The sequence below is a fragment of the Lutjanus erythropterus genome, chromosome 23, assembly GCF_056507025.1.
Source record: "Lutjanus erythropterus isolate fLutEry1 chromosome 23, fLutEry1.hap2, whole genome shotgun sequence".
Taxonomy (NCBI): Eukaryota; Metazoa; Chordata; class Actinopteri; order Lutjaniformes; family Lutjanidae; genus Lutjanus; species Lutjanus erythropterus.
Window position 1 is genome coordinate 14,967,070 of NC_139339.1, and position 106,082 is coordinate 15,073,151.

General features: G+C 39.4%; 4 protein-coding genes, 1 long non-coding RNA gene and 5 other non-coding genes across 12 annotated transcripts; 8 read left to right on the top strand and 2 right to left on the bottom strand.

The window, feature by feature from the left end:
- Positions 1-17,237: 17,237 nt before the first annotated feature.
- trnal-cag (transfer RNA leucine (anticodon CAG)) lies at positions 17,238-17,320 on the top strand. The gene has a single exon. It is a non-coding gene; the product is annotated as a tRNA-Leu (tRNA).
- Positions 17,321-18,924: 1,604 nt separating this feature from the next.
- Positions 18,925-19,007, top strand: trnal-cag (transfer RNA leucine (anticodon CAG)). Its single transcript has one exon. It is a non-coding gene; the product is annotated as a tRNA-Leu (tRNA).
- Positions 19,008-19,599: 592 nt separating this feature from the next.
- Positions 19,600-19,682, top strand: trnal-cag (transfer RNA leucine (anticodon CAG)). Its single transcript has one exon. It is a non-coding gene; the product is annotated as a tRNA-Leu (tRNA).
- A 1,270-nt stretch (positions 19,683-20,952) lies between these two features.
- Positions 20,953-21,035, top strand: trnal-uag (transfer RNA leucine (anticodon UAG)). The gene has a single exon. It is a non-coding gene; the product is annotated as a tRNA-Leu (tRNA).
- Positions 21,036-25,073: 4,038 nt separating this feature from the next.
- Positions 25,074-36,998, top strand: shtn2 (shootin 2). Its single transcript, XM_084712727.1, has 17 exons — positions 25,074-25,207; positions 26,513-26,562; positions 26,957-27,017; positions 27,704-27,798; positions 28,151-28,346; positions 28,451-28,548; positions 28,625-28,706; positions 29,501-29,595; positions 32,357-32,503; positions 32,605-32,758; positions 33,467-33,599; positions 33,719-33,777; positions 34,961-35,052; positions 35,149-35,169; positions 35,271-35,324; positions 35,411-35,561; positions 36,725-36,998. The coding sequence occupies exons 1-17, from the start codon at positions 25,174-25,176 to the stop codon at positions 36,880-36,882; spliced, it is 1,680 nt and encodes a 559-aa protein (XP_084568853.1). The 5' UTR covers positions 25,074-25,173; the 3' UTR covers positions 36,883-36,998.
- Positions 36,999-41,343: 4,345 nt separating this feature from the next.
- Positions 41,344-48,551, top strand: tex261 (testis expressed 261). The gene is made up of 6 exons (XM_084712687.1): positions 41,344-41,533; positions 45,461-45,540; positions 45,650-45,803; positions 45,966-46,033; positions 46,137-46,239; positions 47,969-48,551. Exons 1-6 carry the CDS (start codon positions 41,464-41,466, stop codon positions 48,082-48,084), a joined length of 591 nt encoding a protein of 196 aa, XP_084568813.1. The 5' UTR covers positions 41,344-41,463; the 3' UTR covers positions 48,085-48,551.
- Positions 47,653-47,725, top strand: trnak-cuu (transfer RNA lysine (anticodon CUU)). The gene has a single exon. It is a non-coding gene; the product is annotated as a tRNA-Lys (tRNA).
- Positions 48,552-51,440: 2,889 nt separating the features above from the next.
- ankrd53 (ankyrin repeat domain 53) lies at positions 51,441-56,345 on the bottom strand. The gene is made up of 6 exons (XM_084712303.1): positions 56,106-56,345; positions 55,762-55,855; positions 54,900-55,099; positions 54,470-54,634; positions 54,256-54,376; positions 51,441-53,311 (listed from the first exon to the last, which is right to left on the bottom strand). The coding sequence occupies exons 1-6, from the start codon at positions 56,165-56,167 to the stop codon at positions 52,754-52,756; spliced, it is 1,200 nt and encodes a 399-aa protein (XP_084568429.1). The 5' UTR covers positions 56,168-56,345; the 3' UTR covers positions 51,441-52,753.
- On the top strand, positions 54,498-75,748 carry LOC146305811 (uncharacterized). Of its 2 annotated transcripts, none has more exons than XR_014769078.1 (4): positions 54,498-54,637; positions 54,926-55,131; positions 58,942-59,086; positions 75,627-75,748. It is a non-coding gene; the product is annotated as an uncharacterized LOC146305811 (long non-coding RNA). The 2 variants fall into 2 exon arrangements; XR_014769077.1 differs by having other exon boundaries at positions 54,507-54,637; positions 54,929-55,131.
- Positions 75,749-89,117: 13,369 nt separating this feature from the next.
- Positions 89,118-100,216, bottom strand: LOC146305812 (uncharacterized). 2 transcript variants are annotated; one of them, XM_084712540.1, is made up of 3 exons: positions 99,742-100,216; positions 97,654-98,430; positions 89,118-95,417 (listed from the first exon to the last, which is right to left on the bottom strand). In XM_084712540.1, exons 1-3 carry the CDS (start codon positions 99,788-99,790, stop codon positions 89,476-89,478), a joined length of 6,768 nt encoding a protein of 2,255 aa, XP_084568666.1. In that variant the 5' UTR covers positions 99,791-100,216; the 3' UTR covers positions 89,118-89,475. The 2 variants fall into 2 exon arrangements, with proteins under 2 accessions (XP_084568666.1, XP_084568665.1); XM_084712539.1 differs by having other exon boundaries at positions 97,654-98,478.
- Positions 100,217-106,082: the final 5,866 nt, after the last annotated feature.

Consider the following 106,082-nt stretch of genomic DNA (forward strand, 5'->3'; position numbering starts at 1 on the left):
TTCACTTGGTCTCCAGCAATCCGTTTAGTCACTGAAAAGGGAAAAGACACATGCATACAAGAGATCATTTCCTTGTCTTGCCCTTGGCTCAAAACCAGGATGCCCACACACACACGCACACTCGTATACCCTTCAGTGCTCATGCATTGCGTTTCCGGGACCGAACCGAAAACAGAGGGAGCTAGTGAGAGAGACGGAGCGCAGGGGCACAGAACGGGATTATTGGGGAAGAGGAAGGGAGGAGGAGGAGGGTGCTGAGGCAGAGCAGGGGGCCCCACTCTGCTTTTCAACGGACGTGTGAACAAAAGCCTGGTCAAACTGTCGGGCCCGCAGCCTAGGGTGTTTACTGCTCTTGTATCTATAACCAACAAATCAAGGATCCCCCCTTCACCACCACCACCTCTACAGCTCGACTCCCCCTGCTGCCCCTTTTTCCCTTGAGCTGCCTGGCTTTATTGGGAACAGCAAATTAAGGAACCATCCATCTGGGTGTGATCACCAATTACGGAGGGAAGCTGTCAGCATGCATTAAGGCCTGCAGGGAAGGCGGGCGTGTTAGGGCGGCTTTTATGAAGAGGGAGGCGAGCAAGAGAGGGAGTTAAGGAGCGAGAAAGTGATTGGATATGATTAAAAAAATCTATGAGAAATTAAAACATTTTCCTTTTTTAAAGGTGCAAAATATCAAGAACTCATTCAGGCCTCTCAAATAGGCAATCTGTTTTGTTGTGTTTGTGTCTGGAAAACAAAGTTCACTCATTATGTGCCACTTTGCCGCTCCAAATAAATTTACATTGTTAGCAGAAGCGAGGATGAGTGAGTGCACTTTTTCAGCGCGACATAATGCGACCATGTAAGCGATATAAATATGGTAAAAACTCATTGCAGCGTATGGCCGGCCCCCTTTTGTCACTGCTCACTGGCACAGGCCATGATTCCCTGTAACACTTCTCCTCCGGCCAGCTTTCTCACAACACAATAGGGCCGTCATTAACTTTTTGCTCCATCGGAATGCTGAAAGACCCCGTCGACCAAACGCCCCCGTCACCCTCCCCTCCCTTCCCCTTCGCTCCACCATGCATCCCGCTTTTCTCTCCGCTCGCTGGTTTTCCAGGGCCCTAATTTGTGAAGGCCAGGTGTGCGCGGACCCACAGTAAAGGGGGGTGAGGATGGGTGAGTAAAGGGGTGAGCGTGGGGGGAAGAAGGGGTGGGCAGCACACAAAGGGGTCCCACAAACCAGAGGGCATCGGTGCAGCAGACTATTTTCGGGCATATTCTCTCAAGTACTTGTTTGAATGTGTTTCTTGTTTTATTTTGTGAATTTATCTAATAAACCAGCTGTTTAATTGCAGAAAACCCAGCAGGGTCACAAGATGGTTAATATGAGATAAAAGCAGAAAAGCAACATATTAATGTTACACAAATCTATGTAATTTTGATTTACTCAATTATTTTACCTCTTTAGGCCTCTAAAAATTACTTTTTCATTGAACTGGTCACTTTCAGTATACAATGTTGGGAAACACTGCACTAAACTGTACATGACTGACTTAAATCCAGACTTTTTGGCCACTCAGGCGACAAAACAACCGGGAAAGCCAACTCTGAAATTTTACATTTTAAGCTGATCCGCTAAAATTGTTGTAAAAAAGAAAAAAAGTTGTAAATTTACACACCCAGCAGATACGGCAACCTGATGCGCCAGATGGTTTGTTACACAGCACCATCTGGGAAGTCATCCTTAGAAGCTGTTTGGAAAGGGGCAGGCACTTAAAAAAAACACTGAAAAACACTTTCTTTGAAGAAATACTCTCCAGTTATTATAACTGACGCTAAAGCAGCATCTGCACTAACAGAGATGCTATGCTAGGCGCCACCATTATTTTTGTTGTTGCAGAGCAACATTAGCATGTATTTGACATAGAGTTGCAGGTCACTTGGCTCTGATTTAGTCTTTTATCTGGCTCTACAGCTGCTAAATGCTCCATTATGTTCACAAGCTAGTTGCTAACTGGATCACTGTACCACTGGGTGCATAGCAGCAGTGGCTTTTTAAAGGTTTCTCACCAAAAACAGTTGCCCTTTGTCACTAAAAATGGTGATGAGACATTGTTGAGAGTGAACCAAAATGATAAGATTATCTGCCAGAAAACCAAAACAAGTTGAAAGATGCTAAAACGGACCATAGAGCTGAGAGTCTGTGTTTTTGTCATTACTACTTTTTACCCTAACCCTTCACATTAACGTAGTAATTTGATCTTTTTTATTATAAAGATGTTGATTGTAGCTGCTTTACTTTTGTGTGATTATTTACTTATTTAAGTTTAGATTTGGGCTACAGTGTTTTAATTTAATTGAATGAAAACAGTCTACACAAGTGTTTCAATAATAATTCCATGTTAACACACCTGAAAATGCATATCGCATGACCATTCACTTTCACTAGGCATGCGTGTGCTGGCGAAGGAGACTCTGTGGCTGGTTGCTTAGTTGCAGAAAATACTACAAACGAAGAAACCAATGATGAAAAGAAAGACCAGAGATTTCTTTGTTTGGATGGACAACGAGGTGGAACTGTTACTGGCAGCAACACATTGACAACAAGGTCAGCAACGCCTGTAGTTAATTGGGGGTGGTCAAGGTTGATGTCATTTGATTCTTCTTCCAAAGAAGGGTCACATGATAGTTGCATGACACTGCATTGACCTTCACCCCGTTCCTGTGATACGTCAACATCACTGCACTGTAACATGATGTATTAAAGAGTTTATTATCTACATGGAGCGTGTAATTTTTTTTTTAAACATACTCCACCTATATAATGAACCCTTGAATATAAATACGACTCAGTGGCTTCAGTTGAGAAATGTAAAGGTTACAGTGCTTTTCATCCAGAAAAAAGACATTTTCTTGTATTTGTTTACAGGCCAGTCCTACCCGGTCCAGTATGGTGTTGGTGTTGGTATATGATTCAAGGGCCAATGCATCTTCTACGTATATATGTCTATGACTGATAAGACCCAGTTGGGAAGAGGACGTGTGTGTCTGTGTCATTGTTTTCATTCATCCAAACTAAACCACAGTCCCAGAATTTTCAAACTAAAGTGGAGTCAGCAGTGTTTTCAAAAGTCTCTGCTTTGAAAAGGGGTTTGAAAACCCCTGGTAGTGTGGACGCTAGCCATAAATGTAGCAAAAGTTCTGCGCTTTAAAATGAAAGCCTATAAGGCTCAATGATACTAAATGTTAGATGCACATACTGATACGGATGGAGCCTTTTGTCTGTACTCTGTGTTCACATTATCTGCATTTTTGCACGATTTCTGACAACTTTCGCATATGGACGAAACAGAGCAGCGCCTCTGGTTGCAGTGTAGCCAATAGCTGAAGTGAGACATGACCACAGGACACAACGAAGAAGTTTTTAGGTACGTACAAAAGGTACGTTACTGCAACCTCCTCCAGTGTCGCCATGTTTGTTGTTTTCAGGAACTTTTGACTCTTCTTCGTCTCTGGGGTAACTTTTGCTTCTGAGCGGTGCCCTCTAGTGGATGTATTTCCAACGTAAAGGACACATTGAAGTAAGCATTGACTATTATCATTTGAAATGGGCGTGTATATTTTTATATGTAAAGGAGGCCTTTAGGGGTTCAGAAATGTGTGGGCGCTAGGTGTAAATGTAGCAAAAGTTTTTAAACAAAAACGTATCGTGTGAATGTTGCATTAATGTATATCCCTCTGCTGTTCCTGAATTGGATCTGTGGGAGTTTATGTGCAGAAAACTGTGCTTTCTATGTGATGTGTCACTTTGAATATGTGCTCTGGTGGTGAGTATGAGTATGAATGTGTGAATGAGTCATTGTGTGTGTGTGTGTGTGTGTGTGTGTGTGTGTGTGTGTGTGTGTGTGTGTGTGTGTGTGTTGGGGGGTAATTGGAGGTAAGGGGCGGGGGGGAGCTACAAGTCGCTCCAAAGTTGTTCACCAGCCAGCCTGCCAGGTCGAACGAGTTGCTCAAAGCTCAGCAGCTTTGCTTTTTCGGAGAGACACAGCGGGTGGGTGAGGAGGGAGGTGGCAGCGGAGCGGGGAGGAGGAGGAGGAGGGGGAGGAGGTGGGGAGGACCAGGACTAATTGCCACTAATTGAATTGGATGTGCTGATCAGATGGGAGGCTGTGGAAGTAATCTGAGTTGTCACAGCAGATAACGCTGGGCCGTCCCAGAGTGTCCGCCTCATGTGACAGCCTGTAACATAGCCTGCGAGAGGGCACCGGCCCCCTTTGTCACCACCACAAAAGGGGAGAGAAGCAAAGTTGCCAGTTACAGTGAGAAGCGACAGGCTCAGAGCGGGAGGAGGGAGTCATGGAGGGGAAAGGCAGAGGGGAAGAGGAGGAAACGAGGAGGGGAGAGATGACTGAGATGAAAGAGGAAAGCTGAGGAAGGGGAGATGTTCAGTGGAGGAAAACACTGGTAAAATGAGATGAAGACGTACACCGGCAGGAAAAAAAAACAGAGGGGCGGGAAGTGCAGAGGACTGTGGAGGGAAATATGTTTCCAACGTGGAAATGTGCAGAGTCTGCAGGTTTCATTCACAAACAGCAGGAGCTTCATATGTTGAAGGTTTTTTACCGAGATGGACCACTGAGTGAACATACAGAGACCCTCTTTTGGGAGACGTTACTTAAGATTATTCTCTGCTCACCCTTCATTTGGATGGTACAATACTGACACTGACAACTTGCATGCAAATCAGTATGTCGGTAAAAATGAAAGAGTGGCAAAACTGTGAAATGCTACAGGTGTATTTCATGAGTTCAGTTGCAGTAACGAGTTTCAGATGCAGCAAAAAGTGACACTTGAACACTTAATTAATTATTGCTGTTGAGTATGCAGATGTTTGTTGTTTTTTTAAGTGTATTGTCTGAATGCTAAAGATATGATATACATAAAAATAAAAATTTCACTTATTATAATTATTATAATATGATTTTAATTTTTCCACACAGTAAGTTGTTAAAGCACTTTGAGGAAGTGTTTTTCAAACTGCGGTCCAGGAACAATCTGTATATGCTATTCAGCACAAAGATACAATAGAAACAGATGTTTATTCTATCCGTTGTTGCTCATTCTTCTCTTCACGATTACCCTGACACCCTTTAAGAAAAGGTTGTATCCATCTTAATAAATCAATGATTTATCGCACCAAAATGATTGAAATGGAGGGTGTTATGTAGTTGTGTATCTGAAGAGTTTCTACTCACAAAGTAAAACAGAAACGTCTGATTTATTCAACATTTTTAATGTTTTATATGTTGCAAAATGTCAAGCTTTGTTTTATAATGAAGTCTCTGTGCACATCTACTACAGGGATCCTTGAGTGCGTTGTAGGGGTCTAGCAAAGGGAGGAAGATAATATTTAAAATCTTATCACATTTTTTGGAAGTTGGAACGACAACAGAAGAAATAATTGATCATTGATTGACTCTGGAGACTTTATGGTCTTCAAACCTAGAAATAAAATAAAATAATTAAAAAAGAAACAAGGGGGATTCCTTAAGACAAAATCCTCTCAAACTGGGGGTCTGTGGTTTTATATGCATCTATTTTGGGGATCCTTGGTATGAAGAAGTGCTCTTAGGAATAAATATACATTTATGAAATGTAAGAGAAATATTATTGCAGAAAAACGTGTTTGAAAATAGGTACACATGGTAAATATGTCGCACTACTATGATTCTGTTTTTACAAGTATATTTAAATGTAAGGTTTATTCCTTATAAAATTATTTTTAGCAAAATGATGTTGACATTCAGTAACTTCAATAACTTTATCATCATCATTACTTGTTTTTAAGCATCACCCTTTGTTGTCTGTAGCTGCTCGCATCTGCACTGACAAAAGTTTCTTGTACTTTTTGAACTTATTAATTTTGTACTGTGAAAACTTTGTGGTTGATAAAACTGATTTTAAAGCTGAACTGCAGTGTATTCTTGATTTTGTGCTCGTGAAAGCTTGAGTACACATGATGTGTATTGATAAATATAAATACCTGTAAATGATGGATGATGATGGATCAATATTTTTACAATTTAAATGCACTACTTTCACTGTGTACTATCACTATCGCTAGATCCTGCACACTCAGGGGCGTCGTGGGGGGTAAAACCAAGTAAACTCAGCTTATCCAACTCTTTTCAGTATATCAATCAACGAGGGGACATTTATCATATTTGTGTGCACTATACATACTTTATATAAACATCTGCACATGCACATGATTCATATTAAGTTAAGATTAGACAGACCAGATTTTAAAAAATGTCCAGCACCCAGGGGCTTTCTCCCTGCTTTAACAGCCTCAGTTAATTTTTTTTTTTAAATAATAAGTGTCTTACAGATAGAACCAATGAACGGGCTAATTAGCCCACTAATAACATGATTGATTTCCTTTGCACTATTTGTAATGTTAACAAAATACAAACACTTGACTTTTATAAAGAGTTTTTATTTATGTTGGCTGTTCTGATGATCAGTAATTTGCCTCTGAGCTTTTATTTGTTTTTACTACATTTGAGCGGATTCCCGAAGCACACCTGCATCCACTGCAGCTCTGCATGAATATTGTACAACCAACTGCTGCTGCTGATCTCAGAAACACAAGATAATACGAGTACAGGTGGACGACAGCGACAGACAAAAAAAAGAGGCAGAGAGGGGTGAGAAAAAGAGGCAGAGAAGTAGAGAGTGACTGTGGGTCTTTCCCAAGCCTGCAGCAGTCCAATTAAACAGGATTTCTCCCACTCCACATCTGACTCACACACACACACACACACACACACACACACAACACACACATGTACAACCACAGCAGCTGTGCAGTCAGTTGGTGCTATCGAGGGAGGGGTTAAGTCTTGTCAGCACGATGAAAGCAGCCCAGAGTTGTGTGTGTGCATGCATGTGTGTGTGTATCCACATTTGTGCATTTTTATGTCACTATGTATATATACTCAGCAGTGTGTGTGTGTGTGTGTGTGTGTGTGTGTGTGTGTGTGTGTGTGTGTGTGTGTTGTGTAAGGGGTGAGTTATGCATGCAGTGGGCATCCCAGGGCACGCAGATGTGTGAGTGTGCAGGACTAAGCCCTGGCGAAGCCCGCTGCGACGGGTCACGACCTTTACAGAATCAGTGCCTCTGCATGTCAGGACTAATGGAAGGGCCCCACCAGCTGCACCGAGAGGAGGAGGAGGAGGAGGAGGAGGAGGAGGAGGAGGAAAAAAGATGAAGAGTGAATAAAGACGGAGGTGGGAAAAAAGGGATGGATGGGAAGATTTGGGAGCTGAAGGGAGACAGTGGGAGGAGAGATGGTGAGGAAGAGGAGAAGGAGAAGTGTAAAGAGTGAGGAGGGGCTGGAGTGGGAGGGAGGAGGAGGAGAAGGAGGATGGAAATTTTGAGGGAGAACAAGCTGTAAATAGTCATATTTTAGGAAGAGAAAAGTTGGAAAGCTGAAAAAGAGAGCAGAAAAGGAACAGGAATATTGGACAAAATGGATAGAAAGAGGGAAAGAGGAAGGATGAGCAACAGGAGATGCAAGGTAAGGATGAAAAGGAGAGCGTAAGGACATTAATCAAATAGGAAAAACAGGCAGAATAGAGAGATGTGTAGGTGAGAATGTAAGCTAAGAGGGAGGAGTGATGGTATGATGGCAGGATGGACAGATAAAGAGAGAAACAGAGGGGGAGGAATGGGTGTGGCCTTGGTGATGATGTTCTCTGTCATCACATCTCTCCCTATTTGACCTTGTATTTCCAATTTTATTGCAAAGATTTCCATACTATGACCATCACTGGAAAATCTTATTTGATTTAAATCTTTGGCTTTTTAACAGTCTGAGAAAAAAAAAATCACCTGTTGCAGATAAATGAATGAGTTGAGAATAACCGATGAACTGATTGTGACTAATTGGATGGAAAATGCTGCTATATCTACATTTAATCATGTGCCATTTTAAGGTCACTGCATTTCAATTTTATGTTTCTTAAATGAAAGAAATGTTGTACTTTTCACTCCACTATATTAACGTGACAACGATCGTAATTAGGGGTCTAGTCGTTCTCTGAATATACGGTCTGTTTCAGACCTCGACTTTTGAGCCGTGGTTCAGTTTATACCTCAGTTTGTTTGTTTGTTTATTATTTATTTATTTTATTTATTGGGGGGAGTGAGAAAAATTAGGGGTCTGGGTTTTATTCATTTAAATACAATTTAGAATTTCAAGAAAACTAAAGAACACTATGAAGGTAGACTTATTTTATGAAATAATTAATAAACAAGAACAAATAAATTCCTGCAGACAATATAAGCAGTCTGTTTAAGAAAACAAATTAAACAAACATTTCACTTTAGACCAGCCTACATATTAAAGTGGAATTCTTAAAGATTTCAGTCCTAGTTGATTATTGGTTGGTCGTTACACACTTACACACTTACTTACTTTGCAGATTTAGATGTTTAGAAATTATAATATAGGCTTATAAAAATAGTTATTTCATATATTAAACCACAAGAAAATGTACAAAATAGCAATATATTGATAATTTAACCTTTATGGAAAAGCTGCAATTAAGTGCTGATCACTTGTTAATGCACCAGTAATAATAATTTAATAAAATACCAATATGGGAGAATATAACATCCTGAAAGATGTTATTTTAAAAAATTAGTATGTTAATACTTTTTCTTACTTGTCTAACCTGAACCTGACTTAAATAAGATCAAATTAGATAAAATCTTATTGATCCCACACCATTACAGCAGCTTAAGAGTCAAAAACAGAGGTAGGAAAGAGTCAGTGTTAAATAAAAAATATAAAGTTTTAATGCAGGACTTTTACTTCTAACAGACTATTTTAACCTGAATGAGTACTTCTGCCATTGGTATGTACCGTACTGAGTGTGTAACTTTGTGAGAAACGAGTCAGATCAAAAGACGAGAGAAAAAGTAAACAGAGAGGTGCGAATGTCAGGAAAAGATGTGACCGGCTTCAAGCAATGATTTCTATTTTAATAATTCATCTGTTCAACAAACACCAAACAAGGCTCTCATTCCAGCCTGTTTGTTTATGTGAACAGTTTGGTCTTGACCTTTGACCCTTTAAGTGTCTGCAGCTACTTTTTTCAGAGAATAATATTTATAATCTACTTCAACCTAAAGAAAGTCATGTTTTTACATATTTGGATGCTAAAAAAAAAGTAAATCTCAAGTTTTGAAGCTCATTCAGACTTGTCCATCTGCACTAAAAAATGTTACGATGTAAATTTCAAATAATTGTCATTTAAACAGAAATGGGAATATGAAGTGCTGTAGGCCTATATTATAATACAAACTCAATGCATGTGTACTTTACTGCAGTATTTTATTCTTACTTTTACTTTATACCTCTACTCCCCTACATTTATCTGACTGTTTGAATTATTAGTTACTTTTCAGATTACAGTTTTTAACATCCTTCCCATTTGATTTGATTTTAAATGTGTGTTTTTTTCTGATAAACTGAAGTATGAAGTGTGGACTGAGAAATTTCTCCCACTTAAAACCCCTCTTGGATTAGCTGAAAAATGCATCGCCACCTAAGATGAAAACTGGCTGTTTTTCTTGTGAAAAATTTACATTTTAGAAATTTGTGATTCTCACAAATAAAAACAGATGGTGATCTTTATTGATTTAAAGTAGTGGAAATGAGATAACAGCATCCATTTTACTGCAGAATGAGTACTTTTACTTTTCATCCTATACTTTAAGAAAACTTTTAAGTGAGGCATTGAACGCAGGACTTAACTTGTATTCAGTGTCATATTAGTATTTTTACTTAAATAAAAGATCTGAACATTTATTCCACCACTTAGAAAATGTGATTTTATTAACAGTAAAAGCCGTATTTAAGAGAAATAAGAGTGTGTTTAGAGCAATCAGGTAGTTGACATCAAATGATTTTCTGCACTAATAAGAACAAATCATCTCTGACGTTAATTGAAGAAGAAATACGCTGCAATCAAGATGAGGTGACTTAACGAACAGCAAGTTGTGACTGAAGAGTGACAGGTAAGAGGATAATTTTGTGCAACAACATAATTTATGTTAATTTATTCTGTTCAGCACTTAAAATAATAAATAATTCCCATCCAGACAGAGAGACAGATGCCTCTATCAGTATCAGTCTGTCAGCCAGGCCAGAGTCTGCTGACTGTGTGTGTGTGTGTGTGTGTGTGTGTGTGTGTGTGTGTGTGTGTGTGTGTGTGTGAATACATGTACTGTATAAACTTCAGTGTGTGTGTGTGTGTGTATGTTGAGCTGCAGACAGAGCCACTGTGTGCCCATCATGACCAGACACCCTGCTTCCTCTCCTGTCATGACCCGGAGACGGCCATCGGGCCGTCTGTGCCACTTTGTGCCGGGTTCAGCAGACGGCTTCCCCTACTGACATCATCACTGTGAGACGGTGATGTAGCTGCCATTACAGGAGACGGGGCAGAAGCCAGTGACAGAGGACACTGACAGTGTGTCTGGTATTTTGTTGGGCGTACAGTGACTGTTTTTTTTTTCTTCTTATACAGACTTGGAGTTTAGTCTGGCCTGAGCACACTTTTATTCATCAAAAAACCCTAAAAACAGGAAATAATACAGAAAAACTAATCCACATACTAATTCTTAGCACCCACAATAAAAAAATAACATTTTTCAATTATTATGGGAGCAAACAAACATTGTGCAGATTCTTTTTTTGCAACAAACGGGAACATGACGCAAGCTTTATTATTTGTCTGCATATGCCTTATTATTAACATAACATAACAACTGTAAAATTGTACATTTTCGAAACTATTTGATTTATTTTTCTGTCTAAATCCAAGTTCAAATGTCTTCCTGTGCCAGTATGAGATTCGGCGCTCAGTAGAGAAGGAGAGACCTGTTGAGGAAATGTGGCAGAGCAACAGGTGGCAGATCACAGAGTTAGAGTGACACCTACAGAGCTCCGGGTGGAAAAACCACCAACTGCAGTTACACTCATGCAGCCTGACAGCGGAGGCTGGCTGTGTACTGTAGTTAGGAGTTTGTGCAAAGTCTTAAGCTTAAATTCATGTTGGAGGAAAGCACGGCAACTATGACCTTGATAAGTTTGGATTTTATTATTATTATTTTTGCTGAATAAATAAATATCATATAGACATAATATATAAATCATGGTCTTTAAGCTAATTTGTGTCTCCTGAGCTGATTCAAAACAACTTTTCTTCTCAAACTTGACATTAATTCAGTTGAATCTGAAAAAGAAACATGTTTGCTGCTATGACTTATCCTAAAGTGTATTAGACACAATTTTTTCCATCATATAGGTTTTCTGCAAATTATAAAAAGTCTCCAGAGAATTTTATCTCTTAACTCTGCATTTAACAAAGCATGTTGGGAAGTCATTCAACATTCCTTCAACATCATTTCAATTAAAAGGCATCAAGTTAGAATAACTCATGCAGGTTTTGTAAGTAAATTCTAGAAATTTTAGGTTCAATTAACTTGAATAAATAAAACATATATTTATGTTTACGTTACAGTGAGAATAGATTAGTTGATTCCAATAAATTCCAGGGTTTTGTTTTGTTTTTTGTTTTTTTTTTACAGTGCAGCACTCTTCATCCTGTTATAACAAAGTAGTAAGACAGTAGGGATATAAAGTATAATTAATTTATTTATTGTAATTTATAGTGATCCGGTTTGATCATTGATTGACTAAAGATTTATATCTTCAAACCTAAAAATAAAAAATATATACTCAGAGGGGATTCCTTAAGACAAAATCCTGCCAGATTAGGAGTTCTTGGTGTAATATGCATTTATTTTGGGGGTCCTTGACATGACTTGGTCTAATTGTACATTTATTCTAAATTGCATTTTCTATTGAATGCCCATCCATCCGTCTTAAACAAATAAGATACTGAGGCAATATTTTTTTCAATGCCTCACTTGTACAGTATAAACATGTTTTGTATTGTTTTTTTTTTTTTTTACACAGCCCCAGTTTTCTTTTTAAGAAAATAAAATAAACTTTGCAGATCCATTGTTGTTTAATGTTGTTTTAACACAAAGCAGCAATACGAGAATCTTGCGTCAAAATGATCATTTTAATTAAATTCAAAATGTATTATTCATCTCTGAAGAGGGAAATTTGAGACAAGCTGTGTGCAAACATAATAAACACAAAAAACACTCACACATAAAAAAAACCCCTCAAAATACAAAATTCAATTGTGATTACAAGACGAAGACAAAGGAGGGAAGAGCTGAAAGACACATGGAATTAATGATGATGGATAATCCATCGCTTGACAACAGTGTGTGACACCACAGAGGCACATTACAGCATGTCTGCAGCCACAGGAGCAACACACAACCTCAAAAATGAGCAAATATCACCTAATATTTTATCCAAAACCAAAAATCCCAATAAGCATTCAGTGCTAGATTCAGGGACATGTTTTCACACATGTTCACACATTTTACCCACCGGAGTAAAACAAAAATAGATTTAAATATAAAATTAAGGCCCACAGTTGCAGTAAAAAATTAGAAAATTAGATTATCACAACTTTTTTAAAACACTGAGTTGAAAAAGCTATTCCCTTTAAACCTGTAAAGTGTGCAGAGTTTGCAGGACGATCAGTAGCCAGCCCACATTTGTGAATATTTTCCCTCAGTTCAGTGGATCAGTGTGTGAATCTGCCTGTGTTTGTGTGTAAATGTGCGCTGGAACTAATCACAAGAGAATATTGTCATTTACTCACTCTAATAGACTCGGTCATCATCCTGTGGTCTAAACTAATGCAGAGACAAATCCCCCGCAGGGAACTGACTCACAAGCTGCTATTCTCAGCCAACTGGACTCATTCATTTCATCACCTGCAGCAGCCTCCATTATTCATGTGTCTCCTACATCAACGTAGTAGTGACTCATAAAATACAATGCACCTAAATTCTGTGACTACATGCTGATGTAACATCTATGGAGGCTCATTACCACCGATGTGATTTTTTAAAAAAAGATCCTGTAAATCATAATAATGAAAAACTATGAATGAATATCCCAAAATAATGAGATAGTCTTTCAAAATGACCTACTTACCCCAAATTAATGAGTTAATATCTCAAAATAATGAATTAATATAAAAACAATGACTTAGTTTTTCCAAAGTAACAACAGATTATATCAAAGCAATGACTTACTTATCTTAGTGTAACTAAAGTATGGCAAAATAGCGAGATGCTTTTTCAAAATAATTAGATACTCTCTTGAAATAATGGGGAAACTAATGACTAAGTCATAGATAGAGATAGTAACTCACTGTCAACATCATTGTTTTCAGATACTATTTATTTTGAAAAAGTTTGTCATTAATGACTTACAGGACTTATGTTTTTTTTTTTATCACATTGACAGAAATGGGCTTCCATACATATCAAGTGGGAAACGTGGTCCACATGTTAAAAATCACATTAAGCGCTTATAAAAATCCCTGCTGGCTCCGAACAGATGGTTAAAGGATAGTTTGGGGTCATGGAAAATGATATCCTTATAAAGTGTTGGTGTTTGTTTGGACAAAATGTAATGGCTTGGACGATGATCGAGAGGGGAGAAAGTGTGAGTGGGAGGGGAGAAAAAAGTGGATTGAGCCGGTGGCGGCCGTGGCGGCCCTGTTTGTTTGTGTTTCCAGCGTACAGTGGAGTCACCAGGAGGCCAGCAGTGTCTGCGAGGCTCTGCTGTCACAACGCATCCCGTCTCCCTCCTCTACAACACGCTCCATCCTTCCTCCCCCTTCCTCAGCATCCTCCTCTCTGAATTCCCAGAAAACGTGGATCCTGTCTGTGACCATTCTGCCAAAAACGAAGAAACGCCCTCCTCTTAAAATCTGCCTTCCATTCCATTCCTCTTCTGCAGTCCTGCCTAGGACTTTTGCCTTTTTTTACGCAAAGGTCATGACCTCTCGCTGACCTCTTGTTGACCCCAGCTTGACCTTTGCAGGTTAGCTTCACTGTCAGCTGCAGCTGTGGTGCTGCTAAAAGCCCGGATAATCCAATCACACAGTCATTAGTGCTGAGTAGGCCAGAGCCGGAGCAGGTGAGTGTGCGTCTCTCTCATAATCTCTCTCTTTTACTACAACAATTTTGTTGCTCATTTCACACACACAAACCATGTCGGTTTTACCCAGCAGATAATCACGACGGTGCCCTCTTTGTCACGTGCTCAAAAACACATCAGATCAGTGGCGTTAAAACCCAAACGATCTGTCACCTCGGCCCGATTCTGCTCCGACCAGATGCTGCTTTAGTGTCATAAACTGAACCAGACGTTTCAGCTTCATTAAACCTCTGCTTTTAAACGGAGTCGTGGACCAACATGTGTGGATGCAGATGAGGCAGGGGTTGCCAGGGTGGAGATTTTCAGGATGGCAGGCATGTGGAGCATTTGAGCCAATCGTGGCAAAGATGTAAAGAAGACAATCTGGGTGGTTTCAGCTGCAGGGTCTTTGATTTTCTGACTGTCCTCCAGAGCTACAGAAGAACAGGGGAGGAAAAAAACTTGAAAGACCAAGTAAAATGAAAAGATAGACATCTATTAGTCACATGGTGCCCACGTCTTTTAATTTTGTCTTGATTGTTGTCTCATGGCGTCCTATCCATCTGTTACCATGGAACCTACTTGATTAATTATAAATAAAAAAATATTGTAGCTCCAATACTGTACTGCTCGCAGGTCATAAAACTTCATATAGAGCAAGGAAGACCTGCTCTCTGTTATTGTGCCCCACATACCTAACCTGACATGCCAGAAGGCTTGGCAAACAACCATCTGGAAAGAGTTCTCTAGAAGCTGCTTGGAAAAGGGCAGGCACTTAAAAAACACTTGGCAGGTGACTGGATGAACCGTGTGTACATCATATCTAACGCGGGCTAACTTCAACCAATTGCTTTTGCATATTTACGTGTTTCCTGAAAAAACAGGCATCTAGGGAGGCACTTGTTGCAGTAGCCAATAGCAGTGAATGAGAGTTAAACTAACACCCCTCCAGCCATTCAGCTACAGACAGCGTTAAACACTAATCTAGCAGACTCTTCCCAGACTGATCTTGGAAGACACACTGACATACCATGCTGTTGCTAACCACATAACTCATGAATATTTGCCTTAATTCTGCACTGCTAAGACTTGCAGATTATTGTTTTTTTATAGAGTGAAAACATGATTGGATTTTCCATGATATTGACATAAAAATACAAATACAAATAAATTGATTTTTGTATATATTCTTTGGTATATATTGCTAAATAGATACCCAATATAACTGGGGATGCGATTTAAAAAGGGTTAAAAAGGCTTTTTTCATTTTATCTGAACTTTAAATACATTTTAGGTTGTAAGAAAGAATATATTTTAGCAGATTTGTATCATCCAGATGGACCCAGTCCAACTTGCGCCACCACAGTCAAGAAAAGTGTGGACACGCCCCTGTCCACGAGACCACACAAGCCCCTCCCTCCTCTACCTCCAGGTAAGACACGCAGCTGCAGCCTCCTGCAGAGCAGCGACACGACCTGCAGCCTTCACAGGTGACACACAGCCAGGTAACGACAGTTTTGACCGAAGCCTCGGTGTTATTTGTTACTGGTGTGAAATTAAACCACTATGAAAACTTCTTAAAACAGACCATAGCCATGTTAGCTAAGTTTAACGAGCTAGCTAGTCGGGCGTAAAGTAGCGTCGCCATTTAAAACGAGTGAACTGTGTCTGTCGGTTAGTTAAGCTAGTTTGTTTCTGTGTCAAGCAACCGAAGCAAATGAAAATGCATAATGTGGTTAATAATGTTTGCAGTCACTTCTGGATAAGTGAAACATTCACATGGAGAGAGAAAAGTACCGTGGTGTGTTTGCTCTGCAGGTAGTATTTGACTGTTGTTTTACTGTGCAGGGTATCCACTCCTGAAGCCTGTGTGTGTGTGTGTGGATCTGAGCAGTGATGGAGGGACTATTTGGAGCTTTTGCTTCTGTAAAAGTACTAATAATACACAGTAAAAATCCTGCATACAATAGGTTACTGGTTAGCTTAAATTAAGATAGGGCCTAAAAGAAACCCAGCAATGTTGTCACCTATTAACTTTTATGATTAAAATGCCATTTATAGGCTTAGCAGATGAGATTATGTTGGGAATTTTGGGTATTTTGGTATAATGAGGTAACTAAATGCCAGAAACTCGAAATTACTACAGTTTTGCTCTTATTTAACTTAGAAGAGTGATCCACCATTTTAAACTTGAATTTGAATTTTATCAGCATGCGAGAAGTGACAAAACAAGCATATAAAAAGAAACATAGCAGGAATTGTGCATGAGCACTAAGAAACTTGAAGGGACATTTTTTTTCAACATTGTTTTTATTTCCACAGAGTGTACCATAAGCCAGGACCAATCATACAATCATAACAAAGTACGCTGAGTTTCCACATGTCCCTCATCCCGTCCCTCCACCCTCATTACACTCAAATAAACAAATAAACAGATGAGCAAGCAAGAGAGCAAATAATGGAAACTAAGAAAACGAGACTGGAAAAGTATACTTAAAACTGCACAGAACAATAAAAAATGAGAATAAAATAAATCAATAGATAAAATTTAGAAAAAGAAAAATGAGACAAAAGTGGTGGCAAAGTTAATGGTAACAATAACTTCATAATCCATCATTCATGGTATGTATGTAAAGGCTGTTGGCCATGAAATCCAGCCTCAGAAAAATTGGTTTAATTGTTAAATTGGATTATTTTGGATTCAGTCCAGATGATAAACGTTAGCTAACAAACACTGCAGACTGCTGAGTGGTCTGAGTAACATTTTGCCATGAGTGTGTAACTTTACACAGATGGTAGATACCGGTGAATGTGTGCTCAGTGGAGCGAAAGGTTGGCAGTGAAGTTGTCCTTCTCACAGAATATGTACAAAGACTGTGCTGGTAAAATGTCAGGAGGGTATGAAGGTATGAAAAAACAGATACCTCCAAAACCTTTTCTCGAACAGAAACTGTGTATGACAGATATGTGTCTCAAAACTATTTGAAAATTTGCCACAGTTTATCATAAAAACGTCCCCTCTTTAATCTGTTATATTTATTATAATATATTATTCGTACAGTATGTACAGTAAGTACAGTATAACATGTCAGGATGGCCGAGCGGTCTAAGGCGCTGCGTTCAGGTCGCAGTCTCCCCTGGAGGCGTGGGTTCGAATCCCACTTCTGACAGCAGTGTTTTGAATTGTAAACTCCACCTCTGCTTGCATGTGTGTATCTGTGCAGCTCTCACTGGCGGGGCTGAGGAGAGTCAGTTGCGGCTGCCTGGAGACTAAAATGTCCCAAGCACAACAAGTAAGAGAAATTAAATCAATCAGAATTGATCTATGTAAATAGATATAAACACCACCAAACATTTCTTGTGGGTTATAATTTGGTTCATTATTTTTATGAGTTAATAATTTGTTTTATGTTTAATCCTGCATGGTGTGTGTTTAATAATAACTTCATCACACGCTGATGACAAGTCCTGAAGTAACCCGTCTCTTCCTGCTGGCAGCTGATCCATTTTAGTCAAATTCAAAGTTGCATTTTCTTATCTGAGTCTCACATAAAAAAAACCCCAACAAACTAAAAGCCTCAATTTAGGAAGCTTTTACTTTGAAGAAATATACTTTACCTTTGACAGTCCCCAGTAATCTTTCCAGCTCAGTCCTTCAACACGCTGCAGCACACAAGATTTGGATCATGCTATAAGTCAGACCTGCTTGGCTGTTTTGGTGAATGGTTGTAAAGATGTGAAAAGAATATGCTTAGAACATTTGCTTACTAAAAGGTATGTTCTCGCATGTTTGCCCAGCAGTTATGGAAAAAAAATCTATGCTTATTCTAAGCATGGCTTATCGTTGTGAGCTAGTGAGCACTATACTGATTAGGAATGTTCCTGACAACTCATTTCCCTGTTGACTAATTGCAAATTTTAGTTCAGACTAGTCGTCTAGTCTAACAGTAAGGAAACCCTTGGAAAGCAGTTAAAATTGAGCACATTTTGTCAATTGATAATGTTAAACATCAGAAAGAAATACTCTGTATTAAGAGCCATTTGAAGCTGTTAATCATAGTCTACATTCATAAATAGTATCTCAACCTTTAGATGGTAAGTAGAAAGTTATTACGTATACCAGGGTGTTAAGAAGTCCTGGTGGTGTAATTTCAATACTGTCATAAATGCAGATGCTCCTCTTTCTATTAAACTGATGGGGAGATGTTGTATTATAGTGTGCAACTTACTTACGCCACCAGGGGTCAGTCTCTGTGCGGCAGCACAGCGGAGCAGACAAACATAGCTTCCATAAAAAGAAGAAATACGGTGCCTGGTAATGAAGTGACAGGTCTAACTAGTTAAAAGAAGAAAAATGTCTCTGCCCCTGTTTTGGATTATTTTGGATTCAGTCCAGATGATAAACTTTAGCTAACAAACACTGCAGACTGCTGAGTGGTCTGAGTAACATTTTGCCATGAGTGTGTAACTTTACGCAGACGGCAGATACCGGTGAATGCGTGCTCAGTGGAGAGAAAGGTTGGCAGTGAAGTTGTCCTTCTCACAGAATATGTACAAAGACTGTGCTGGTAAAATGTCAGGAGGGTATGAAGGTATGAAAAAACAGATACCTCCAAAACCTTTTCTCGAACGGAAACTGTGTATGACAGATATGTGTCTCAAAACTATTTGATAATTTGCCACGGTTTATCACAAAAAATATCCCCTTTTTGATCTGTTATATTTATTATAATATATTATTCGTACAGTATGTACAGTAGATACAGTATAACATGTCAGGATGGCCGAGCGGTCTAAGGCGCTGCGTTCAGGTCGCAGTCTCCCGTGGAGGCGTGGGTTCGAATCCCACTTCTGACAGCACTGTTTTGAATTGTAAACTCCACCTCTGCTTGCATGTGTGTGTCTGTGCAGCTCTCACTGGCGGGGCTGAGGAGAGTCAGTTGCGGCTGCCTGGAGACTAAAATGTCCCAAGCACAACAAGTAAGAGAAATTAAATCAATCAGAATTGATCTATGTAAATAGATATAAAAACCACCAAACATTTCTTGTGGGTTATAATTTGGGTCATTATTTTTATGAGTTAATACTTTGTTTTATGTTTAATCCTGCATGGTGTGTGTTTAATAATAACTTCATCACACGCTGATGACAAGTCCTGAAGTAACCCGTCTCCATATGTTTTGAACATTTGCTTACTAAAAAGTATGTTCTCGCATGTTTGCCCAATATGTACAAAGACCGTGCTGATAAAATGTCAGGAGGGTGAGGGTATGAAAAAACAGGTACCTCAAAAACCTTTTCTCGAACGGAAACTGTGTATATGACAGATGTGTCTCAAAACTATTTGAAAATTTGCCACAGTTTATCACAAAAACGTCCCCTATCTGATCTGTTATATTTATTATAATATATTATTCGTACAGTAGGTACAGGAAGTGCAGTGTAGCATGTCAGGATGGCCGAGCGGTCTAAGGCGCTGCGTTCAGGTCGCAGTCTCCCCTGGAGGCGTGGGTTCGAATCCCACTTCTGACAGCAGTGTTTTGAATTGAAAACTCTACTTGTGTATCTCTCACAGACAGAGAACTGAGGAGAATAACAACTGGTCACTATGTGCTGACCTCATAATCTGTGTGCTGTTTAGGTTGTCTAAAGAAGTGTGTAAACACTGGTCTAAAGGCTGAGGAGGCTGAAATGTTTTTGTTTTTGTCTTTTAGGAACGTCCTGCATAGTATGTCTTTAGAATAAATTCAGCACATATGCTGATGACACAATATTCTGCAGTAACCAGTCTCTTCCTGCTCACAACTCATGCATTTTAGTCAAACTGAGAGTTGCTTTTCATTGTCTGAGTCTCACACAGTAAAACACAATAAAACAAAACAGCCTCTGCTTTTATTTTGAAAAAATACTTTTAACCTTTGACTGCCGCCAGCAATAACTGTAACATAACTCTTGCTCCTTTAAATAGATGTCTTTCCAGCTCAGTCATGCCTCTCTATCCACTAGGTGTGCAACGGATCACAGTTGTCCCATGTCTTGTACCGATCGCGCCCCATGGTTCAGCACACATGTGATCCGCGGACTGCACTTAACCATCATAGTGTGAAACACAGTTTTACTGTTGCTGTTACTCTTATATAAGTAAAAATACATGAAATTTCGATGCAGGGTTGCAGTGAAAAGATAGGACATATGCCCTTCGTGTTTTACTCTGCAGTGTGTCTCTGCGAGGAGTGGCTGATTTATAAGCTGCCGCATCGCCTCAAGTGAAATCCCGACCATGACTCTGGGTGTTTTCAGTGGTGTAACTGTGCTGTTGTCAAAGACACAGATCGTAAGACTGTGATATTTATTGAGACTTTGTTGATATCTGCCGCTTCCACACAGACTCTCTCTGATCAACGCAGTTCTGTGTCTGTCTGTCTCTGACACAGTGTGTCTGTGTTGATTGGCTATTACTCGTGACTTGTAACCAATCAGATAGTGCTGTGGGTGGGACATTGAGTCAGACTACAGTGTGGTAGTTTTATACTGCACAGTGTATAATTATCTATTTTATGTACTATAGGAAATACATAGAACAGTACTGTATAATGCAGTAGAGTATAGTATTCAAAGTACATTATTATTATTATACGTGATGATACAGTCTTCCAGAAAATTATTGCAGATGTTGCATCAAAACTATTTGAAAATGTGTAATAGGTCTTCAGTTTATCACAAAAATTATCCCCCATCTGATCTGTTATATTTATTATAATATATTATTCGTACAGTAGGTACAGGAAGTGCAGTATAACATGTCAGGATGGCCGAGCGGTCTAAGGCGCTGCGTTTAGGTCGCAGTCTCCCCTGGAGGCGTGGGTTCGAATCCCACTTCTGACAGCAGTGTTTTGAATTGAAAACTCTGCGTCTGTGAAATCTGCAGTTGTCTCTGACACACAAACAGAGCTGCTGTAACTGTTGGACGGTATGTGCTGACCTCACAGCCTGCAAGCTGTTATTGGCTGGTAGCCTCACACCTCTGACTGAAGGCAGAAAGTTAGAAATATCTCAAACACAGTAAAATAACAGGATTTATGTATTTATTTTATTTTTTTATTCAAAACAAATGAACCTTACTAGTCAGGTATCAGTTAGTTACTTATTAATTCAGTTGTACTTGAGAAAACATGTTCAATAAGCTGAAAATATTGAGTTGAACCAACAACGCTTCAGTCCCATTGATGAACAGTAGAAATAACAACATTTAGTATCAGTGGAAAGTGCTCCTGATTAATTTATTAAGTTTTAAGTGTAAGGAGATAGAGACTGAATTAAGTACTAACTTTTAACGTGGTTCACACTGTTTTCATGATTGTGAAAACAAGCAACATGACTATTACATGACTCTTAAAGTGTGTGTTTTCTTCCAACTATAAAAACAGAAGGGTCTCAGGGGAGTTTTAGTTCTCAAACAGTGCATGCTGGGAAGTCTGCTCGTATGTGGCTCGTGTCTTTTGAAACAAAATTTATCGATTCAAAATTCATTCAACTCATCATTTCAAATTAAAAGATTTGTAGTCAGAACTAGAAATTTTAAGTTTGATTAATTTGAATAAATAAAACTTGTGTTACTTATGTTAATGTTAAGTTAGTAAGACAAGATTAGTTGATTCCACTAAATTAGGGATGCACCGATCGACAGGCCAGAGACTGGAACCGGCTGGTTTTCAGCGTGACTGGCCCTGACCTGTAGCACACACTGACCTAACATAAACCCCACAAAAGCGCTGATCAAAGGGACACCTCACCTCAAAATCAAAAATACATATTTTTCCCTTGGCTTGTCGTGCTGTTTAGCCGTCTAGATTTTTTTGGTGTGAATTGCAGAGTTTTGGAGATATCAGCTGTAGTTATGTCTGCCTTCACTCCAATATAACAGGACTAAACGGCACTCAGCTTGCGGTGCTCAAAGCACCAAAAAAATACACTTGAAAAATTCAAAATCAGTGTCTCTGTCCAAAAATCATGACCCAGTCACTCAAGATAATCTACAGACCTTGTTGTGAGCAATTTCTTGTCAGAACAAAATTAGTTCCATTAGATTCCATTGCATGAAAGTCCCAGAAAAAATACTGAGAACATGACCTCAGTATAGGTCTTGCTGACAGTATTTAGGTCTGTTTTAACTATTTGCATTCAGTAAAAGAAAAATACTATAAGAACATATTGCAGCATTATTAGGAAAAACCTTCATGTGTTTAAAATGAAAAAAAAAAAGAATTACAAAGAAATTATAACAAAATATATTACCTTTTTCAGCAGGATCTGGAGTTTTCTTTTCTGCAGTTGTGCTGCACATCTTTGAATGACCTTTTTCTCTCACATTCACACATGACGTGTTTTTAAAATGGCCAGACAGATTAAAATGAATCAACACCTTTTTCTCCAAATGAAACAAAACAGTGTTTGAGAGTGTCAAGAAGGCCAAAGGACTGACTGAAACCCACAGCAAGCCTTTTAGTCTTTGTGTTGTTTCAAAAATAAATCCTGCTGGCTTTTCTAATCTGCCTCCATTTAACCAGAATTTAAAAGACCCAGCTCTAATGAGGACCGAGTTTTCTGACAATGTCGCCTGCTGCATGAAACACCAGACAACGGCTAATGTTAAGTGACAATTTCACCTTTATTAACATGATGAAGAATCATTAGTAAAGGTCAGGGTGACGGGCTGGAGGAGGTTTTGGTTCTCAGGTGGTGCCTGTAAAGAGAGCAACACACTGAGAGAGAAAAGACTCATTAAATCACAAGGACGTCACTGCCATGAAGCACAGCAGCTTTTTGAGCTGTACAGGCCAGCCACGTGCATGTTGAAGGTGATTTAACATTTGAATGAGGTCTTTTGATTAGTTTAGATAACCTATTTTCACCAGGAATTATTAAAAATATTCATTGTCCCATCATTTTTATGTTGCAAGCAAAGAAATGTCTTTCAGCACAAAATGTGAACATCTAAAGAATCATTTATAGAAAACCATGCACCATTTCTGAAAAGGACATATAAATAATTTCTAAAGTTATTCCACAAGCTGAAACCTTGGAGCATCAATAGACTCTTCTATTAATTGTAATGGTAATAACGGTTCCTAACACCTTACATTTTAGTTTTGTATTTTATAATAAGATATAACCTTAGCTAATATTCCTGTGGACAAGTACTTGTAACTGTTTTTAAGATCTGTTTTATTAAACATAGGACTCATTGTTTTCTCTACTTTATGTGTGAGGACATTTTAGTCAACAAATCCCATGAAAAGATCAACCTAAAAAAATTTCTAAAATGTTCTAAAACCATAAAACCTGTCTTGTACAAAATACATTTATGTACAAAAAACAATTCACAACGTGCTGATAGAGTTGTTAACGTTTTCTGAAAAATTATCCGATCCATGACTCAAAAATGTGACATGAGCCGAACTGTGAGTTTTGTGATCCGTTGTGTCTCTCATCGGTGAACCAGAGCTTCAAACCGCGACCCCAAGAGGTACCGCTCTAGTATTATGGATGTAACTCATGTATGTTATGCAACTTATATACGTTATGTGTGGGGAAAAAAAGGACTCGACGTTGATGCTTGTATTCATACAGTCTCCTGGAGGACAGTTTGTTTGTTTGACTAAAGAGAAATCCAGCATTTCTGTCTTTTTACTACATCAACTGATCTGACGGCACATCAGAAATAATCCTCCAGAAATGATGCCTGAGGAGTGCATTCAGTGTCATAGTTTGAAGCGCAGGGTCACTAAACAAGCTGCCCTTTTGCATGCAATGTGAGTGAGAACAGGCTGACATTTTCTATGATACAAAGAGGAAATGTTGTTAATTAATTGAGGGGATCAACATATTTATTTTGTTCTCCACCCAAATATCCAACCTTGCAAAACAACTGCTTATTAAAGAAAAAAAAACAGCAGTGGACAAATACTGAATTATAAAATAATATTTGAAATTAATCTTTCTCTATGCAGGATTTTCTTAAAAAGGTAGAGACTAGAGACTGATAAGTCACTAGAGGTGTGTGGTGGTGTTTGCAGAAAACCTTCCCCTCTTGTTTCAGGGAATTACTGTCTGTGTTAGAAATGACCTTATATTTGTAAACCTTTTTTAGATTTACAGTATATCTTCAGTAGGAACCAGAATTTGTTTACAGTAAGAAAAATATAGAGTAACCCAACCCTTTCCTGTAAGATACTGCTCTCCATCTGACCTCCTGTTTGCCCTGACAGACCAAATCCCTCCCATCTGGAGCACTAAGCCACCTAAATCAACCACCAAGAGTTAAATTCAGCTTATCCCTGACCAAACACTCTGTCTATACTCCTAGAAATAAACTCCTGGAATGCAGGTGTATAAATAAAATAAGTTTTTTTTACATTATTCATAGTGGAGGAATATGTGTCATCATCATTTCCTGAATTATCACCCAGAATGAGGTTGCCATTGCAGCTCTGATGTTTCAGAGGTCATGAACTCTTGAGTACAGATGCTAATAGAGGAATAGAAGCAGCTTCGGCTGCTTGAGTGACATTGATCTTGCAGTAGAGAGACAGTGTTGTCCCCTAGAGACCACATGCATGGACAGAGGCTGTATTTTCCTCTTTTTGCTGCATGAAAAGGGGGGAAAAGTTCAAACACCTTGTTCTATAGCTTACTTGTAACATCAGTAGCAAAATTCATCAATATTTACATAAAAATGTATCTTTTCAGGAGTCAAAAACACAAAAAAACTCTTTTATTCTGCTATAAATCGACATTCAGTTGTGATGATTAGTTGTTTTTTTTTTGGGGAGGGGTTAGGGAAAATGTTCCTCTTTCTTAAATCATGACAGTGGGTGAGGGTTTTAGCAGAAATTCCTACTTGCTTCCTCTGCAATAAGACGACTGTTGTTCAGACAGAAAGCAGCTTTTTCTCTGTGCTGGAATGAGCAGCTTAATTTAGTTTTATCAAGCAGCTAAAAACTTGAAAACTGTAGGCGACAGGATGTGGGCACCAGATGAGGGCAGTGCCGCAGCAGGTAAGGCCTGATACTGTGGATATAAACTGCTGATTAGATACTTAATTTAGTCACATGATGACTTTTGCAGTTTCAATAAAATCTCTAAGTATCTAAATAAGTCATGTTATTTATTGAGGACTCGTGGAATAAGATAATCAAGCTTTTAGTTCAGAAAAGAATTTCCTTTTCATCAACCTTAAAATGCTTCAGTTTTGTGCTGTTGCTGATTAAATAAAAGCGACTTTAATATTTTTTTTTAATTTATGGATACAGTTAGAATACCGCTCTCACTTTAAGCTACATCCATCAGACAGTTAGCTTAGCCTAGCACAAATGCCGTGTTGCATTTACGGCGGAAGTTAGAAGTCAGCGCTGGCGATGCCATCGTACCGGAGTTGACTGCATTTCAGTACAAGTCAGAAAACACAGATGGATGCCTCCAGGAAAACCTTAGTCGATCTTGCTCTTTTGCTCCTAAAGTGGTATTGTGTGTATACAAACTGTAGTTTTAACATATAATGATAATAATATACATCATTTCACTTTCTCGCTGAAAGATAGATGAGAAGATTGGTACCACTCCGAGATCTGTCCAGTAAATATGAAGCAACAACTAGCAGCCGGTTAGTGAGATTAGCCTAGCATAAAGAGTGGCGTTTATGTGCAGGACAGTTTTTTGCCTGCTGACTCTGGCTCTGTACGTAATAAGACAATTGATTTTCTTGCTGATAGATGATGATGATGAAAAAGTTGATCCCATTCTCATATCTGTTTGGTAAATATGAAGAAACAGCTAGCAGCCGCTTAGCCTAGCTTAGCATAACACAAAGGCTGAAAGACTGACTGTGCAAAGGTAACCTGCCATCAACTGTGAAGCTCATTAATTAACACGTTATATCTTGTTTGTTTAAGCAGCACATTGTGGTTCATAGGGGGTTATGTGTTGGAGTATTTCTTGGCTGGATACATCAATGGTATCAGTGTTCTCATCTAACACTCAGCAGGAGAGTCAGACGGGTCAAACAGCTGCTGTAAAAACACAAAACTCTCAGTTTGTTGGATGACGTGAAGTAGCAGCGGGGAAACTACTGTGAGTCCGAGTCCACAGAAAGTGAAGTGTGTTTTTGTTGGATCCTTCTGTGATTTCACTTCCTTCATTTCTCTCACCAACCTCCTTCACGTGGGCTCGTGAAGTTCCTCTTGCAGTCACTCTGACAGGATGTGAGGATTTTTGATGATCTCGCCTCCCAGCTGAGCGTCTCTGCTGCCCCTTTGTCAATCCTCCTGCTGTGTGAAGATAAAATGATTTTCTTTTCCCCACAGAATCTGACAGAGAGAGTGGTTTATCTTCTGAAGATGAAGGAGACATTCAGGTATCACTCTTAGTGACAGGCACAGAATAACTGATTAATTTATTACCACTTTATAATGTGCATTAAGGGAAATCAACACTGAATATCCTGCTCGTGTATATTTACTGTTACCCTGGTGACAGTACAACATACAATTTGGTTGAAAAACCTTGGATGTTTAATCAGATTATTCAATTACAGTAAAAAGAAAGAATTTAAAAAAGAAATAAAGAAAATAATTTAAGTGCAAAAACTTGATTACATTAATGGGGAAAAAATGCAATTGTGGTGCCTCAGCTGTTTGTTTATAGCATAAAATATGAATAAAATCACATACAGTTTGCTGTTGCATGATTGATCAATTTCTCCTGATTTGCTTCCCTCTCTGATTTATTTCTTGGTATTTGATTGCTAGTGTGAGATCCTGGAAATGCAGAGAGATGAAGCCAATCAGAAACTGGCTGAGTTGGAGGAAGGTGGGAATCTTTTTTTTTTTTTACCTGTTTGTCCCCCATTCTGGAGGAGTGGAGACTTATCCCAGAATGCATCACAAAGCAGATAGACACTGGGTTGCTCCAACAAAGATTAATTTAATCTAAGATTACTCCTAATCAGAGTAAATCCATGTTTAAAATGAGGAAATCCAGTTTAGTAAATCCACGTTCAGTGATGTACACTGAAATTAAATAGAGTTTAACAATATGGAGATGCTTGCTTACCCAAATTAAAATTTAAAAAACAAATAAATTTGAGTTGTGTCTGTACCTAGCAAGTATAAAAGAGAGGGGAACACTTGTGGCTGCTCTGTATTCCTTAACAAATAGTTAAATTGTTTGCTAGTCGGCTCAAGAGACTGTCCAATTTCTCCTTTGAGAAAAACATGTTGGCTGGAACTTAAATTTAATTAAATCTAGACTACTACACTGAGGTTTAAAGAGAGGTTTAAATTTAATGTTACTTCATTTTAAGCTAGCTAGGCAAAAGTCTCCACTTTATGGACAGGTAGAAGGAAGGAGAGAAGGAAAGAAGGAAGGAAGGAGGGCAGAAACAAATTTCACACAGGGTTAGGGTTAATTCTATGCAAGTTGATTCAGTTTTCTCTCCAGGTCTCCTCTCTCATATTTTTATGAGATGATTAACGACTCATCTTCTTTCATTTCAGTCTCCAATCAGCTCCTGAAAGAGATCAATGTCCTGGAGATGCAGTTCCAGATTGAACGTTCCTGCAGGGAGAGTGCTGAGGCGCTGGCTGTCAAAGTGTTTTTTACTCTTTTTTTTTTGTACCATTGGAGTGTTGCTCCTTTCCTTTCCTTTCCTTTCCTTTCCTTTCCTTTCCTTTCCTTTCCTTTCCTTTCCTTTCCTTTCCTTTCACTTCCTTCTCTGTCTTTTTGTTTCGTTTTTATTCCTTTCATCCCTGTTGTTTCCTGTCCTTCACTTCCTGTACTTTCATTGCTTGTCCATCAAGAGGCTGATGTAAGCACCGCCCTTACATACTGTACATCAGATGAAACACTCTTACCCCGCGTAACTTTTGTTTCATTTGTGTCATTAGATTACAGTAACAAAAACAGCGTCCTCCAGACTCAGCATCGTCTCCTTTGTTGCCTAGGTGACCAAAGAGAACAGAGTCCTGAAGAGAGCGAGCCAGATGCTGATGCCGCTCATCCCAGAGCTGCCTGAAAACTTAACTGCTGTGACCTTTGACCCAGAGACTGACCCCGCGGGTAACTGTGATGTGGTTGATCTCGATGAGAAGGACAACAACGAGGAGACGCTACTGCTGCAGAGTCAAGCAAAGATCACAGGTGAGACAAAACTTACTCAATTTTTTATGTCTGCCTGGGAAACCAAGTTAAAAATAAATTACCAAAAATTCATCATCGCAAACCTGTTCCTGTCTGTGTGTCAGAGTTGCAGACGTCCGTGGACGGTCTGTTGGCTGAGAAGCTGAAGCTGGAGCAACAAGTAGAGGATCTGACCAAAGAGCAGGTCCAACTCAGGGAGCAGGTATATCAGTGTGTGTGAGTGTGTGTGTATGTGTGTGTGTGTGTGCGCACTGTATCACAGACTTATTTTCTCTCAGCTTGCCCTGGAGGTCGATGAGAAAGAGGCCATACTGAGGAAACTAAGCAAACAGAGCAAGACCATGAATAAAATCAAACGAGGTGAGTCCATTTCTTGTTTTGTACCAACAAAAATTAATTTAATCTGAGATTCATTCGAATCAGATTTAAGCAAAACTGGGTTTAAAATGAGTTAATCCTGGTTTAAAATTAAGTAGACCTCTGTTTCACAATTAAAAACTGATCTCAGTTTAGTAAATCCAAGTCTATTGATGTAAACCTAAATTAAGTAGAGTTTATGAAGATTCTTGCTTAAACTCAAATTTTTCTTCGTTTGGAATAAAAATTGTCCAGTGATTTAATGCCAAAAAACAGCAGATTAAAAATGGACAACACCACAGAAAGAAAAAATAGACTCCCTGACAGCAACTGGTAGACTGATTTAAATTAAAGTTTAAAGTTTTGGCGCAACCAAATTATTTAATCTATATTTAGAGTAAAAACTAACATGATGGTTCAATGTAATGATTTAAAAGTGTTTACAGTTTGGCTCAACATGATTTAAAGTTAAGATAAATCCATGGTTTAACCAGGTTTGCTGGTGAAACCCAGCTTTTGTCTTCCTTCTGGTGATATCTACCCACGCAAATAATTGTGGTTTTATGTAGAGGTTTAATGTAAAACACAATGTAAAGCAGTTAATCCTCCTAACAGAGAGAAGTTTTGCTTTATATAAATCTGATTAATCTGACTTATTTATTAAGAAATTTCAGTACTTAATAAATTGGCCGGTTTCATTTTCAGTTCTTCAGTCAAAAACATCCTGAATGACATTGTAAACCGCGCTTAATTTTGTGTGTTTTTGTGTGTATGTGTGTGTGTGGGTATGTCCACAGTCTCCCAGCTTGTCACAGAGGAGTTCACAGAGATGTCTCAGAAGCTGGAGCTGGAGCAGGGCCTCCGGCAGCACGCTGAAGTCTTCGCCCACCAGGTGTGAGCGCGTGGCGCGCGTGTGTGTGTGTTTGTTTGCATGGCACGAAACATTTTGTCATACATTCACACCTATGGACACCAAGGGTGACAGGTCGTGCCACAGGAAGGGAGCAGGAGTGTTGGCGCTGACCTTCGGGCGGGTGCGACGGACACTCGGAGGGGCAGGGGGGAGAAAGAGGTGGGGGTGGGGGGCTCACACACAGACACACACACACACACACACTTCCGCTGTCAGGGTGCAGCTGATGTGGCGGGACAAGAGAAGGGGTCTCCATTCTCTGTTTTCACACTGATGACACTTTGGTCAAATCTGGGCTCTCTGTGTGTGTGAGGAGAGGCGTTCACACACACACACAAGACAAAAGCAGACACACACTCGTGCTGGTAAAAACACCAATTCACTTAAAATCCACATACCCAAACACACACACAAACACACACACACACAGCTGCTCCTATAATGAAGGCCTTTTCTTTCAAAATACAACTCTCCGTTCCCATTTAGCCCCTCCCCTCCCCATAATTAGTGGTCATCACTGCTGCCGAAGGAGAATAGTGGTCTTTAAGCACAACCTGTCTTTGCCTGACACCTTTATGTTTTGCCGAGCATATAGCAATTGTCGCCTTTGTGTGCGGTGTCCTCCATTTACCGGACAGGCGCACAATGGGCCGCCTCGCAGGGGTCCTTACCTGTGAAAAGGACCCCCAACTGTTCACACAATTCAGCCCCTTTACTCTCAATTCATGGTAAAAGACCCCCCTGCGCTGAATGCCTCTTGTATGCACTACTATTTGTCTGTTTTCATGTGTTTTGAAAACACCAACCATTCACACCTCTCCTCTGTGATGCATGGTGGTATAATGATGCAGGGCCTCAAACAGGAAACAATTTGGAGTTTTTTTTTTTTTGTGTCTGTCTGTGTGTGTGTGTGTCTTTGTCTCTTTGTGTAGCTGTGTGTGGTTGTTGGGTCTGTGTGTTTGTATGTATGAAATAATTGTGCTAATTGCTGTGTGAAAATTGCTCTCTGCTTAAGGGAGAGCAGAGATTAGAGCGATGTAATTTGCAGCGTGGAGCCTCGTGCTGCCTGCGCTGATACAGAGCTCAACCAAAACCTGCTGCTGCTTCAGTTCGTCTGCACGCTGATAAAACACAGAAATGAAAACCATTTTTTTTCTCACACTTCCTGTTCTCTAATCACAGACCTGCTCTCAGAAAGTGTCCATAAAATCTGTTAGAGAGACATTTGACAGCATTAATGCAGTTTCACACAAGTGTCAGAGTTTCACAAAAATAACACGATAGGTCGGCCATTGAGGCTGATTATTATAGTTTTGGGAGTCAATATAATGTTGTTTCTGGTAATAAAGTAAGAACAAAAAATAAATCCAACTAGCAGAGTGCACTCACTAGAGAAACTCTTAAGTGTTATTGGTGAGCCCTGATCATTACAAGAAGCCAGGTGGCCTTGCAACGATATGATGCACATTTACATTTGTGGAGATTAAATGATTTAAACTTGATGTTGGTTGGAGCCTGCATGTCCCGGTGCAAGTTGTAGCTATTGAGAAGGTTAGGTTCTTGGCATAGATCTGATTAGATTGCTCTGAATTTAATTCAAAAGCAAGTAACCAGTATCATATTCAATTTATCACGTTTATAACAAACCAGATTTCTTGAAAATTGGTGCAGAAAGTTACAGTCAGTTTTGTAGTGACGTTTGCGTTTCTCATTTGTTTACTGGCAGTCCTTGAACAAACGCATAGCGGATAACAAAATTATTCATTTATTCATCTTGTATGTTACTTAACTTTATTGGATCATGACCTATCGGGTATGGAATTAATCTGGTTTAAGATGAAACAAGACTTTTCTGTGGATGACAATTTTGAGCCACGACAAAAGTCAAAATTTGTCAGACTAGTAGGTATACCTTGTTTTTAGTCTAGCAGTTGTTAACCACTTGTGTCCCCAACCAGATAATTACAAGAAGTCAGCAGTTGATATAAAACAGAACAGTCTAAATAGATTTTTTTAAAAATTTGTGAATCAGCACACTTATTTCTTCTTTTATTGGTCACGTTTTCAGCTGCATCACAGATTTATTTGGCTGATCAGCTGAGTGTGCGACATCAACATCCTCTTTGAATGTGTTTGTTTGTTACTTTGTGGTCGCTTGTCTTTCATATATTGTTTTCTGTGACTTATTTGCCTTTTTGAATTAAATACCCACATTTTACCTGCACATGCAATATTAGACATCACACAAGCTCATGCAAAAGAATAAAAGGTTTGTTTATACAGCCTGATCATTTATGAGCTCTAAACCACAATTATTCACTATAGCTGGTGTATGTGTTTGTCACACCACAGAAGAAAGAATCACATTTTCCCCGTGAATCAAGGCAAAACTTGACATTTTTCACCACTTATCATGATGTTGGAAAATGCTGCTTTGTCTCACAGCTAAATCATCCCGTTTGCATTGTTACTGTTCATCAATGAAGCCTATGAGTAATTCTAACAAGGCTTCCAAGTCATTGTTCAGCCAAACAGTGGTTTGAAAACATTTTCTCTGCATTGTGACAACCTCCTGGGGGAGAAAATTAACAACCAGCCATTCAGATCTTGCTTTATTCTTCCTCTTAATTGTGGTTCATTGTCACTGATGTATTTTCCTTTCACTTTTGTAGAGAAAGATAATCATAAAGATGTGTTTAAGATGTCAGAGGGTGAATCTAGATTTGGTTTGTGTTGTCAGATGATGGAGCAGCAGAAGGTGGCCCACACACGCAGCATGATGCTGATGCAGAGCTCAGAGACCGGCCTGCAGCTGCAGCAGGCGCTGGAGCAAATCTCCACCATCAGCACCGCCCTGTGTGACATACAGCGCTGTTATCAAGACCAGGTGTGTGGAGACGTGATGAAGAGAGAGAGAAAGATGGGTATGCAGTCTGATCTTTTTATGTTTTTCATCATGTGTCCTGTTTCCTTCATCCCTGTGTGCAGGTGAAACAGAGCCAGAGCACTGTCGACGACAGCGGCGCTCTCTCTGAGCTGCAGACCCTGAAAGAGCAGCTGGAGAAGAGCGAGGAGGAGAGGAAGGCCTTCGAAACTCAGCTGTCTGAGGCTAACTGCACCGTCACACAGCTCCAGGAGGAAGGTAGCTGCTAGTGGAGAAATATGGATAATATTGTTTAATTGAGATACTAAAGCCTAATAAGTAGTCCTGCACAATTAATTGAAATCACAATATGGCTGAATGTAAAATCCAAATCAGCAGCTGTAATTTTTTTGATAAAAAAAAGTTTGATAAAACAGCATTATAATGAAGTGCTGTAGCACTGCAAAGATGCCCTGGTCTACAAATGTTGTTCTGTATAATTTAACAAAGCATCATATTTTAGAAACTCTTCATATGTTTTCTATGTATTCTCATTCAAATATCTGAATGTGTAAAGTAACTAGTACCTAAAGCTGTCGGATAAATGTAGTGAAGTAAAATATTTACCTTTTGAACTGTAGCGGAGTAAAATGAGAAAGTTGCATAAAATGGAAATACTTAAGCAAAGTACTGGGGTAAATGTACTTAAATGTACTGAGGTAAACCTATGAATAACATCACAGGCACTAGTTACTACAAACTGTGTATGAAAAGTCATACTGAAATGTTTTCTCGCTAATTGTTCAATTTCATCCTTTCATCATAACTAGAAACATTTCCTGTCACTATATTGTGCAAAGTCCTCGTCTCAGACATGTCAGGGCTTTAATGTCTCTCCTCAATGTGTCTGTCTCTCTATAAATTTGCATTTCTCTCATTTTATGATACTGATGATCAAAAGTAGTGTTTCACTATCTTCTGCTGTAGTGAAACAGTTACAAGAAACACACGACCAGGAGGGAAAAACCGATCAACCAGAGGAGAAATCTGCTCCTGCTCCACCTCCACCTCCTCCTCCTCCTCCTCCTCCTCCTCCACCACCTCCCACTACTGTCACCAAGTATGTTCCTTCCCTAAAACGAATAGGACAGTCTCAGTTTCACATGATTTTTTAGTTTCAGATGCTGTTTCTTCAAAAAGTATGACAGTTTGACCCTTGTGACCTCTCTGTCTCTGCAGTTCACTTGATTTCCTGAGAAGCAGGAGGAAAGATGGAGCCAGTAACGCTGATCAAAAAGGTGAGTCTCACACTTTCAATCACCCACAATAATGTCAGAGAAAACAGTTCTCACCCTCAAGAAGAGATATATCCCGAAGCTTAAAACTAGGGGTGCGAATCACAAGTTTTATCAGCACAATATTATATGGATTACTTGGACAGTGATACCATAATTGCAGCAATCGCGATGGGAGCCTGAGATTGATATGAAATGATCAGTTACAGAATTCTGCTTTTGGCCATGAAAGAAAAAACAACACATAAATAACTAAATAATTGTAACCTCTCAAGTGCAGTGAAGTTGATTTTTAATCGATTCCATTAACACATAAAAAATGCCTTAACAACAAGATAATAACAAGAATAAAATTCAACTCAACAATAACTTAAATATTGTTTATTGCTAGTCGTCATGATTAGCTTTAGCCTTAGCCATTGCATAAATTAGCAGAGCACCTAGCAGCTTAGCATCTATTATTAATACTTTTTCTCACTTACCGCTGGTTTAAGTCAGTGTATCTCCTGACAGAAAAACGTATTTTCAGCCTAACATGATGATGAAACAGAGCAGCAAATATTGCCGTGACAACAGCATCAAGTTAGTGGACTGTGGAGTGAGATGTCTGGCCAGGTTTGTCGTGTTTCCTGAGCATTTTACTTCATAACAGCATTGTTTGCATATATTTGCACGCTGCTGATTTAATCCCGAGAGAGTAACTAATCTTAATCATCTTTTTCTTGGCTGCTCGCCCTTAACTGCCTGGTGCCAAGACTGTTTGAATGTTTAGAAAAGAGGTGCACATGGTCAGAAACAATAACATAGACATGCCGTGGAATTTCAAAATAAAGGCATATCTTAAAGATGATGATACTGATCGCTGTTTTCACTTTGCATCAGTGATACTGATTCGTTGATCGCTGTACTGATGCATAAATCCAGATCGATAGATTGTTACACCCCTAATTAAAACAAGTGATCATTGAATTTTTATGATACTTCCTCTCTGGTTTCTCAAAGCACATTAAACAAAACTTCATCTTTAATTTCCTTATAAATTAGATGGAGTACATAGTCTACGTTACAGAACTGGCAATGGTTTGACTTGGAGTTTGTTCAGAGCAGAAACACCACGGCAATAAGCTCTCAGTCACACTGGTTTAAAACAGTTTTAAATATTTTATCCATTTATACTCTGAACCAGCACCTCTCTTGAACATGAAGGCGAAAGCGGTGGATGAAATGATGGAGAGAATAAAGAAAGGCATCATCCTGAGGCCCATCAAAAGAATACAGGTGCACAACTTATATAGACTTATATATGGACACAATCTAAACTAATGAATAATAAACTTTGATAGCTATTATCTCATTATCTAATTTTGCTCACAGGAGGATGACAGCTCATGGAAGGTCAGTTCTTTTCAAATTTGCGTCTTCTTATCTTTATTATAAAGCAGCTGTGAAACAGTTCCAAAATATTTCCTATCTTCAAATCCTAAATCTTCTTCCAGGACCAGAGGAGTGAAAACAGAAAATCAGCCATCCTGGAGTTGAAAGGAATGCTGGTAATGTACTTAAACTCGCATTAAGTGTCAAACGACTGTTTTCAGCCACTGTGTTTTAAAGAGTCTCTGGCCGTTCTGCTCACCAGGACAACATGAAACGCCAGCCCAACCACAGACGGTCGTCCAGGAGGGTGATTGGCAGAAATGTCGGTGAAGCAGAGCTCCTGCAGGTTCTCCAGAGGAGGAGGAGAGCGATGGGAGAGAACCAGGACCTGCCGTCCTCAACACAAACACAGGGTATGCTCTGCATTCAAAATGATGCTCCAGTGGTGGTGACTCTTGTCCTTTATTATTTTTCTGTCCCTCCATTCGTCCATCTGTCCCGTTCTTGTGATCGTGATATCTCAGGATCACCTGGAGGGAATTTCTTCAAATTTGGCACGAATGTTCACTTGGACTCAAGAATGATTAAATTAGAATTTGGTGGTCAAAGGTCAAAGTTCAAGGTCACTGTGACTCATGACTGCCCCATTCTTGTTAACGGGATATCTGAAGAACACCTTGAGGGTATTTCCTCAAACCTGTTGCAAACATTCATTTGGATTTAAGGATGAACCCACTAAATTTTGGGGGTTAAAGGTCAAGGTCACTGTGACCTCGCTTAATACATTTATGTCCCTAACTGAAGAAAACATACATACATTTTTAAGATGTCCAAAAGATTAAGGGTCATCTTCACTGTGACTTCATCATGTTCAGCTCTGTATCAGTCCTCTGTCCTCCTCTGGAAAAAGTCTTTTTGCCAAAAAATACACCTAATACCTTAAATTCCTTCAAAGTCTTTACTGCCTACATCACATCTCTGTCTGGACAGACAAAGATATGAACTGTAACTTGACTGGTTGGCAGAAGTGTACAAATGTGAGGCAATAATTCTAGTTTAAACCCAAATTAGAAATAGAGACCATCTTGTGTTGGGATCACATCGTCAGCTCACTGATGTTCTGATCCATGAGTGGTTAGATGTTTTTACTACACTATTACCTGAGTACTCATCACTCAAGAGTCAGACCACACCTACCTCTGAACTCAACCCTTATTTTTAATCTCAACAGTACACCTGTGAACTTTCATGACTAAATCTTGGCCAGTTGTTGCATATAAAAACCTGACAAGGTACTGCCTCAGTGGTTGTTTCTGCTACAGTTGAAGGGACTTTCAAAAGCAAGACTTCCTCAGTTTGAAGTTTTTTTTTTAAAAAAAGGATGTGTAAATTACTACTACTACTACTACTTTCACCCCCCCCTTACTGGGACCACACCCATCTTTGAACTTGGCTTTCATTTTGATCTCCACTATGTGAATGCATGATAGTGACCATAGTGGACTCTGTGTTCAGCTTTCATTCACATTTTTAAAATTTTGCATCTAACATGAGGATGTGGTCATGTCTTGGTCAGACTCCCAGCAGCAGCCACACTGTGTCCCAGCAGCAGGAGACGTTCGCTGGGCAGGCGAGAGCGGCAGCGCCCCTGTGCTCCGGAGGCTGAGACAGAACAGAGAGAAGAGGGACTCGCGCATCAGAGCATCAGCGCTGCTCATGAGCCAAGACAACTGAGAGCAGCTACAGGAAGAAAGACCGTCTTTAAACATCACTGTAGTCGAAGTGTCAATGCTTTTTTTTATATGATGATACACTGAAAATGAGTTTGTTGAGTAAACTGCACCTGCAATGGTTATTTTTCTGGCAGTGACTTATTGAATAGCTCTTTCTTTAGACTTCAGAGGAACTTATTATATATTGCATGTGTTCAATTAACACATGAATGCATTGCTTTTTTTAATCCCATACAATAAAATGCCAACTGAACTTGGTCTTATATAGACTTCAGTTGTATTCATCTCATGATCAAATAACATCAGAAAACAGTTCTTAAAGGAATAGTTTGTATTTATCGAAGTTTGGTGTCATGAGGTCCGTTTTCCCTTCATTTTAAGTAATCTTAAAGGGATAATTCAGATTTTTTTTATGTCTGATTGTATGAGATCATAATAGTCAGTATATTATCTGCAGTAGATGGTGATTGACACATCCACAGTTTGGAGAAGCAGAGAGGACAACCAGTGCAGTAGAAAAACAGTACAACATCAGCTTAAGTGTACACTATATTTAAAATATTTTCACCTCTTTACTTTGCCATCAGACAGTTTTTTTCTGACAGGAAACTGCCGTTGTATACGCCACTCACTGCTCTCTCTCCAAACCAACCAAACTCCACTGATGAAATCAGTAATTTTACATAGCAGAAGAGCTGCTGGTCCTCAGCTGCCTCGATTGTTTCTTTGCATGTTGGTGTGACTCTGATGAATCTGAACTAACACTTTAAAACACTGAAGAAACACAAAAACACAAACAAACTAACCGACCGAGGCAGTGGTAGACCAGCCACCCTGTGTTCTGAAACACTCGGTGGTAAAATTACTGTTTATGCCAATGGAGTCTGATTGCTTTGGTGAGATCAATATTTGGTTTATATAAGGGGAGTTTCACATCAGAAAAATCTGTCTGAAAGCAAAATAAAGTGATTAAAATATTCTAAATATAGTCTACACTTAAACTGATATTAATTTCAATTACGTGGGCCTTTTTTAGGTGGCTAAAATACATTTTGCTGCTGACCCTGTCCATAGCAGTACATCACGTAGCTTCCTACACTGATACTTCTGCTGCTCCTGCATAAGTGATACACTGACTATGGATAAGAGCCTTAATCCACACCACTTTAAAATATCCAAACTATCCCTTCAATGTTCATTTTATCCTCCCGGGAGCACTAGACTAGAGGCGTACACCACAAAGGAACATCAAATTCCATATTCAGGGTTAAGAAAAACAACAAAAAAGCATTTTTTTTCAAACACCATTTAACCCAGATCCACTTCAGAATGGCTAGAACTTGTTGCGTGTCTACGGAAATGAAACTCATTCAGCTGTGTTTAATGCCCATCATATTCTTCTTGGGTGCCTGGGTTTTAGTTGATCTAAGTGCAAGTTACATGATCTTTTATGCTACAGAATATAGATGAAAAATAGCCTGAGCCATAAAAAAACACACTTAGGTTATGTGACTCTCCTCTCCTCTCCTGAGGTGTCTGTCTCTTAAAGTGTGATCCAGCAGAAAGATGGAGGCTGCCATTTATTTAGGCACATTAAAGCTCTCACACCCAGAACCCAGAGGTGTTGTTGAGATAAGAGCCTCAGGTGATCTGAAAGTATCTTTAAATGCACCAGGTCGCCTTTTGTTTTCTCACCTTCACACAGATACTGTATATATGTGCCTATGCATGCATGAATGAACACATACACCCTCACCCCACGCTACCTATCTATCTATCTATCTATCTGCCTTTGTTAAAAGCATTTGAAAAGAGGATGAAATTACTCCCACCTTTGACTCTGACACCATTTTAGTGTCTTCACACTGTTTTCACATTATATATTTACTTTATTTAGCTCTTTTTACTAGAAGGTCTTGGTCTTTTCACTCTCCAGCATACATTTTTTATTGTTTTCCACCTCAGCCTCAAAGGTGTTAGCTTTTGGGATGCAGTAAAATATTCTGCCTCCTCCCTGTTATTGAATCAATGCACATGAAAGCCAGTGTGTTGTGTGTGTGTCAGAGAGAGAGAGAGAGTGAGAGAGTGTAAGAGAGAGATATACAAATACTGAAAGTGAGACAGGAGGTTCTGAAACTGATACTACCAGGAAGGATGAAGAGATAATAATGTAAAATAATGTACATTATCTGCTGTTGATACTATCAGTAGTTATACCTGCACTCTTAGAAATAAAGGTGCTAACTAGAACCATAAAGGGTTCTTCGGCTTGTCTGCATACGAGAACCATTTTTGGCTGTTGGGAGAACCTTTTATGAAGGTTCCACTTGGAACAAGTTCAGAGGGTTCTAACTAGGAACCAACATAAAGGGTTATACACATACAGGGAACCCTTCTATGGTGTCATGGTTCCACCATAGTTCTATCCTGAATCTTTCTACCCTAACAAGAAGCCACTCAGGTAGTTCTACAGAGAACCTTTTTATATTCCCAGGGTTTTATCAAAAACACACTCAGGGCGGTCTATGGATAATCTTTTTATATTTCAAGGGATTTATCTAGAACCCACCTAGGGGGTTCTACAGAGATCGTTTTAATATTCAGAGGTTTTTCTCTAGAACACACTCAGGGGGTTCTACAGAGAACCTTTGTATATAGCAAGGCGATTATGTAGAACCCACCCAGATAGTTCTACAGAAAATTCCAGTTGTTCTAGATAAAAGCCTTGGAATATTAAAAGGTTCTCTGTAGAACTGCCTGATTTATAATAAAACCCTAGAACCCCCTGGGCGGGGTTCATATTCCAAGGAATTTATCTAGAACCCACACGATTCTACTGAGAACCTTTTAATATTCCAAGGGTTTCATCTTGAATCAGGGGGTTACACAGAGAACCTTTTTATATTCCAAGGGTTCTACCCACCCAGGGGAATCTAAACCGAGGCTATTGTACCATTTTTTTTCTAACATGGACAAACATTTGAAAATTTGAGGGTGGATCTTGTGGATCTAACATGCATGCTTTCAACAATCTTTGAGGAACTCTTCCAAAAAAGGGTTCTTAATGGAACCTTTACAAAGTGCCCTGGATGAGACAATTCAATAGTGATTTAACAACATTATAATGCAAAATCAATAAGTTTAGGTTGCACTGACCAAGCAAGTGGAAACCTCAGCCTTGGATAAATTCCTGAAGATGTTCTGGGTTTGTAACTTTTGAAAGTTTTCTTTCACAGCAAGTGCAAACGTCCTTCTCTCAACATTCCAGGCAACAGTTTTATTCCTTTCAGCTGACCTCTTAGTTAAACTGAGATACTGCTTTGCGTTCCTGTGGTCATTTTGTGTCTCTTTAGAGTCGTATGATTGACTTTAGCAAGGAACACCTGGTCCCCAGGCCTGTGCCCAGTAGGCCCGTCCAGTAATCCATCTATGCACTGAACCCCAAATTGTTTCCAATGCTCAGATGGCACCTTGACTTAAACTGTAGCTTGCTGCCATCAGTGTGTGTGAGTGAATGTGTGAATGAGGAAAATACTGTATAAAAGCACTAGATAACTGGAGCCTTTCCCATTTACCAGTGGTGGAGGTAACAAATTACAAATGTTCGAATTATTGGAATAAGTAGTTCTTTGGGTTCTTGGACTTTTAGGAATATATTTTCAAGACTGTACTTTTACTCATACTTAAATATACATTATAGTATCTACTTAGTTACTTTTTAAAATTATAGTTGAGTACAGAGTACTGAGTATAATTTGAATTAACATTCAAACCTTTCATCAGGATTTTAGTTGCTAATAAGGCTATAAAATACTAAAATACTGCAAAAGCATAGAGTAAGGGTGTTAATGATTAATTATAAATTATTAATTGATTACTTGCCATTAAGAATTTAACCAATTAAAAATGAATTCATGGATATTTAATTAATAGTCATAGGAGTAATTGCACCTTATCTAACATTGTTTTGTCTGGTTGGAGCCATTTGTTGAATAGGGAAAATTAAAATTAGAATTAAAATGAGAAAACATGATAAAGGCATAAGAGAAGAATTTGAAAATGACAAAAAAAAAAACACCTGTTTAGTATTATATGAATTATTAATGATTAATTGTTTCCAACTATTGGCTTAGGAAAATACACAAAACTTGCAACCTGAAGGCTGAAGATCTTGAGAAACCAAAACCCCTTTCAGTTGAATGGTGATGCATTAAACATCATTGGTTCAAAGCAACTAATACTCAGAGTAGTTTTTGAGAAAGATACTTTGTACTTTTACTTGTAATTGAGTAATATTTTACAATGTGACAGTATTTGTACTTGAGTACAGATTTTCAGTACTCTTACCCCCTCTTTTGTGTATTACATAGATCTGAGTTACCTGCACTTCTCCTCCGACCACAGGTGACGCTGCAACCAAATCAAACCTCTCCCTCCTCGAGACAAGGCCCTTCTTCTATTGTTTCCTCAGCCTGTACTGAAAACACAGGGGAGGAACTTTGACCGGGGCTCCACTGCTAGCAGCCAGCTAGCTGTTTTCTGTTATTTTCATATTTGTGTGTGCTGTTTTATATGCAGAGAGATGTGGTTTATTTATTTACTCAGCTGGCTGTCATTGGTGATCCAGATATCCTTCGTCACTCTAGCAATAGGTAAGTGCATGCTGAGAATCGCTGCAGGTGCTAATTTACGAGCTAGCTATCATTTGCTCGCTAATGCTAGCGGAGCAAGTTAGCAGGTGATGTTGCACCATTTGACGATGATGGAGCTGCATGTCACAAAACTGCGACCGTGTTAGCAATGAGCAGTGTGTTAAAAATACAAATACAAAAAGTAATCCTGCCTCAAGAATAGATATGTTACGTCTGGTACTTCACCGAAGTACTGATAGCTAGCTACCTCCCTGCTTAGCTAGCTAGCTTTTCAGTACAGGAAGTTGTTGTAACTGACACATGATTTTATTTGTTGAGCTGTTATGATGTTAATGTTACATATTTTCAGACTTTATGCTATGATATGATTATGATGAAATTTTGGCATATCGACATTTCGAAATATTTTTATTGGCGCATGGGAAACTGGGATTAACGCTAGACGTATTGTTTGCTAACAGCTAGTTACCATTTAGCGTTATTTGTGTGTTTAGCCTTCTACAGTAGGTTTTATAAATATAAACTTATCTATCAGGCCTCGGCAGCTCATGTCAGCGTGGTCATAATATCTGACATACAGTAAAGACTTGTTAAAATAGCATCCAGCAGCAGGGAGGTTAGCATGTAAGCTAGTATGAACTAACCTCAAGTTTTACTAACGCTAGCTTGGGGGCATTTTCGTTTGTTTACATTAGATAGTACTGTAGGTTAGTTGACAGGCTGACCCTAACATGCGTCTTTCACAAGCAGTACCAACAATATGTTTGGGTTGTTTTAAAATTTTTGTAGGAAACTTGACAAAGAGCCTGTTTGTCTGTCCACGTTGCCAGTTAAGCTAGATACCTGGCCACGTAACACCTGCTGCAGCTGTCAGGTGTGGCTGCTAACTGTCAAACTCTGTTATCTCACACTCATACCATAATTGTTCTTAGCTGTTTACACTCTGCATCATCGTGGCAACAGCAGGAAAAGCTAAATAGACTGGATGTTTTGTTGTTTTGCTTTTACTGAGGTGCAAGAACAGGGATTTCAGATGTTCATGTTTGTTGACCTAGATCCGTCTGAAAAGTGAAGTCACATTGAATGATGTCACCACTTCCTAATAAGGCAACCTCTGCTAAGTGATGATCAGTTGCCACTTATTGCTTTATTGGTGTTTAATAAAACATTTACTAACATCATCGGAGTGGGAGTCACCAGAGGCCCCGTGGCACAATTTTATTACACTGTTTAAGTAACAATATAACATCATTTTTGGTTTGTTGTATGTGAGTATTGAAGTAACAGGTTGCAATACAGTACAATTTATTTATATGCAAAATCTACATTGCATGCAACATCTTTTATCTAACAGGTCATGTTTGCAGTGCGTTCATCTCAGAAAATGAGAAATTCTTGATCATTTATCAGTAGATTATCATCCTTTGTTACCACTTAACATAAAGAATCAACAAAAGCCAAAAGGATTTCCCACAACCTGGCAACTCCTGTTAATGGCATCTCTTATAAATGATCTGTAAAACATTAGGAAATTATTTATGAATGGTAAATAAAGACGTTAGATACTCTTACTGTATATACACTGGGTGTGGGCAGTTAGTTTCTTTTACTGATTTTTAGTAAATCACATGCTTCATCAGATTCTTAGGTTGTTTACTTGATCCTATTAAAAATTGCCTCATGTTAATCATGATTTTGTTTATTTTATAACATCTTTGATTCAGGCAGTGGTCTTATCATTAGGCTTCTCTAGTAAATCCAGCAAGCAGCATGATTTCAAAAAGTGGCCCAATTCTTTCTTCATATTTTATTTATTGTGGTGAGCTGTCCAGTGCTGAGATGAGGAACAAAGATTAGGGTGAGGGTCTGTCTGCTAGCAGACAAATATGGAGTTCAAAAGCACAAGGCAATCTGCCATCACTGTTTTTCTTTTGATTTTTCTTTTGACTCTGTCTTTTGGAAAGCGCAGATTGTGTTACTGTGATGAAGCTCTCAGACTTTCCCATGAGCCTCTGCTCTGTGATTGATATCACCTTCTCAGCCCCTAGTACATGTCGTTTTGACTAGTTTGATCAATTGCCTGCCCCTTTTTTGGCCGTGTTTGGTCTTCATTCCTTTTTGGCTGAGTAAATTTGGGTCAGGTCCATGTTGTCAGTGTGTTTTTTAACTTACTCAACTGAACTGATATTATTTGGCCTGTCTTTGTTGCTTTACCTTGGCTATTTACTAAATTGCAGTACCTACTGGGCACTGACTAAAGTTTGCCTTTAGCACAAAGAATAGAAAACTGTCAAGTTCTGAAAGTTTTCCTTGAACATTTGGTCAGATTCATTATCTTATTTATTTGACCAATCATTTGCAGATTATCATTATTGTTATTATTATTATTATTATTTTTAATTATTTTAAATAACATTTGAACCTAACATTTTAAAATGATGGAGAACTACCAAGAGATTTGTAGAATATGACTGGGGCGATTCAAATCCTGGTAAAATATGAAAGTGGCTGGTAGATATCAGACACAGAATAATGATTTACTAATGAGTGGCTGGTAAATTTCAACATTTTTCTGTCAGTGGCTGGTAGATCTTCAAATTTTAAAAAGTTAATTTCCAACCCTAGACAAACTCAACATCATCAATTTTCGGGAATATGTTGATTTGCGTAAAGTGCATCAACCCGACCTTGCTATTAAATAAAATAAAATGGCTTATGACAGCAGAACAACTGCTCTGCACGCTCTAGAAGTGAAAGCCCTGGACACATCTAACCGTGTTATTCAGCAGTTTATACTGTTTACTTTAATGAGCACATGAGAGAGAAAATGGATCAACCTTAAGTTACACATTGTTGGTACAGTCTGTAAATTGTTCAAATTATTTTCAACTTTAGCAGGGTTGAGTGATATGTTTAAAATTTTCCAACCAGTCACTATCAGCCCAACAACTGACGACTACCAATAAATTTTTGCAAGTGTGTGAGCGTGTGTGTTATCTGGAGTTTCAGCTGTGGCAAGTGTGCTATATTATGTATGCATCGTCCAATAAAAACCTATTTTCTTTATTAAACAGAAAAATAAAACTGTACTCCCTCTGAATTCAAGTTTATCTCTTAAGGAGATGACTAATAATAGTACTGGACTAATACAAGCTTAATTGCCTTGTTAACTCATAAAAGACATCTCATTCAAACTTGACAACTCAACTCAGCTTCATTTATATATCATCTTTCATACACACATGCAGCGCAAAGTGCTTCACATAAAGGAAACAAATAAAAACAGGCTAAGAATAATAAAGATACAGATAAATAAGAAACTGCAGGAATAAAATTACAACATGAAGACAATAGAATGAAAGTCTGAGGAATTAAGTAAAAGGAACATGGTCTTTCTTTCCTCGTCCAACAATCACTAACTCTGGTATGGTCAAAATATCCCCCTGTTCAGTGAGTTAGATGTGAAAATATTCTGGCTCTACAGCTCAGTGGGTGTGAGCTGTGCAGCTGGATGGGAGTCTTTCACCGAGCAGCGGCTCTCATTCGTTCCTTGGACTCAGACCATTAAATTAGCAAGATAAAATTACATAAATGCCCCTCAGAAAACCAAGTGGGGATGGTCACAGCCAATTTCTGATATATATTTGTCCAGTCACTCACCCCCAATACCAAGCCGTACTGTTGATTGCAGAAACACTGTCCTGGTTATAAACACAACTGCTTCACCCCCAAGAAACCAGCGTATTCTGAAACATCCCTACCACCCTATTAAAATGAACAATCTTTCTTTTTTGAAAACCCTAAATATTGGTTGATTTTCAGCAAAAATTGAATACTGAGTTACATTTGCCACTGTCTGGAAAAAAATCTTTGAATAATTTTAACCTCATTTGTGTCACTTATCATCTGATCTTTTTCTTCCCTCAGCTGCTGGCCTGTACTACTTGGCAGAACTAATAGAAGAATACACAGTAGCCACCAGTCGAATAATAAAGTACATGATAATGGTGAGTAAGTGAAAATATAGTCATGCCATTTTCCTTGTGCACTTGTTTTTACGGATATATGGCAGTAAAATACCTAAATAAACTGTTTTAACTGTGTGAATGTGTGCAGTTCTCGACAGGTGTGCTGGCAGGTCTCTATCTTTTTGAAGGATTCCCAGTATTCATGGTGGGAGTCGGCCTCTTCACCAACCTGGTGTACTTCGGCCTCCTGCAGACTTTCCCCTACATACTGCTGAGCTCCCCAAACTTCATCCTCTCCTGTGGTGAGTATGGCAGATACCGGCATTGGACTTTTTATATCAGCATTGCCTAACGAAACTGCAAACAATCTTACTATAATAATAACAATAGCTTAAAAGCATAGTAAGAGTTGATGCTGCCTGGTATAAACTTTCTTTTTAACTTTTTCCTTTGTGTTCACTCAGTGTTGGTGGTGGTGAACCATTATATGGCCTTCCAGTACTTTGCACAAGAGTATTATCCATTCTCAGAGGTAAATTTATCTAAACTTTATGATACTATGTACAGTATGTGATTCACTGCCTTCACAATGTCACATGTTTATTAATCTTTAATATTATCTGACTGGCATCAAGGTGCTGGCATATTTCACCATCTGCCTGTGGGTGATCCCCTTCGCCTTCTTTGTGTCGCTGTCAGCGGGAGAAAATGTGCTTCCGTCCACCATGCAACAAGGAGGTGAGATTTTTATTCCTCTTCAGCCGTATGTTGTCTTTGATTGGAGCATTTGTTGCAGTGAAGGATTCCTACTCATGATTTTTCCTTCAAAAAAGTTGTTTAAAAGAAAAACTAAAAAGTGTCAGTTTTTCATTGATTATTTGAAGATGGTGATTGAACGTTAACATTCATGCCGTATTTCACCAGCATGTGCAATAGTTATTTTTTCTCCCCATTATCCGTAACTACTTATCCGTGAAGGGTGGCGGCTGCAGCCAACCTCAGCTGACATTTGGCGAGAGGCAGGATACAGCCTGGATAGGCTGCAAGCTAATGATAGGGCTGACAACGCATTGTAATAGTGACATTTTTATCTTCTACAATGTACAAATGATAGACTATTCTCACTTTGGAGCCTGACTAAGAAACTGCTTCCAAATTTGTAAACCAGAAAAAAGAATTGCCTGACACAGGGTCAAACTGCAGTCTCCAGAACGACAGTACCGTGTTTAACCCATTCATCCACATTTTCTTCCTGCCTTGATGGACTTTGTCATTCTTTATACTATGTCACCTGACTTTCTAAAGCCTTTCTGCCAGAAAGCTGTCTGGTGCCTCTTGCACATGTGTGTTGGAGCAGTAAGCTCAATTTCTTATTTTACATTAATGTATAAAGCTTCTCCCATCACGATGTCCTGTAAATTTCTTGTTGGCAGCACGCTGCACATAGTGGGGTGGTGCTATACATATCATTAGCTGTGATGCCTAACCCACAGGAGAAGCCGAATGTAGCTAGTTACTGTCAGCTAGCAAAACAGAGGAGAAGCCAGGTGCAGCTTCTTAGGGGTAGTGCTGTAGGTGGGGGTGTGTGGAGAGTGTTGGGGCTATTTACATAGTCATGATTTCTTGAATACTAAATGCAGGCAAGGTCTATAGCTATATGTAAGCCATTTTAATAAGGTATTTACTTTTTTATTTTGCAAAAAACAAAAAAAACATATCAGTCACAACTTATTCCTTCTTGCAGGCATCTTATATTGTTTAAAACATGACACACAATGTTGTAACCGCATTTTATCTGGTTGAAAAGTGGGTAAAAAGAGGTCTTAAATGTCTTCAGACTGAATATCAGCCAGTTTTCAACTAGAAATCAAAGTTGAGATCCCTGTTGATATTCTTATTAAAACCAGGGATTTTAAGTCTGATACAAGAGGCCCATCTGTCTAGATGACTGTACACCTCTTTAATGTTTCATTTGATTCTGTAGTTCATCTTGTTCTTTGAGGAATACAGAAAATTCTGAAATGCCTTACGCTTAGGAAAAACCCACTTCTGAAGCCTGTTTTATGGTGTCAAGGTACAGTGTAGGCAAATGTCTGTCTGTCTCAGTGATACTGTGTGAACTGAATAAGTCTACACCTCCTGCTGTTATGAGCCCGGCTAGCTCAGTCGGTAGAGCATGAGACTCTTAATCTCAGGGTCGTGGGTTCGAGCCCCACGTTGGGCGTGTTACTTTTTCTTCAGTGTGTGTGAAATCAGTAGAGTTTATTTTATCTTTCCCCTAAACACATATTACATACATTTTCTACTAAATCCCAGAAACTCTCCAAAGCACCTAACAGGATTTTTGACCTTTCCAGGTAGTCAGAGTAAAAGTCCACTCACAGAGACTTTAACCGCTGTAACCCTACACAGGGTAAGTGGGTGTAATAGATGAATGGTCTCATTAACAATTTTCCTTTTCTTTTAGATGATGTTGTGTCTAATTACTTCACCAAGGGCAAAAGGGGGAAGAGGTCCGGGATCCTCCTCGTGTTCTCTTTCCTCAAGGAGGCAGTGCTGCCCAGCCGACAGAAAATGTACTGAGGAGCTCAGACTGGGGGTTGCGGCCCCGAGGGGTTGATGGTGTATGAGTGTGTGTATGTGTTGGAGATGAAGGGCGAAGCAGGAAGGACTTACAGAAATTAGTTTTCTGGATGGGACTAAAAAACAGTGGCCAAAGTGGGAGGAGAAGAAGAAGAAGCACACGAAGAGAACGGACCAATGACCGGAGCAGAGCCTCCTGCTGGACGAGAGTTTACACAGGCCATGTTCGTCTCTCTTTGTCTTTCTGTCTGTCTGTACTGACTGCCAACAACATCTACTAGAGACCTTGCTGAGGGGATCTTGTCTGTAAGCGCAACACTTTCTAATTGTCACGTTGGACTCCTCCATTTTTTTAGCTTTGGTATTAAATTGTGTATGTGCGGGGTCTGAAATTAACAACCACCAAAAACCTGTAAATTTTGACTTTGGCAGATAAATCACCGATCACTGATCACTTTTCTTCTCTAGACGACATCATTTGTGTCATTTGTGTGTTGCTCGCACTTCATCAGGTTAAATACACTAAGTAGCATTGATGACGCAAAGTAGCATTAGGATCAGTGCTGGGTATTGTATAAAATGTGTATGATACCAGCACCGATACAGATACGCTTAAAGTGATGCTGATACCAATTAGAGCTGCAATTATTAGTTGACTATTGAATTAATTGCCAACTATTTTGATAATGGTTTTGAGTCATTTTGTAAGAAACGATGTCCCAATTGATTTCAGCTTCTCAAATGTGATTTGTTTTTGATTTCTTTACTCCTCTATTACAGTAAACTAAATATCTTTAGGTTGTGCACTAAACAAGACATTTGAGGACGTCATCTTGGGTTGTGAAAACACTAGTCAATATTTTTTACCATTTTCTGACACTTCATGGACCAAACAACTGATTGATGAATTGAAAAAATAATCAACAGATTAATTGATAATGAAAAGAAACGTAAACTGCAGTCATGCTAATAGATTACTTAATTCAGTACCTTTTCTTTTGCTTTGGCGGCCTCTTGGCCTGCTGAACTGCCAACTCAAAAACAAAAACATGTTCAACTTCACCACCACAGATCGAATGCAGGTATTTGACTGGAGAAGTTTCAGTATTCCTTGGTCCTGGGTTATTTTATTTGAGTACTGATACCCAACCCTAATTTAGGAGACAAAATACCTGTAGCAAAAACTTAACATCTCCTCAGATGAAAAAAGGTGTGTTGAAGATAAATGAGACAGCTTAAAGGTACACTGTCTAAATTCTGATGTCCAAGCTTGGATTTTGGGTGTGAAGTTATTCTAGAGAGGGTGAAACTGTTTTAAGTGGCGAAGCAGCTGCAGGAAAATTGCCTTAGGTAGCCACAGAAATGCTTGTTAAGATTAGTGTAAATGAGAAAAGGCAGTCTGAAGTTTAATCGAACAGAATCAGCTTCTGAGCTATGGAGATGTCCTGTTCCAATTATAAGGTGTGACATGTTGGATCACACCATTGAAAATGGGTTGAAGGGAGAGTTTGAATCTTTTGAAGGGTCGGTTGTACGAGGCAGTTATCTATAGTCAGTGTATTACCTACAGTAGATGATGGTCAACATGCCCCCAGTTTGTAGAAGCAGCACGACTAATGGTGTAGGAAGCTAAGTAGTCTTGGATAGCCAGACTTCTCTCCACAGCAGTGCTGGAGAAAGGTCTAACTCTAGGTGGAGTTAAGCCCAGGATACAGTGATGCTGCCCCTAAAAAAATCAAAATGGTGTTACACAGAATTTGTTTTGGTGGAACATTTTGGTGGAACATGTCAGAAGGTGAGCCCAAGCATCAAAATGATTACATCACTGCAAAAGAAAAGGCAACAGCTGCTAGGTTGTCTATGTTTATACCATTAACATCCCTGGTGCTAATTTGTAATTTTCAGTGTGTAGTTTTCTATCTCAGAGGTTGTTGTTGTTTCCTGGGCACAGACAGCGGATGCCACAATGCCTACTGAAACAATTTGTCCAGGCTTACTGACAGAGGACATCCTGTGATCAGATTAGAAGCTAAGCAATGTACTGTTGTGAACAGGGCCAGCAGCAAAATGTATTTTAGCCGCTTCAAAAAAAATTGTGTAAATCCAAACTAACCTTTTAAAACACTTAAGTCACACAGTAAAACAAGCTAACAGATCAAGGTAGCGGTGGACCTGCAACTCCTGTGTTCTTTGAGGTAAAATTACTGATTTTGTTTATGGAGTTATGGTTGCTTTGGATAGAGCAATATTTGGCTTACATGGCAGTCTGTTGGAAAAGGCTGTCTCATGGCAAGTTTAAGTGGGGAAAATACTCTAAATATAGTGTACACTTCAACTGATATTGATTTTTTTTCTTTTTTAGGTGGCTAAAATATGTTTTGCTGCTGACTCTGTCCACAGCAGTACATTGCGTAGCTTCCTATGCTGGGACTCCTGCTGCTTCTACAAACTCAGACCATGTTGACTGCTATCTACTGTAGGTAATACACTGACTATTGATAATGACCTAATACAACCAGACTGAAAAAAAATCTGAATTATTCCTTTAAGATTACTTAAAATGAAAAAGGGCAGTCTGAAGTTTAATTGTAAGGAATCAGCTTCTGATCTGTGGAGAAGTCCTGTTTCAATTACAAGTTGTGACATGAATAAAACAAATGTTCTGTTTCATCACATCAGTGACAAGGGAGTTAATAAAGGCACTTGGAAAGGACTACTTTATAAATAAATAACCTTAAATTAAAAGGAGCTATAACATGTCTTTGATGTGGCCACAAAAATGATGCACTTTTTTGTTTTTTTGTTTTTGTCTCGCATCTACACTTAGACCATTAATTATCAGTGCTGTAGATTACAACATGCCCATCTGTTTTGGACTGTTTTTAAAAACTCTAAGTAATAAAAAATCAGATTTTTTTGTACATTGATCATACATTTTACCTGACATCAACGACAAATGAAAACATTCTGAAGATCAAACCAGTGCAGTGACTTTTGTAAGCTAATGGGTGCCAGGGACAAAAGCTGCTCAGAGTGGCTGGATCAAAGTACTATTAAAGAAGCTGAAATTCTTTTACCACTTACAGAGTGCAATTCATTGTAGGGCTGGTATACACGCACAACTATGTAGTAAAATAAAAGATTTTGTTGAAAAAACACAGATGAGATGGTTCTTTTCACAGATTGGTCTTCAAGGAAATCAAGGCGAATGAAGATGTACTGATCCATTTCCAATTAAATCAGGTTATTTCACGTGTTCAGTGTTAAATTTTATTTGCAGTACAATTTCCCAACTGTTCAAACTCCCAGAGCACTGAAGAATATGTGTGTGCTGGACTGTGTAGCTGAATTGTTATCACAGTCCCGTATGTCTCGGTCACAGAGGGTGCACCAGGTTGAGGCTAGTGTACACTTTGACCCCCACCGAGGTGTGAAGTGCTTCGTGAAGTAAAGGAAAAAGACAAAACCACGACGCACGCTCACACACCTTAAGCTGACAGGCCACCGCTCGCAGTTACACACATGCTGTTGACAAGCCCTCACCTGGATCTCAACTCAATTCCCCGGGGCAGATCAGTGAAAGTGCAGAGGATACATCTGTGACAGGTGACCCAGTTCACTGAGGTTTTCTCACCTTTCACTCACCCCTCGGTTCACCCCGCTTTTGGAGGCACAGCGTCTGGAGTGTGTGGCATTTTTAATTTTGTCACTTTGAGCTGAAGTCATGGGGTGACAGGATATTTTGTTAGGAAGGGTCTGTTTTTATGCCTTTTGATGCTCCTGGGTGGCACCAACAAAGATTAATTTAATCTAAGTTGAGTTCTAATCAGAGTTTAAGAAAATTTAAAGATTTAAATTTTTTAAAATGCACAATTAAAATTAATCTCTTTTTAGTAAATCCAAGTTAAGTGATGTACAACAAAATGTTGCATTGCTTTTTAGATAGCTAAAAAATTGCTAAAAAAAAAAAAAGAAAAAAAAAAGGCAAACCTAACTATTATGTTGCTAGCTAGCTAAAAAAAAGAAAACTGAATGTTTCTAGCAAACTGAAAAGCTAATAAAACATTACAGTTTCCTAGCTAACTAAAAAACTTTTAAAATGTTATAATGTTTGCTAGTTATTGTAAAAGTTATACTGTTTACTAGCTGGCTAAAACATTAACAAAATACTACAGTGTTTGCTAGCTAGTTAAAAAGTTAACAAAAGGCTACAGTGTTTAAGTAACTAGTTTAAGAAGTAAAACATCACATTGTTTGCTAGTTTAAAGTTTTGGTGCAGCAGAATTAAATTTGATCTAGGTTTAGAGTACAAGCTAACCTGAGGTTTAAAGGGAGGCTCTTTAAACCTCTTTATTAATTTTAAGCTAGTTTTAAAGTTTGGTGCAACATAATTTAAAGTCACACTATGGTTTAATCAGGTTTAAAACTTCATTCTTGCTGGTGCAACCCAGCCCTGATGTGAAGTTGTACAGATTCATGTTTTCCTAGAAAACTTAGATGTAAGTTTCCACAGCATTTGATAAAAAAAAATATAAAAATGTGCTTAATGTAAAAATGTACTTTCCACCGCCTACCAAGTTTGGATTTAAAATATCGGTAATATTTCACTACCAGATGAGATTTAATGCATTTAATTTCAGGTCTGGTTGAAGCTTTTCCAGCATGGTGATCAGTAGTGTCCAGGCTCCAGCTCCTCAGCCAGGTGCATGGCCACCTCTGTCCAGGGGGAGGTGCTCCGCCCCTGGGGGTATCCTCTGTGCTGGACCTCCGTGATGTCCTGTGGCTCAAAGTGCTGAGGTGAGGTGATCCTGCAAGGGAAGGCTCTGGGGAACAACACCCTCTCAAGGACATCCAGAGGCAGGTCAGGGGCAGGGCGAGGTGTACTGTCCCACTTGGTAGTGTACCGAAACTGCTTGCTGCTGGAGTCCCTCCACAATGAGACGCTGTCCCGGAGGTCTGGCACTGCAGGGGGCTTCTCCGGCTGGAGGCCCATGAAGATGGTCCAGGGCCTGGAGGAGGAAGAAGCCGGAAGTTGTTTGGTGGAGATGTTCCCGTCTTCCTGAGGGCTTCCTGGCTGGTGCTTGGCATGCTTTGGTTTAGAGCTGCTCTGGTCTGACTGGAGGCACTGGGTGTGGTACTGGCTCACCGAGACTCTCTGGGAGAAATCCTTCAGGGGAGGAAAACCTTTTTTGTGTGCCCACTCTGCCACCTTCACATCAGCAAGTGTCTGTAAGTGGATGCAGAAAAAGTGATTCGTTTCTCAGATATGTGAAATAACCTGCCAACATCATTAAATGAGTACAGAACTAATTATAGTGACTGACTTTGGTGAAATTGAAGTCTGAGTTAGTACAGATTTATCAAGAATAAGAAAATGTATTCTGAACATTGATCACATTGTTTAGGAATGCTAACATTTCATTTAGTTGTAAGTTTTCTTTATAAGGATACCAATAACAGTGTTTTTATATGTGAATGTTTGTCTGATTCTGTCACAGTTTGGAGGTAATTAATGGAGTCAGGGTGTAGTTAATTACATGTGGTTCAATTATTTGTTTAAGGGGATATTTCAGGTCATTTGATGTAGGGTTGAATGAGGTTCTTATACATAGTCAACAGTAGCTGGCAGTCAGCTTGCTCTCACTTAAGCAATATACTGTTATGGACAGGCTGCGCAAGAAAAGGTATTTTAGCCACTTCAAAAAAGCCCATTTAATAAAATCAATATTAGATTAAGTGTATGCTTTGTTTTAAATATTTTCACCACTTTACTATCAAACAGCCTTTTCAGACAAAAACCAACATTATAGAAGCCATCTGTACTCTGTAAACCAGAGAGACTTCAGTGAATATGTACTAACCTTTTAAAACATGGAGATCACGCAGTAACACAAACTAACAGATCGAGGCAGCAGTAGATCAGCAACTTCTGTGTTCTGAGAGGTAAACTTCCTGATTTCCTAACTTGAAGTTTGGATGTTGTTTATCTACTTTTTGAAAGTAGTTTTAATGTGACAAGCTAAATTTCTTTGGGAGTATTTAAGAAGTTATTTAACTGCTTTTCATTGCAAGCTAGTTAGTAGTTTGGTCAACTACAGTTTTGAAGTAGTTTCCCCAACACTGAAGTTTTTGTTACCTCTAAATATTGGATGAAACGACAGTTAAACTAACCTTTTTATTGAGATAATTCATTTTGGCCTGATCCAGAAGCTCTCTGTGTAAAGCTTGAACAAGATTCCTTTCTTGCATTTCTTTCCTCTTATCTTCCTGCCACATGCGGCTTTTCAGATACCTGCACGAGAAATACAAAACCTCTGTTAAAAAACAGTCCATTTTAAGTGAAACAGCTTTTACTTTGGTGTGAATTGTTCTTTCGGCTCATTACCTTGCAACCTCCCTGTGGCACCAGATGCGGGCCAAATCCAGAGGAGTGTGTCCTGCGCTGTCCCGGGCCAAAACATCCGCTCCAGCCTGGATGAGGATCTCTGTGCAGTGCAGGAGGCCTTCAGAGGCGGCCAGGTGCAGCGGGGTCATCCCTGAATCTGTGGTTCTGGTAATAACAGTAAAACTATTTTCAAGACAGCTGTCTTCACGGCTTCATCATCATTATCATCAGTGTCATCATAATCATCATCATTATCCCCTGCAGTAGCAGCAGAGGCTATAAATTCACTGATCTCATTGTAATCATAATCTTACTTTTGCACTTTGCAGTGTTATTTCTAGTCTGCTAAATGTCTTCTAAACATGCAGCTGAGAGAATTAATGAACTAACACATAACTGAAAATAAAACCTGCACATAATATTCCCCTACACGCTGATGTTGGCGCCGTGCTCCAGCAGGTATCTGAGGCAGGAGGAGGTGTTGGGTGAGCTCTGGGAGGACAGCACCATGTGAACAGGCCGGCGACCCTGATGATCACTGCTGTTGATGCACCCTGGACTGGACTCCACCAGGAGCTGAACAGAGGCTAGCTGACCGTAAAGGCACGCCATGTGGAGCGGCAACAGATCCTGGAGAATCAAACACAAACACGAGCACAAAGGTTACTCCTCAATATTATAATTTATAACCTGTATTTAACCTACAAGACCTGAGCTCATATTAAGTCTAAGTGCCATGGGAGTAATGACCAACAAGACTTTTTCCACAGCAGACATCTTGACATAACAGGAGAAGGATGGATGTGTAACTAATAACATTAAGGAGGGCTGCATGTCATTTAGATGGATGCACTGGCATGGTTTACTGGGATACTTAAATGGGTCGCAGCCTTAATTAAATTAGGGGTGCAGAATAACTATGGGAAAATTATACAGTATTATTATTTATTTTTCTTAATTTTAAATTAGAATTTATAAATATTGGCTATAACAATATCTGATTAGACAGACTATGCCAAAGCATGCAATTAGATTTCTTAGACAAAGTAGTCTATAAAAACTAAAGTATATTTGTCAAGTTTTGTGTTGTGTGTGTATAACATTCGTTATCCATCCCTGTGTTGTAAGGTAATAAATTTGATAATAAATTACCTTTTTTTAAAACCTTCATTAGTGTTGCACTATTCTACTATACTATACCATACTACACTATACTACTCTTTATACCACAGGAATGGATAACCAATATACACAGTATATCCTTCACCATACTATAATGTTAATAAGCCTACCTTTCTGTTCACACTGATATCCACCACCTCCGGGCTCCCAGCAACAACAGCTGGCAACATGTGTCCGTCAGGAGGAGTTCTGCGTTTAAGTTTACTGCAAAAATGAAGCCATGCAGAAAATGTCAGGCTATTAATAGACACAAGAAAGATTCAAACTAACTGTTCCGGCTAACTTGCCCCGGGTTGGTCACAACGCAGCTTGCGGATGGTGATTTTGATTGCGTGATCAAAATCATCCCAAATAACAAACTAAAGCGTCCAAAGCAGGTAGCTTGACCACTGAATAAACGTTTAAATTTAGGCTATACACGCAGGAAAAAAAAAAAAATCTTAACGTTGTTTACCTATTTTTTCGCCTCCCACGTCTCATTTTCACAGATTTGTTGACAGGTTTCATGGTTGCCATGGAAACGTAGTAACCAGGAAACGAACCGTGATTTACGGCAACTCACCCGCACGCAAATCACGCTGGCTTAATGCTGAAACCAACAGGTTTCTAAACCAATACAGACACATATTTGACCCTGAAGTCAAATTAATTGCTTTTTAGTGATGTCATTTATTTATTTATTTATTTATTTATTCATTTAGGCCTGTTAGATTTTTCTACTTATTTGGAATATTTACTTGTCTCCCATTGTAATGATTTATTTTGTTTTCATCCCTTATTTTTTTATATTCATCCAAATATGAATAATGATAATGGACACACTAAAATGACCCAATCTAATATTTTATGGTTTCTTCTTAAAGGCATCTCAATAAAATGCTTATGTTCCTGTAAATACTTCCTCCAACATATTTAGTATATGCCTGGTATCCTATACAATTTGTAACACAGTTAATGAGGATATAAACTCATCTGTTTGTTGAAATAGATGACAAGAAAAGCCTGTGTAGGAAGTCATTTTTCTTTTTCTTGGTTTTGAACTGTAGAGTCATATTACCCGAAATACTGTGTATTTGTTGTCAAATGTCTTTTTTCAAAAATTTGAAAGTGTCATTTAAATTTGAGTCAACTTCATTTATATAGCACATGTAATATGGCAGGCATATAAACTCAGTGTGCTTCAAAATAAAAAGCAAAATACATCATGCATGACAAGCACAAAAATAAGATAAAAAGTATATATAATGAGAAGGTATTATTAAAAGGAAATAATAATAATAATAATACGACTTTATTATTATTTAATAAGACTTTAAAATGATGAAAAAGAACCCCCCAAAAACTATATATTGACCTCACACTTGCAAAAAAAGATATGATTTCAGTCTAGGAGTGATGTGTTTAAAGTTTTAGTTAACATTCAGAACAGAAAGTGTAAAAGTTGTAAAAGAAGTGAACTCCCTTTGTTTTAGCTTATTTTTGTTGATGATACCTGAGCAAACAGAGATTGCATGTGTTCAAATCAAAAGGGGGGGAACATCCACTTGATTTAAGAACATTTTATTCAGCAGTCACACTGAGCATGTTTCATAGATGCAGCCTTCATCATTATGTAATTGCCAGTTGTCTTTTCATCTCTTGAATAAAACCAAAAATAAAAGCCCACTCCCTCATACAGCAGTAACACGTGTTATGTGTGAGTCAGTGTAATAGCTTGTGACAGATACAGGCAGATGAGTAGCTGCAGGCAGGGCAGAAATGGATACTTCCACCCTCCTGTGTAGTCCACAGCTCTCTGCTCATACATCCCTGGTGAGCTCGCATCGACAGTGCATTAGAATTGGCAGCTCGCACTTGGCCGTGACTAAAGCAGATCAATACTGCCGATACTGCTGTGGAGGCCTCAGAGGGCCCCGGACCTGCAGCCGCATGCGAAGAGGCCGATATGAATTGGTCCGTTATATTCTCCATGTCTCTGTGGAGCTGAGGGGTCGATGGGCTCATCAGGCAGCAGGCCTCTCTGATCACTGCTATTGACCACTTGACCCTGTGGTGAACTGTACGGCCACATATGAGAGAGAACACTGTCTGTCATGGCAGAGATACTATAGTCTGGCTTTAGCATGAGTTTACTTTTTAATTAGATTAAATTATTATTTATAGCTATATGCTATAAATTATATACTATATTATTATATATACTAATATAATTGATATTTTTAGGCCATGCCATGCTTTAAATCTTGATATACACACTTCGCCACACCACTACACTTAAAACAACATGCTGTAAATTCTCAAACAGTGAAGATCAGATCAAGCCACTCAAGAGTATATAAAGTAGGGCTGGACAATATGGACAAAATAAAATATCACTATATTTTTGATCAAATACTTTTACTGATATGGTAACAATATTGTGGGGGTGACTACTGGTGCTTTCACAAAATATTAACACCATGGGATTTTAGTAAGTAATAGGGATGTAATAATATATGAAATATCACAATATTTTAATATAAAATGTCCTGATATCTACTGGACTATATCTCTATGTACTGTGATATTACAAGCTCAATTGTTTTATTTCATTATTTTTGTTTTGTAATTTACATACATAATTCAAACATTGATTGCCAAAGATAATTTATGTCAATGTTTCACACAAGCTTAGGTCATGGCGGGCTGCTTTTATTTTATTTTATTAAAGAAGGAGAGCAGAAGCACTTTAAATGCTGTACATATGAGATTTATCATTTAATAAAGGACTTTTTAAAAGTTTTAAATTTACTTTAATGTAATGCAGCCTTTAAAACCAGGAAATTACAACACTCATGGCATGTCCACATATAGCGATATCTAAGAGCTAAGATATCTTGTCTTATATCATAGCATCAATACTATCAATATTGATAAACTGCCCAGCTCTACCTTTATTCTACCAAAAATATATACAAAAATCAGAAAACTGATTTGCTTATATACTGTATAGTAGTGATGGACATTTCTGCTGGTACAAAACAACAACCACTATAATCACCGTGCTCATTACTGAGCATCATTTTCTTTCTTTCATCTAATACGTCCACTGACAAGCTATTTCTGGAGCTTAATTTGAATATGTTTGACAAAGAAATAAATACTTAACTCAGTGTCTACTTACTACCCTTTTCCAGGCTAACACTAACCACCTTTAAACTCTTGTAGATTTCCTACAACTCTATATTTTCATTCAGGTCTTTAATTTGTGACTTCTCCTTTTATTCCCTGTCATTCTCTGTCTCAGAGAGCCATCATGGTCCAGTAGAGGGTCAAGGACAGGACACGGACCCCTGGCTTTCTGCTCCGAGTGCCAACCCCCCAGAGCCTTCGCCTTTATCACAACACAGCCATGCTGCTACTTCGCCGACACATGCATGTGTGTGCGCAGATAAAGTGAGTACGAGTAAACTGTGTGTGTGTATGCGTATGTGCATGAGTGTGTATATGGTATATGCGTTGAGCAGCATGGCCCTGCTGTGGCCTCTGCGGCTTCCTTCGACCTCGGTCACATGTCATGGAGGTTGTATGGAGCCTTCGTTTGTAGAGCTCTTTCGTGTTTGACTTTCAGCACAAGTCCCTGGACAACAATCCCCGACATGACCTCTTTCTGCTGACAGCTGAGTGTGTGTGTGTGTTTGAATGTCCATGTACTGTCAAATTCAGTCTATATGAGAGAGTATTCGCCTTAAAAGCACCAAAAACCTTAAAAGCTTTCTGTCATATGACATCTGATGCTCAATTTGCAAGAAATGCAGATTAGAGCAACTGTTTATATGAGTGTTTGGGCCTTCTAAATTTCTCCCTACTGCGCCGACACGCTCATTGCATTAAAAAAATATAATGTGTGTGTGTGTGTGTATGCTGCAAGTGTGCATGCACACATTAGCTACAGCGCATGCAGTTGGTGCAGAGCAGATTAGCAACGGGCTGATCAGAGATGTCTAAACCTGCTTAGGGCGAGGATGAAAATGAGATCATGTCCCAGCAGCCTCGCGGCAGCCTCTCCCATTGGTCTGTTACATCATCCAATCACATCCCATCTGTCTTCATTGGTGGTGCAATAGCAGCTTCTGCTTGGCACCTGACCAATTGGCTATCAGGTCTCAGAGCACATGGAGTGGAAATGCGTTCAGTCTTGTGTGTTTTTTTGTGGTTATGTATAAAATCTTTTTGGGTTTTAGATAGTAAAAGGGATGACAAAAGAGTAAGGGGCGTGCAGCAAAGGTCATTGGCCAGAAACAGAACAGGGACATCGCAGGGACATTGGCTTCCAACACACACTCAGTTTGGGTTTTTGTCAGGATTTGGTTTTGCTTTAAGGGCTCTTTGCTCCTCTGTGTGTTTGGAAAATACTGTGAACTCTTGGTCTTATAAAGCGCAACAAAATTCTGTTGACTTTATGGTAAAATGAAGATAATTTGTTTTTCATATATGCAGAAAAGATAAACTTCTTTTTTTAAATTCAGCTGTAGTCTTTGCTAAAGTGATAACGGTAGTGTTCTGTAACGGTAGCTAATAGTGTTAACAAACAATAGCTAAAGGCAGTCCTCTTCAAGAGTGGTGTTCTCTAAAAGTAATGGTAGCGTTCTCTAACAGCAAGTAACAGTAATATTTGTTAGCAGTAGCTAATGGCAGTGTTTGGTAATAGTAACGAATGGTTGTGTTCTCTAACAGTAGTTAATGAAAGCATTTGCTAACAATAGCTAACTGTTATGCTTGCTCATGCTAACTGATGGTAGTGTTCTCTAACAGTAGCAAATGGTAATGTTCTTTAACAGCAACTAACGTTAGCGTTCACAAACACTAGCTAATGGTAGCGTTCACTGACTCTAATGGTAGTCTTCTCTGACAGTAGTTAGCAGTAGTGTTCTCTAACTGTAGCTGACAGCAGTATAGGCTAACAGTAGTGTTTACAAAGAGGTTTAGCTTGGCAAGATGAGAAGATGCTCAGATAACAGATAAAAAAAAAAGTTGATAAGCAATGCTGGATTGATTATTTAATATTTTCTAACCTGAGATAACATGTGGCTCTGTATTATCAAATTGGAAAAAATCCAATCTTAGATTCTTCATATCCCAACTTAAGACTTGAGATAGGAAGTTTCTGTAATATGGACCCTGTTTGATGTATAACTAACTTTTTAATTCAGTGTAAAAGTGATGAAGAGCAAAGGTGAGGAGGAAAGTCAGGAGAGGGAGAGAAGAGTTAAGTATTAAAGTGAGGCTGTGGAGAAGAGGGAGAGAAAACAGAGAGAAGGAGAAGATGAGGAGTAGATACGAGAGCAAACACATGGCCTCAACATGCCTTCATATTTGATGAGCCACCTTACAAGGACCTTGTGCCCCTGGGGCTTCTGAACTCTGCTTGTGTAAGTGTGCTGATGCCCTCACTTTCCTCCTTCCCCTGCTGCACCTCCCTCTTTTTGCTTTTCCATCTTTTACTCCATCCCTTAGCTCCTCCTTCTATCTCTCTTTTTTTCTCCTCCTCCTCCTCTCTCTCTCTCTGTGCCTCATGCTCAGCCAGGCGGCAGCGTGCTAATGCACCATGGCACATTCTGCAGCTCCGAGTCACAATGCGACCAGGCTTTGCGCAGTGACCGCACGGCGACCTCCCTCACTATCGCTGCACACAGGCGCTGTGCTGTACCAGGGCCTGTTCAGGGCAAGGATGGAGGCGATGAGTGTGAAGGAGGGTGGGATAGAGGATGAAGGAGGAGAGGAGAAGAAGAAGAAGTAAGGTTCTGCCACTGACAGGTGTGATCAGATCAAATGACAGTGAGATAAATGGATGGCAAGTAGGGAAAGGCTGCAGCACCCTGTCTTCACTGAGAGACGTTTTTATGCCTCGTGTGAGTTATCAAAGTGCCAAAGCAGAGGAGGTTATGTGCTTATGTCTGCAGTTGTGGCACGTGAGCACGCAAAATGACGAATGCTCCTGTAACCAGATTGTTCTGAGTCATGTATGCAGCTTCATGTGGCAGAAATAAGATATTTTTGCACTAGTCGATGAGCCAACATTTGAGCCACTGCTACCACTGGACGTTAGACTGGAGAGAAGAGCAAGAAATGGGGTTATCCTTTCTTGCCCCTTACTCTCCTTTTCCTATGACAGGCCATGCTCCTTCACCCCCGAGGTCCCGACAGACATCCCGCCATCACACCTACCCATGATCCTGAGCTTTTTTCCACATCCTACAGACACGTTCTTCTCAATCCTCACAGTTCAGCAGATATGACCAGAGGGAAGGGGAGAGAGATAAATGGACTGAGATAGTGAGAAAAAGGAGTGTGAGAGGCCTTAAAGGTCAATGATAGGAAGGTGGACTGATAGGAACAGAGAAACCAAGAACATTTAATCTAACATTGGTACTAATCAGAGTTTAGGAAATCTTGGTTTACAATAAACCCAGACTTAAAATGAAACAGTAAACTGAAATGAAAGTTTAATCAGTAGGAAGATGCTTGCTTACCTAAATTAATAAAAAATAAATATTCATTTGTTGTACTACTTTTTTCAGGCGTTAATGTAAAATAAACTATTTACGCACTTTCTGGTTGGTTTATTGCATGTTCTGCCTACACTCAGTGGTGAATTAATGAGGGCACTTGGGCACACCTGATAGGTGTATCCTGCTATGCACTGGTAGCGCAAAGGGTGGAACAGGACAGGATACCCCTGCGCCCCTGGTGCAAGACAGCAAAGGTAGATTTTGACACCTTGAATAAAGTAAATCCACTGCGGTTCCTTTTTCCACTCGCACTTTAGATCAGCGTAACATAGGGCCCAGTCTATGTTTGCCTAAGTATTGGAGGAGCTAGTAAAGCTCAAACTAGCTCATGGCAGACCTGTCCTGTTTTATTTATTTTTAGAAGTCGTGATTAGACTCAAGAAGGCAGCACATCTCTCCTCCATCAAACCTGAGGGGGATTCTGTCCATCTGTTGGTTGTCACATCTTCCAAGCTGGCTCACTATACTGTAGGCTGTACACCTGATAACATCCAGCTCCACTCTGCTAAAATTCATCTACTAATCTTTAACAGTCGTTGGAGTAAAACAGATGGTTGTGTATGTGTATGTGTACAATTTAGAGCTATAGTTAAATGCTTAGCAGCTATGAACATCCTGAAGAAAGATCACTAATTTAACTTGACATACAATATTACCACCTCTAGATCTAAAGGATTAGTCCTGTAAATAAGCCTGACCATTCATATCTGTAAACCAGAGACTGACTTCCAGTGTGAAAAGTATGACAAAAAATATATACAACCTTTTTACATGCAACAATTGAAAACAAGAAGAATGATAAAATATATTAATTTTGTTCTCAACCAGTAAAATCTAAATAACTAATGTGAAAGATGGATGGATGAATGAATAAATTAAACATTATTATTTTAAAGCAACTTTGTTCAACCTGCATCCATCCAAAATCACACACTATAGCTCCTGATTAATAAAAGAGTTTCCTTTGCTGGTCAAAAGTATTTTTAGCAGATCTTAAAGGTAACAGAACAGGAGCAGATGGTTCACCAAATCATATGCCAAGCGTTTTTTAAAAGTGTCTGCCCCTTTCCAAACAGTTTCTCAGGACGACTTCCCAGATGGTTCTGTGTAACAAACCATCTGGTGTGTCAGGTTAGTGATATACATAGACAAACTGAAAATATCTATCCTACTGCAAGTTCCTACTTGATGTAGGATACTACATGTTTTAATCTAATGTAATGTAATATACATTTTTGTCAGACAAAGACTAAGACTGAATCAAGATCAGGTGCCAAAACGAACACTTCTAGCTTCGGAGATGCTTACATAAGCAACCTTATTTATAGAGAAATAAAAAATTGACGAATCTTCAAGCACAGCTGCTCTGTTAAAAAAAAAAAAAAAGCTGCAGCAGCAGTATAACATATACACCATCAGTCATATGATGGCATGGCACAGGGACACTTCAGAAAAGTAACCCTGAACACATCACGTCCTCTGTATTAAACTATAGACAGGATGGTTAGCAGCGATCATGCAGCTTGGAGATATTTACTGACCATCAACAGCTCAGCCCACAGCACTCAGTAGTCCCGTCCTCACAGTGAAGCTGCAGGGTTCACATACCCTCCAACTTGTAGACTTACTATTGCTGAAGGTTTGCTGAGAGGACTCAGTGGAAAGAAAACTTTATAGTAAAGGCAAGTACATTTCTGGTCATCAGGAGATTCAGTTCTCTCTCTTTTTTGGTGGAAAGTAACAGCCCCTCCACACCTTCTGAACTCAAACTTTTTTCTTGTATCCCCGCCTGCAGAGGCCAAAAAAAAGTTTAGGCACGGACACCCTACAGTTTTTTTTTTTTTAAATAAATCTTGAACAATACTTATGTAAGAAACTGATAAAAAAGGATCCTAGTTGAATTTTAGTGAAATAAAAATCAGCATCTAAGCATCAACAAACTCTCAACTTTGTTTATTTTCCCCCACATAAATCATGTTCATATTTATCCATGTTGCATGTACAAAACAAAACAACAGTCATGTATAGCATGTATTGGACAACAGATAAGTTTGAAATACTGCAGGGAGTAATGGAACAAGAAAGAGCAGCCACAGTTAGCTGTTAGATGAAGAGTTACAGGCTGCAGACCTCCACTCTCCTGACCCCTAATATAAAGACAAGAAATATTGAAAATATCTTCAGAGCTTCAGTGACACAGAAAAAAGGACTCTGAGTGGGAATTTCATTCTTTGCCCCCATGAACCTCCTGGACTTTGCCGCGACCTCGGAGTTTACTGGTTCAGCTGCTGTGTGAACTCACACTCTGGTTGTGTGTAAAGCTGCAAAGATCAACCGCTCAGCGACACCATTAACGAGGTCAAATTTACATGTTATTCATCCAGTCCTCTGTCAGGAGATCGCTGCTCTGCACTGTTAACCTGCACATGAACGTAAAGCTTTGAGAAATGCAACCACCATGAAACACGGCACATATATACATATATATGAGCCAACGCTGCATGTGCGTGCGTGTGACAGCTTTGCCACTGACACTGTGACCCATTCTTACATGGTGGTCTCTCCTCTTCTATCCAGGTCATAGAGCATTGGCTCATCCTGGTTCATCAGCAGGGCAACGCTCCACCAAACCCATTGTTCCTGTGACACGCATCCTGATTATATTCATAAAATCTGGTGTTGGTAGAGATAACACGACGTAAAAATGCAAATGCCATTGGGACAGCGATACCACAACAACAGCTTCAGGACAGTCAGCCACTTTGCTATAATGTGTACACACTGTGCCTCAGCAAACATAATACAACAGGAAGTGAAAGACACACACAGGCCTGCTCACTCTGTAAATGGTATTTTTCGCCTGGGGTTTTTCATCAGTTCAATTAAAGTGCTCGTATTTTGCTCATTTTTGCAAAGCTGTGGAGCTGGAATTAGGCCAAAATAAACACAATAAGCAGCAGAGGGGAGGAGGGTGGAGGGCTTACTTTTCAAACAGATGGATGGATCGACAGCTGATCCGATGATCTTCCCAAAAAACTGACAGACAGTGTTCTGACAGTTTTTTAACTCTCCAGAGACATACAGCAGCCTAATTACCATGTTAAATAATTCAGCAGAATGGCAGCAACATGCAGAAACACTGAAATCCATTTGGGCCGACAAGGCTAAAAGGATGTAGCCTCATAGCCTGTGTACGACATGTTGATCGCTGTATTATTGATGCTGCTGAGTGTTTTATCAAGCTCAACTGACACTGAAATAGACCTAAACTTAACCCCAAAGACGTTACATTTCATTATTCATACTTAAATCACAACAAAAAGACATTATTTGAAGAATGTTGATAATTAATGTATATTGATTGCTTGTAATGAGCTCTGAATAGTGCTATTTTGAATAGAGAAACACCCTTATTTGCATTTCTTGGTGTAAAACTAATTATGTAAAAGAAAATGAGGTATGAGTATTTTTTAAAAAGTACTAAATTCTAAATATTGGTTAAAACATCATACCACTAAATGTTTACAGGGAGCTAGAATATAGCCTTGTTTTTCAGCTTGACAGTGAACATTTTTGACATTATCAGGCTGATTATGAAAAGGGTTCAGAAGTTCAAGAGGTTGGAGAAGAATTCCCCTCAGCAGATGTAAAAATCCCCTGTGTTGTTGGTGAAATGCTTTTAAAGTTCAAGGCTGCAAAACAACCGGGACACAAAGTTCAAACAAAGTTCTCTAGATGATGTACAGTAAGAACGTTAAACATGAGGAAATTCAAATGATCGAAAGACAGACAGCGATTAATTTGGCTCACCTGGAAATGACAACGACAGAAATGTTTCACAGAGCACTGAAAATATTCTTGGAGTCTTGCTGCATATTTTTCTTTTTCTCTTTAGAGCGTCTCTTAGAGCTGAGGGGAAGTGCTGCTTTAGGTGATCATTATGTGTTGGTTTGTCACTACGAGCACCATCTTTGACACACTTTGTCATCTGACCCTAAAGATATTGAGTAGAGCAGCTTTAAGGGCAAGTAAACTGACTCAATTGTGAAAAAGAGCGGTAACATACTTTCTCAGAGTCTCATTTGTTCCGCCTTCATACATACTATAAGCCTGTGAGTGTGTGTGTGTCTGTCGGCTCGGTGTGTGTGATCCTCACCTCCCCTGGCATCCCCCGCAGCGCCAACACTAAGGTCTGCCACCCTTCCCGTCCAGCTCCTCTTACCGGGGGTCGTGACATCGGCAGGGCGCAGGGCAGCGGATTGTGATCCCGTCTGGCATGTTTGGGCTCCCTCTGCATTTCCATTCCAGTCTCCACGTAGACACCCACTGGGCTGGGCGTATTATGCTCTTATAGCTCGTGTGTGTAAGTATTTGTATCTGTGACAATGCCAGATGTGTTTGTTTTAACACATCCACACAGCTACATTTGTTCCTCTGTTGTCACACACATAACTGTATATACATTGGCATCAGTAGCAGCATGTGGTGTTAAGCCATATGGTTTAGACACTGTCAGGTGTACTCTTTATCACGTGTGTATGAGTGTATGTGTGTATGTGTATGTGTTTATCCAGGGATGGGAAGTAACTAGTACGAAGAGTTTTCAGGTATATGTACCTTTTGTGAGTATTTATTTTTCTGTACAGCTTTTTACTTTTTCTCCCTACATTTTAACAGAAATATCTGTACTTTCTACTAAAACCAAAGGAAATTTTTGATTATTCTTATTTTGCATCATTGCAGGCCAAATACCCAACATTAAAAAACGATGTCAGCTTAAACAGATGGGACAATACCACAAAAAAATGAGTCCTTGGTGTATCCATCAGTGCATATCACAAACAGATGTAAAAGACAAAAAACACGTAACAGCATGACCGAAAAGAGGTATCAAGACATAAATGAAGTAACAAGACAGAAAACAACATAAGGGAAGTAACAAGGTGTAAAAGAGGTAACAATACATAAAACAACCCAAAAAAGATGTGACACAATGAAACAGACACAGAGGGAGACTAATGTGGAGAAAAGGTGAGGTTCAGTTGCACAGAAACAGCCAGTAGTATACTTTGAGCCTGTACTTTTTCACTTTTACTTGAGTAAAGAAGTCAAATCAGTACTTTTACCAGTCTTCCTTACACAAGTATCTGTATGTCTACTTGAGTAATGAATATGTGTGTACTTTTGCCACCTCTGGTGTTTATTATATTTAATGCACTCTCATATGTGCTTCTCATCCGTGCACATTTGTCTCTCTCGACACAGGCCTTTGTGGGTTTTACTATGTGTTGGTACACCCTCAGGGAAAGAGATATGACCCATAAAGCCCAGCATGCTCAGTGTTGCCTCTCCTCATCCGGTGAGGGTATCGGCAGATGCTTGACCCGGGGTCGCCCTCACAATTGTGATTGAGGCGTGAAAATAAGTCTGGGCGTGAGAAATCAGGGTTAACTCACACCCCGGACCAGAGTCTGGCTCCTCTTCTTCTCAGGTGTCCTCTCACCTCAGATAATGCTAATGTGCAGAGGGGAGACCGGACCTGAAAGGGAACCTGAGAGGATGTTTTCACAAAGTCAAAGGACAAATAGAGGGTGTTTAAGGATAATATTGTTCTCTCTCGTCACCATCCTCTCAAGCATTGGTGATTCAAAGTTTTAAAAGTGGTGTAACATTCCCCTGCAGATGTACAGTAAAGTGTCTACTGTACTGTAGAAAACATCTCAGCAAATGCAAATATGAACACATTCATAGAAAAGAGATGGTGTCAGTCAAAAAATTGCAGAGCAGTCATTAATTTCAGACCGGTATACAGTTCTCTGAAAAACACTGACTTCAAACTTACTGTGGTCATATTATAGATACTGAACATTGTGCAAAATATATCCAACTAGCAGCTTCAGTTCTAAATTATCTGTATTTATCCATCTTCTTCCGCATCAGCTTCCACTTTATGTGTGGTGATACCAGCATTACTACAGAGGAGTGTAAATATATGGAAAATTAAATTAATTTCTTGAACTTGACAGCTTTCATGGTCAATATAGACCATACTGGGGAATTTATTGCTTCATTTAGTGCCTCAGGCTAGATTTAGCATCAACACTGACTGGGCATCCACATGAAAATTTTTCCCATTAACATATCTCAGATGTCTTTACACTATGGGGAAAATGTGGTGGTGTTGTGATTTATAGGTTAAAATTATGCAGTGGTTTTACTGGTTCAGTTGTCCAAACCATCAAATCTGCCCACTTCACTGAACTGAATGTTTGCCTGAAATGTAAATGGAGTGTAATGAGTTGACAATTCAGTCTGATACCCGGCTACTGCACTGGCCCTCTTTGGGCTGTATGTGGCACATGAACTAAAATGAGTTTTTGACACCACTGGTCCAGGTTTAAGCAACAAAATTTCTTGGGTAGGTTCAGAAAAAGATCGTGGTTTGGGTTAAACATATACATTAAGTGTACTTGAACTGATAAAGGATGAAGGACCAGTGTGTAGGATTTAGTGTCATCTAACAGTGAGGTTACAGATTGCGAACAACTCTCCTCAACCTCCCCTTCCAAGCATGTACAAGAGCCTACAGTGGCTGCAAAACTTGCACAAAATGCAACAGGCCCAATCTAGTGTCAGTGTTTAGTTTGTCTGTTCTGAGTTTTGTAAAAACATGGCTGTGAAACATGGTGACCTGCTTCTCCTGTAGATATACTGTAAACATCTCATTATAATGAAAACACAGCAATTCTTATTTTCAGGTGATTAAACACTAATGAAAACATTCTTATGTATATTGTACTATATTTCTACCACATACTGCCAATAAATCCCTGTAAGTTTAGTCCTTTAAATATTGTTCCTGCCATAACCTGAATCCCTCTCAAGCAGAGCTCTATTTGCACACATTGGACAATCTGTTTGCCCCTCCAGATGTTACTACCTTCTTCATCTTCCTCACTGTCTACCTGCTTCCCTGCAGGAGCGTCTCCCTTTCAGCAGCTGCTGAGAAGCTGCATGCTTTTATATCACTGCGACGGTGCTCTCAGGCAGTGAGAGGAAATGACATCTCACCTCACCCACACAGCCAACAACACAGGCTTTTAAAAACCTCCCCGGTCCTTCCCTCAGCCGTGTCCTCGCCAATATTACACCGCCGGCCTAAGAACAGCGCTCCCCGCTCCACTCTGACCTAATGGGCTGTGAAGCACTGAAGGGAGGGAGGCGGGTGAGTGACTATCTCTCACCTCTGTCTGCCTTTTTCCTCCTCTGCGAGTCCGTCTTTCTCTATTTTTGGTTTGATTGCTGTAGTTTGTGCTAAAAACAACAAAAAAATGTTTATTCCTTTTAGTGTCAGATCTAGGATTTATCTCTATCCCTGCAGTATTTTTGTCACTGAAGTCACTGGTCTAAATACAAACCAGAGTTTACATCTAGATGCTTATTCCACAGCTCAAGAGCTTTGGGGGCCAAACCTTCCTTGGCAGCTGATGCAGGGGGGCAAAAGATTTTGAAATATCAAGATTGTATCTCTATGTGCTGTTGTTCTGCCATATTTCTCTACAGGTACTGGAAACAGACAAATCTCTCATGCTCTGATCATGTGTTTCTGATGTTACTTTGGCAGATATCCTCCACTCCTGGATCTTATCAGACCAAACACAATCTTTTACTTAATATGTAGCAGGTTATACAGTATATGATGACTGACAGAGGAGCACCACCAATCCAGATTTGAAAAGACACACCTCACACCAGGGCTGCTGCTGGCCATTTGGATGCCCTTAGTGTAATTGCTTTGTGGTGCCCTCACCCCGACCCCCTTATTATAACACATTTATGTTGCACAGAGACATGATTTTTTGCCCCAAACTGCACGAGATTAGCATTTCCGTCATGGGAAGACTCTTGGGTGTATAGAACCCATGTTATTCTCATATATTGTTGTGACAGGCCCTTTGAAAATGGCTATGCAGTTTTTCGTTAATCAAAATTTTTACCTTACCTGACAAGTATGACACAGTCCTCCTGGTTCCCTGTCAGGTTTATTAATGCAGTAGGTGGAGCTGTGAAAGCTCATTTTGGTGCCCCCTCGCAACACAGCAGGCTCACAAAACTCAAACAAAACTGACAAATTAAGCAGTGCTGATCAATTGTGAATCAAGATTCTGTTATGACATTGCCTTTTTCTCACCTTACATGTTTTCACAGACAAATTATATTGTACTGTTAAGCTGTAGATTGAGAAAGTTTGCAAGCGGGTTCCTGCTTGAAAACGGACCAAGCACCGCCCATAGACATATATACATAGACACTGAATTGAACCACTTGACCTGTAAACACATACAGATAAATGGGGGAGCTGTACTTTTTTTCTGGATAAAAGGCGCTATAACATCTACATCTGTTAACCAATTTCAGTTAGTTGTTGTTATATTCAAGAGTTCACAATCTATGTTGAGTCAGGAAAAATAGTTTTTCCTGCTCCATGTAGATCATAAACCCCTGAATATAACATGACTGAAAACAGCAGCTCCCCGTCAGCAACACTCAGCATCGCAGCAACAGGTCAAAGTGGTCACTCGAGTGTCTTCGCATGTCTACGGCATTGCCCCGAAACTGGTTGACATTTGAGGAATCAAAACCAGAACATCTAGATTCCACAGTGTTGAAGGAATTTGTCTTCCTGATTTTGTAGTAATGTACTGTAAGATAAGTTTGAGAAGTCACAGCAGAAGCAGCACCTGACTGTGACATCAACCTTGATATCATTCAAGTTTTTGTTGTTTTTTTTTGACATGTCACTGACTTGGTCTTGGCTACAGCTGGGTCCCATGCCAGAAATACATGTCTCTCTGCTGTTATTGTTTCTGCACTAACGTGCAAAGATTTAGTTGTGGAAACATTTTTTGTGTGTGTGTGTGTGTGTGTGTGTGTGTGTACTGATTGTAAGACTGCTTTAGGAAGACGGAGTGCAGAACAGGTTTGCAGATAGATCCACATCTCTGCTCATGCTACAAATGTCATGTTGATTACACACTCAGAGATTATTGCCTGGTTTGATCTCTCTAAGTCTAAATCTCAACTTTGCCTCAACTCTCATGAAGCTTTGTTGTAACTTAAATCCTGTTTTTGGTTGCACAAAACCTCATAAATTAAGATATTCCTTTAATTCCGAGTTCCTTTAGATAAAAAAAAAAACCTTTTAAGGGATTCTGTGCAATACCCTTAAGTCAATCTCTCACATACGGAGAAATTCAGCCTTAAATGTCATATTTAAGGGGAATGTTTAAGTTGTTTTTGATCAGGTTAATCTGATTTTTACGCAGCTCTGTCATGTTGTTGCTATAGATCCCTCATATCCCACCACTGACATCTGACCTAAACCAGTCCAGTCTGGTGCTCTGTGATGGATATGTGTGAGTCAGGAATAGAAGCTTTGCTATGACAGCTGTACATCACTGTCATGTGTTTGAGGAGTTGACCTTGCACAACCAGGATCCATAAACTAGTGCACAGGAGCAGGGGTGCAGGGGGGGAGAGGCCCCTTTAGTGGCCTTAAAATCAAACAGCACTCATAGACAGCAGCCTCTCCCCTCTGTGTTTTCAGTCGGCTAGGCAAGAGTGGCAAAGATAGCATCATTAGACTACTCAGCTCAGCCGAAGACATCACGAAAGAGATCTCATGATGGATGATAGTGGGACTGAAAGCTCAGGCCGAGGCACGTTTGCCCGCAGGACACGAAACAGCAGCACCTCAGGAGCCAGTCGGGCTCCATGGTCAGAGTTCGAGGACGATGCAGGCCGGGCCGAAGGAGCCCTCTCACATCAGCTTGTTTTATGAGACATCTGCAGGCTAAACTGACCTGACAGCGTTTGATGCATTTGCTGCCTGGCACATAAGCGATCTGAAAACACCGAGCTATTTTTGCTGATGTTAATTTGCTCTGTGTTAGGGCCCCGGTTCACAGCTCGGTCAGCCTTCCCTGATACTATATTCCCGTTTGTTTCAGTAAAGGTTCTCCCGTCACATCGCATTTAGGTCGAGATGCCTGTGAACTGTGAATGCACTGCGCGCAGGGACTTGGCCACGCTGGGGCTTCCGGGTCCTAGAGCCTGTCTGCTCCAAAGGAGGATCTTCCCATGTTGAGGGACTTGTTAATAATTTCTAAGTTTTCCTGTATCATGAGGTTGCTGAATGAAAAGTAGAAATTCAGACAATTAAAAAATCCTTTAATTTTTTCATGCTTTTATTGTGTGGATATGAAGGGGAATCTAAGGCAAACATCTTTGAAATTCCACTTCACTAAATAGCCACTAAAAAGGTTTAAATTTTTTAGCAATTAATAAAATATTAACAAACTATAGCATGCAATGAAATATATGAATGAGACTAATTTAATCTTTTCTTCAGTCTGATGTTATTCTTTCAAGCCATATTGGTAAATGTGGTATTTGTAAATATAAGTTTTTTTGGTGTCATTTTCTGAAAATCAAAAATACATAAAAACTGAATAATAGCACAATAAATTATCATATATATGAAAAACAGACTATTTTAAATATACATTTTTAAATAAAAAGGCATATGCAAAAGTGTAATTTTGTCAGTATAAATGACTATATTTGTAAGAGTTAAAAAGTACCTGATGTGTGCAGTTGTATCCTCCAAACAGCAGCAGCCTGGCCGTGTGTCTTCTAAGAAAAGGCAGCGGTGTCTCCTGTCTTTATACCAATCCCTCCTCAGTGGGCAAGCTGATCTTGTCATTCTCCTCCTCGTTAACTCTGATTTCATGAATAATTCATCACACAATCACGACCGTAAATGAGCACGCTAATTGGTGCCTTTTTTATTATCATCATTATTATTGTTATTATTCCCCATCTCCGGTGCGTACGATTAAACATGAAATTAAATTAATGTGATGGTGAGAAAAATATTTTTCTAATAGCCCTGCATTAACCCTCTTGTTAATTTGAAAACAGATTTAGGGAAATTAATTTTAAATTTGAACACAGTTTGTGAGGGGAAGAAAAAAAAAACTCCTAAACAGCTAATTTAAGTATTAATTTGTGTAATAGCTCAATTTGTTTGCCAGTGGAGATATGCTAATATTTCTTTTCAAACTAGTCGAGAGGAGAGGAGATTTAACTGAGCCTAAAATAAAACATTAATGAAACTAAATATTGAAAACAAATTCTGATCAAGATGATGTTATGTGTGCTGCTCTGTTTAAGAAGAAAGCCAGGGATATGTTTTTTTTTTCCATGTCATATCAGGCCAATAACAGAGTTGCTATTTTATCCGCTCCTTAGTACTTTTTTAATTTGATGTCCATTGGTTAATTAAATTGGCATTCCAGTGGTACATACACAACTCTAGTGTGTGTGTGTGTGTGTGTGTGTGTGTGTGTGTGTGTGTGTGTGTGTCCCTTTAAAACAGCCAGAAGGTTAGTGTGTGCCTTACAGTGAAGCGGTTAAACGGAGGTTAACACATGTTGAGGCAGAATACAAACATAATTAGGTCGCATTAAGTTCATGACTGAGTAAATCTATTTCCTAAAAATGTATGATTTTTCCCTTCTTTGAGATTTCTGGCATCATTGGTGTGCAAGGTTTGAATTGAGGTCAAGGTTGCTAGAAAAAAAAAAAAAACACTTTGAAGTTACATTTAAAATTCATGTAACAACCACACTTACTACGTCATGCTAAAGGCGCACTGGTTTACTACCTTTTATTTCTGCATGCACAGGTAAGCTACAAACTGGCTGTATGAATCTGTTAGTGTGTTTACAGGTCTGTTACGAGATTCTTATGTTTCATTAATGCTGCCTTTTTTTTTTTACAGTAAATAAATAAATGGTCCTGTACTGTTGTAGCAGCATCTAAATACAAATTCAGAAGTTTAAAAATGTCATCAGATCTCATCTAGTGGACAGTTAGCTTTGGTATGTGACTGCTCTGAATATATTGCTCTATATTGCTGTAGTTCCTTGATGTACAGTGCTGCACATCAGTCACAGAGGCCACCTCTGGACAACGCTTTCCCTCAGGAACAGGTGAATAAGATGTGTTCCGATGTGTTGGAAAAACACTTGTAATAGTCCAGGTCCGCGAGAGGATTGAGGTCCGAGACCTGCAGTGCTCCTGAAAAGCGGGCGTCATTTCTCTCTAGTTTGCGTCAAAACACATTAAAATGCACCTGCAGCAATATAAAAAAAAAAGCCTGTGCTCTGTCTCACTCTCTCTCTGCTTTTTTCTTCCTCGCTTCATCTTTCAGGCAATGATGGCAGCAGCAGCCAGTTGCCATGGCAACAGAAGCAGATGTTGAGGGGTTTCTCCTGTGTGATGGGATGTGAACTATTGACCTCTGCCTTTAAAAAAAAGAGAAATGGCAGTAATGGATATGGATTTATGAGTGTATGGGCTGTAGCTACATTGCCTCTAACGCAGCCTGGCACACCATATGCCACTGTATGCATTTTTTATGATGTGGGCCTACTTACTCGCAGTGGTTGGACGATTTACTTCACTCATGTGCTTGGGGGCTTTGCAGCAGTATACACATACTGTACATTGAAGCTATACAGCAGAAACTGTACCTTTACCTCTGTCTATAAATGTGATGACACAGGCAGTTTTATAAGCAACAGGTTCTTCGACTGAGACAAATCTCAGTCCAGGCAAGAACTCACAAAAGAAATTTAGACATATTGAAAAGAATACGCTGCAGCCCAGGTTTATATATGCAAATAAATGGCCTAGTCTTCTACACGTGACTCATACACACAGCTGAACCAACTGAAGACCTAATTTGACAGACAGAGGATGCATATATGCATTGAAGGCTTCGGGCACAAAATGAGTCACAACAATGCCACAGTAACCACAAGGGCCTACTTCTGCATGCTTTCCACAGGCTACAACGTGCAGGCTGCAGGCTCTGACGTTTTACATACACAAAGACATACTTGACCGCCGGTTCTTGCATGACTGTCCCTTTTTGTTTGGCATTTATGTCGCTGTTTTTGCAGCAGACCAACATAGTATTCTGTCATGTAGCACTTGAGGGACATAGAGGTGTGGTTAAAACTAGCCTCAGGCTGCACTGTTGGAATAAACAATTGCTCTTAAAAAAACTAATTAAAGATTTTATTTACTTTCACCAGGATGCTCTATTAATGTTGAAATATATTCTCTGAGAGAACCCTGGCGGAACTGGCATCACAATTATTATAATAATAATTATTATTCATTAACTTTATTCATTCATTGTGGGAGAGGTAATGAACAGACACTTAAAATGTATAACATAAAGAAATACCATAAATATTTAAAAAACATAAAAATACAACATTTTCTGATCAAAGAACTAAAATTATAGATTAAACTAAATGTATCTGTTTTTTTCCCCCTCACTTTTACAGGGTTTGCTACCGTCACTACATGCCACTAATGGAGGGATTTATGTCTACTTAATAAACAAAAGTCCTTCTGCACAGTCACGCTCAGGGATCAGCTGCTGATCGGTCACAGGAACATCTCAGGTAAGAACATTAACATAAACCACTACACACTGAGCTGAGTTGGTGCGATTTTATTAGAAAATCACAGTTCAGTGTGCGGTGGTTTATGGTGATGGATTTATGTCTACTTTGTGCCCATTTAATTAGCAGTAAAATTCAAATTGCCTGAATAAAACTGAGCTGAGTTGTGAAAATGTTTAAAAAGCTGGTGTGTGAACAGCGACAGACCCATCATCTCTCCCCAGGTACTGTATGTCTTTCCACTCGTCAACCTCCCCAGTGGAGAGAAGCAGAAAATACAACTTAAGACATCTACTGTCCTTTTAAATTTGAACATGGTGGCACATTGATTTGTTTTTAAATGCTTTGAGCTGGTAGCGGGAACTTTCCTCAGTTGAGGTTTCTGCTGTAGATAGTACCCTCTCAACACAGGCAGTAGTATTAGCTCATTGTCATAGTGATGTTGCATGAAACTGCCTTTTTTTTTTTTTTTGCATTGTGGCTACAAGTGTGCAAATATCTTCCGCCACACTTGTACTTTCGTCGAGCCTAACCAAGCTGTAGAATTGAGACATATGACCTTTTCCCCTTACTGACAGAGGCCTTGTAAAGAAGTGTCAACCAGAATGAGACAGTGTATATTTGACAAAATGTGGCTTTGACTCTGTTGTTTGGTGCCATCCACAATGTCCATCTACAATGTTTTATTAAGTATGAAGTGAGTCATGCATATTACATTTGTTACAAAGTTATTAGAGGATGAACTCTTCTCATGTTACCTAACAACCAACACCGCTTTTCTCATCTTCCCAAGCTTTGTAACTATTGTTTTTTTCTGCCAATAAGATTAATCAATAAGATTATTTTAACATTTAACACATAGAAATGTGTGTCAGTAGCTTGAAACAGCAGGTTGTTGCACTGGATATTTATAAAAAAAAAAAACAGGTTGAAAATGGCAGAACATTTCACTTGTTACAAGAGAATAAGACTTTTCGGACTCTGTAATAAGCGAAAACACCTGATAAGATGGAGATTTTGCAGCGTGGTCATCATTTCTTTCTTTCCTCTTCCTCTTCCTCTTTTTGTCAACAGTATAAATTGGAACCAGTGACTTGGCCCCTTTGTCTTCTGTTAGTTGTCTCATTTTATTCCAAAAACTGATACACACCTCTTTTAAAAATGGCCACAGTCGAGGTCTACAGTCCTCTATCCTGTATTTCTCTTATTTTCTCAACACTTGACCTAAGCAGAAGAATAATAGTCCCTAGAAGATTGACTTTATTATATATACGCAATTAATCTTTAATCTGTTCCTCACCTCCATCCAGAGCTGTGACTCCCGCTCTCTGCCTGCACATCAAACTTTCATAAGGGTAATCGAGATAAACCTGAAATGGAATAACTGCTCTTTCTGTATGATCCCGGAGGAAAGGTGAAAGAAAATGTTTCCAAGGTGTTACGAGGTGCCAGACGGCTCTGTGAATTAGCTTTTCCACATAGATGTGCTGCCTGGGCAGACATTGAATGGTATTGGGTGTAAGTGGTTTCCAATAGAATATTCTACGGGTGCCTCAGGGAGCGAATGGTATCTGTGTGTGTTTGTGTCAATGGCGCCACCAAGGGGTTGCCACAGCCACCCTGATATATAATATACATGCATAATGTATCTGATATTTGACATTAAGTGTTATTCAGGAGAAGTGTGCAGGATTTAAGTGCAATTTGACGAGTGGTGCTAGATGTTGGTTTCCTCAAGGTGTGGCCAATCCACCCCAACCTACGCCTCACGATCTGGCGCCGGTCTCCCTCTCTGCCACAGTTCCATGTTGCTGATTTTGCTCAGCCACCTGATCTTAAAAAGGCGCTTCGGACAGCTGTTGATGAAGGTCTTGATTTTCTGCAATATCCTTTTTGTCATTTCCCACATCTCTGATCCGTAGAGAAGGATGGAGGTCACATTGGAGTTGATGATCCACACTTTTGTTTTTATGGCTACAGGACCAGGTGTTGTTTAATACAGTGCTTTATAGCTCAAATATACACTATTTTGGCAATTTTTTTGTGTGTCACAGTGTGTTTCCTGACGTTTGGGGTTAAGTCTATCCAGCGTAAACTTGGACATTTTGTATTACAGCATTGTGGAAAATGTTCTTTTTTTATCAAGAGATTAAGAAAGTAAGTAGTTCGGATGAGTTAGAAAAAAAAATCTCTTGTTATGTTGCAGCAGTTGACATAACAGAGAGCGAGAGCAAGAGCGAGAGAATGTGTGTGTGTTTGCCTAATAAGTTTGCACAGCCATGTAATTCCCTGCTAGTCTGTCATACAGATCTTTTTTCTCAGTCTTATATAATGTAGCTCAGATAAGGTGAACTGGTCATGCAAGGATCTGCGGGATTAGGCTCTCTGTGTGTGTGTCTGTGTGTGAGTGTGTGTGTGTATGTCTGTGTGTCAAACAGACATGGACAAAACATCACAACATGATGCAAATACACCAAAATAAACATTGCCCTGGGGTGTACATTCATGCGTGCATGCATCTGTACAGTGTATACATCTGCATGCAATAAATAATGAGCAAAACACAGAGTACATAGTATACAGATGGTACGCTGTATTCACCACTAGAGAGCGCTCATCTTCAGTGAACTTTTGACCCCTGCTGCTGGGCATTCAGACAATATCACATCTGTTATTACGTGATCTAGCTTTGATTAATTAGGCGAATATGATGGTACACACTGACTCTATGACCTTCCAAATGAGGACGAAGCCCACGCTGGATGATTAAAGGGGCGAAGCAAATAGAGAGCGTGAAGTGATGCAAATTGACAAACTATGAAACAGAGGAGAAAGAGAGAAAAGAGACCGAGGGGAACGTGGGAGGAGAAGAACGAGAGGAGCTGACAGGACTGGCCATAGATGCAAGAGTGTTTTGCTTGATGCAGTTGGACAGTCAAAGACATGTTGCTCTGACTGTGTGGATTAAAATACACAGAAGCTTTCTGTCTCTCACAGCTGAGCAGATCTGTACATCCATCCATCCATCCATCCATCCATCCTGCGCTGTGCTGCATCAATCTTTTCCTCTTTTATCTCTCTCTGCCATGGATGGATTACTGATGGACCTACTGGGCCTCACATGACCACAAAGAGACACAAAACAAGTACAGAGAGATGCAAAACAACCAAAAAGATTAGAAATCTCAAGGTCATGCACTTTGACCACAAAGATACACAAATTCACTACAGAGAAATGGAAAACAACAACAAAGTGACGCAAAACAACCACAAAGAGAAGCACAATGACCACAAATAGATATAAAGTGACTACAAAAAGACATAAAGCCACAAAGAAACTGAAAGTAACAGCAAAATGACCACAAAGAGACACAAAGCAATGACAGACTCAGTGAATGCAAGGATACGCAAAACAGCTTAAAAGAGGCACAAAGCAACTACAAAGACAAAAAGAGACATGATATAACTACAAAAAACACAAAACAATCACAAAGACACAAAGAGAGATGCAAAATGACCGTGAAGAGATGCAAAATACGCACAAACGACATAAAACAACTACAAAGAGACTGAACATTTACCATGAAGAGACACAAGACGACCTCAAAGACTCAAAACAGACACAGAACAACTACAAAGATGCAAAACCACAAAGAAACTCAAAGCAACTTCAAGAGCAAAAAGAGACACAACCAGAAGTAAATTCACAAACACAGACAAAGTGATGCAAAACAATGTCAATAAGACTGAAAACAACCACAAACAAAGAGGGGTGGAGGGTTTTTTACATGTCTGCGCCCAGGGACTCAACATCTTACAATCCCTTCATCCTTTCTACGAGACATTCTTCTCGGTCAGGCTGAAGTCACATCTTCGATTTCCTCTTTCTCTCTATTACCCTCCTGGTTGTAGCCATGCCCTCTTCCTCCTCCTCCCGCTGCTCTCTTTTTTTCCCTGCCGTTCTTCAGCCTTCAGGCATCTGCCACCATGAGCTGATCAGAGGACGCTCACTTATGACCGGAAATATTCATCATCCCCTCGTATAGCATCCTGACCTTCAGATGAACTCGCCTCACAGCTCCAAGGAGGCCACTGAGAAGCAAAAATGTCGTCAGGTTTGACTTTTTCACGTCCTTTGCTGGACTGTAGTACATTTTCTAATGTCTTGAACTTGCCTCGTACCTCTTGGTCATATTTCAGATATTATTTCCCTATTATATATATATTTTCAACATCAGTCAAGGCTCACAACCATGTTCCCCCTTGTATCAAATGTCCAGATGGTGTTTAGGTCAGCTCATCCCAGTCCAAGTGCAACGAAAAACATTTGTATGACATTACAGATGAGAGGTTCTGCCTTTTGCACATGGTAAAAAATACTATATTTTATTCATGCTGCAAGGTACACAGCATGTCTCTTTGATTGTCAAAGGCCCTCCTCAGATATCTCACTGAATAAATAAAATCTATATGTGTATATTTTATTACAGTGAGTGGAAGTCATCCATCATATATGTGTGTTTCAATAGGACCTTGAAAAAAGGGTGAATTACACCCCTGAAAAACGATTCTCTATAGAGGCATTGTTACTCATTCAGCCTCAAGAAGAGAGCTTAACTCATAAAAGATCAAATACAGTGAGACTGCTGTAGGTACGGAGTTAAATGTGGTGTATATAAGTGCTTTAGACACAGGAGGGCTTGCTTTTCATTTGACAGTACACTAATAAGATGTAACAAGCTAGAAATGAAACTATAAATAATATGTTAATCTAGACCCTTTTTAGACTGGACCCTTATCAGATTTTATTAGGTGGTAAGTAGAAATACATTACCTCTATAATTCTGGCTTTACCTGGGACTTATGGGAGGTATGTGAGTTTACAAATTACACTCTAATAAAGTATAATAACAGTGGGATATAATACACTTACGTTCACAGTACAGTTATGTCCCTAATTACCCTCTAGCAAGGTTCTACAGGGTATAAATACTGTCTAAAAAAGAACATTTCTAGTTTTTATCTAATTTATTGTAAGTACAGCCTGTGTTTTTAGTATACTGTAAAATATATAGTGCAACCAAAAAGATGGGAGAAAATCCTCATCAAATATTTTAAAGAAAATAAAGTAAAAAGACAATTTCTTTTTTTCAACTCCGTCTTGAGATTCAACCTGTACTTTTTAGGATTTTCCAAATGTTAGTTTAAGTATACATTTCACTCCGCTCATTTAGCTTCTTTACTGTGTGCCATGCTGGATATGAATACTGTGAGTTTGATTTGCAACACGCTCTGACAGCTGCTCGCACAAGACTCCATCAGCCAATCGTCTCAGCCGCCGCCAGCCTCTCAGCCAATGGGATGACACGGGGCCCTCGGGGGGGTGTGTCTCATTAGCTAGATTCCAGGACCTGGCTCTGGCCCACTGGACGCACTCAGCCGGAAAGGATGCAGTCCAGAGGGGGATTCATCATCTGCAGCATCGTCTCCTCTTCATCGCTGTCTCTTCCTCCCTCTTCACGAAAGAGGGCAGGGGAGGCAAGAAAGTAAAACACACAGAGGAGCACAAAACTGCCAGCACTGGGTAACAAATACCATTGCTTTTCTCCTTTGTTTTTGTCGAAAACCTGCAATTCTCTGTTTTCTGAAAACTTTGATTTCCTCATTTCAAACATTAACAGTTGAGGCTTTTCTTTAAGATCAGCTGAAATTTAAGCATCTGTTCTCTCAGACACGTGGCCACCAGCAGGAACATTTTGTGCTTTTGAGGTCCTCCCTCTTGCTATTTTGGGCACACACTAAATAGTCATGCTTTAGGGCAATAAATTCATCTTTGTTTTCCAAAATATAGGATTGAAAGGTATTTTTGACTCATGATGGATGTGTATTTTTAATACTTTTCCACCAGTATAGTTGCATAATTAAATTAATCAACAGTTAAAGTTTAAAACAATCTTTATGTCAAGTAATTTCAGTTTAAATACCTGTTTTGCAAAAAGACGAGGGCACATTCACAGTGTGCACTGTTTTTCTGCAGGTTCTGTTAAAAAACATGTTTCCTCAAAATGCTTTACGACAATCTGCAACAGGCTCTGAGGTACATTTTGTCTTGTGTGTTCAACATACCACCATTTCCATTTAAATCAACGTTTTGCTACATTTTGTCGTGACCGAACGTGGCCCAGGACCTGGTTAGAATGAATCACAGTGACTTTGTAAAAAGTTATCCGGTTCTTATGTGTCTTGGTTGTTAATCGTTTCTTATCTGTGACTCAGACATAACTTGCTGAGTAGAGCAGACTTTAGTTTTCTACTTAGTTATGATGGCAAGCAAAATGCGTGTGCACGCTTGGTGGATCATTTGGTGGGAGGGGCTTAGCGGAGTGACACATGGCAGCAGAGAGAGGAAGAAGATTTTGTCATGTATGTTCAAATTCATAGGGCAGGTACACTGACTTGCAGCTGGCTCAATAACAAAATCCACCTGTGCACACATATGTTATATATTTTGTTCAGTTCTGCACTTACATTTTCCCCAGTGTCCACAATAGCGTTCAAACACAGAGAATGCACAATTTATTCTAGGTAACAATGCATTTCCTGCTAGCCATTGCTAGCTAGTTGCTAGTCACTATAATTCCCAGGAAGGACATGATGCGACAGATATGTCAGACAGATGAAGGAAGCTGATACATGAGCCTAAACATAACCTGAATAAAACTATAAAATCACTTTGTCCATGAACATGACTTCTGCCTGAGTCATGTCAGATTTTCAACGATATTTTAATGGTGGTTGTTTTACACTGAAGATAACGAAGCCCACTAGAATATTTGTTTGCTGCATCTGTTGCTGCTGCCGCCACTTGCTAACCCATCTTCTAAAAGACTCCCAGCAGGAAGTGTTGGTTACTCAGGTCCAAAGATACCTCCTAAAATCTGTGGTAATTTAATAATGCGTTCAGGAGATATGATGGTATTTTATTAATGGCCACAAGGTGGAGCTATTTGTGCCATGCTTCAATAGACCCTTTCACAGCCGACGTCATTGAAAAGCTGTGCACACATTTTGGCAACAGAAGTAGCGTCTCCCCTAGTCATCCAGATGAATTATCAAGCCGTAAATGTTGAATAAGCACCAAAATCATCAACATGTCTGGTTGTTGCATAGACTATACATCAGAATCGATATTCTGCTGGTCAATTTAAGTTTGAGCACAGAATTCTGACAGGATCACGACCATTTCAGAACAATCAGCAGCTTCTGTAGCTGCAAGCTATTAAATGTGTTGACTGGACTGAGGACACAATCAAAACTCAAGTTTGCAGCACCCATTGACAAGATGTTGTGGTCCGCCATACTTTCATTGCTAAACTGCACGTGCAGCTTGCTCACTGTTTACAAACTGTAAAAGGATCTATATGTTGTCCACATGCGTATGGAGAAGCTGTGTATTAAGTCAACATGTTTTAATGTTACTGTAGTGCCTCCTGATAGGCAGAAAAGGCCTATATCATTTAAATCAACTTCATCCAAGGAAGACACTGTACAATCTATCCTTCTTTTACTCTTTACAGTTCACAAGTTATTGGCCAAAACGTAAAATACGTAATCACCAGCCTCATGGGGGGTAACAGGTTCATTTAAAATGTGTCATGATATTTTCTGTCGTTCTATCTTTAAAGTCACTGCATTGCCTTCACTTTTTCAGTTTGTTAATGACAGAAATAATTAAGCTCTTTGACTAAGTGACACAAGCGACTTCACACTGAGCCTCTGGGCCTGATAGGCCTGTTCAGTAATCCACTCATGTTCATATTGCCTACTGCAGCTTTAAGTGTCTGCACCTCTTTACCCCTGCAGGAACATTTTGTACTTTTGTGGCCCTCCTTTGCACTACAACTATTTTGGGTACAGACTCCAGAGGGCGTGTGCGGGATCATGGGGGATTTATGTAACTGGCCAGAGTGGGCTATCTAATTCTGAAAGGCTAACGTTATCTAGATGTTATCTAAATGTAACCCCTGGGAGGCGGTCGAGGTGGGGAGGGAGGGGGGGGCAGAACTGAAACTCGTCATGGTCCATCAGGTTCAATATAAATTGTTGCCCTCAAGGGACCAGCATTGACCTTTACAGTCACGATCATGCAAATACCTACCTGTCCACCACGCTGGACGCCACCACAGCCTTTACCAGCTATACTCTCTGAGCGGTGACATCTGCAGAAAAATAAAGTTAATATACTAAAATATTCTGGGAGGTCTGAATAATACGCACAGAGAAAACAAAGAGGTGCTGCTTTCTAGAAAGGAACTCTTTATTAGCTGTAACTAATGGCTGCATTAATGGATAATTTACATGAATAACTGGTCTGTGTCGGTAACATTAGCGGTTGGTCTGTGTAGGTAAAGTTGGCAGGTGGTCTGCGGAGCTAATGTTAGTAGTTGGTCTGTGTAACTAATGGTGGCGGTTGGCCTGTGTAGCTATCAGTTGATCTAGCTAACATTACCTGTTGGTCCGTGTAGCTAAAATTAGCATTTTGTCTGTGTACCTAATGTTAGTAGTTGGTCTGACCTGTAAATGTTTCCTGAAATTAGAAAGTGAGACAAGATAATGGCGTAATCTCCATCTAGTAAAAACATTTTTTCAAGAGATAATGAATTGTCAGCTGTCAGATTAGCTGGTTTCGCTGAAACCAGAGTGCTGTTGAGACTCGTGAAGTACGTCATTTATTTTAAAATGTAGTTTAAAATTGTAACCTTACTAATGATCGCCATTTCATTAAATGTAACTGAAATCTGATTATTATTGTTTGTAACTGTAATTATTGCTGTTTTTTTTAAAAATCCTAATTATGTAATCCCACTCATGTACTCTGTTACTCCCCAAGCCTTGTTATAAACTATTAATAAGAACAAATTTGGGGTTGACAGGTTGCGGAAAATCCTCTTCCAGTATTTAGAATGTTTTTTTTTCTTATTAGCTTTAATTAAGCAGTCCACTGAAATGTACAATTGGACCACACCTGAACCAAAGTCCATTTATTAATGACTTATTATTACCTTATAAAGTTGCCAAAGTAGTCGATAATAGGGTATTTTTTGATGAATTAAAGTGACAGCTGAAAAGGCAAAGCAATTGTCATGCTGGAAAATTGACAGTTGAAAAACTGTTCTACTTAATGTCTTATAAATCCCTAGTACATGGTTGTGTATAGAATGTGGTAACAACAAAGGAATTTAAATAGCTTAAAGAATAAGATAAATAATTATTTCAAATGAAATTACCACAGTGACAAAAATGAACAGTTTAATTCAAAGTGAGATACACTTTGATTGCTCAAAATGACACCTCACAAGCAAGAAAATCCAATTTTAGGTTACAATGAGACATCCTTTAAAGCACTGAACAAAATAATTATGTATTTGATGACCAAATAATTATTTTTTCTTTTTCAAAATACTAATTTCTAGGTATTCTTTCCTCACAATAGGTATGTTTTTTTTTATAATGAAACCCATAGTTTTGTCCACCTCCATCCAATCGCACAATCAGAAGATGATTTATCATAAACTAGCACCAGACTGCCACGCTAATTACGGTGAGTCAGAAATAAACCTGGAGTATTAAAGCCACTTGAATATTAATGGAGGTGTTAAAGCGGAATCACATTTATTTCCCTCCCGGGTCAAGTACTGAAAAGAAAAAACATTGTTTGAAAGACCATTATTCAAATGAGAGTGCACAGACCTTAATAGAAATCAGCCCAACCATTAACTTCTGTTTTAACACAGCCCAGTAATTTTGTTTCCAACATTTGTAGACATGATTGACGGTGCTGTTCCTGTCTATTGTAGAGCATGTAAATGTGGCCTCATCCATATTTCCCAAAAAGCCTCATTCAGGACCTTAAAAGGTTCCAAATAAAGATAAATTAGGGTTACCATGTTGCCTTAATCTGAACTAATGCCAGCTAAAACAGAAATGAGTGCCCAAGAGTGGTTTCATCATTCACCATTGCACCATTCAGCGTCGGGATGCTGATACGGAGCAAGGATTCACCTTTGAACTCACAGATATAGTGGTGATTTTTGTTTCCTGAGTGGCCTTGAATGGAAAGAAGAAAGAGCGTGATGGCTGTTGGGATCAAAGTTCACTTAAAAAAAAACAACACATTTTATATGCTTGGACCTCGGTGTTAATAAACTTTTAGATCATCAGTTCATTTTGCAGAGGTTAAGGAATGTGTTTGCATGAAAGAGACGTGGCAAACAACTCATTACAGTGTTCTGTATACACATAATGTCCTGGAACTTCTTATTCCAACACGTCATAGAAGCTAGAAAATGTCCTCACTGAGTAAAATTTTCAAACATTAAGACCGCATGTATTTTAAGGTACATGCATCAAAGAAAAAGATATTTTATTATTAATGACAAATACACAATTTAAAGAAAAAATATTGTTATTCACTTTTTTTTTGCCAAGAGTTAAATGAGAACATTGTTAGCAGTCTAATGTATGTGCATTAGATAAATATGTAAGTTCCAGCCTGCAGTCAGTTAGCTTAAATTAGCAACGCACAAAACCTCCTGGAAAAACACAATATGTAATTTTCACACTTTGTTTTCAGAAATGCAAATTATAATTTGTGATATATAATGTATTAATTAGGGTGAATTTGAGTTGTTACTTCAGAAAGAGTCAAGTCGTAGTAGTAGTTTCTATTCTTTGCTTTATGCTAAGCTAACCCCCCCGCCCCAGAAAAGTTGGATAACATGTTAAATAAAGGGCCTTAAGAGTTGTAGGGGGCTTTTGTTACTTTAGACAAAATCAGGCTGTTTCCCAGGCTTTATGCTAAGCTAAGCTAACCAGCCACATAACATAATATTTAGCACAAATCTTAAAGTATTGATCTTCTCATCTAACTACGAGGAAACTCATAAGCGTACTTTCCAAAATGTATTCGTGAGTTTGATACCACTCTCGTGTCAGCTAAATATCACGCTACAGCTATCAGCCGGTTAGTCAGAAAACCACACAAGTTTTTACTCTTTGTTTTTTTCTTTTTTGTGAAGAAAAAAAAAGATTTAACATTTTAATTAGCGTGAGTTGTAGGTGGCTTTCTTTGATAATCAAGCAGCCTCCCCATTTTCCAGTCTTTATGCTATCTATTTATCTACATACACATATATTGCTGTGCAAAATACACATTTAATGATGTACTCAAAAGTTTTTGTCTTGTGATGTTCACGAGGTTAAAACTTCAAACAGCCTAAAACCATTTAAACTAAACCACTAATAATCACGTCTTCGAAATTTAGCAGAAAACCATCATGCACTCTGTAATCAATCCAAGCTTATAATCAATAAATCAAGTGTTGTGATACTATAAATGAGAAATGTGATGATAAATTTAAGGTTTTAAAAATGAAAAAAAGCGTTGCTTATGACATATTATGGCCGAGTTTGTGTTGGATACCTGATATCTTTAAAACATTATGCTAAAATGTATGAAAATTATGTCTGCATCAACTGCAATTTGTCAACTTTTTTTCCTCCTTAATTTCTCCCCAGACGCTTTGAAAACAGTCACACCCTGCCGAGATGATCAAAGAAGCAGGGATCCATCTTGACACAACACCCTCTCATCTCGCCTCTAAAGGCGGCTCACATTGAATGGACAGATTAAAAAACATTGCTGCCATGTTAGATACAGACCAGCACTCACACTCCATAATTTTTAGCCTGATGATTGCACACAAGTGTTTTTGGCTGTTGCATCTGGCTCTGCGGATGATGGAAGTTGTTGTATGTATCCACCCGCATTTTCCTGGCTGTCAAAAATTGCATTCTGAGAAAGCCGTACTCCTCTCATCAAGAGTCATAATTTACTTGTCAAAGCAGGAGTCCTCTCAGCGTGCGGGAGGCCTCCTGGGGTTATAATTGCGAGACGGTTTGGTTCTCCTGAAATGCCTCCAGTCAAGATGGAACACAGGCCTGCTAGTCAGCCTTTGTGTACTCTTCCTTTTAAAAGTAGCCATTTACACAGAAAATTGTAAAACGTGGTTAAAAAAAAAATATTTGACTAGCTTCACTATACTTTCACCATCAACTCCTTGTCATCAGTGACTTTCAACACTGATTACTTTGGTGCTCAGAGAGTAATCTCTACACTGACACAAGGTCCCCATCTTGTGGAGAGACCGTGAAAGTCTTTCTGTCACGGCTGGTGACAGAGCAGGTCAGCTGAGGTTTGTCTGAAGAATCATGTTGCTTTTGCAGCTCATTCAGAATTTTATGGGATTTTTTTTATGAAATGAATTTTTACATGGGTCATTAAGTTAACAGGTATCCACTGGTGGAAAGAAATATTTTCTCAAGCAGTATTATGTAGTACTGGTAGCGTGGGGTATTTAAATTTTCTGCTGCTTTGTATTTCCACCACATTTCATGAGGAAATATTGTAGTTTTCACCACTACTACATTTATTTAGCAGCTGTAGTAACTGGTTACTTTTTTATGGAAGCTCATTTCTGTCAATATGAAGGGGAAAAAAGATTATTTTGAGACACCACCTCATTTTAATGACTTACAGGAGTTTGCTTTCATCACATTGGCATGAAAGGTATCCCATAGCTTTCAGATTAAAGGTTCACTTAAAAAATAAAGATAAATAAAATAATAATAATTATACTATATATGCTAACTCAAAATAATACAAACTCAATATTTTGCAAGACAAATTCATTATTTTCATGGTGATATTTTGAGTTTCTCATTATTTTCAGACACAAACTCATTGTTTTGAGAAAATCTATCATTATAAAGTCATACAGGATCCTGTTTTCATCACACTGGCAGAAATGGGCTTCCATACTTTTCAGATTAATATTTTTAAAGAATACGTATGATTAGATATAATGCATGTCAAAACAAAACCAGCTGCTCCCAAACTTTGCTTTTTCTGGTTAAATATTTGGTAGTTTTACCAGGTAGAACTGCTACATGAAACCAAAGGCCCTAACTGGACACTGCTGTTTTGCAAGAGATCACAAGCTGAAAAGATTGGAACAAAGTCTTAACAATTAATACAGATTTGTGTTGCAGATTTTTTTTTTTTCTGCGCCATTTATCATCTCACAAACCCTCAGATTTATCTCATAACCAACTGAATGAAGCCTGACCCCTAAGTTGGGAACCACTGGACTAAAATCCTTATGTACTTTTTTATTTAAAATGCAGTAATTTTGCTTTGTGATACTGCCACCCCTGTCCCCTAAAAATTACATTTGCATATAACCAAATGGCTTTCATGAAATACATTATCAGAGAACATTTTATTGATGCATTCAGTATCAACATTTTTGCAACTTGCCAGGTGCATTAACATTTCCTTGTAATGTTAAAGGGACAGTTCACCTCCAAATCAAGAGTAGTTACATTACATTTGAAAAATTCAAATGGCACCACAGGCCAGAGCAAAAATATGTATTTTTGATTTTTGAACTGTCCCTTTACTAGTAAATGTATTTCGGTCTGCATCACGTTTCCCTCAAAACCTATGCTGTTGTATGTTAGTTTTATGTAAAAGTTATTTATATGTTGGAACTTTGATTTAGAGTAAATAAAGGATCTAAGTACTTCTTCCATCATTGGTTAAATTTATTCAATAATATTCACATAACAAGATGAAAAATGTTTTTACATGACAAATTCATACACAGTTTTACACATTGTTCAAAGCCACTATGTCCTCCATCTTCTCAAACAATCCCTCAGTCATAGAGTTGCTTTTCTTGCTGGTCACTACATGATACCTGCCCTCACATCTCTCTATGAGCAACGTTAGCTCTGTGTTCCTCAGGATGTGCTGCTCTGCGCTCTCCCCTAAAATTTCCCCCCATGTGAAAACCACCAGTGTGCGCTGCCAAGCTTCTTCCCCGAGCAAACTCATGTGCTCCTCCACCGCTCTCCTGTACTTCTGCGTGCAGGTCAAGAAGGCCGGCATGAGCAGGAGGACGACATGTGGTCCGGGATGACACCAGGAGATGCTGTCGAGAATGCTTTTCCTTTGCATCGTGTTGGTTGGATCGGGTCCGTCTCGCCATCGCAGACCTAGCGGTTCTGCAACAGCGAGATGTCGTCCAGCTATCTGGCCTCTCCAAGGCCTGAAGTTTTTAGACCCATCAGATTTGGATGCCTCTGCACTCAGGATGGTGACTCCAGCTGGGGAGCGAGACGACCAGGACTCCCCTAACACCACCACCCTCAAATCCGCCCCAGAAGACTCTTTGTTGTTTGAGCTTCTTGCAGATAAAAACTGGAAATCTCGACTGATCTTTGCCCTTTCCAAGTCCTCTCTGCCTTTCCTCTTCCTCATCCCTACTCCTGTTGCTCTCATCCCTTCCTTTTCCTCAGCTGTCTCTATCTCCCTTAGTGTTTCAGCATGACAGTTATTGCTCTTTTCAGCTGATGATGCTGTTTTCATCCTCTGATCCACCCCATCCTTTGCGTTTTCTCCTCTATCTGACTCTCTTCCTCTTCCCTTTTCACCTCTGTCACTGACCTCTTGGTACATTAAATGCATGTCATCTTCTGAGTTTTCAACCGCAGCTGTCAGATCAAAAGAGTCCATCCCTTTGCTGTCAACCTCATGTTGTCCATTGTCTAAACCTCTTTCCTCTCCTTTGAGCAACCTTTCCTCTCGATCTTTAAGATTCTGCTCCCATTCGCTCAGTTTTTTAAGCGACACCTTTAATTTCGTCTCTTTGTTGCGAAGTTCTTCCTTCAGCAAAGCCAAGTCTCTCCCCATCTCATCCAGCTGCTGTGTTGTTGAGGTCACATGTTCATTTCGCATCTGCAACTCTGACTTCCAGTTGAGCAACTCCTGCTCTTCACTTCTCAAGTAATACTCCCGATCTTTCAGCTCTTTCCCTTGATCTTTCAGCCCTTTCACCTTCTTCTGAAGATCTTGACCGTGGCAGCTGAGCTCCTTCTGTTTGCCCTCCAGCGCCCTAAGCAAGCTTTCAAGCTCCCTTTCCGTTTTCTCAATATTTTTCGCTCTCTTGCTTATATCTTGCTCGTATTTTTGCTGTTTTTCTAGGCTTGCTTCCCATTCACTAAGCTCATGTTCCTTACTTTTCAGCTGTACCTCTTTTTCAACAAGCTCTTCCTCTTTTGCATCAAGTTCTTGCCCTCTTTTGCTCAGCTCTTCTTCATTTCTACTCAGAACCTGCACCCTTTCATGGACTTCTTTTTCATAATTTTGCCCTCTTTCTAGACTAGCCTCCAATTCTCTAAGCTCTTGTTCCTTACTTTTCAACTTTACCTCTTTTTCAGCAAGCTCTTCCTCTTTTGCATCAAGTTCTCTCCCTCTTGTGCTCAGCTCTTCTTTGTCTCTACTCAGGACCTGCTCCCTTTCCTGCACTTCGTTGTCATATTTTTGCTGTTTTTCTAGACTTGCCTCCCATTCTTTAAGCTCTTGTTCCTTACTTTTCAACTTTACCTCCCTTTCAACAAACTTTTCCTCTTTTGCATCAAGCTCTTGCCCTCTTTTGCTCAACTCCTCTTTGTTTCTATTCAGGACCTGCTCCCTTTCGCCTACTTCTTTTTCCCTTTTCAAGAATTCCTCTATGACCTCCTGATCTTTCTTGAACTCACTTTGTTTTTCCTCTAGCCGTGTCTGAAAATTCTCTCTGATTTCTTTCATCTGCCTTTCAGCCTCACCTTCTCTATCTTTCAGCCTTCCTATCTCTTCTTGCAGTTTGTCATTTGCCTCCTTCAGTGCCCTGACTTCCACTTGTTTCTCTGTAAGCATGTCTTGGATTTCTGCTTCTCTGCTCTTCACCTGCTCTTCACTTTCATTGAGAAGTTCTTCCCTCTCCTTCTTCAGCTCCTCACACTTTATCATGAGATCGTCTGTCTCTTTTCTCATCCTCTCATTCTGCTCCTGCAGCTCCTCAACTCTCCTTCGGCTTTCCTCGTATTTCTCTGTGACGTTCGTGATGGTTTGCAGACTTTCTTCCTTCAAACGATCCTTCTCTTTTGCAATGGATTCTATGTCCTCGTTGCTCCTTGTGATCTCCTTTTCATACTCTTGAATCATGCTTGTTGTCTCCTTTTCCATCCTTTCTGTGAGCTCCTTTAGCTCAGACTTTGTTTGCTCGATTGTTAGCCTCAGTTGGGCGACTTCTTTCTCATTTTCTGTGTCTCTCTGCCTCAGCTGGTTCAGTTCTTTGTTTTTCTCCTGAAGTTTTTCCAACATTTCAGCATCTTTTTTCCTTTCCTGCTCTGTGTAATGCTGCTGTATCTCAATGATACTTGAAGTATTGCTTTCTTTCAGCTCTTCAATTTCTTTTAAGTAGTTAGCACATGTCTTTTTTACTGCATCAATCTCACTGTCTTTCTCTACAAGAAGACATTGTGCTTCTTTTGCTTCTTTGGTTTGCTTGTCAATGATTTCAATCAGTCGGTTCATTTCACTTTCTCCTTTCTCGTCCTTCTTTCTCTGTTCCTCTCTCCATCTTATTTCCCTGGAGTCGGCCTGTTGTTTAAGATTTTCCATCTCAGCTTCCCTTTCCTTTAGTTTTCTCTCTGTGTCATTTAAAAGCTGTAGTTTTATCGCTTCCATCTCTCGTTCTCTGTCTTGCAGTCGTTGCTCTGCCTCTCTCTTTTGATTCAGAATGATTTCTCCTCTCTCTTCGTCTTTTCTTTGGAGGATTTCGTCAATATCTTTTATGTGCTGGTCCAGTTTTTCTATCAGTCTTTCACTTTCTTCTACTTTTTGCTCCATTTTTTTCCTGTAATTTAAATAATCAGTTTCTTTCTCTTCCTTTTGTTGCAGCTTTTCTTTCACTTCTTTGATATTTAATTCCATCTCCTTGATTTGTTTTTCATTTTCTCGTAGTTGTTGCTCCATTTCTTTCTTGTTCTGTAAATTGTCTTTTTCTTTCTCTTCCTTTTGTTGCAGCTTTTCTTTTGTTTCTTTGACATTCAGTTTTATCGACTCTATCTCTTTTTCTTTTTCCTCCAGTCGTTTCTTATTATTTAAATTATCTCTTTCTCTTTCTTCTTCTGTCTGATGCAGCTGTTGCTCAGCTTCTTTTAAATGTCCTTTTATCACTTCCATTTCTGTTTCTCTTGCCTCCAGTCTTTGCTCAATGTCTTTTTTGTAATTTAGAAGACCGGTTTCTTTCTCTTCCATCAGTTGCAGCTTTTCTCTCATTTCTTTGACCTTTAGTTTCGCCTCCTCTATCTCTTTCTCTTTTTCCTCCAGTCTTTGCTCTGTCTCTTTCTTGAGATTCATAACAATCCTTTCCTTTTCCTTATCAACTTCTTGTGTTTTTTCTTTGATTTCACTGATCTGCCGATGTTTTAACTCTTCTATTAGCCTGTCGCTCTCTTGCATTTTTTGTAAAATGTGTTTTTCATGGTTTTCATTCATCAGTTCCTTCTCTTTTTCATTTTGCAGCACCTTTTCTTGTATCTGGATGGCATATGTTTGCTCTAACTCTCTTATCTCTCTTTGTCTTTCCTGCAATTGTCTCTCAATTTGTTGTGTCAGCTCTTTGATCTCTCTTTGTCTTTCTTGCTCTATATCTCTTATTTTTTCACTGTACTCTTGTTGGAGCTTTTCCACATCTTCCTCCTTTTCTTTCACTTTTCTATCTATTTTCTCCACTACTTTTTCCATTTCTTTTATTTTTCTCGCCATTTCTTCTTGATGCTGCAGCTTTAATGCTTCTACCTCTTTTTCTTTCTCGTGCATCTTTTGCTCCATGTCTTTTTTGAGATTTAACAGAACGAGTTCCCTCTCTTCTTTATTTTCTAGTATTTTTCCTTCCATTTGAACAAGATACCTTTGCTCTAGCTCTGCTATCTCTTTCTTTTTTGCTTGCATTTGTTCCTCTTTTTCTTTTGCAAACTGCCCTTTCAGCTCTGCAACCTCTCTCTCTTTTTCTTGCAGTATGTCTCTTTTTTCACTCTCATGCAGTTGTTTGACCCTTTCTTTGTCTTCTGCATTATTTTTCATCTTCTGATCAATTTCTTCTTGGTGTTGAACTTTCATTTTTTGTATTTCACTGTTTTTTCTGGCCATCTCTTCCTGTTGCTTCAGTTTTAAGCCTTGTATCTCTGTATCTTTATCAAGGATTTTAGTCTCTATATCTTTTTTATGTTGTGATTTCATTTCTTCAACTTTCTTTTCCATTTGTTCTTCATATTGTTTTAAGTTATCAAGAGCTATCTGCTCGTCCTCTGTCGCTTTCTTTCTCAGTTCTTCCTGCTCTTTGTCTTTTTGAAGCAGTTTTGTTTCCATCTCTGCTTTTAGTTTTTCTTCCTTTTCCTTTTCTTGTGCTTTCTTCTCAAGAAGATCATCATAGTGTCTTTTAGTCTCATCCATTTCTGTTTTTAAGGAATCAACTGTTTTTATCCACTCTGCTTTCTCTTTCTTTTGCAGCTCTTCCAATTTCTTCACCTCATTCATCCACTCTTGTTTCTGCAGTTTAATGGTTTCCTCCCTCTGTTTCCTCTCATGTTCATTTTCCACACTGGTACGCTCATGGTCAAGTAGCTTCACTTGCTGCTCGTCAATCCTTTCTTTCAACTCCTCAATCTCCCTCTCCTTTAGCTCCAGAGTTAGCATTGCATTGTCATTCTCTCTTCTACTCTGATTTAGTGCCACGCGGATTCTCTCTTTTTCTATGCTCAGATCCTGAATTTCTTTCTCTTTATCCTCGGTCAGCCAGCGTATCCTCTCCTCCAGCTCACCGATATCATGCTTCCTTTCACCAAGCCTCCTGTCCTCATCCTCCTCTTCTTCCCTTTGAATGTCAGCCTTTCCGGGTGATTTCACCTTTTTCTTCCTGTCAAAAAACCACCTGATGCTTTTCATCTCTCGCTCTCTCATATTTTTCAGTTCCACCTCCTGACGAAGCATTTTATCTCCGATCTCTTTCAGGCGCTGGTTGAACTTTTCGTTCCTCTGCCGGCTCAGATCCCTGACCTCCTGAATGATGCCAGAGAAGGCCTCGCACCTGTTCTTGGTGGCCATCTTTTCCACTTTTTGCAGTAGCTCTGTCACCCCACTGGAGCCTCCACTTCCTCTTCCTCCTCCGTCAACGCTGCTGATGACATGGTATCTGCCTCTGCACTTCTCCAGCAGCGACTGGAGATCTCTGCCCCCACCCTGGATGTGTTGCTCAATATCCACCCCCTCTCGAAGCTGATCCCCATGGGTGAACAGCAGTATTGTGTGTCTCCATACGCCCTCGCCCAGAAGCTCCAGATGTTCCCTCACATGTCCCGCCCTCACCAGTGTGTCCACCCTCAGAGTCAGCAGGAGTGCATGCGGCCCTGGCGGACAGAAGGCCACACTACTGACAATCTCCCTCTTCACCCTCTCAGGTGTGGCTCCCGCTACGCCCGCCTCCCAGCCTGGAGTGTCCACTACCGTCACCTGCCGCATGGCCACCTCGGCTTGCTGACGGATGCACTCCTCTGTTACCATCCCCGCTTGGAAGAAGTCCATTTTTCCCAGGATGGTGTTTCCAGCAGAACTCTTTCCTGTTTCACGTTCTCCCAGGAGGAGCAGTCTGACCTCGGGTAAACGGCGAGGAACTTTGGAGAACGACTGGTGGGCGTCAAGCTCAGAACCCTGAAGACCATCACCTGGATGGGAGAAAGGTAAACATTGTAATGAATGCTAATACAAACTTCAGATCTGATAAAATGAAACAAGTTGATTGTCGATTATTGATAGTGTGTTGGCAAACCAGTCACCTACACATTCACTTCAACATCATATTCATCAATCAGGATGTCGCACTGAGATTCAAAATCTCTTTTACAAGAGAGACCTGGCCAACATAGCAGCCGATCACAACATATTCAAATATAACAAATACATATTAAACAAAAAATCCACAACATCTATTAAAACATGGTGGAAAAGTAATCACTTGGAGGAGCGTAGCTGGTAACTACCAGAGCTGGTACAGAGAAGGGTACAGAGGTAGGCTGGAGGTTTGCCCAATATTGCTTTATAGATGAAAATATACCAGTGCTGTTATCTGCAAGTGGTCAGTGATGTCCAACCCACCAAATCATAAAGAACACAGTGGTGAATGAGGGACTTTACATTTGTAATGAAGTGTAAAGATGCGTGGTACACTGAATCAAGGTTTCGTAAGATGGAGGAGGCTGCATGCATAAAATAAAAGACAGTCTTCACTTTACTTCCTGACTAGAATAGTAATACGTACATTAAATGAAGCTTGTTATTTATCCATATACCCAAGTACTTGTACAAGGGAACCCTTTCAATCGATGAATTCAAGCATACTGTTATTTGCTTTTAGCTCCGTTCTGGTCTCCCCCAACCCCTGACAAAATTGTCTATCTTTAGGGTCTAAAGGGTCTAAATGTTCAACCTTCAATATTTTTACTTGTTTGGTGACAGGTAATTGTTGAAACTTAACAGTAAAAAAAAATTAAAAGTAAAAAAAAAAAAAATCAACAAGCTGACATAAAAGGCCGCTTCTGACAGATCCAGCTGACAGAGTAACATTAGTATCCTTGGAGATGTGTTGGTGGAAAATTAATGTAAGTCCAATATTCACACATTCACTTTTAGCTCTAATTTTGTCTCCACCATCTCCTGATATAATTATCTTTAGCTGGGCAGGTGGCACACAGTGAGTCTATCAGAGCTCTTGAAACTCAACAGTAAATGTTATGACCAAAATGAAATCTTAAGACCTAAACATTGCACTAAAACTGGCTAAAAAGTTCAAAAGTAAAACATCAAAACAAATTCCCATAAAAAGCCAGTACCTACAGATTCAACAGATGAAGTTGAGTCAGCATTTACTTGGAGTTGTGTTTGTGGCCAATATTCACTTTAGTTTTAGCTTTGTTTTGGTCTCCACCAACTCCTGCCTAAAATATCTGACTCTTTAAATTGCTAAATGTCTTTATACGCCACTTTTAACTGCCATTTGGTGCTGGGAGACAGCGTTCGGTGGATTTATCAAAGCTTTTTGCTGGAAATAGATAATTTGGTTGTTGGTTGTTGTTTTTTGGTTGTTTTATGGTTGTGCACCGGTAGTGTACAGTGGGTTTTACAGGGTTTTCTGACTGCAAGTGAAAATGAATGTGGCAAAAGCGAGGAGCAAGTCAGACTAGCAAATAATACTTTAGCTAGTTTAACCTTTCAGTAATGTCAGCACATTCACTTAGTGCAACCTGCTCATGCTAGAATGGGTGTGGACGAGGCGCCAAATTTAAAAAATGTTGTCTCCCTGTGCCTAATGACTAACAGTAAGAGTGAACTAAAACAAAAGTTGCAGCTGGAAAAGCAAACCAATGAGATAGGACCCTAAAGCACTGTGTAGAGCTACAGAGTAGATGATAATTCTCTGTGGTTTTGACACTATGGGCCACACCTTTCAAATTACACCTACTCAGAAGATCCACTGTCAAGTGTATAAGAACAGTGTGAAAAAAAGTTGAGACAGCTTAAAACTGCAGTCAAGTTTAGTCAAAATTAGTCACAGTGAGCTGTGACCCTTATTTGTGATTATTCTGGTGCCTTCAAAATTAAATGGTTTTAAAATATTAACCATTATTCAATTTCACTTCAGTGAGACAAGAGAAAAGGTAAATGATCTCAACAAAAGATAAGTAATACTTCTTCAGAACTTAAGAGTTTGAGTTGGGCTCAAAACTAAAAACTCTGCAGTAAGTTGCCTTGAACTTTTAAGTTTTCAGCTTTTTCATGTTTACAGTGGATTCATGGAACTTTAAGCACTGATTTAATAAGACAAATTTTAGTAATAATAACATTTTTTTGTGCCTGATTGTGGTATGATTTCATGTATTTTGGAGGACAGACAGAAGAACTCACTCATTAGGGCAGCTTTGATGGTCCCTCTTTGCATCTGCTCCTCCATCTGCCTCTGTTTCTTCCTCCTCTCCCTCGCTCTCCTCCTCCCGTCTGCTTCTAGTCCCAACAGAACCGTACTGTCCATCTCTAAATGACTGCTTCCATCCCTCTTTGCTGCCACCATCTCCTCTAGCTTCCTTAGCAGCTCTTTAACCTGCGTCCCATCTCCTTTGCTCCGGTTATCAACCACATGGTATCTGTTCCCACACTTCTGGAGGAGTCTTTGGAGCGCCAGGCCGCCTGTCAAGATTCGTTGTTCCATGGACACCAGGCCTAGTTCATCTCCCCTGGTGAACAGCAGCATGGTGTGTTCCCAAACTCCTTTTCCCAGCGGCTCCAGGTGCTGCTCTATCTCGCTGATGTAGTCCTCTGTCATTGAGGAACAAGATCGCACCACCAGAAGCACAGCGTGGGGTCCAGAGGGACAAAGCGACACACTCCGTAAAGTTTCTCTCCTCACCCAGTTGGGGGTGCTGTTGAGTGGGTAGTACCACTCCCACCCTGGAGTGTCCACCACTGTGACTTTTCTTCCTGCCACATCAGCACGCCGTTTCACGCACTCTTCCGTGGGCTTCCCGCTCTCGAAAGTTCCAACTCCTCCCAGGATGGTGTTGCCTGCCGCGCTCTTCCCTGCACCTTTTCTGCCCAGGAGGACCAGTCTGAGTTCTGAGAGGGCAGGAGCGGGACTGTGGGAGGCAGGAGGGTGTTGTGAGTCCATGACGACCTGAAGACTCTCATCTGTGAAGAAAGGGAGAAGTACTTCCTCAGTGCACCGTACCGGATAATCTGAATAACACAAAACACACAAGTGCAACAAAAATCAGTCGTCTGGTCTCTACTTACATTCATAAAACTGCACTTTAAACCTTAATTTTTTTTTGTTTTACCTCAAAAAAATTCAAAAAAATTGGATTGCTGACTTGCATATCAGTCCAATCTCACTGTGAAAATAGGATGTTTTCAACTTAAGGGACAGTTCACTCCAAAATCAAAAATACATATTTTCCCTGTGGCCTGTAGTGCCATCTATCCATCTAGATTTCTTTGGTGTGGCATCTAGAGTTTTGGAGATATCAGCAGCAGAGACGTCTGCCTTCTCTGCAATATAATGGAACTAAATGGCACTCAACTTGTGGTGCTCAGTGCACCAAAATGTACATTTAAAAAATTCAATCAATTCATTCATTCAGTGTCTCTCTCTTACTGAAGATAATCCATTGACCTTGTTGTGAGCAGTCAGTTCAATTTCACACAAATTACTTGGCTCCAGGTGGAGCTACTTTATTTCAGAATTGTGGTCATGAATAAGACTTAAAGCCATTTAAATTGAAATTACTTACACAATCAAATATGCCTACATGTAGATAAATTTGACGGCATTGCAATAAAATTAAAATTATTCATGTATGTTGTGATTGAGTTGTTTAATTAGACATGAAATATAGGTGAACAGTGCACAAAGATAACATGTGAAACTTGTGAATCTATTAAAATTTAAATGTAATTCAACACTAATCTTCATCATAGTTTGCAGTGTTTTTATTAATGTGAAAGCAAACAACCATGACTTATCTTAAAGCGTATTAGAGACAAACAGCAAGTTTTCATCATAAATGTTTTCTTCAAATTATAAAGAAGAAGGTTCTCCAGAGAGTTTTCTCTCTCAAACAATGCATGCTGGGAAGTCTGATAATATTCTGATCAAGTTAGTTTAGAAACTCTGTACAGTACATTCATTCAACTCATCAAATCAAAAGACTTCAAGTTAGAAGAACTCATTTTTAGAGGTTCCTGAAGTATTCTGAAAATAAATACTAGAAATTTTAAGTTTAAACAAAATGAAACTTGTATATTTACATCAAGTTAATGAGAAAAGCTTAAGTGATACCACTAAATTCCTGTATGATTTATGATCAGGAAATACCTGAGCACAGGCTGCTTTTGCTATCAGAAAGTACATACTATTATTAATATAGGTCTCTACAAGCTCATTTCAGATTTCTGAGACTTGAGTAAACAAAGAACATAAGCGCTCCACAATATACTCACCACCATTCGTGACGACGACTAGACTACAGTCCTCGTCTGTCGTGTCCATCACCTCTCTGTCCACTGTGTCCTTCCTCTTCCTCTTTTTGGTTCCTGAATGTCTTCTACAGGAAGTATTTCTTCAGCGGCATTGTGACGAAGAACAGAAACACCCTGATAGATAATTCATCCAAAGTGAGTGTTTTCGCCGCACAAACTGAGCACAGACAGTGGAAGAACTTGCCGTGTCACATGACCCACCTGTGGTTTTCTAGCGTGCTCTCATTCAAGATGACAGGAAGTGAAGAGATGGCATGGTGAGCTTCTGTGACACGCTTACATGCACACGTTTGCAAAAACACACAAATGCACATGCGTATGCTGCACACAGTTGTATGTATGCACACCTTTAACACACAGAACATGTACAGGTATGTGCAGACTGAGACACACATGCAGGCATCATGATGAGAGCTGCAGACGCTGTCCTGTGGTCTGGCACTTCTGTTTCCTTCACCCACAAGCAAAACACAGCTCATTTGGCCCTGTGGTAATGAGTTCCTGCCTCGCATCATGATGTCAAAATACTTTAAAGGACAGTACGACAGCAGTGAGCAAACAGCAGAAAAGTTAGTTTTATAAAAAGTTTTGTGAAAGTGAAATATTGCAATGCTGTATGATTGTTGTGAGTACATTTTGAGCATATACAGCATGCATATACTGCATATACTGTATGTTCCTCAATGTAATCCTTTAATTTTAATGGGCCAGTGTGAAGGATTTAGTGGCAACTAGTGGTGAAGTTATAGATTACAACCAATAAAATTCCACTCGCCTCATCCTTCCCTTGCAAGTGTCCTGCAGAAATTTGGGATGAATGTCTGTTCTGGGTGGTTCAACGCAGTGACCTCTGTAGAAGAGGACATGCGCCCTCTGTAGACGTAAACGGCTCATTCTGAGGTAATGGGAACACAATGATTCTTATTTTTAGGTGATTATACACTAAGTCACAGGGAGCCACTGGAGAAGGGCAAAGGAGCCGCTCTAGAGCCGCAGATTTCAGACCCCTGCTGTAAATCTTATACAGTGGACCTTAAAAATTTCATTTTTGACACTGGAATCAGCAAAATAATCTCACCACAAGGTCCATTAATCAGCTGTTCTCAAGTGTTCAACATTATCTTCAGTGTAATAAATAAGACTTTGAGACATGACTGCACAGAGACAGAGAACAAGGTTTGCTGGATAAATCAGGCAAACAACAGGTAAACAGTCAGATCAGCCCAAAGAATCATAAGCAGCAGGGCAAACGTCCAAACGGCAGGCAGAGATAAAGGACAAAGGCTGGGAGCTACAGCTGGGATGGCACAATAGACAGGCAGGCAGGGAGTTGGCTAGAAATGGGCTGTTATTTATTCTGAGGGGATAATTGGGGAAAGAGGAGCAGGTGACTGGGACCAGCAGGAAAACAGTGAGGATGGGTGCTGGTGATGCTGCGAATGTATCTGGGATAACACCTGGAATAACAGGTAGGTTGGTGCAGAGCTTGATTTTTTTTTTTTTTTCAGCCAGGGACGTCTTAAGGTAGAGAATATCCCGAGGACCCCTCATGTACAGTATGTTTATTTGACACTACGTGAAAGAATAACAGAATAGAAATGTAACAGAATCATATTAGACATGTATTAAAGATATTTGTACAGAATATCCATAAATTAGTGCAAATGACTTCAAGTCAGTTACCTGCAAGTAACATTAAAATATCAATGGCAAATCAAGATTTCAGATGAGAACACACACATGATGCCACACATCAAGAGAAAGTGTTGCACTCTTGTGCATAACCTCAACAAAACTCAGTTTGGTGTTTTCATCACCTCACTGGCAAGACGCTGCCAGCATATAAGACATTTCAGCCACCTGTTCAATTCAGTAAAGCCATATTGAAGGTGCCGATCCATACTGATACAGTGTGGGAAGGCTGTATTGATGATTTCTACTTGGCACCTAGCCGATAAAGTTGCAAAAGCTATCAGATCTGATTGAAGAGATGCCAAACTGTTTCCCAGTTATCTCCATCAAAGTATCAAAACTTGCAGTCCAATTGCTCTGCAAAGACGTACATGACCAGAACATGTGCACGTGGTTTGCAAGTGTTTGATTACACATTTTTCACAGAAGGGGTCAATATTGTCATACATTTTGAAGAGCATAACTTTGGTCCGATGAGTGCGGTGAACAAGAGGTTACAATATTTGACAAGTACATAAATAAAAACTAATGTCCATAAAGCTGCATACAACTTGTTATTGTTATAAACCAGTAGACGTGTTATTTAGTGCTAAATTGGGAAGTTAAAGTTGGGTGCTGACCATCACTTTTGGTTTTCTGTTTTGTATCTCTTTCAGACGTTTATGCAAACATGAGATATTTTTCATCCCCTTCTAACAGTCGTTGTATTGTGTGAAGAGCCAGTATCGTTTCACCGTGCCTGCCTGCTGTCACTGCACCCTGGCTGTGTGGCGTCCCTGGCTGCATACATGGTACAACATGTTCTCATGTCCACTCCAGTCACATATAAACACACACACACATTAGATCATGTCCTTTATGATTCACCCTTTCCTTCAGCACCAGGCAGGGTTAATAAAAACAAACCCTGTTTATGGAAAGGACTGAATCAGCCATATTGATTGGGCGCCATTAACCCGAGCAGAGTTGTTTTGAGGTCTGTTAAGTGTTTGGTGAATATTACCATGATGGATGCCTTTTCACATGTGTGCTGCTTTTTGTAAATGTCAAATGAATTACTTTTTATTGGACTCCCTGCAGCAGCAGCAGCACTTCCATCCAAATATGAGGCTGCCTGGTATCTAAAAGACTCCATATCATGAATAAAAAGCAGTCCAGAAAATGCTACCATCAGTGCTGAAGCTCACAGTTGTTCTTTTTAATGTAACATATAAATTTGCATTGGCATTTGCTGATTACTTTGCCCCTGAAATTAACTGGTTAATCAAAAAGATAAGTGCTGGTGGTAGAAATGGGAAACCCAGAAACACACAGAAGAGTGTTTCCTCTGTAATTTTATTCTACAGTGGAGCTTGTGGGTATTTTTAGATTTGCTTTCAAAGTAAAGGTTGCACATCCAATAAAGTTTCTTTTTTCAATCATTTCAAAACATTAGAAGCTGGCATCTTTGTGCTTCAGATGGAAATCAAACCATTTCTATGTTCGTGTTTTGGTGGCACTGATGGAAATGATTTCTCATGGTAGTAGCAGATGATTAAATGAATAAATAGAAAGGACTTTTTGTGCATAAGCAATGTGGTGGCTCCACTTGCTCTTCAACAGTTGTATCTGTTATTGTGTTTGGACACATTTCTTGCTCTTTAATACCCTTCAACACTGTATCAGTGCCAATATGGAAAATAAGACTACGCACATGCAAGAGTGAAGGCCGAAAACAGTCTTCGTAGTAAAGTAATAGTATCTGAGGCAACAGTGAGAGGAATAATGATAGTAATGTTATATATTAGTGTCATTGTATGGATGGTGTAACAGCACTGACAGACATTGTACTAGTAGCAGCAGTAATAGAAGTACTTACAGTAAAAATCCTAAAAGTAAAAACAACAGCAAACAGTAGTTGTTGCAGTTTAACACTTACAGCCGGTTCTGAGCCAGTTATGGCTCACTGTAGGCACATTAGGCGATGTTCTGGCACCAGACCTGTGAGCCAGCAATTGCAAAGTATAGCCATTTTTGCAAGATTAGTTAAAGGCATACTGTACAGAATTCTTGACCCACTAGAAGTGTCTGGTGGTGTCTGTATCTGCAGAGACTCAACCCTCTACCTTTATTTTCTTAATTTCTCATTATTTTGTTGTGTTCGGAAGATTTCTGGGCTTCAGTCTGATTGGCAGCGATGTGCAACTCCATCTAATGCAACCAACAGTTACATCGCCATCTCTGTCTCTTTCCTCTGCTACTGAGAGAGATACACACACATACACACACACAGGCAGAGCAGGCTGATCACTTCAGGTGTATACACACAAAATCTGCTTTGGAACTTGTGAAACGATCAGAAAATAATATTTTATTTTTTTGATTCACTCCTTTTTTCTCTCTAACAGCACTCCCCTCTCCCAAGAAGGGGCAAACACTGAATGGTGCATTAACAAACAATGCTGCATATTTTGCCTTTAAAGGTACCCTGTGGAGTTTTTAACCACTCGTATTGCTATCGAGTCATGTTTTGGAAATGCAAAGGAGGAAAAAGTATTCAACACGTTATCAGGTCTCAATGTAAAATGAATACAAGTCAAAATATTGGAAAAAAAAGAAGCTGGCTGAGATTAAAAGAAAGTTGGTGAACTGATAAAAACAAAATGTGATAGTGCAATAGAAACAGACTTAGTGAATAAATCATGATATACACCAAGTGTATGACTTAAATGTTACTCAAGCTTCTGCTCAGCTGGAGAGTTGATGAATTTTGTTAAAAATATTAAATTAAACAAAATTTTGATGGAAGACTGGCTGATGATTGACACACGATGTGTTTTGTGAGAAACAGGAGTGCAAATGTGGGCCAATTTCAGAGTTGGCATCCTGAATCAGACCGGTGAACTATTCTGGTCTATTCCAGTCATTCATCATGAATCCAGTAAACATGTGTTTATTAATGAAACTCTGATTCTAAATAGCCTGCCAGGAATTACCAACTGAACTGAGACACGGAGGCTTCAACAAAGAGACCACAACAGTCGATGTGGCTCAAATTCTGTAACCGGCTTTTTATTTAGAGCAGAGACTAAAACCCAAAAACAGAGGAAGGGGAGAGAACACACCGCAGCTGGGCAGCCGCTGTTGGTCCACCAGTGGGAGTATCCAACCTGTGTAAAGATAACATGAACCAAAACCAACACCTCACACTAGTAAACACATCACCGCAAACCGCGGCACCATCAGAAGTGAGTGGACTCACGCCGACACACCAACCACACCTGTGACTGGAGGCATGAGCTGCACGACTACAACAAGAGAGACAGAATCAAATCTTATTCTAATCAGCCCTGAAATAAACTAAAACAAGCTATGTTAAAATAGACATCAGTAAGAGCTTTTCCTGTGAGCAAACATTCTGTTAAAACTTAGGTACAAGAAAAACATAAATTATTAGCGACACTAAATTTATACATTACGTATCTCGCACCAGGTGACACATAATTACCTTTCTTCAGCTTCTTAAATTTCAGTTTAAGTCCTGGCAGACCCACTTGCACTAATAATGAATGCTCTATGGCATTTAGCAGATATAGTGTTTATTATATTCACAACCGTAGTTTAGTGTGTTTGTATGCTAAGGCTTGCTTATTTATCATTTAATTTTTATTTGTATAGGGACAAATAAGTAGCATAAACCAATGTCATGTATCACAGCATTTATATCCAAAGTGAATCTGCAGTGCTCAACCCTAGCTGGGCCTTTAGAATACAAAAGACTCAGAGTTACACAGTGAAACTGTCACGTAACTAGTTGCCAGTTGAAAATTGCATGAAACATAATTTCCATGGAACTCGATAGTTGCGCAAGGTGATTTGGAAATAATCAAAATGTCAAGCAACGGTTTATTTCACTAAAATTAGCTGACTAGATTGGAAATTTTTCATCTGTTGTATTGTTTTTTCACTATGTTTGCATTATTGGATCTCATGTTGCAGTGATTTTCTCTCAGGATAATATCAGTTCTGATGTAATCTATTGCTTTTTCCTCTTCTTCTGTTTCATAATGGTACTGAACTGTTGGAGAGAACATCTTCTATTTTATTATTTTGGTCAGCTGTTGTTAAGTTGAAAAGAAATCAATTAGTTGAAATCGTGCCTCATCAGCGGTAGTTTGACATAAACATCCTCACTATTTGTAACTGTTGTGACTGAGTTTCAGACACGTTTGGAGTGGACTGTGGAGGTCTTTACACCATACAGCTCAACCGGTGCTTATTTTCACCTGAGTTTCAACCAACTAGAGCGGGGCAGCCAATGGACCACAGGCGGGAACCGAACTGGTGGCCACTGCAGAGGACAAACCGCCTCAGCAAATGGGGCACATGCTGTACCAACGGAGCTAAAAGTTTCATTTGGATTCATCAAACCTGCTGATACCCCTCTCTGTTTCTCCTCTCTGGTGTGCAGACTGACATCTACTGTAGATAATACATTGATTATGGATAAGAAGCTCATACAACCCCACTTAAAAGTCAAGTAATTATGCAAGTCATCTTAAGTCATCAATATCCTTATAGAAGTTTCATGGCAATTCATCCAGTACATTGAGATATTTCAGTCTTCACCA

Bases quoted from the DNA above. Each gene is read 5' to 3' on its own strand.
- LOC146305812 (XM_084712539.1), bottom strand. From the start codon at position 99,790: ATGGACACGACAGACGAGGACTGTAGTCTAGTCGTCGTCACGAATGGT. The intron at 98,479-99,741 runs GTGAGTATATTG...TGTGTTATTCAG, and splicing joins AGTCGTCGTCACGAATGGTG to ATTATCCGGTACGGTGCACT. The intron at 95,418-97,653 runs GTGAGTTCTTCT...TCTCCCATCCAG, and splicing joins CATCAAAGCTGCCCTAATGA to GTGATGGTCTTCAGGGTTCT.
- tex261 (XM_084712687.1), top strand. From the start codon at position 41,464: ATGTGGTTTATTTATTTACTCAGCTGGCTGTCATTGGTGATCCAGATA. The intron at 45,541-45,649 runs GTGAGTAAGTGA...GAATGTGTGCAG, and splicing joins TAATAAAGTACATGATAATG to TTCTCGACAGGTGTGCTGGC. The intron at 45,804-45,965 runs GTGAGTATGGCA...GTGTTCACTCAG, and splicing joins AAACTTCATCCTCTCCTGTG to TGTTGGTGGTGGTGAACCAT.
- shtn2 (XM_084712727.1), top strand. From the start codon at position 25,174: ATGTGGGCACCAGATGAGGGCAGTGCCGCAGCAG. The intron at 28,347-28,450 runs GTGAGACAAAAC...TCTGTGTGTCAG, and splicing joins GAGTCAAGCAAAGATCACAG to AGTTGCAGACGTCCGTGGAC. The intron at 35,325-35,410 runs GTAATGTACTTA...TCTGCTCACCAG, and splicing joins TGGAGTTGAAAGGAATGCTG to GACAACATGAAACGCCAGCC.
- ankrd53 (XM_084712303.1), bottom strand. From the start codon at position 56,167: ATGGCAACCATGAAACCTGTCAACAAATCTGTGAAAATGAGACGTGGG. The intron at 55,100-55,761 runs GTAGGCTTATTA...TTGATTCTCCAG, and splicing joins ATATCAGTGTGAACAGAAAG to GATCTGTTGCCGCTCCACAT. The intron at 53,312-54,255 runs GTTAGTTTAACT...ATCCACTTACAG, and splicing joins TGAATTATCTCAATAAAAAG to ACACTTGCTGATGTGAAGGT.